Genomic DNA, 144,179 nt, shown 5'->3' on the forward strand with positions numbered 1-144,179 from the left:
AAAAGGTTGGTAAATTTTATTTATGCAATGGTATTTATAATTCTATTAATTCTTTAACCTTGATAGGATCATATATGACATTATGGAATTATATGCTCAAGCACATGAGTGGGAAGGGGATGTAGATTCTTCAATCAAGAAATTTGTTGCCAGGTTTAAAGCATGTTGATTTGGATTTTTGTGAGAATTGTGTTTATGGAAAACAAAAGAGAGTCAGATTTATCATAGTTGAGAAGGAAAGGAAGAGTGAAAAAATTAGAGCTTTTTCATGCAAATGTATGGGGAACTGCTCAGGTATAATCTCTCGGTGGCTCTCACTATTATGTTACTTTTATTGATGATGCAACTAGGAAAACCTAGATTTATTATATTTGAAATATGTCTGATGTATTTGATACTTTCAGGAAATGGAAAACTTTGGTTGAGAATGAGATATGAAAAAAGTTGAAGTGTCTCAGATTAGACAATGAAGGTGAATACTACAACAAAGTGTTTGATAACTATTATTCAGAGCATAGAATTTGCAGAGAGAATACAATTCTAGGAACACCACAAGAAAATGGTGTGTTAGAAAGGATGAATAGGACAATCATGGAGCATGCAAGAGGCATGAGATTGACTGCAGGATTACCATTAGAATTTTGGGTAGATGTTGTACATGTTTTTTTTTATCTAATAAATAGAGGGCCTTCAAGTTCCTTAGATGGTGGTATTCCAGAGGAGGAATGGACAGGTAAAAAAGTAAACTACTCGTTTTTTAAATATTTTCAGTTGTGAAGCCTTTGTCCCCATTAATAAAGAAAATAGAACAAATCTTGGGGAAAAATCAATGAAATGTACCTTTAATGGATATGGTGTTAATGATTTTGGTTATTGCTTATATGATTATCATTAGGAGCAGAGATGTCATATTCAATGAAAAGGTCTTGTATAAGGATCAGATGCAGGAAAAGAAATAGGAAAAGGAAAGAAAAAGAATATGCAGTGCTTGATGAGATCACGAAAAATGTAAAGGTGCTTGAAAATCATAATGATCAACACCCACAATGATCTAGGTGGCTCCAAGAACACTCAAAATTTAGAAGTGGCCCAGAATAGCTCAAAAATAAAAGTCATCGGATTGAAGTGAAACTAGGACGAGATCGTAGTGCTCGTTGTCCTGATTCCAATGACGTGAACAACACTCAAATCTGAGTTATATTCTCAATATATTCACAGTCAAAGTTTTGGTCAAACTAGGGAAAGTCGCAGTCGCTAATGAGGCAACAATTCAGTAGAGTCTCGACGCACTTAATCTGAACACCGGAACAAGCGAATCTGTTGCCTCTTTAATTCGCCCAGTGACCCTTAAAAAACCAAATCTATAAGTTTAACTATGTTGTATTAAAAATAAAAAATGGGGTGGCGGGCTACTACCCCTACCATCCCCGAATTATTATTGTAATAATAAAAAAATTACATGGTGGGCTAGCCACACTCGATGGACCTGCCCCACCAACCAACGATCATATGTTATGTATTGACACCATTTAAATCAGAGATGGTGGGGATTGAACCCTTGCCGGCTGGTTGCTAGCCCACCCCACGTGACAACTCCACAATGGTCAAACGACCGCCAACCAAAATAAAATGTAGTAGTTAAGAAGACCGTGCCATATCATAACCACTCCACATTACAACAAAATGACGCTGCTCCAAACCCTCTGCAAAAATGACCCACCACATGTTTGTTAACAAAATATTGTTAATACCACGGTTGGGATGAGGTTTGAACCCGCGCCCATCCAAACAACAAGTTAGCAACTTTCCAACGGCCCAAAGGGCCATTCCTTGAACACTCCACCCATACGCAAGCATTTAAACCCATTTCTTCATTCGCCCGAGGGAGTGAAGGCCGTGACGGACTTAGCTGATGAGCATGGGATCCAAGTACCGGAACCATGCACTGAAACTGTGATTGGGCATAATTTTGGAGGGAATCTTCCCAAGGAATATTCCACAGAATATTCTCATGCAAAATCTTGGAGGAATCTGAAAGATTGCCTAGAGGGTGATTTTTTATAGTGACGGAATCATGCCAAATTTATATGAAAACAAACCAGAATTTTGTAGGGAATGTGATGGCGTGGTCCATTTCCCCATCCAAACAACAAAATTTCAGGGAGTCGACAATAAGGCATGGTTATAAAACCTTGAGGAATATAAAATATTCCCTTGGAGGCTGATTTTTGACAGAGGTGGAATGTTGCCGACTTTATAGTCATTTTTCACAGAATTTCACAAAGGAATGTAGTGAGCTGCTTAGAATTTTCATCCGAGCAGTGGATTTTTCGGCCATATCGAGGAAGGAATCTTTGGGAAAATATTTGAGATTCCCGAGGGTCCATAATTTGATGGTGTTAGAAACTGGCCAATTTTATAGTCGTTCGACACGATTTCACGCCAAAATTTAATGGTGCATCCCATTTCATTAGCAGAGCTACGCATTTTCAGGCCATCCTTGAAAGTGGAGGTCAAATGACGCAGTGATGCTATGTAAGTTTCTTCTGATTTCCTGAGATGATTTTTTTATTGTTTATATCCTTGTTACCATCATGTTGAGGGATACTTATAAGACACATCATGTGAGGGTTTATTAGCTTATCATGTTGAATGAGGGCCTATTTGAGAGAGAGTTCCGATAGGGAGAACATCTCGTGGATAGACATGCCACTTTGGTTGAGTGAATTTATCCTTGTAATTACAAATAATGTACTATGTACTCATCATCATCTTGAAACATTTAATGAAGCGACCTCCCCACCCTTGACACTGGGCCCAGAGACTTAACCCACATTGGGTGAACTCCATCACCAATGTGTTTGTGTTCTTTGATTTGATGGTCATCGTTATGTTTCATATGATTTAAAGTATGCACATGTGGTTATTTTATACTCTTTCATATGAAATTATTCTAACATCACAGAAGTAAAATATCTTGTTTAATTCTGGTAGTGAAGAGATCCAGATCAAGTTTGGTATCAGAGTGGTCTTCTTGTTGATGTGAATTACGAGTGTGAATGATTGAACATGCAACAAGAAGGGAAATGGAGAACAACAAATATCTCTACAAGGACCTCCTCAGGATGGCACACATGGTGGACATAATGTATGTAGATTATGAGGAGAAGATGGAAAGAGAGGAATGAAGAAAGAAAGTGCAGAGGATGATGCTCCATCTACCCCCTGAAGTGAACAATCTTTTTCTTCATCATCTTCTCATCATTCAGATGAGGGGATCAATCAAAGCATTCAAGTAGAGAATTCTAAATTAATGAGGCTTCTACAAGAAGAAAAAGAGGATAAGCAGAGACTATAGCTTCAGTTATGAGCCACGGAAGAGGCCTTGGAAAAGTACAATGAAGTCTTGGCGAAGCCATCATTACTTGTTTCATAATCGAAAACTGAGGTAAACAATGTTGATCATTCTTTTGTTTCATTTTCACATGACATTATTTATGTTGGAAACATGGAGGTACCCATTTCAGGAATTAGGATGAGACTCCTTACCAAGATGGGGTATAAAGGAGGAGGAATTGGTGTTAATGGCCAAGGAATATCTCAACCATTGGAGGCTATACAAAAACCTCGATTTGTAGGTCTGGGATAACTAAGGAGAGTTCTCAAAGGTTTCAGAAGCTTCTAATACATTGTGAAATCCATCAAAGAAAGAGGATGATTGCAACACATCACAATCCTCCCATGAGAGTGCACATTGGAGAGGAAGAGCTAAGGCAAGATCTCGTCTCAAGGGTTGCATTAGAGACAATCAAGAGAGGTATAAAATGTCTCATTATTCTAAAGTTCATTTTGATTACAAGCACATTGTTAATAATTAATATAAACCATTGTGTATAAAACCATGTAGTTTTCGTGGTTTTCATAACCATGTGGTTTCTGAATGTTAGAAGAGAATGGAAGCAAGCAAGATGATGAGGTGTGAAATGCCTTCTCCACATCAGGGAACGAAGAAATTTAAGCATGTCTGGAGGATGAATAATTTTTGAAATCATTGCAATAGAGGTGGACATCAAAGAGCCACATGTTGAAGGCTCCATCCAGAGAAACATAGCAAGGAAAAAGCATGAGTGTAGGAACTAGTTGGAAAAGTTGTTCAACAAGTGAATCTGCCACAGGGAGAGGAACCATTCACCTTTATGAGTGAGAGATGGTTTTACTAGATATGGTAGCTTATCATGGCCGCATTTTTTAAATCATGTTCCACGATATAAATGTAAAAGTGATGATGTGTTTTCCATTGCTTATAAAAGAAATGATGCTGTTTTTTTCCTTTTATTGATAGTTGGGATATTGGTTTCTATTATGATGTAAAATTGAACACAAAGTGTGTGTTATAAACTCTTGAAAAGTATGGGGATGCATTGGTCATGTAACTGAACATGTAATTTGCAAAGGTTGTACAACAAGATTGTAGAGGATGCAGGTATCGACTCATCACTTATGGCTCAGAAGAACAAGGGTGAAGGAGAAGGAAGTGTGGTCTGTCAAGACACTTGTGGTGACGACAGTGTAACACAACAGTTGCAGATTATGTTCATGCTTTTGAAGGACCAAAATCTCCTCAGTGGGGAGGAATGATCCAGGTGGCTCCAGGAAAGCTCACAATTCAGAATTGGCTCATAATAACTCAAAAATAAAAGTCATTGGATTGAAGTGAAACTAGGACCAGATCGTAGTGCTCATTATGCTGATTCCAACGGAGTAAACAAAACTTAAATCCAAGTTCGTATGCTCAAGATATTCGTGTTCAAATTTTTGGTAAAATTAGGCCAAGTGGTAGTCACTAACAAGGCAACAGTTTGGCAAAGTCTATGCGGACGGAATTTGGCGGCCAAAATGGACAAATTTTTCACCTCTTTAATTTTCCCAATGACCTTAAAAATCAGATTCGAAATTTTAACTATGTTGTATTAAAAAAAAATAAAAAATGGGGTGGCGGGTTGCAACCCTCGCCACCCCCAAATGGTTATTGTAATAATAAAACAATTATACGGTGGGTGGGACACCCCCGATGGACCCATCCCACCAACCAATGATCATACATTATGTATTGGCACCATTTAAATCGGAGCCAATAGGGATTGAACCCGTACAGGCCAGTGGCCAGCCCGCCCCATGTGGCAGCTCCATAATGGTCACATGACCACCAACCAAAATAAAAAGTGATGGTTAGCAAGATCGCACCATATCATAACCACTCCACATTACAATAAAAATGATGCAACTCCAAACTCTCCGCCAAAACGACCCACCACAATTTTGTTAACAAAATGTCGTTAATGCCATGGTTGGGATGGGGTTTAAACCCACGCTTGTCCATGGAACAAGTTGGAAACTTACCAGTGGCCCAACGAGCCATTGCTTGATCACTCTGCCCACACACAACTATTTAAACCCAGTTTCTTCATTCTCTTGGGGGAGCGAAGTTCATGCGGGACCGAGCAGATGAGCATGGGAGGCAAGTGCTAGAACTGCGTGTCAAAACTGTGATTGGGCATGTACGGGAACCATGCGCTGAAACTATGATTGGGCACGTATACGAACCGCGTGTCAAAACTGTGATTGGGCACATACGGGAACCGCGCGTTGGAACTACGATTGGGTGTAATTTTTGAGGGAATATTCCCCAGTAATATTCCACAAAATATTCTCATGCAGTCTTGTAGGAATCTGAAAGATTCCCTAGAGGATGATTTTTCACAGTGATGTAATCATGTCATATTTATGTTAGAAAATTATATATTACAGAGCAATGGAACACATAAAATATATTGCAGAGATATAAACACAAAAAACACATAAAACAAGAGAGATACATATATACATGGTTCACCCAATTTGGGTTATGTCCATGGAGAAACAACCAGTAAGCTCCACACCCAATAAGCTCCCACTTGGAGACTAATTATTGCAACTCCACCACTACTTCATTTGTTGGACAATAACTCCACTTTGGACCTGGTTGTTTCTCATCTTCATCATCATACTTCAAGACCAATAGAAACTGAGCAGAATATCATTTTTCCCCTGGTTACAACTTTTGTTAACATATCTGTAGGATTCTAGATAGTGTGTATCTTTTTTAGCTTCAACTGTCCATCTTCCAAAACTGATCGCATGAAATGGTACTTGAGCTGTATATGTTTAGTCTTGGAATGAAATGTAGAGTTATTTGCAAGATGTATGGCACTCTGACTGTCACTGTATAACCTGCCCAACTCTTGCTTCTTACCCAATTCATCCAGAAACCTTTGTAAACAAATCATTTCTTTACTAGCCTCTATAGTGGCAACATACTCTCCTTCCATCGTTGAGAGTGCAACAACACTTTGCAGTTTTGAAACCTAACTGATAGTCGTTCCACCTATAGTAAACACATACCCTGTGGTGTTGGCCCAGATCCCCTATCGGGGGGGGGGTACAAATAATCGTCGTCACCCCCCGTGGAACCCCCTGGTGGTGCACATAAACGGGCGACGTTGCTGCCACATTACAAAATGGGGTCCAATGCGGCGATACCTCTAAATAGAGAAGATAATCAGGCTCCACACCCAACACTTTATACTCAAACAAACCAGAATTTCACACAGAACGTGATGGCATGGTCCGTTTCCCCATCTGAACAACATAATTTTAGGCAGTCAGTAGGAAGGAATCTTTATAGAATCTCGAGGAATCTAAAATATTCCCTTGGAGGCTGATTTTTGACAAAGGTGGAACGAAGCCGACTCTATAGTCATTTTTCATAGAATTTCATAGGGAGTGCAATGGTTTACTCAAAATTTTCATCTGAGTAGTGATATTTTCAGCCATCTCTAGGAAGGAATTTTTGGGGGAATTTTTGAGATTCCCAAGGGTCCAGAATTTGTTGGTGCTAGAAAGGGGCCAAATTTATAGTTGTTTGACACGATTTCGTGCCATAAATTCAATGGTGCAACCCATTTCATCAGCAGATCTATGCATTTTCAGGACATCCCTGAAAGTGGAGGTAAAATGATGCGGTGATTCCATGTCTTTCTTCTGATTTTCTGAGATGATTTTTTTATTGTTGAGATCCTTTTTACCATTATGTTGAGGGATACTTGTATGCCACATTATGTGAGAGTTTATTAATTTTTCATGCTAAAAGAGAGCACATTTGAGTGAGAGTTCTGATAGGGAGAACATCTCGTGGAGAGACAAGGCAATCTGGTTGAGGGAATTTATCCTTGTAATGACAAAGAATGTATTATGTACTCATCATAACCTTGCAGCATTTAATGAAGTAACCTTCCCACTCTTGACACTGGGCCAGAAGACGTAACCCGCACTGGGTGAACTCCATTATCAATGTGTTTATGTTCTTTGATTTGATGGTCATCGTTATGTTTCATCTGTTTTAAAGTATGTACACGTGGTTATTTTATACTCTTTCATATGAAATTATGCTAACATCACAAAAGTAAAAGATCTTGGTTAATTCCAATAGCAGAGAGATCTGGATCACACAACAACCACAACAAAAATAGGTACCTCAAACATCTAAAAATGGTGTTAGAATATCTACCAGGATAAATATACCCCCTGAACGATACTCTCCTTCATTATATTATGTATTGTTGACTGCTTCTGGTGAAATGGAAGTATATGAAGAAGAAATGTAGATAGAAACCAAGAAGAAGTGGGAGCAATCCGTGGAAGAAAAGATGAATTCCTTGATGCATAACGAGACTTGGGACTTAGTCAAGTTTCCTCTAGGTAAAAACACACCGCAGAATAAATGGGTGTACAGGTTGAGGGAAGAAGATCGATGAAAACATAGGTATAAGGCTAGACTTGTGGTGAACGAGTTTGCACTAAAGAATGGTATATACTTTGTTGAAATTTGTTCTCCTATTTTTAAAATGACTTCTTAAGTCTAGTGGAAGCAGAAGATTTGCATCTTGAGAAATTAGATGTAAAGACAACCTTTCTCCATGGGGATTTGGAGGAAAAAATATATATGCAACAACCATAAGGGTATGACGTCAAAGGGAAGGAGAAATTATTGTACAAAATGAACAAGGACTTGTATGCCTTAAAACAGGCTCCAAGGTAGTGGTATCTAAATTTTGACAGGTTTATGTCTAAACAAGGTTATATTAGATGTCACTCTAACCATTGTGTTTATCTTGAAAAAAAATTGATGGTAGTTATAGTCTATTTCTATTTTATGTCAATTGCATGCTTGTTGCAGGGTTTAACATGCAAGAAATAAGTGTGCTCAAAAGAAAACTAGCAAATTCATTTGCAATGAAGGATTTGGGTGCTGCAAAACAAATCCTTGGTTTGAGAATAACTAGAGACAGGAAAAATCGCAAATTGACATTGTCTCATTGTGAGTACATAGAAAAGGTGTTGGAAAGATTTAATATGCAGAATTCAAAATTAGTTAGTACACCTTTGGATAGCCATTTCAAACTATGTAAGGAGATGTGTCCCAAAACCTAGGAAGAGATGGATTATATGTGTAAATTTCTATATCCATTAGTAGTTGGAAGCTTAATGTATGAAATGGTTTGCACCAGGCCTGATATTTCACATGAAATGGGAGTTGTAAGAAGGTATACGAAAAATCCAAGAAAAGAGCATTGGATGGTAGTGAAGTGGATTCTTAGGTATTTGAGAAGTACCACAAATCAAGAATTATGCTTTGGTAGTTCAAACATTGCTCTATAGGGATATGTTGATGCAGATATGGATGTTGATGGAGATAACAGGAGGAACACCATAGGATATTTGTTTACTATGGGTGGAACAACTGTTAGTTGGATGTCAAAGTTGTAAAACATTGTTACACTTTCAGCAACTGAAGATGTGTATGTTTCTTCTACAGAAGCTAGTAAATAAATGATTTGGTCACAAAGGTTTATGTATGAGTTGGGAAAGAAGAAGGATATGGGTAGGTTATACAATGACAGTGAGAGTTCCATTCATCTTTCAAAGAAATCATATTTTCATTCCAATACTAAACATATACAACTCAAGTACCATTTCATACAGTCAATGTTGGAAGATGGACAATTGAAGATGGAAAATATATGCAGTAGCCAGATTCCTGCGGTTATGTTAACATAATTTGTAACCAGGGAGAAAATAAGACTATGCTCATTTTCAATTGGTCTTAAAGTATGGTGGTGAATATGAGAAACATCCATATCCAAAGTGGAAGCATTGTCTAGTAAATGAAGCAGCAATGGAGTTGCTATAATCAATCTTCAAGTGGGAGATTGTTGGGTGTGGAGCTTTATTATCTTCCTGATTGAAAGGTATTTTTTTTAGCCAGATGTATACACTAGGTAGACTATACACCCCTCCAGGCGGAGGGGGTTGGAGGGGGGTGCGGGGAGGCCTTGTCCCCCTTGTGGGAGTTCGGGGGCAGTGCTCCCGAATCTAAAAATAGATGAAAAATTTCCTTGTAAAATATTGTAATTTCATAGCCAATCTGGGTCATTCATTAGGAAGATGATTTGACAGCAGAGAATATGTTAATTTAGGTATTTTTCCCCTCGAAGGAAACACTTAGTTTATATGATGGAATTGTATTGCAATTGCATGTATTATTATTCTAAGTGAGAGAGAGAAAGGAGGTTGTGTGCGAGTGAAGAGGAAATTACAACGAATCTACTGTAGGTTGTATCTCTTCACTTTTATCTATAATATAAAATGAAGGACTGGATGTTTCTCTATGGAAATAGCCCAAATTGGGTGAACTGTGTATATTTGTGTCTAACTTGTTTTATGCATTTCTATATTTGTGTTTCTGCAATATTTTATGTATTTCATTGCTCCATTAATTAATTTCTAACACCACCTTCTCCAAATATCCCAAGATTATTGCTTAGGGCTAACTTGAGGGGATTCATATTACATCTTATATCTCCAACTTATGCTTCTAGCCACAGAAACCTCTCCTTTGCGGTATCAAGAGGGTCATTCATAGATTCGCTAGCCCTGATTAGGGTTTTGTGACTTTTGGTCTAGCCAACCTAGATCCACTGCAGATATAAAAAATATACCCAAAGTAATGTGCTTTGAGAATATCCCAAAGAAATTCTCTTTGATACTAGTGTGATTCTTAAACTAACTTGGATATTCCACTAGACAGTTCATCACAACAGATCTAATAAATAATATTTAAAAAATAGGAAATCTACACTATGAGGGTTTGATTTCTCTTTAGATTTATGGAACTATAGATTAATATTAATTGCATAGGCATGCAAATTAAAATTATGGATAAAAATGAGAAAAATGAAATAAAAAATCACAAACCATGATTTGACATAAGATATCACTTGGGAAACCCTTTTGGGAGAAAACCTAGCTGGAAGGTGAGGTCATTCTACTCTCTTTCTCTGAATATAAAATAGCTATTAGTACAAATAAGTATGGCATGTGGCCTGCCAGTTAATATATTGCATAAGTCCTCTCTATTTTATCTATATCCTACCCCTCTAGTTTATTTTTTCTCATCTATGCAAAAAATGTACTTGAAAGAATGAAACCCCTTTTCCTCCTAGTGGCTCAGTTATAACACAACTCGATAGACTACTAGTGGTTAGGTTTGACTACCTCAAATTTTAACTAGAGTTACAATATGGAAAATTATATAGTATTCTTCATAAAAATATCATGGCTAACCCCTTTTCCATGAATAGGGGGGGTGATGTGGCATCCTCTCGAATTATAGTGGTGAAAACATGAAAGTTAACTTTTTAGTGGCATTGATTTTGCATATAGACTCCCATTGGTGTGATTCTTGCACCATTGGAAAGGTATCTGTGTGTAGAATAGGAAAAATAGGCATGGTGCTAAAGAGGAGAAAAGTTACCCCGAAAAATGTCATTTGATGCCTCAAAATGCTCCTAGGAGGTTTCAGACCCCAATTTGCCAAACTAGGTCTTGCTAGTAAAAAGGTCCTATGAGTAGATCCATCCACGTTTTCCACTCTAAAAGAAATGAGATGGATGAAAAATAATACAATGATACAATCCAAATCAAATAGTCATGCATAGAAATTTCTTCCTTTTTCGTTTCAGATGTTGGAAATACTATGAGGGGGGTGAATCATTATTTCACTTTATCATACAATTTAGTATCAAAACCATTAACCAATCACATCACATCAAAGGAAAACAAGATGTATATGAAAACTTTATTTATATTACAAGGAAGCTACAACTTCCATATTTATGAACTACAACTATAATGGTTACAACCCAATGTTTACTAGCTCCCACTAGAAGGAGGCGACAACCTCCCTAAGGAAGCTACAACTTCCTTCCCTGGCACCACCTTGCCACCCTATAGAGTAAAAGATATAAAAAAATTTATTGGGCTCTCATAAAAGGTACAATGACCCAATTTCATCAACATAAATATTATGAACTTATATCAATAAAAACTATGTCAAACTTGTCCAAGTATCATTGTCTTACTTCAAACATATTGTTAATCCCTTTACTACTTTAGGTATGCTTTTTGTCATATTCAATTTGCAATATGTTTTTTGTTTACATAGTTCAATATCAAAATAAGAGATCTATTTTATACCCTCAAAACATCAAATCCCTTACTCTACCCCTTTAGACATTCTTCTTCAATGGCTACTTGAACAAACTTAAGTTTATCTCTGATATAAACTCAACCAAGCTTAAATCTGTCTCGAAAAAGGCTTGTCAAAACATAACTACTACACTATAAGGTCTAAATCTGCTTCATGAAGGACTACATAACTACCTTAGAAGATGTCTTGTCTCAACCTCAACAAAATACTTGGATCTTCCTCAAGAGTACCTTGAATTATGCATTAGTTTTACTTTTGATCAGATGGAAAAAACGTTTAGAAAATTAGTTCAAGATTGGTCTTGGAGCTACCTCAGAGAAGGTTGAAATAAGCTTCAATTAACCAGAAAAAATAAGCCTTGGGAAGGATCTAAACTTTGGCCTAGAAAAGTATATCTATCACAGATGGAATAAACCTTAGGACTGGCCTTAAGAAGGCCGAAGGTCTACTCAGAAAATGAAAATTGTCTCAGAAATATTTTATCCCTTAAGCCCTGATTTGTACCCTTCAATTTCGAATATTTCTGTATGGACTTCTCCATGTAAATAGATGCTCTAATTTGTTGAAAAGTGTGCAACAAGAAATGCTTGTTGAGAATGCAACAAGATGATGGAGCTTAGTGGAAAGGAGTCGCCTTCACTAAGTGGCCCCGTAGGCAAATTATGGCGCAAAGTCTATTTTTAGACTATGTCTATTTTTAGACATATGGATCATGGTCTATGAGTTGTAATTTGTTGTTTATGGATGATTGGTCATGTTGGAAAAAATAGATGGACTTCTATTTTTGGATCACAGTAGGAGTGATCAGAGTCTACTTTTAGACTGCTAGTCAAAAATAGAAAAGTCAAATATTATTGTCTCATAATAATATTTAGACTATAAACTTTATCTTATCCTCTTGGAGCACTTCAGTTTGAGCTACAGATGTGGCACATGCAGCTGTCAAAAGGAAATACGCTTTCTTTGTGGGTCAGTTGAGCTATTGCATGCAGGACATCAGTTAGAACTCATGTGGTTGAGTTTTGTGGAGTTGCATGAGCAGTTAATGGAGTTGTGTTCAGTTTGACTTAGTTGAACTAGTTGTATTTAGTCTAACTGGCCAATAGACTAAGTGATGAGTTGTGTGAATTAGTTATTAATTAATTCACTAATTATTAACTCATAATGCAACTAAAGAATACATCAGTTAACTTAGTGCATGTACAGTTCAGTGGAGACAGGTGTTAGAGGTTAAGATTGCTATCAGTTGTGACTATAGTTTTGCATGAGATCTTGCAAAATCAAAGGATTGAGTATGCCCATGAGAATTGCATATGCCCAGTGATATAGCCTATGCTCACGTGATTTCCAGTGTGAGTGATTCTCCAAGGTAAATAGAACTTGGAACGAGTTTGGATTCATTCATTCTCTTGCAGGGTTGTGCAGTGGAGGCAGGCAAACAGTGGAGGAGATTTGAGGCATCAGATCTGAGCTAGTTTGTGTGTAACAGGTGGAGATAGTACTGAGTACTTGTGAGGAGTATTGTACTATGTATTGTTACATGTTCTCAATCATTAATATACAGATAGTGTGGGGTTTTCAGCTGTAAGCTTTCCCTGGGTTACATACTGTGTTAATGTGTGCATGCTATTGATGTTTCATTGTTTTTGATGTTGCTAAATTGTTGATCAACGTAGAGGAGCTTATGTATTGTGCATGTATTCCGCAATAGTGCATGATCAGGATAGTCTCTGTTGAATATGTGTTTATTATTCAAAATTTCTATAGAATTCCTTTAAGAAATATGTACATAGAGATTTTTTATCCATAGAAAAAGATAAAACTTCACTCCTTTAACCTTGGTATGAGATTTTCATGTCCTAAAATTATCCCTTTTATTTGCTTCAGTTCTTGTTAGATCTCCCTTTTTAAATTATGAACTTCTTCATATTATATGTTACCTCAGATCCTACGAGTTGATGCTCTAGGAATTCCATTGTTTTCCATATTTATACATGTTTGGATGGAGCCCTATATTAGGGATGACCCAAGAGAGGAAATCTGGCCTAAATAGGTAGTCTTAAGCTACTTTAAAATATAATTCTTTTTTACTTTCATGTTCCCCCTTTCAAGGTTGACTTAGACACATTGATCTACAATAAATCAAATCATAGTTTTGACCTTATTTTATGAGTTGTGTTAAAGTGTTAAGGTCATAAACTATTGGGGAAAAGGGGCTGCAGCTAAACCCATCCTTGGGGCATAAAACTTCAATCAATACTTCTCCAACCAAGAGGACCCACATGGTGTGCCACAGGCATGACAAGGGCTACCAATATAGAAGTCCCTTGCACCCAAAATCACTAATTTGTGCACACAAATCACCAAACAAATGTTGGTCCATTCACCCTTTGACGTCAATGATAATTCTTCTATCAATCCCCCTTTGTCATTGATGTTGACACTCATGATCCCCTTTTTGTCATGCTCCACCTATCTCCATGTTACACTTCCTTTTCTCTCCCCCTTTGAAATCAATGGAAAAGGGTAACTTATGTCTTTGGGGCTACTCCCCCTAAATATATGGCACTCAAAACTACTTTTATCTTCTTGTCATTTCCTTCTTTTTTGTGCTCTTGAATCCTTTTCTTGGATGCAATTTTCTTCCACTCTACTTGGTCTAGAGCATAAATGTTATTTGGTCTTCTTGTCGCTATTACAACCATTCTTCTTGATTCTTCTTCAATGATTTTGCACTTCCAGGAGTCAAACAATATATTATACCCTTAATCACACATATTGGCAACAATGAGAAGATTGTGCTTCAAATCCTTAAGTAGAAATGTTTTTTGTGCTTTCATATGTTCACTTCCAAGACTTTCTAGAGCTTTTCCAAGTATCTTGATAGAAGAGATCTCCGAACACAATGCTGCCATTTTTTTCCTTTAGGATGAAAAATTTGTGCTGATCTCCAGGCACATGTTTTGAGCTTCCACTGTCTATGTACCATTCATCTTATTTATCTTCAACAATTGATGATAGATTACAATTTTCCTTTTTTCTCTTATTCCATGTCATATCTAGCTTCTTTTTCTGCATGATTGGAGCATTATCTTTCACAAGCTTCCGATCCTATGTCTTGTGACCAAGATTATTGCACATGTAGCATATAATGTTTTGATTCATTAGTGGTTCAAATGGATTGTAGTTTTTGTTGGTAGATCCATGGAAATTTCTAAATCTAAATCCATAATCATTCTTTCTCCTTACATAATTGCATCTTGTATTGATTTTACAATGAACTTCTTTATGCCCAAAATTTCCGCAAGAGTAACAATGACCAAGAAAGATATTTTCATACCTGGGAGAGTAGGATGATATTTTGAAGTTGTTTTTCCTTGGAGGAGGTTCAATCCATTACTGATCCTTGTGATGGGTGTTCTTAGAATCATCAATATGACTTATTTTAGTTTTGTCCTTGGATATTTTGTCCTCATTTCTTGAATATGCACCTGTATAGCCAAGACCTATTTTATTGTATGGTGATATTTGGAAATTGATAATATTATCCAATGCTAGCAAGTTTCTAAGGTTCCTTTTGAGTTTAACAACTTCAGCCCACAATGTTACAATATGATCTTCCAACTTCCTAAAATATTCCTTTCCTCATCATTTGAGTCTTTAATACTTCCTCAACTCTATTTTCTTTTTCAAGTTGGACCTCATTGTAGCCACTACAACACCCTCCAAATTTTTTCTCTCACTAAAATTTTGGAGCCCCTGGATGATCATGTGATCTATCATTTCAAGTCAGGAAACTCATGTGTGGTCATATTTTTCTAATTTTTCAAGCCTTTTCCTAGAAATCCTATGTGTTGGTGCACCATGCATTCAGAAGCCCAAGTCATTTTCCCTTCATAGCGTACTTTCTCAAGATAGGCCTAACACACATCTTGGAGATAATGTAGTGTACTCCTTGTTAACATGAAAAGCGTACTTCCTGTCAATGACATGAGCGAACTTCTTGGGAGTAAGTCTAGTGCACTCCTTGATGAAAGTTAGAGTGCACCTTTTAGAGACAGTTAAAGCACTTTTGAAAGATAGCTAGAGTGCACTTTCTAAAGATAGCGTTGTTGTACTTTTTAGTGGTAGTTATCACATCCTTATCTCCTATTTTGTGACGTGCAACAAGTAAACTTCTAAACCGTAATTTTCTCACATGTGTTTTCTCCCTATATAAAGAGCCACCCATTACTCATTTCACACTTATCTTTCAATTTGGAGCTTTGCAGACTCTAAGAGAATAAGGATCATCCTTCACTCTCGGTTAAAAGTGTGCTATCCTACTAGGTAGGTTTTTCAGCTGTGGCACTTTGTAAATTTTCTCTTACAAGTGTCGCTTTAGTTCTTACTTAATTGTTTTCAGTGTCTCTTCACTTTCTTAGGTTGTTCACATTATAGTCATGATTATGGTTGTATATATGTGGATGCATGTCAGTATTTTTTATTCTTATATTGGTTTGCAGATTTCTATGGTGTGGTTTTTGTGAGTTTGGATTCGGATATTCCATGGCCTTCATTTTCACATTGTCTATGTTTCGAGTCTAGATCAAGACTCATCCTCAGGACTGATTTACAAAGAAAAGAAGCATGAGAAATAAATATGATCTAGAGTGATGTCAAGTTGGGGAGCTGACCAGCTCAGGATGAAAGAAAGGAAAGATTGGATTCCCTTCTTTGTATCTTAACCCTCATTTTCTCGATATCATGGCCCTCCTTCCAGGTTTCCCCTCCGTACAGGGTAACACTAATGGTTTGCAGATTTCTGTGGTGTGGTTTTTGTGAGTTTGGATTCAGATATTTTGTTCATATGATCCATTTTTCTTGCTCCCATAAATACTTATTCAATTTTTTAGTAGACCTTTGTTTTCATGCATTGCGGCAACTCTAAACACTTCATACCCCTCACTGGTGCATTTCACTCTCCTTGTCCATAGAGTATCAAACCCTTTCTTCTTAAAATTATGGCATGCACCCATAAAAGGGCTTGTCACTCCTCAAGACCAAACAACGCACTTCTTGATATTTATGTTTGGAAATTACTTTGGGGGGGGGGGGGGGTGAATCAATAATTTCAAACTTAATTTTTTCTCAAATGAAGTTTCTTCTTATGCAGCTCATGATTTATGTATATACTCAATTATTAATGATTTCCTTTTGTAGTTACAAGAGAGATATATTTTCAGATATACTTATTCAAAATTCAAGAGCATTCACAAAATTTCAAGAAAGAACATATGGAGACACCAGATATAAGTGGAAACCCATACGGGAGAAAACCACAAATTTTTGGCTCAAAGTAATGAGAAGGAAAGCTCCTACTTCCTCATTACATTAGTTTTCTGTAGGATCTAACCCACAAGAGGCTCTTACCACAAAGGAAGCTCTGACTCCCATAAATTTTTGGAGGCTACAACCCATAGGAGACTCCTACCTCAACATGTTACAACCTGTTCTTTATCAAGCTACAACTTGAGAAGGGACTGCAATCTCTCAATCAAAATACAAATTCAAAGTTTTGGTTAGTTGATATAAATTTCTATTGTCAAATATACTGTACATCTTCTCAGCTTCTCCTCTTCAATTTTGTCCCTCTTCTTCTCCTCTCATACAAATTTCCTAACATAAAAAAAGTCCTCTTTCCATTCAATAATGTATGTTTTATAAGCATGGCTTGTTATTTGTTTGTATTCTCTACAAGAATATGAAATGAGAAGTTGTCGCTTGGTCTTCCAAGACTGTTCACAATCCATCTCTTCATTTTCAATGCTGAAAATCAGAATTTTGTAATATGAAATAGAGTTGCAATAAAATGGACCAATAACAAATATTGTATAAGATAAATCTAGAAAATTGTTAATGATTAATAAAAGTATACATTTTCCAAACAACTATGTCATGAGTCATTTTCCAATTCAATCAACATATCTATCAATGTTTTAGCCTTTGCACTTCACATCACTTTCAACCTTTTTCATTCAATCCTTCAACATTAATGTGAACTTCACATTCAACATAAATTATCACCAATGTGATCAATGACATCAATGACAATATTACCAACATTCTCCCCCTTTGGTATTGATGACAACTTTTTCTGTTGTTGCTCATACCTCTTCTTTTTACCTCTGTCTATCTCCCCCTTTGACATCAATGACAAGGTATTTACCTTTGCAGAACAAAATGGATGTTGGAGAATGTAGAGTGTTGTAATTGAAAATACTGCTTCAAAATCTGTTTAATAAATCCATTTAAAAACTATTCTCTAGTGTTTTTGCATGATAGGGCACAAAATGCTAATTTTAAAAAATACTTTGGAGTGATCCAATTAGAAGGTTGTTCTCCATAATTGAATTAGTAGTGTATCTACCAAGGGTATGCGACATATAGACAATGTTGGCTTAATCAAAGATGTTGTTGTCTTGAATAATATATAACATATAAAGTATTTGACAAAGCATGTATATAATACACCATGTATATAGCCTTTATGCACCAACCATAATACCACGCATTTATATAAAGCACCAATTATAATATTACGGCAACACATATCTATATAATATCACTGTGAAGGCCAACACATGGATATACACCGTATGTAATAATATGAAACAATAGATTTACTTTGGATCATATAATATCGCCAAAACATATATAGTAACGACAGCCAAAATAATAATAATTCCAAGCCATGAACGCTCAATCATTAATAAAGGCAAAACCATAATAATGTCAAACCACGACAAATGAAATAACGGAGTTTAATATGTTAATACTAGAGTTGAACGCTGAAGTTGGATAAGTGCAACAACGTTGGAGTTTAATCTGTGAACGCTGGAGTTGAGTAAGGGCAATATCGTTTGAGTTTAATATGTTTAACACTAGAGCTAGATAAGTGCAATAATGTTTGATTTTAATATGAGAACGCTGGATCATTAATACTGAACGCTGGATCATTAACACTGAATGTTGGATATTTGAATGCTGGATATTTAGCCATGAATGCTAAATTTTTAAAGTTGGAGTTTAATGAGTTAATCGTTGGAGTTAAATGTTGGCTCATTAATGCTTACTCTTCGATACAATACACAGAAAACCACGATCGATTGTAGGCAACACAAATATATCGCTCAACACCAAGGACTTCATTTCTTAACATAGTGAATGCTTGAAATTTTCTTCAAACCACTGGGCATCATCATATATCATGATCAATCTATTTAACATAATAGGAATTATAGAATTCTGAAGTCATCTCGTTGAAAAACTTATTTACCTTTTTATAGTGGTTTTCTCACCCCAGACTTTTCAACATGTTAAGAAAATGGGTTTCATCATACCTGGAAATCCTCCTATGTTGGTCGATAATGGAGTACATGCTGAAAGTTGGTCAATATGACGGTCATTAGTTGATATGTTGGTACATTAATTCAACTTTGGTTATCTCACATGAGCATATATTCAATGTTTCTACTTCGACGCTACTAGGGAACAAAACCCTAATACTGACTTAATTTTGCACAATTTCATTAAAACACCACTACACATTATATTACACCTAGTTGGTCTCAGATAATCACTATCAAGAAATGTTAAGCTCCTCTTCTTCGTCGATATCCTCTGATATCAAGTCTTCATCATTCTACAAGTCCCCTTCAATGAAATCATCTCTCAGTGGTTCTGTTTTGGATCCTTGACAACTGGGATGGAATTTTCTTGTTCTTGGTTGACGTTGCAATGCTCCTGATTTTTTCTTGTTGCCATGGCTGAGAGGAATAACATTTTCTTCAGAAAAATAAATCCAATCAATTATGTATTTGTTAGCATAATAACGATTTTATAATGCGGAATAAACACTTAAAAGAATCAGAAAAACTTTAATACCCAAGAAAACATACCTCTGGCCATTGATGCTTGCTCACACTCTAATATCAAATAAAAGCAAGATTGTCTATAACTTGATATTTCACGGCTAAAGATCTCTTTAGCAAGTGTAGTTTTGCCAATCCCTCCAAGCCCCACAATTCCTATAACTCTAGTTACCCCAATTTGCTGCTGCTTTTACTATTAGAGGTGCACGCAGGAGCGGTCAGAGAGCCTGCCTATCAGGTGCTGAAGGTCACAGCCTCTGCTTCAAAATCAGACACGTCCAGTGGTGGCTTTTTAACCTTTGTCAATACCAAATGCACAACCTCATTCACAGTCGCCACTCCACACTCCGTTAATATTCACAAACAAAATTACTAATTATCCGTAAGCAAGGCGTACATAAATAATTTTTCATATACATGTCAAACTAAACAATATAAAAAGAGGAACTAAGAAGATCGTTCCCAAATCCTTTTTTTCACTTCCAAGCTCTGCTCACTCTAATTTGATGGTGTAAGGCTAAAGGGGATTGAGTCAATGAGCTTGGGGAACAAACATAAGTATTTATAGCCAAGCTTCCATCAAGCTTTAGTTGGCTATGTGTCAAGTGTTCCACAGAACATGGTAGAGAACTGCAGTGGGAGTAATGGACCACTCCATGAGCTCCCAACAAGAAATTAATCATCAGCAGATGGTTTCCATAATTTTTGGAATGGGTGGAAGATGGTTAAAGGAATCGGCGGCAGATTTGGTTTCCATAATAAATAGGCGGCCGTAAAGGGGGCCGACTTGGCGGCAGTTATGGGAGCTTAACATTCTCCCACTTGGTCCATACTTCCAATCTTAATGTCTCATCTTAAAACCCATTGATAATTTGTATTAAGTAATAGATACATGAATCATCGCGATAAGTCCTCTAATGATGAGTATTATCTTCCATGTATTACTATGTATTTATTCTTATTATAATTTATGTGGAAACAATTTCTTAATGAATAAACCTTATGTTTATTCTTGGTCCTATACAGATGAATTCTCTCAAATCAAATTAAGGTTCACATAAATATGAGGAAAACATCACAATAATTAAGAATTTCATTAAAATAACATTGTCCATAGAATGAGAAACTACATAATGGAACCAAGTCCCATATTCATTACATTATCCTTGAATTTCAACGGTGGCATGCCCTTAGTCAAAGGATCAGCGATCATCAACTTAGTGCTGACGTGCTCAATGACCACTTTCTTTTCTTTAAAATGTTCCCTTATAGCCAAGTACTTAATGTCAATGTGTTTATTTCGACTCCCACTTTTGTTGTTTTTAGCCATAAAAACAACAGTTGAATTGTCGCAATACATTCTGAATGGCTTAGAGATAGAATCCATAATTCTAAGCCCAGAAATGAAACTCTTAAGCCATACACCATGTAAAGTAGCCTCAAAACAAGAGACGAACTCAGCTTCCATAGTGGAAGTGGCAATCAAGGTCTGCTTGGCACTCCTCCATGATACAGCTCCACCGGCCATCATAAAAATGTATCTTGATCTTGATTTGCGTGAATCAACACATCTAGCAAAGTCAGAATCTGAGTAGCCAATTACTTCCAAATTGTCCATCCATCTATACATAAGCATGTAGTTTTTGGTTCCTTGAAGGTACCTCATTACTTTCTTTGCATCTCTCCAATGGTCTAAACCTAGATCACTCTGATATCGTCCCAACATTCCCACAACAAATGCAATGTCAGGTCTTGTGCAGACATGAGCATACATTAGGCTTCCGACAATAGAAGCATATGGAATGTTCTTCATTTGTTCCCTTTCAAATTTTTTCTTCGGGCATTGGTTCAAATTTAACCTATCACCCTTCACAATGGGAGCTACACTTGGTGAACAATCCTTCATCTGAAATCTCTCTAAAATTTTATTAATATAGGTTTCCTGAGACAGACCCAAGATGCCTCGAAATCTGTCTCTATGGATCTTAATGCCAATGACATAAGATGCCTCATCCATATCCTTCATATTGAAATTTTTAGAGAGGAAACGTTTCACCTCATGCAACAAACCCTTATCATTGGTTGCTAGCAAAATGTCATCCACATATAAAACAAGAAAACAGATTTTACTCCCACTGACTTTCAAGTATATACATCGATCCATAATGTTTTCTACAAAACCGAATGAATAAATTACATTATGGAATTTCAAATACCATTGGCGAGATGCTTGTTTTAAACTGTATAATGATTTCTTGAGCTTTCAAACCAATTGCTCACCATCACTAGAGGGGAATCCTTCAGGTTGTTTCATGTAAACCTCCTCCTCTAGATCTCCATTGAGAAATGTCGTTTTCACATCCATTTGTTGCAAATCCAAGTCAAAATGGTCTACTAATGCCATAATAACGCATAAGGAATCTTTCTTAGATACATGAGAAAAAGTGTCCATGTAGTTGATTCCTTCTTTCTAAGTGAATCCCTTAGCAACAAGTCTTGCCTTGTATCTCTCAATGTTGCCCAATGAGTCTTTCTTTGTCTTAAAGACCCATTTACTTCCAATGGATTTTGCACCGTTAGACAACTCAACAAGATCCCAGACTTCGTTACTCTTTATAGAATTCATCTCTTCCTTCATGGCATCGTACCATAATTCTGATTCTTTGCAACTCATGGCTTGTGAAAAAGACTCGGGACCATTTTCAGCTCCAATGTTGTAGTCAGATTCTTGTAGATACACAACATAATCATCATGAATTTCTGATCTCTTTGGTCTAATAGATCTTAATGTTGTACCATCATCTTCCTAAGAAGTATGTGGTTCAACTCGTTGTTCAAAAGTTCTTGGCAACTCTTGAACTACTTGATCTACTGGAATGTCTTCAGCAGCTTGTGGAACTTCAACAATTGGTTGTTCAACACCAGTTTGTACTTGAGGGGTGCTGTGAACAACAACCAATCTATCACTTGAGGTGGAAGGTTGAGATTCTGAATGATCCTTCTCAAAAACTATGTTCCTAGTTTGATCGCTCCCACTGATCAAGTCATTTTCAAGAAACTTTGTATTTATTGATTCCACAATCCTAGTGCTGTGAGATGGACAATAAAATCTGTAACCTTTAGACCTTTCAGCATATCCAATGAAATACCCACTAATGGTCCTTGGGTCCAACCTCTTCTCTTGTGGATTATATATTCTCATTTCAGATGGGCATCCCCAAACACACATATGTTGTAAACTCGATTTCCAACCTTTCCATAACTCAAATGGCGTTTTAGGAACAGCCTTGGTTGGAACCCTGTTCAATACAATGTCGTCTTAAGCGCTTCAGTCCACAAGGATTTAGGAAGATTGGAGCTGCTAAGCATACTCCACACCATGTCCAATAATGTTTAGTTTCTTGTTTCTGCTACACCATTCTGGTCAGGTGAACTAGGCATGGTGTATTGGGCAACAATCCCATGCTCTTGAAGAAATTTTGCAAATGGCCCAGGTGCTTGTCCATCTTTTATGTATCTACCATAATATTCTCCACCTCTATCTGATCTCACGATATTAATTTTCTTGCCGCATTGTTTCTCTACTTCAACCTTAAATATCTTAAAGGCATCTAATGCTTCCTTCTTTTTATGAAGCATGTAGAGATACATATATCGTGAATAATCATCTATAAAAGAGATGAAGTATCTCTGACCATGTGAGTCCATGTTTGGACTACATATATGAGTATGTATGATCTCTAATATGTCTGAACTCCTATTGGCACCTTTCTTTGACTTGTTGGTCTGCTTTCGCTTTATGTAGTCCACAGAAGTCTCAAAATCAGTAAAATCCAGAGTATTAAGTACCCCTTCATTTGCCAATCTTTTAATTCTTTCTATGGAGATATGACCTAATCTCTGGTGCCATAATTTAGAGGAATCTTCATTAATAACACATCTTTTAGTGCCAATGTGAACATGCATTGAATCATAAGTGACATTGTTTTGTAAATTAATGCAGTAAAGACGATTAGACAAAATACCATTCCCAACACAATCAGATTTATAAAATAAACTGAAGGATGTTTCTGAAAAGTTGAAGGAATATCCAAAATGTACAAGTCTTGAAACTAAAACCAAGTTTCTAGAAAAACTTGGAACATAAAAGGTCTTTTCTAATTCTAAAACAAAATCACTACTTAAAGTAAAATAGCATGTTCGTATAACTTCCACATGCGAGCCCATCTTGTTTCTTGATAAGATGCTTTGCTCACTTCCCATTGGCTTCTTTAGGTTTTGCAAACCCTGCAAGGAATTCAAAATGTGAATTGTTGATCCAGAATCAATCCACCAGGTGTTAATATTGACATTAACCATATTAGATTCATAACAAACAAACAAGATTGGATTACCTTTGTCCGCAAGCCATTTCTGAAATTTGGCGCATTCCTTCTTCATGTGTCCCTTCTTTTTATAGAAGAAACACTTGGAATCCTTCTTGATATCAGCTTGGGGAGGTACTTTACCTTTCCCTTTCTGATTGGCTTGAGATTTGCCCTTTCCTCGCATTGCCAGCATTGCACTTTCTCCCAGTTCCATCACCAGTCTCCCTTCCTCTTGAACACACATGGTCATGAGTTCATTAATTGACCATTTATCCTTATGTGTGTTGTATGAGATTTTGAAGGGTCCATATTGGTGTGGAAGGGTGTTCAGGATGTAGTGCACTAGGAAGGACTCCAATATTTCAACCTCGAGTTTCTTCAATTGAGCCACAGTGTCCCTCATTTGCATGATGTGCTCGCATACACCTTTCACACTGGTGAGCCTTAGGGATGAGAACTTCATGATTAGGGTGCTTGCTAGTGCCTTTTCTGAAGTGACGAATTGATCATCAATGGCTTTCAGCAAGTCTCGGACCTTTTCATGCTGATCAACGGAACCACAAATACCAGCTGAAATTTTAGTCTTAAAGAACATCATGCTTAGGCGATTAGATCACTCCCATTGTTCATAAAGCGTGATGTCCACTGCAGTGCTGGTATTAGTGAGTGTCAGTGGTTCATCTTTCCTAATAGCATAGTCTATGTCCATCCACCCCAAATGAAGGAGAACTCTTTCCTTCTAGATCTTATAGTTATCTCCCTTAAGTTCAGGGATATCACAATGAATATCAGAGAAATTTGCAGGTTGTACAATTGCATAAATTTAAAGATCACATTCTTATGTTAAAATTGAGGCCTAAATAAAATTTCATGATTTACCAATGTAAATCATGCTTAAAATTGAATCTAATGACATAAAAATTGTCCGTGGACTAAATTTTCAATTCAAGCAGATTCAATTATTATTTATGATAGAATTTATCAAATTATTCTCTTAATTCATAATTCTAAAGGGTATATTATGACTATAATTCGATATAAATTCTATCTTAGATTTGAACTTTATGATAAAACTATTAATTCATAATTCCTGTGGGTAAGTTATGAATATTTTATCCTAATTAATCATATAAATATAATAAAAATTCCCATGGGATAAAATTTATTATATTTAGTATAATTAATTACAATTAATGTCTAAATATTTTTTATGTGATCCTAATCAATCACAATATATAATATTATTTAATTAGAGATGTTGTGGCTATTCTCTAATCAATTAAAAATTATATGGATCACTCAGACATTATTTCTTTTATGCATGAAAATTAACTTGATATGTGAATAATTATAAATTGCATAAATAAAACTATAATATTCATGCATAACATTCAATGATGGGTCCCGTATACTCATCCAAAATAGCATGTATTTAGAGCACAAATAATCAATTCATGCAAATTAAATATGAGCATAGTTATAAATTTGCACAACAATTATACAGATTGCATATAATTAAACCAAATAAATATTATAAGCATAAAAATTGTGCAAAAATTAGACATATTTTCAAATAAATGCCTTAATTCAGAAAATCCTCTAAATATGGCATTGAGCTAAACAAAGCATTTCTATAAACATCAAGGAAGAGATAAAATTGGCTCTGATACCAAATGTTAGCATAATAACGATTTTATAATGAGGAATAAACACTTAAAAGAATCGGAAAAAATTTAATATCCAAGAAAACATACCTCTGGCAATTGATGCTTGCTCACACTCTGATATCAAATAAAAAGCAAGATTGCCTGTAACTTGATCTTTCACGGCTAAAGATTTCTTTAGCAAGTGTAGTTTTGCCAATCCCTCCAAGCCCCACAATTCCTATAACTCTAGTTACCCCAATTTGCTGCTGCTTTTACTGTTAGAGGTGCACGCAGGAGCGGTCCGAGAGCCTGCCTATCAGGTGCTGAAGGTCACAGCCTCTGCATCAAAATCAGACACGTCCAGCGATGGCTTTTTAACCTTTGCCAATACCAATTGCACGACCTCATTCACCAGTTGCCACTCCACACTGAATTAATATTCACAAACAAAATTACTAATTAGCCGTAAGCAAAGCGTACATAAATAATTTGTCATATACATATCAAACTAAACAATATAAAAGGAGGAACTAAGCAGATCGTTCCCAAATCCCGTTTTGTACTTCCAAGCTCTGCTCACTCTAATTTGATGGTGTGAGGCTGAAGGGGATTGAGTCAGCGAGCTTGGGGACCAAACAGAAGTATTTATAGCCAAGCTTCCATCAAGCTTTAGTTGCCTATGTGTCAAGTGTTCCACAGAACATGGTAGAGAACTGCAGTGGGAGTAATGGACCACTCCAGGAGCTCCCAACAAGAAATTAATCAACAACAGATGGTTTCCATAATTTTTAGAATGGGTGGAAAATGGTTAACGGAATCGGCGGCAGATTTGGTTTCCGTAATAAATCGGCGGCCGTAAAGGGAGCCGACTCGGCGGCAGTTATGGGAGCTTAACAGTATTGATAAACTATATATGCTATAACATATAAACACTGCATTTGTTGGGCGCTGTATTTGATGGGCATTTCTTATGCTCCAACATTTAAACACCATTCCATATGTATAATTTGACACATAAAATAAATTAAGATTGCGGAGAATGTGTAACCTCAATTCAATGTGTAAAGTTGTAACAATATTCAATGTGTAAACGTTATTCAGTATCTAATCAATGTGTACTGCTCCATTCAATATGTAACGTTGCAATTTATTCTATGTCGGGGTTTTGTAATTAATGCTGGAGCATGTATCAATTTTCCTCTTTCAACATCTCTCCTTATGTTATCAACGTTGTGGCTATCATGATTTTAACATTACATTCCAATCCTAAGGGAATATATACTATACATTCAACCATATACATCATAATAATAATATTGATAACATGATTGTAATAGTCCCATTGCAATAATAACACTGTGCCAGGAATAATGATACCACAAATAATGCTGAGCCAAATGAGTCATTGCCAATGTTATTCATAATTTTGTTAGTCGTTATTCACAATAATGTCAACATTATTCATAAATATGTTTCACGAATGTTGTTGCAATCTTGATAAGTAGAAACCCATATCTTTCACAAGGATTTCCAATTGTATTGAGAAGGCCGCAATAAATATGCCATTCGCAATGTGTAGAACTGAGGTACACAAACCTAATTGTTGGCATTATGACATAGGTTTGGCATAGGTTTGGCTCGATGACATAAGTGTTGTCCTTGATGGCAACTCGCTCAAATGGCAGAGCACAATTTCAAGCTCTTAGAATGGAAGAAAATGAGATACCTGCAGGTTCCTTTTCACAAAGCCGCGTACATACGTAGGTGCACCGATCGAAAGGTGCATACATATATGCAGGTGTACCGATCAAAAGGTGCATACGTACAGTTCACACATTTTCATGCAGAGAAAAGCGCGCACATGTGGGAAATCTTATAGTTCGTCCATGGTATTTAGTCCGAAATTTTTGAACCTATGGTTTTGGTCTATGGTTTTGCATCTAAAGTATTAGACCCAGGTATTGGGTCCCTAGTATTGGATCTCTATGGTTTTGGACCATGGTTTGAGTAAGGCCTAGACTATAAAAATGAAAGGAGATCATTTGGCTTGTGTGGACTGATGCGTTGAATATCTTGAGAAGAGCAAGATCTGGAATACTGGTGATCGGTTCGTGAGTTATCGCTGGACCTAAATCAAGGAGGAACCTGAGCATCACAAGATGGTTAAGATCTATTGATGGGTCGAGATCTCTTTGGTGCATGATCAGATCTATAATCTGGGTATAATTGAAGTCTGATAAATTATCATTTATAGATCTGTACGCAGGGTCGACACAGCGGAGGCACGGATACGCGCAAGTTTGACACAGCGGAGGCACGTATACCCGCGGGTTTGACAGAGCGCAGGCACGTATTCCGCAGGATCGACACAGTAGAGGCGCGAATACCCACAGGTTTGACATGGCGGAGGCACAGATACCTGCAGGTTAATAAAGTGAATCCTGCATATACACGCAGGTTCACCTTGATATATCTGCGCATGTACGTAGGTTTCTATTGGTGAAGTAGCAGACTTTTCTTGAAATATGTTTTAACTGTTTCTGTTTATTACTGCAGTGTTCTAGGTTCTGAATTGGTGTCTGGTTACTGGTACTGTGTTATGAGAAGTTATTGATTCAGTATTTGTACAAGGAAGTTGGTTGATTGCAGATCTATTTGATGTTTGATTGATATTCATGGATCCAGTGTGAAAATTTATGAAACGAGGTCCCTGGAAGAAAAAAGAAGCTTTTTTTAGGTCAGCGCCTATGTACTAGTACCTCAGCTAGTACAAGAGCTAAGGGGGTTGTAGCTCCCTTCCAGGAGAGTCTGGAGAATAAGAGAAGGTTGTAGCCTTCTGCAGGTTGAAGCCTGCGTGCTGGTATAAGATTGCACCAGTACAGAATCATTGTGAAAAGAAGTTTCTAATTGAAAGAAGATAGAGACATATTGCAGCAGGTGGTTTTCATCCACATTGGGTTTCCACCTTATATCTTGTGTTCTTTTGTGTGACTGTTTGCTCTACTTTTCTATTCCTGCTTACTGTTATATGGTTCTGACACACAGATTAATGATCAACATCTGAAGAATAAATTAAATTATAAGTCTGGAAGGTATACGCAAGTTTCATTAGTTATATCTGCAAATCTTTGTATAAATTAAAAAAGAATTTGATAATACTGATTCACCCCCCCCCTCTCAGTATTATTTTCAACAATTGGTATCAGAGCAGGTCCTTCAGGAGAAGCTTGTTCACTTGAAGGAAGATCTACCATCATGAGCAACTACGAAAAGGAATCATCAATCAGGCCACCAATTTTCGATGGGAGCAACTTTGTCTATTGGAAGGTAAGAATCACTACCTATCTTCAATCTCTTGGTACAGAAGTTTGGGATATTGTGGAAACAAGATACAAATTTCCTTCAGCAACTCCTACATATACGACTGGTAAAAGGCAATATGAAACAAATTCAAAGGCTGTCAATACCTTATTAGGGAGTCTATCTCAATCAAAATTCGTCAAGGTTATGCAGCTCAAAACCGCAAAAGAAATATGGCACAAGATCGTTCTGAGCTATGAAGGAGATGATCAGGTGAAATGAGCAAAACTTCAAACTCTCAAAATTTAGTATGAAAATCTCAGAATGTACAATGATGAAAGTGTGGCTAACTATTTCCTTCGCATAGATGAGATTGTTAATTGTATGAAAAACTTGGGTGAAGAAATAAAAGAAGCTGTTTTGGTTGAAAAAGTTCTAAGATCTTTGTCTCCTAAGTTTGACTCAAAAGTTTCTGCCATAGAAGAAAAGCAGAATCTACAAAGCCTTACCATGTCACAGCTGCACGGAATCCTAATTACTTACGAAATGAGAAAAGATAGACCATCAGACAGGAGATAAGTTGCATTCAAAGCCTCACGAAAAGGAGATTACAATGACTCAGGACATATGTCGGAAGAAGAGGAAGAGTCAAATTTTGTCAAGAACCTTCAACGGGGTTCTGGAAGGTTCAGAGGTAAGCTCCCTTTCAAATGTTTTTCTTGTGGAAGAGTCGGTCACTATGCTGCCAAGTGTCCTCATAAAGATAAGCTTGACAAAGGAAAGGAACCAGTTAGATGGAACAGAAAACAAAATGTAAGAAAAGTTATTACACACATGAAGACAATGATGGACTTTCAAATAGCGATGAAGATGAACAGGGTAATGATTATAGAATTTTGATGGCTTTTGAAGATGATGATTTCTTGAATGATATAGATGAAAAAAGTATTTATGAAGAAATTTCTAAACCCAAAATTTGCTTAGAAGAGAAAAATATGATTATAGATACTCTGACTTCCCAACTTGCTGAAATGGAGAAACACAATGAAAAGTTAGAATGTGAAATTGTGGGGCTTAGAAAGGACATTGAGAAAACGAAAGCTCTTAATCTTAGATTTGCTAAAGGATCTGAAACTTTAGATGATATTATCAAAGTGTAGCGTTCTCCTCTAATCAAGACAGGTCTTGGGTATACCAAAGAAACATCTCAAGCTCAGAAGCCATCTACTTCCAAAATTTATCTTGAAGCTGCAAGGAGAAGTGAACAGGTTAACAATCCTCAGCAAAAGCATAATGCTGATCACCACGTAAGTCAGGGACAATTTACCTCAAGAATGAACAAATACTACCAGGTAAATTAGGGGCAATCTACTTCAAGGATGAACAAAAGCTACAACCAACCACAGGTAAATCATTCTCAATTTTCCTCAAGAATGGATAGAAACTAAAATCATTTGGTTGGTAGATTTGATAATCGCAGGAGCTTCTTCAATGGCCAATGTTTCTCTTGTCATAACTTTGGTCACGAAGCAGCTCAATGTGTTGCCTACAAGACAATCATGACTAGAGAAGCTCAAAAACAAAGGAGTATGACTGGGACCATGAACAGGACCTACAATAACTTTGTTGCTCTTGAGAGTGAAGTAGAATGTTCTATTTGTAACAATTTTGGTCATGAAGATTCTGAATGCAGGAGCAGGTTTCGACAAACAACTCAGAAGGAGCAAGTTTCGTTGGTTCGCAAAACATGGAAAAAGAAAGAATTGCAACCAGAATGATGTGGGATATCCTTATATGCAGAAGGATAGGAAAATCAGTGGTACATCAATAGTGGATGCTCAAAACATATGACAAGTGATAAAGATAAAATTCATTCATATAGTGCCTTAGAAAAGGAAAGGAAGGTCTCATTTGGAAATGATACCCTTGCACTCATAAAAGGTAAAGGTTCTGTTCTTTTGAAAGAAAAGGTCAAGGCTGGAAATATTATGTATGTTGATGGCTTGAAGCACAATTTATTAAGTGTTAGTCAAATGTGTGATCAAGGAAATGAAGTAATATTTCGATCAAATGGATGCATTGTTCGTGAGCTTGATACAGGAGAAACAGTGATCAAAGGCATAAGAACTACAAATAATTTATATATACTCAAGGGAGGACAACAAAAATGCTATCTAAGCAAGAATGATGAACACTGGCTATGGCACAGAAGATTAGGGCATCTAAGCTTCTCACAGATAAGGAAAGCATGCAAATATTAGGCAGTTCATGATCTACCTGACATCAGAATTCCAGACAATACAATATGCAAATCATGTCAATTTGGTAAGCAAACCAGAACTAATTTCCCTGAGAAGGAAGGATCAACTAGCAGGCCACTTGAACATGTCCATACTGATGTATGTGGTCCATTTAGGAAAAGATCACCTCAAGGAGAAGAATATTTTATATTATTCATTGACGACTTTTCCAGGATGTGTTGGATAGGACTTATGAAGCATAAATATGAAGCTTTCGAAAAATTCAAATCATTCAAAGCCTTGGTGGAGAACGAATCAGATCGCAGAATCAAATGCCTCAGGTTTGATCAAGGAGGAGAATTTACCTCGAATGAATTTTTCGATTTTTGTGAAGAACATGGAATAAGAAGGGAATTCTCTACTGCTAGGACTCCTCAGCAAAATGGAGTAGTGGAAAGGATGAATAGAATGGTTCAACAAATGGCTCGTGCTATGCTTGATGAGTCTGGAACTCCCACAACCTTTTGGGGTGAAGCCACATTTACTGCAGTTACTATTCTCAACAAGACAAATGTCCGGGTAAATAGCACTCAGACTCCTCATGAACTTTGGTATGGTAAGACTCCCACGGTAAAATACTTCAAAATTTTTGGAAGCAAATGCTACATCAAGAAGACTGATGAAAATCTTGGCAAGTTTGAACCTAGAGCAGATGAAGGCATTCTCCTTGGTTACTCTCCCCACAGCAAAGCATACAAGTGTTACAATAAAAGACTTGGAAAATTTGTTGAAAGTATTGATGTAGTGGTTGATGAAGAAGGAAACACTCCTAGGCAGGTAAAATCTAAAGATTTCGAAGATGATGAGGACTATCCATCAACATCAAATCAGATTCATGATGAAGAAGAAACCCATGAGGCACCAGAAGAATAGATAAGGATAGAAGAAAAGACTCCATCCAGGTACGTTCAGAAGAATCATCCAGAATCTCAAATTTTGGGGCAAAAAGAGGCAGGTGTACAAACAAGAAGAACCATTTCAGAAGCTTCAAGCTATCTAGCATTGCTCTCCTCCACTAAACCACAAAATGTAAGAGAGGCATGCAAAGATGAATGCTGGGTAAAAGCCATGGAGGAAGAACTTGAGAAAATAAAAAAGAATAACACTTGGCAGTTGGTTCCTAGACCAAAAGATAAGAATGTCATAGGAACAAAATGGATATTAAAAAATAAGCTGAATGAAAATGGAGATGTGATTAGAAATAAGGCCAGACTTGTTTGCAAAGGGTATGCTCAACAGGAAGGCATAGACTTTGAAGAAACTTTTGCACCAGTTGCCAAACTAGAGGCCATAAGGATGTTCCTTGCCCTTTCTAGCTTTCAGAAGTTCAAAGTATTTCAAATGGATGTGAAGTCTGCTTTCCTGAATGGAGACTTGGATGAAGAAGTATATATTGAACAACCAGATGGGTTTATTCTTGGAAATGATCCAAAACTTGTATGCAGACTCAAAAAAGCCCTCTATGGCCTTAAACAAGCTCCAAGGGCGTGGTATTATCGGTTGGATAAGTACCTTCATCAACAAGGTTTTATAAAGGGATCAACTGATAGAAATCTATATATAAAAATTGACAATACTAAGTTGCTAATACTTGTTGTGTATGTTGATGATATCATCTTTGGTAACAATGAAGAAGACATGAGTCAAAAGTTTGCCTTGGTGATGCAGAAAGAGTTTGAAATGTCCATGCTTGGTGAGCTCACATATTTTCTTGGTTTACAAGTCCAACAAAACAAAGACAACATTTTTCTATCACAAACCAAGTATCTCAAGCAGATCTTGAAGAAATATGGGATGGAGGATTCGAAACCAATATGTACCCCTATGGTGACAGGATGCAGCCTCAATGAAAATGATGAATCAGTAGCAGTACGTCAACCAAACTATAGATCCATGATTCGTAGTCTGCTCTATCTAACAAGTACCCGACCAGACATTATGCATGCAGTGGGAATAGTTGGAAGGTTTCAGGCAAATCCAAAGGAAACTCATCTTCAGGCAGTTAAGAGAATTTTCAAGTATCTTAAAGGAACTCAAAACTATGGCTTATGGTATCCTAGAGGTATAGATCTCACACTTCATGCATACATAAATGCGGATTGGGCAGGAAGCGTGGATGACAGAAAAAGCACTAGTGGTGGTTCATTCTTCATGGGTCCTAGATTAGTATCTTGGTTCAGCAAGAAACAAAGCTCTATTGCATTATCTACAGCTGAAGCAGAATATGTAGCTACTGCATCTTGCTACACACAACTCCCTTGGATGATGCCAACATTGCAAGACATGCAAATCACTTTTACTCCGCCTATCTCCATTTTCTGTGATAATACATGTGCAATCAGTATTTCAAAGAATCCTGTCATGCATTCAAAGACTAAGCACATACCGATCAAGTATCATTTTCTCCGAGAACAAGTGCTTGAACAAAAGGTAAAATTGGAGTATGTTCCCTCTAAGGAACAATTTGCTGATATTCTCACCACACCACTGCCCAGGGAGACCTTTGAATATCTCAAACAGAAGATGGTGGTAGTTGATGCATCATCTTGCTGTTGAATCTTGTCTATTCCAGAGATTGTTTGTTGTACGCAAGTTTCATATGGGGTATACATGTACATACAATGGTTTATGTGGGTACAGCCGTGTATATGTTGACTTGAAGAAAAGCAAGGATGAGAAGAGTCTGATATGGGTCTGTCAGAGACCATCTGGCATAGGTTCAAGGGGAGCATATATTCTTCTAATAATGCATTGTTGGCATTATTGTAGAAGATCTTGGTTCAATTTTTCAGTTGTTTTGATTTCAGGAGGAGCAGGTGCAGAAGGAGAACATGGATACTGATCTGAATGATTGTTAGATGCTACTGATGTTAGTCAGTGTCTTGCTGTACATATTTTGTCTCTGTGTCTTATATTTCTATTGTCAAGGTCATGTAACGGCCTATCTTGGTTGCCCCACTATGCTTGGGATGGATAATGTAATGTGCTTATTATATCATGTATCCCCACTTGGTTGGGTGGATGAGTCAATATTGGTATATTCCCACTTGGTTGGGAGTCGTATGTATGAGTCTTTGGTGATAGGAAGGTCAGTTATGATGTATAAAGTCAGATTTGTTTTGTAGAACATCTTCTTGCAGATCTTTCCTATATGTCAGGGGGAGCTTGGACAGCACAGTAGAGCAGAGATTTTAGCATGTACTCAGGGGGAGCATAACTCGTTGCCCTTGACGTCAAAGGGGGAGAAAGACTTTGAGTGACTTTGGGTTGCCATCAAGTCCAAAGGGGGAGATTGTTGGCATTATGACATAGGTTTGGCACAGGTTTGGCTCAATGACATAAGTGTTGTCCTTGATGGCAACTCACTCAAATGGTAGATCACAATTCAAGCTCTTAGAATGGAAGAAAATGAGATACCCGCAAGTTCCTTTTCACAAAGCCGCGTACATACGCAGGTGCACCGATCAAAAGGTGCATACATATACATAGGTGTATCGATCAAAAGGTGTGTACGTACAATTCACGCACTTTCATGCAAAGAAAAGCACGCACATGTGGGAAATATTATAGTTCATCCATGGTATTTAGTCCGACATTTTTGAACCTATGGTTTTGGTCCATCGTTTTGCATCTAAAGTATTGAACCCAAGTATTGGGTCCCTAGTATTGGATCTCTATGGTTTTGGACCATGGTTTGAGTAAGGCCTAGACTATAAAAAGGAAAGGAGGTCATTTGGCTTGTGTGAACTGATGTGTTGAATATCTTGAGAAGAGCAAGATCTGGAATACTGGTGATCGGTTGGTGAGTTATAGCTAGACCTGAATCAAGGAGGAATCTGAGCATCACAAGATGGTTAAGATCTACTGATGGGTCGAGATCTCTTTGGCGCATGATCAGATCTATAATCTAGGTATAATTGAAGTCTGATAAACTATCATTTGTAGATCTGTATGCAGGTTTGACACAGCAGAGGCACGGATACCCGCAAGTTCAACACAGCGGAGGCACGTATACCTGCGGGTTTGACAGAGCGCAGGCACGTATTCCGCAGGATCGACACAGTAGAGGCGCAGATACCCGCAGGTTTGACACGGCGGAGGCGCGGATACCCACAGGTTAAGAAAGTGAATCCTACGTATACACGTAGGGTCACCTTGATATATCTGCATATGTACGCAAGTTTCTATTGGTGAAGCAGCAGAATTTTCTTGAAATATGTTTTAGCTGTTTCTGTTTATTACTACAGTGTTCTAGGCTCAGAATTGGTGTCTGGTTACTAGTACTGTGTTTTGAGAAGTTATTGATTCAGTATTTGTACAAGGAAGTTGGTTGATTGCAGATCTATTTGATGTTTGATTGATATTCATGGATCGAGTCTGAAAATTTATGAAACGAGGTCCCTGGAAGAAAAGAGAAGTTTTTTATAGGTCAGCACCTACGTACTAGTACCTCGGCTAGTACAAGAGCTAAGGGGGTTGTAGCTCCCTTCTAGGAGAGTCTGGAGATTGAGAGAAGGTTGTATCTTTCTGCAGGTTGAAGCCTGCGTGCTGGTATAAGACTGCACCAGTACAGAATCATTGTAAAAAGAAGTTTCTAATTGAAAGAAGATAGAGACATATTGCAGCAGGTGATTTTCACCCACATTGGGTTTCCACCTTATATCTTGTGTTCTTTTGTGTGACTGCCTACTCTAGTTTTTTGTTCCTGCTTACTGTTATATGGTTCTGACGCACAGATTAATGATCAACATCTGAAGAATAAATTAAATTATAAGTCTGGAAGGTATACGCAAGTTTCATTAGTCAAATCTTCAAATCTTTGTATAAATTGAAAAAGAATTTGATAATACTGATTCACCCCCCCCCTCTCAGTATTATTTTCAACACTAATTATAATATAGCTCATTATATATTCAAATATATTTATCATATGCCATATTGTGATTGACCATTTTCAACAGTAATGTATTTATGCTGGGATGTCTATATTCATTATTCATCTATCTCCTGTGATCTTGTTCCCATTTTGTCTCTTGCTATTCTGTACCTATCATTACTATATTTCTAACCAAATATTCGTTACTTCTTCCTTTCTATACCTTTTATGTCAACAACTCATTCTTTCCATTACATAAGTGAATTACTTTGAGCGCTCAATTCTCTTTGGGCTTCCATTTCCTTCCTGTTGCTTACTCCACATTTTCTTGAACTCTTAGGGATCTCCCTTTTTCTTTGAAGGTTTTCAATGCATGCAATTAATCAATTCTAGTGACGCCCATTTCAATGGCATGCACTAGTATCCTTTTCTTCAACAATTTGTTGTTCTTGAAATTCTCTTAGTATTGAATGCCAAAAGAAATGCATCTCAATGAATATAGAGAATAGAGCCAATACAGTGGATTTGAATGTTTGTTCATTTGCTTGCTATGAGATATATGAGTTTTATTTTCTGCATCTTGTATAGATATGGAAAATGCCTTATTCATATGATTCAATTTCTTCTTCTGTAAAGTTACCGATGAATTGAATCTTCATTTAAATTGTTAGATGTAGGAATGCGTTCTTCTTCAACTATGATGCTGATGTTTTAAAATATTTCCTTCATAATCTCACTTTAACTCTTCTTGCACTTTAAACAAATAGCATTAATACCATCCAAATATTTATGGTCATAATAATATATCCAAAGGATTTGGATAAATCCTAGTGATGCAATGAAATATAGCACAATAGCTTAATCACATGTTGGCTTTCTGATTGTAGAAGCATTTTCATAATTTTCTTCAGTAACAGTTCTTTGGAATCATAAAAAGGATCTATGCATGAAATGATCATTTGCAACAATTTGTACTTGGTCATTTGTTGAGCTATATTTCTTCATATGAAAGTTGCAAATAGTGTGGTTCAAATGTCGACCTCATGATGCTACATGATGTAAACTTCTGGAAACTTGACATAAAGATGAATAAGGCCTGCTTCTCTAGACTTCATGATAGCATCTTTGTTTTTTCTTTCACATAGATATATTTGAAGATATCTCAGTTTTTCTTTCTTCATATATCAAAGGTTAGATGAGTACATGAGTTTTATAAAATACATTGATACATCCCATATACATGCTTAGATTTATGAGAAGCTGAAGAATTTTGAGAGAATTCTGAATGATGCTAGCTAGACTCATCTTCTACATGTTTGGGCTAGATAAACAAACATCTAAGATGATTAAGTTTATTAAGAATATTTACTTACATGCTTATATACAAGATATTTACATTTTCATAAAACTTTATATTAAAGAATGAACCTTTGCAATATGAACCTCATTGAAGTTTCTTTGCTTATGAGGAAGATGACTTGACCTCACAATTTGATGATAGTCCTTTGATATTGTTGCTTCTTGACTACTTCAAATTCTTGACATAATTGTATGCTTCTTGTTTCTCTTCTTTACTCCTTCGTGCTCCTATGATCTCCCCCTTAGATTGTGCCCTTCATTTCCTATTCTCTATAACATTTTAAGTTCTCCTTTTGAAGTTACATTAGTGAAAATAACTTTTAGGAACTATCCCTAACTTGTTTCTCAGATATTCAAATGGTTCTCTAGTAAGGGGATTTGTAAATATATTTTCTATTTGTTATTTTTTTGGTATGTATTACATTTTCATTGTTTCCTCAACCACTTTCTCTCTGAGAAAGTGGTACTTTATAGGGATATGTTTAGTCTTTGAATGAAGCACATGATTTTTAAAAATTATTATTGCACTTGTATTGTTGCATTTAATAAATGTAGGTTCACTAAACTTTTCCTTCATATCTTGCAAAATTTGTTTCATCTACAACACTTGTGTACAACAATAAATAACTACTATGTATTCGGCTTCTGCTGTAGATAGATCAACTAATGTATGCTTCTTTCTTAACCATGTGAGTAGAGACTCTCCTAAGTAGAATGCACTGCCACTTGTACTTTTTTTGTCATCCACACAATTAGCCCAATCTGCATCCATGTATATTGTCAATGTGAAGTCCTTTTCTTTTGCGTACCATAGTCCATAGTCTATAGTACCTTTCAGGTATCTGAATATCCTCTTTGCTACTAATAGATAATTATGTTTAGGTGTTGATTGATATAGTGCAACTATTCTGACTACCAACATTATATCTAGTCTAGAAGCTGTTAGGTATAAAAAAAATCATATCATAGATCTATAAAGATTTTGATCAACATCAGGGGATTCATCATCTGCACATAGTTTGCATCGAGTTGTAATGGGGGTTGATATAGGTTTGCAGTCATCCATTTGAAACTTTTTCAACATATATTTTATGTATTTCTCTTGAGAAATGAATATGCCTCCAGAATTTTGTAGGTTTTGCATCCATAGATAAAAGGTAAGTTTTCCAATCATTGACATCTTGAGTTCAGACTTCATCTCTCCATCGAACCATTTTACCAAATGATATTTATTGATGCCAAACATAATATCATCCATGTACACAGCCACACTTAGTAATTCTTCTCCATCAACCTTGATGTAAATATTACTATCAACTCCTTCTCTCTTGAAACCCTATTTTTGAAAGTACTTGTCCAATCTAGAGTACCATGCCTATGGTGCTTGTTTAAGAGAATATAATTCCTTCTTTAACCCAGAAACATATTTAGTTTTATCTACTAATAAAAACCCTTCAGGTTGTTCCATATACACCTCTTCCAGTTCTCCCTTTAGAAATGTAGACTTTACATCCATTTGGTATATTTTGAAATCCTTGTAACAAGAAAAATCCAAAAGCATTCTAATTGGCTCCAATCTTGCAACTGGTGCAAAGGTTTATTCATAGTCAATACTCCTACTTGTGAGTACCCCTTGCACACAATTTTGGATTTGTTTCTAACAGTTTGACCCTAGTCATTCATCTTGTTTTTGAATACCCATTTTGTGCCAATGACATTCTTTCCAACTAGTCTTGGTGTTAGTTCCCAAGTCTTATTCTTTTCGATTTGGTCTAACTCCTCATTCATAACATCTATCCAGCTTTTTTCTTTACTTTCTTCAACAAAGTTCTTTGGTTAAATCTATGACAACAAAGCAATATGAATTTGGTCTAATTTTTTTGCAATTTGCCTCCTTGTTTGCACTCATTCACTCTTATCTCCAATGATTTGAATTTTAGTATGATTCTTTTGTGTGTGTCTTGAGGGACCTTTTGAATGAGTCTTTGTATTTTCTAATTCTTCACCTTATACTTCATTTTCTTTGCTATCATGATGATGATGATCTAGAGGATTGATAAAACCTCTGGTCTTGTTCTTATCAGGTAGCTCTTCATCTAAATTTATATCTGTGCATTCCACAATCTTATGCAGTCTTTGATTATAACATCTGTATCCCTTACATTTTGATGAATATCCCAAAAATATTCCCTCATCTGCTCGAGCATCAAAATTTCCTAGTTTGTCATCATTATTTTTAATATAACACTTACTCCCAAATACTTAAAAATGTTTGATTGAAGTTGTCTTAACATGCCACAGTTCATAAGGTGTCTTATTACAATTTGGTCTGAGATGTGCCTTGTTGAGAATATGTACTGCTATATGTATCGCTTATGCCCAATAGGTTTGAGGAATGTTTCTTTATTGCATCATGGTTATGGCCATTTGCTGAACTGATCTGTTTTGTCTCTATACAACTCTATTATGTTTAGGAGTGTTTGCAATAGTATGTTATCGTTTTATGCCAAGTTCATCACACAGGTATGCAATCTCATATGTAAATTCACCTCCTATGTCTGACCTTATGCACTTTATCTTGCACCTTGTTTGGTTTTCTTCTAGTGCCTTGAATATTTTGAACTTCTCAAATGCTTCTGACTTATTTATGAGAAATTCCACCCATGTAAATCTCGAATAGTCATCAATTATCAGCATGAAATATTTTTCTCCTCCTAGTGCTTTTGTTCTGGAAGGCCCACACAAATCCATATGAACTAGCTGCAAAGGCTTACTATTTGATAGTTTATCTTTGAATTTGAATGATGTTTGTGTTTGTTTTCCCATTTGAAATGACTTGCAGATATCGTTTTGAGGCTTATTTATTATTTATAGATCTCTAACTCCACTCTTCTTACTAAGCTTGTTGATGTGATCGAAATTGGATTCCCCAATATTCTATGCCATAGCCACGATTCATCCTGTTTGTCGATGTAGCATTCTTCACTCTTTTCCTTTAAGAAATATACAATATTCTCTGTTCAAACTCCTTTAGCCAAATTTTTTACAGTAGTTGTTGACTCGATTTCACAGCCTTGAGCTCTGAAGAGAACATCATAAACTTTGTCACACATATGACTTACACTCAACGGATTACATTTTAGACCATCTACAAATAGTACATCATGAGCCTTTCCTCTTCCATTATTCATACTAACTTTGCCCTTTCTTATGATTCTTCTTGCTTCATCATTGTCGAATGTGACATTTCTAGTTTTATTTTCATCCAGGGACACAAACTTTCTTTTATCTCCTGACATATGTTTAGAGCAGCCATTTTCCACGTACCATTTATTGTTTTGATCTTGAGCATATAGAACTAGGTCACACTTATCAAGTTTCTTTTCTTCCTTCTTCTTTCTCCATTCCATGCATCCATATGTTTTATAATTAGTCTGAGATGATAATATATTGTCGTTAATCTGACATTCATATGACTTGTGCCCAAAGTTGTTATAATAGAGATATTCAGTGGTATCAAGGAGAGTAGAAAATTAATTTTTGTCTAGATTTTTGTTAGTATTAATGTTTGTGAATCCATTATTAGCCTTACTTATCTTCGAATTTACCAAATCAATTATTCTGACATAAGCTCTAGAATTTAATGCTTTATGTCCAAATTTTTTACAACAATACAAATATCCATAGAAACTATATATGTTCCTGGTAGTGGATGTTGTTTGAGAATATAACCATATTGACATTTGATAATCATTGTTAGTCCCCTAAATGTCCCCATTCTTGTCCTTTTTCCCTTTCTAAACCACAACTATTTACCTATGTTTTACCCTTTTCATATACCCTCATCCTGCACTAGTCCAAGCATGGTGATATATTTCACATGTACTTTATTTTTCATATTTTATTTCAAATTAGCATTTAATTAACTATTTAATTCAGATTTCTTACTTTTAATGCACTTTTGTAACTTATCCTTATCTCCGATAAATACTTGGTAAATAAAGCCACTTAACATGATTGTTGATTTAAGTGCAGGATCAGATCTCGCACTATTGCCAGCGCAGCGAATCCGCACAACAGATCCAGACTTCCCTAACCACCGCCACGTTTTGTGCATCATTGGCCACGAAGACCAGATTAGCCAAAGGCAGCCAAAGACAAGACTGAAGTTGCAGATTGCTTGAACGGAAGCTGAAGATTTGGCCCACGGCCAGCAAGTTCAATTGTCTATATTTAAAAGCCGAGAGGCTAAAATCTACATTTTGTTATGTAAATGGTTGACCGAATGGCTTGTACTAAGTTTAGTAGTTACGGCCTTGGGCCGACGGTCTATAAATCACAGAATGTAAATAGAATTAGGAGATTAGAAGATAGAGGAGATAACAACACTGTGTTCCAAGCATATTGTATATTTTTGTTATCGCCCAAATCTAGGCTGGACTCTGTATTCCACGATGTACTTTGCCTTTGTGAATTAATAGAAAGAAGGAGCTCCGCGTCATGCTTTTTTCAAATCTTATCTGTTATTTTAAGCCAATGAGTCTGATCTAAACTATTGAGTAGCGTCGTTTCTTAGACGGGAAACGAGCTGGTTGGCTAGGCCCCAGCCAACCCAGCTCGTTTACCCTATTTTCGGTTTGTATTTATTTATGTGTTCTTATTGTTAAAGTGCAATTTAATTGAATTCTATTTCCATGCACATATATTCCAGCCAAAGTGTGAGCATATCCATCATGTGAATTAGTTAGATTTACTTTCCTACAATTTCCTTTCATGCAATTTATTTCAGTTGGTTTTCCCTGCCTGGTCCAAGCAGGAGAAATAAACCTACACCAATCCATGTTGGTGTGGTTAATCCTTTCCTGCAATTTCCTTTCATGCAATTTATTTCAGTTGGTTTTCCATCCTTGGTCCAAGTAGGAGAAATGAACCTGCACCAGTGCACGTTGGTGTGATTAATCCTTTCCTACAATTTCCTTTCATGCGATTTATTTTAGTTGGTTTTCCTCACCTAGTCCAAGCAGGAGAAATGAACCTGCACCAGTGCACGTTGGTGTGTTGCAACAAGTATTTCTAGTCTCTTTCATGCAATGTTTCTTTTCCGTTCTCCTAAGTAATATATATATGTAGATGGCAGGTTGATTCTTTAGTGGTTGTTTCCAGTTATGGTTATTTACTTTTATTCTACATACAGTTAAGATTGGAAACATCTACATGTGCAAATTATTTCTGCAATTAAGTTTCATTTGCAATAGTTAACGCTTATTTTGAGAACCGATAACGAAGTGCAAGGAACTCTGCTCAGGTGCAAGAACTGGTTTCTTGTCACAGGATCCGAGTGCTCAGAACCCTTGAGGTTCGAGCCCTTGCATGAAGTCAAGAATCTTTGGTAAGACACAACTTATACCTCTCGCATAAATCTTTGCGCCTGCACTAGTGCAAGCAGATTGCGATAAGTGCAGGACTAACTAGTGCAAGAAGGAAATATTTAAGAAAGCAGGTTTAAGGGCCACTTTACGAGACTGCTAAAGTGTTTCTACTAAAGAGAAATATAAGCATATACTCAGTGATTAAACATTGATTAGTTGGAGTGATTGTCTTTTTATTTTGATTCCTTTGCAAATGCATTCTTTCTTGTTCCAGCACTAGATTACTTTGATGATTTAGTTGTCTTTTACTCTTTCCAATTCGATTATGCAAGTTCCCATTTAAGAAGGTAGGAATTTACATCAGAAAGGTTCATACCATCTCTGGCATTGCCTGTGCTTCGTCTCTAAGTTTACAGATCCCCCAGGTTGACAATTAAGTGTTGAGGAGTTGCTTAAGTGCAATTCCTACACCCAACATTTTGGCACCATTGTCAGGGAGGTGATTTGATTTGGTAAGAATTTTCTGTTTGATGCAATAGGGGTAAGTTTTCTTTTATCTTTTTCTGCAGTGTGCTTCTATTGTTTGGGAAAGTTTTTTTGAAAGAATTTTACTGGTGTTGAGTATTCTTTGCAGCATTTTATTAGAAGTTGCTTTGTTATTTTTCTTTTGAGATGAATGCCTAGAAGAGGTAGAGGTCTGAAGCCCACTAAGGGCTGAGGAAATACTGATAAATCGAAAAAAAAAAATCATATTGGGTCTTCTCCTGTAGGAAGGAGGTCCAAAATTTGAACCCATCACGTAGGAACAATCCACCTAGACTCCGGTGACAGTGGCTCAGGGGTGGTTCAACCCAAAGAGGGGAAGGAGGAGACTACTAGTAGTCAATCTTCTCAGCCTGTTGAGAGTGGTTCATGTGAAGGGGAAACAATGGCAGATCGTGAAGATCATGCGGAAGGAACTGGCAAAAACTAGGTAAATGAGGAACAATCCACTTTTGAGTTTCCAATTGTGGATCCCGATATTATTTCACAGATGAAGAATATTCCACCATCGACTCTTCCTCATTTCCATAGTAAATTTCATGATCCTGACTTTTTTTTATTCGAGTTTGAAATTTTTGTAGAAGTTATGACTATTCAACTGAAGCTCAGAAGTTGAGATTGTTTCCTGCTACTCTTAAAGATAGCTTTGTGCTAGTTTATGGGGCTAGGAGGGAACACCATAACTTCTTGGGATCAGATGAAGAGAGTGTTTTTGTCAAAATATCAAGAATATTGCAAAACTCGGGACATGAAAGATGAAATCTTTACAACTGTGCAAAATGATGATGAAACTCTTGAGGATTACTTGGAAATATTTATGTATATTTTACAAAGGCTGAAGCTTAAGTTTGATTCTGGTACTATTAGAACTTTGTTCTTGCGTGGACTTACTGATGATGCTAGAAATAATTTGAACCTATTAGGACAAGGTGATATTTCTTAGAAAACTTTTGATCAGATCTGTGATTTGTGCAGGAAATTTTCAAGGAATTAGTATAGATCTGGTAGAGGAATTCAGAGTAGAAACAAAAAAACCGAATCTACTGATGCTATGATTATTGGAATAGAAAATAAAATGGAAAATATGAAGATTGAAATAATGAATACTGTTAGCAAACAACTATACTCTTTGAAATTTCAACAAAAACTTATAAAAGAACAAGATTCATTATGTATTTTCTGTCCTAAATGTAGAGATAAGCATCCTCCTAAAGAGTGTCCTCTTAATTTGAAGGAAACTAATAAGTGTGCTATTTGTGCAGAAGACCATACCACAAAAAAGTGTCCCTCTATACCAGGACTTAAAGTTGTAATCAAAGGGGAACAACCTGAAGCTGAATACTTATATGCCATGGGAGCAAGGAGGAATTGGCCTCAGGTAAGTGCAGGTATGGCTCCTGAATTCTCTCCACACTATTTCGGTTATAATGCACATGCATATTCGTATCCTAACACTAATCATTCTCAGCAGTGGCAGTATGGGAATCAATTTCAGCATGGCCAGCCTTCTCCACCATGGCAACAAGGTTGGAGAGGGCCAAATCATCCTCAGTATTCCTACCAACCACCTATGCAGTCATATCCACCTACATATGCACCTTATCTAATGTCTCAGCCATCTTTACCTTAGAGTCAGTCTACTCTACCTTTGCCTTTACCCCCACCGTTTCGACCTCCTCAGTTGCCTTCTCAACTTGTACCCAATCCTAATAATAATAAAGCGGTGCAAATGATCTATGTAACGAACCTACCTTTACCATTCGGGTACGAGTCTATTCCGGTTGTGGTTCATGATATCCAATTGAGATTGGGGAGGACTGTAACTTTGGAAAACTAGAAGCAACCTATGGTGATTATTGAAGAGAAAGGAGACGAGGAGACTCCTAACCATTCTACAGAAGTTGTCACCAGGAAACCCATTACCTTACCTTCTGAATCCTTACCATCCTCTTTCAACCAGCCTCCCTTTCTAGAAAGGCTAGTTGTGGAAAGAAGTGAGCCTATTTCTGAGACTACCTTAGTTTCTAAACTCAGGAACCTTTTTTTTAAGGTACCTTTGTTTCAAGCCATTAAAGAGATCCCCATTTGTACTAAGATAATTAAGGAACTCTGTCTCAAGAAACTAGGGAGGAAGAGATTAGAACCCCAAACCATTCAATTTGTTGGTAGTGCAACAGAGTTGATGACAGGATGCGTGTCTATGGAGAAATCTACTGATCCCAGAAACCTTGTTGTCTCAGTTCAGATTGGTGATGTCCTTGTCTCTAATGTTCTTATAGACCTGAGGGCAGCCATTAATTTCATGACTAAACAAACCATGGATCAACTTCGGTTATCTCATCTTCGTCCTACTCCCATTGTGCTTGAATTGGCAGATAGATCTAAAATCAAGCCAGAAGGAGTATTGGATGATGTGATCATTGCATTAGATTCTTGGGAATATCCCATTGATTTCATTGTGCTTCAGCCAAAGAACCCAGTAGGAGGACATCCCTTGATCCTGGTTCGACCATGGATTGCTACAGCTGATGCATATATTGGATGTCGTTCTAGTGACATATATATTTCTCATGGAGATTCTAGGAAGAAAGTTACCGTGTATCCTCCTGCCAGATCCATTCAGAACCTCTGAGATACCTTATGGTTGGATCAAAGTAGTGATGAGGATACTCATTCCATTTCTCTTATACATCATTATACTATACTGGGTCTTCACAAGAATATGAGATTCAAGATTTCCTGAATAATCTGGACACTATGCCTAATTTTGAGCCATTGAGCCAGATTTTTAGCCTCGATTTTCAAGAGAATCATGATTCTCATTCTTCTGTACCGCTACCTTTGACCACCCCCTTGAGTGTTCTTGAGCCTGATACTACTCTTGTTGAGATTAACCCTGGTAAATCCTTGCATATTAGTTCAGATCTAGACACATCTCAGCAAGAGCAGCTTGTAAACTTGTTGCAGAACCATCTTGGTGCCTTTGCATGGGGTTATGAGGATATGAAAGGCATTCCTCTTGAAAACTGTACACATCGTATTTACATTCAAGAAGGATCCTAACCTGTATGACAGCCCCAAAGGTGTATGAATCCAGCTTTGAAAGATGTTGTGAAGGAATAATTACAAAAAAATTTAGATGCTGGTTTCATATATCCTATTTCTGACAGTCAGTGGGTCTCTCCATTAATGTTGGTTCCTAAGAAAGATGGGAGATGGCGTATTTGTATTGACTATTGAGAATTAAATAAAGCCACTCTCAAAGATTGCTTTCCTCTTCCTTTTATTGACCAAGTGCTTGATACCCTTGCAGGAAAGAAATACTTTTCCTTTCTGGATGGCTTTAGTGGTTACAACCAGATACAGATTGCACCCGAAGATCAGGACAAAACTACTTTTACATGTCCTTGGGGAACATTTGCTTATAGAGTGCTCCCCTTTGGTTTATGTAATGCCCTGACTACCTTTCAAAGGGCAGTCCTGGCTATTTTTGCTGATCTAGAATGTGTAGAAATTTATATGGATGACTTTTCTGTGTTTGGTGACTCTTTTTAGGAGGCTCTCAAAAATCTGGAAAAAGTACTTCTTCATTGCCAAGAAGCCCATCTTGCCTTGAGTGACAAGAAATGTAGGTTAATGTGCAAGGCAGGAGTGGTGCTTGGCCATCTTATTTCTAATAAAGGTATCCAGGTTGACCCAGCTAAGATTGAGATCATTTTGCGTCTTCCTGCACCCAAGACTCAAAGGGAAGTAAGAGGGTTTTTAGGACATGTTGGTTACTATAGGAGATTCATTGAAAATTTTTCTAGGATAGCTACCCCTCTTTTTCGACTTCTAGCTAAGGATAGTGAGTTTTCTTGGTCCACAACTTTCCAATAGTCCTTTGAAACATTGAAGGAAAAGTTAGTACGGGCACCAGTTTTGAGAAGTCCAAACTAGTCCCTACCTTTTCACATTTCCTCTGATGCTTCAGATTTGGCTATTGGCGCAGTGTTAGGACAAGAGGAAAAAAAACAATCCTATGCCATCTATTTTATTAGTAAGAATTTGTCTCTCGCTGAATTAAATTATACAGTTACAGAGAAAGAGTTTTTAATTGTGATTTTTGTAATTAACAAGTTCAGGCACTATATTACAGGTTATGAAGTCTTTGTACATACTGACCATTTTGCAATTAAATATTTGATGATTAAACCATTAACTAGCGATAGAGTGACTAGGTGGTTGTTATTGTTGAAGGAATTTAATGTTACTATTATTGATAGACCAAGAAAATCTAATGTGGTAGTAGATTTTCTTTCAAGATTGAATAATCCTGGTGAAGTAACTCCTGTTAATGATGATTTTTCTGATGAACATATTTTTATATGTCAACAGACTCCCCATGGTTTGCTGACATTGCTAACTATTTAGTTACTGGAAAGACACCACCGCACTTGTCTGCTCATGAAAAGAGGAACATTATTCAGAAAAGTGTTGCATACTCTTGGATTCAAGGAGATCTCTTTTACACTGGTCGAGATTTGATTATCCATAGATGTGTAGGAGAGGAAGCAGTGTTTGACATTTTAAAATCTGCCCATGATGAACCTTGTGGAGGCCACTTCGCTGATAAGCGGACTGCATATAAGGTATTACGCGCTGGCTACTTTTGGCCCTCCTTGTTCAAGGATGCCAAACAGTATGTCAAACGGTGTGATAGTTGTCAGCGAATGGGCTAGCCTAATCAAACCAATGAGATGCCTTTATGCCCCTAAGTTATGATTGAGCCTTTTGAAAAATGAGCTATTGATTTTATAGGGCCAATAAATCCAACTTCATCAAGTAAAAAGCATATTTTGGTTTGTAAATATTTTGTTACAAAATGGGTAGAAGCTAAAGTTGTTTACTTTTCTACAGAAAAGGTTGTTGTTGATTTGCTTTTTACTGAAATTTTTACTAGATTTGGTGTGCCTAGGGAGATTGTTTCTGACAAAGATTGTTTCTGACAATGGTCCGCAGTTTATTTCTAATCTGGTGCAGGGTGTGATGGAGCAATATAAGATCTGACATAGGAAATCTATACCATATCATCCACAATCAAATGGCCAAGTAGAATCCATGAACAAAGTCATCGATTCCATCCTCACAAAAATAGTAAATATGTATTAGAAGGATTGGGCTGAAATATTACCAGAAGTTTTGTGGGCATACCGAACCACTTGGAGAAATAGCATGGGACATACACCATATGAGCTGCTATATGGAAAACAAGTCCCGTTGCTAATCTAATTCTAGATCAAAACCTTTAGAACTACAGTTCAGTTGGGGCTTGATCTCTCTGAAGCACAACAACAGCGTCTCCTACAATTGAGTGAGCTGGATGAATTTCGAATGGATGTTGTTCAGCAAAACATATTCATTCAGCAACAACACAAAAGGTGGCATGACAAGTCTATTCAGAAAAAGCAGTTTCACCCAGGTGATTGGGTACTCCTTTATGATTATAGATTTAAATATTTCAAAGGAAAATTCCATACACACTGGATGGGACCTTATGAGGTGGTCCGAGTATTTGAGAATGGAGCGGTAGAGATTAAAACTATTGATGGACAAAGCTTAGTGTTCTTAGTGAATGGACATAGATTAAAGAAATATTTTCAGCTACTTGCCAAGAAGGATTTTACATAGCGAGTCCAATAGCAATTTGGGACAGTAGTGATGGATGGTAATACCAACCTATTGAAAACATGAACTCTTCTTCTTCTAAAAAGAAAAAAATGTAATATATATATATATATATATATATATATATATATAAAATAGTAAAGAAAAAATATTTTCCTGTAGTTATGAAAATCAGTTTGCTGACATGATTGCAGAAGGATCAACTTGAAAACCAGCTTGCTGGCAGGAAGATAAAAAATTTCTAATAAAAGGAGAATGTTTCTTGATCTTTAGAGGTGCTAGCTACTATTGGGCCGTTAATATGCCATTATTATTATCACTTGTGAATGCTTATTCCACCCATTTCTACCATTCTTCATCACGTCATTTATTATAATTTATTATTTAAATCCATTTTATGATGATTTATGCTTCTATGGATGAATATTATTTATTCTCCTTGATTTCTAATAAATTGATGATTATGCATGATTTTATAAATGATAGTTTTAATAAATCAGTTGTAACATTATTCATCATTTTTAGCCTCCAAGATAATTTCTAGATTGAAGACTTGATCATTAAAAGTGCCAACTCAGAAATTCGCTGGAATAAGAAGTGACGGTTTTGCGGTTGAGATTCTGAGCAAATGAAGCAGAATCTGGAAAATCTGGAACATGGGTTTTGTCCAGAACGGACCCAATTAACTTTATTAAAGAACGGTTTGCCCAAATTCGGCTTGTACTGAGAGAAACGTAGGGTTCTTTGAGCACGATTTTCTCAGATTTATTGTTGCGGCCGTCCTCCAAATCTCAGCTGCAAAGCCAAATTCGCCTTGTTCTTGTTGATCAAATGGTTAGAAGCAAACCAATTTTGTAATAGGAATCATGTTGTACTTATCCTTATTGTAACTTCTCTCTGATCTCTCTCTATTTAAATGAAAACAGAGATCAGAGATGGGGATGATTTGGGGAGATGAAAAATGATGGAAAAATGATGAAGAATGATGGTGGATTATTCATGATAGGATAGGGATTGTTGCATGCTGTAATTCTCAAGCTTTTGTTGTTGTAATGATTCCACAATTGGCTGATTAATAAATGATTTGGGAGTTGCTGTTCATTCTTCTCATTCTGAAGTAACCCAGCAGCATCCGCTGGCGGCTAAGGGCCCAGCCTCTGGTGGAGTACGCTGCTGCTGCTGTGTATCATATCTTTACAATTGTTTTCGTGTGATGGTTTGATTTCCTTTCTTTAAATTGTTTTGTTCAGTAATCTTTTGTTTATGAACATTTCATTGAAATCATAATTTGATTGTGTCAGTGATAGAATTATTAATTATAACTTGAAATGTCCTGCTGATAATTCTGATCTAATGCTGCGCTATCTAATTAAGACTGTGGTTCATTTAATTGCTGCTCATTTATAATTGCAATGGCTGTTTAATTAAGTTACTATTCAATTCTGTTGCTTCAATAACTGCGATTAATGTTCATGCTGATAGGTTGCTGATTCAATTACATTTATAGTTTTTGTGTCTTTCTAATTACTTAGTTTTGTTGTTCAGTTCCATTTAAGATTGCTGTTTAATTCTAGTATTTTAGCATTGCTATTCCATTTCAATTGCTGGTCTATTTCAAGATTGCTGATTTGTTGTTTCATTTACTTGCCATTTCTTAAGGACAGACTCAGGCTGTAGTGAGTATCAGCTTCTGCTATTTGGCTCCCAGACCTCTGATCTGCTCCCATCAGTTATGAAAGGGATAGGTTATTGCCACCAGACCCTTGGCTGGTGTGCTGTTCTATTTCATCGTTATTTCCTTTACTTGTTTTTTCATTTATATTCATCAAGGACGATCTCAGGCTGTAGTGAGCCCCAGCATCTGCTACTTAGCTCCCAGACCTCGGATTTGTTCTCATCAGTTATGAAAAGGATGGGTTATTGCTACCGAACCTACGAATGATGCAATGCTTGGTGTGATTTAGCCTTTTGAAGTAGTTTAGACATGCAGCCATTTACTTTTGTAGCTTTTAAGCACTATACTACAAAACATTACTCTTGAGTAAATAGCCGCCTCAGACTGAGTACACTCTTGAAATAAAAAGTCGTCCCTGGGTTGATAATTAATGTGAAGGTAATTAGGAGTTAAAAAGACACCTTTTTATCGCTCCACATTTTGGCGCCGTTGCCGGGGAGAGTGTAGCCATTTCTAAAGAGTAGTGTGAATCTGATGAGTGCCTGCTAGGGAAGAGTTGGATCTTAAAAACGGAAGGTAAGAACCTGCGTTCGGAGCATGTAAAAGCCTTGCTCCACCGTCCGCTTTCCTAACAGATTCGTTGTTGCTTTGTTGGGTAGAAATAGATGTTTGAATTTTTGTGTGAATGAATTAAAAGAAAAAAAATAGAAATTTTGAAAAACAAATCTCATGATTTTCTCAAGTGGTGATGTAAGCACCACCCATTTCACTAACCGATTGACAAGAACATTTGAAGAAGGGGCGTCAAAGAAACACATGAAGAACATCTTCTATTATGGTAAGAAATGGATCACATTTTTACTTTTGAATTTCCTATCAAAGATCTAGGAGGAGTGACACAAATGCACATAATTCCCCCATTGTCTCTACCAAATTTTCATTGCTTGACAAATGAAGATCCAGATACATTCTTATTTGAGTTCGAAATACTTTGTAGATGATATGATTATTGTACTAATGATCAAGGATTGAAAGTGTTTCCTCTTACTCTAAAAGGAGCAGCTCTCCGATGGTTCATGAGCCTAGGTGGGAATTGCATCCAAACATGGGAGGACATGAAGAACATATTCTTGAAGAAGTACCAAGACTATTACAAATCCAATGAAGATATTTTCGGTATGATACAAGGGGAAGATGAAAGTTTGGAGGATTATGTAGATCGATTTCATTATAACCTTCAAAAATCAAAGCATAAGCATTTGGAAAAAGAGATCTTAAAAACACTCCTTCTTAAAGGGATCAAAGATGAATTTTTAGAACTCTTAAATCTGATAGGAAAAGGTGATGTTTTTCAGTTATCATATGATGATGTTTGTGAATTGTGCATAAGGTATTCAAGAGGAATCTTCAAGGCTGGTAAGAATTCTAGAGATGTTTTTTCTTTGTTTTCCAAATCTGCTACAAGAATAGGAGACATAAGAGCTGAAATCAATGTTTTATTTGAAAATTTTAAAGTTGATTTTATTAGCTCTCTAAATGAAAAATTGGATGTTTTGCAGGTTCATAAAAATGAAGAATTTGATGAAGTGTTTTACCCTCATGACCGAAAGGAGCATCCCATAGATACTCACTCTTCCTTATCTACGATGGAAGTAGCATATCAAAGAGGTGAGGAAGCTGCAACAAAGTCAAAACCATGGAAATCATGGCCTACAAGTATGGTTCAAAACACTTCTTCTCCATTCTCTTACTTGCATAATCCATTATGGAATACTAATGTGTTAGGGCAGCCATGTCAATTTCAATATAACCACCAATCTTGTCTACAAGTTTGGCACGGTTCACCTTATGATTGCATGACTACTCTCCCTCATCTTGTAGCACAAGCACATTCTCCATATTCTCCACCAGCTCTTTTGCAACATCCTACTTGCATATCAAATTTATCCACTCAACCCAACCAACCACATCATCACAATGCTCCATTCTTTACACATTTTCCTGCTCAACTAATTCCACACCCTCACCACAATAAACCAGTACAACATGCTTACAATGTTGAACTGCCAAATTTACCCACCCTTCCCACCCATTCTATCTCACATGCACCATTAGAGAAAATTTACAATGAGATTCAGAATGTTTCAAATTCAAAAATTGTAGAAGTTATGGGAAAAAATGAAGTTTCTTTTAGTATGCATCAACAAGTCATTTTAAAAGCCCAAGAACTTCATGGTATGATGACTATGGGAAATCAAGAAAGTAAAGGATATATTGAAGATTGGCTTCACTCCATCACTTGTTTGCAACATCACTCCATACTTCAACAACTTTTTACATCTTTTCAAGGGAAGTTGGCTTCTCATACCCTAATATTCATTAATATGCATTTTTCAAATTTGGGTATGTGCATACATGAAGCCCTATTTCGAAAATGGTTCCATTGGAAGTACTCATATACGTAGTCATATTCATTTTTCAAATCAAAATAGGTTAGTGTAGAAAATAAAATAAATAAGGGAATAAATAAATGCATTTTGTTTTTTATGTAAAACTAGTGTTTTTTTGTTGCAACATGTTATGCAAATCAACATCGGTGATAATTTTTTTAATTCATTTGTGTATGTAGATGATTTAAAATGGAAATAACAATTCTACAAACACTTATATTCATTTTTATCACCAATTTGAAAAAATTCTTGAATACCATTTTTTTGGCTTGCGGGTTTGATGAACTTTCTGGAAAAACAGTCGGGACAGTCATGTTTTGAGGGACCAAAAGTGAATATTTTAAAAACCTGTTTCTACCTGAGGTGTCCCTTGATTTCTACTTTCTAACCCAATTTGAATCACTCAATTTGGATTTGAAACGAAAAAGTTAGAACCAAAACATTGACCGGATGTCTAGCGGGCAGCTCAGGAACAAAGTTGGGACAGTCAGTTTTTGGAGGCCTAAATGAATGAATTTTTAAAACCTATTTCTATGGTAGATTCCCCTATGAATCTAGTTTACAATGCAATTGGAATCACTCATTTTCGATATCGTATGGGGAAGTTATGATCACAATACTGACTATCTATCGTAAATCAGCACTCTTAAAACTATGTCTTTCTGGCTGTTGCTTACAGCATTTGACCTATCAATTCTTCTTTTTCAAAACCTGTTTCTATTGGAGATAAATAAATGAATCTAATTTCATTTCCAATTTGAATCATTTGAATCTAACATCAAACGAAGAATCTATGCTTGAAATATCAATCGTTGGTCTAGATTGGGTAATCGAAAATGACTCTATTATGCAGGTTGTTCTAAACAAATTTGACATATTATAGCATTGAATTTTTAAAACCTATTGCTACTGGAGATAACCCTTTGAATTATCTCTCATTTTGCTTTGGAATCACTCAATTTCGACGAAAAACAAAGAAGTTGTGATTAAAACACTGCGGGCTAGCATGATTGGCCATTGCTCTCCCGCAAGTGACAGATAAATTTTACTTTGTTATTTTCTCAACGGATTTGTTATACATAGTAACTAATTGTTGTTTTTTGCATAATTCTTGGATTAGGGGAGCCCGATCACCTCTCTTTCTCCATGATTTAATGTTTTATTGCAAGTAGACACTCGTTTTTTGCAGGTCCTAGGAAAATAAAGAAGGTCAATTTATGGACGAGTGATTTTTCAAAGAAATTTTTATAAAACAAATGAATTTTATCCAACTCATTGCCCAACGGATTCATAATAGAACAAATGAAGAATTGATTTCGATTTGAAGATTCATGTATTGTCACTGCTGCCAAAACATTTTTCAAAAAGATCTTTTTTTTTTACATAATATCATAGTTGTTGTAACTTCATTTAGTTATTTACATATTGTTTTTAAATAAAACGTTGTTTCTTTTCTGATATTTCTTATATTTTGTGTTTTAGGTGTTGCTTCATTCAAAGTGTAACTCATCCTCAGCATCAATGCCGTGAACAACTAATTTGTTTTTTTGCATGTTTGCATTTTATGATTGTCCATTTTGCTGTTCCTTTTCGAATGGAACAGCACTTCTGCACTTTCACATTTTGTTGTTCCTTTTCGAATGGAACAACACTTCTGCATTTTCACGTTTTGCTGTTCCTTTTTGAATGGAACAACACTTCTACACTTTCACATTTTGTTGTTCCTTTCCGAATGGAACAACACTTCTGCACTTTCACGTTTTGCTGTTCCTTTCCGAATGGAACAACACTTCTGCACTTTCACATTTTGCTGTTCCTTTTTGAATGGAACAACACTTCTGCACTTTCACGTTTTGCTGTTCCTTTTCGAATGGAACAGCACTTCTGCACTTTCACGTTTTGCTGTTCCTTTTCGAATGGAACAGTACTTCTGCATTTTCACGTTTTGTTGTTCCTTTTCGAATGGAACAACACTTCTGCACTTTCACATTTTGCTGTTCCTTTTCGAATGGAACAACACTTCTGCACTTTCACATTTTGTTGTTCCTTTCTGAATGGAACAACACTTCTGCACTTTCACGTTTTGCTGTTCCTTTTCGAATGGAACAGCACTTCTGCACTTTCACGTTTTGTTGTTCCTTTCCGAATGGAACAGCACTTCTGCACTTTCACCTTTTGTTGTTCCTTTTCTAATGGAACAGCACTTCTGCACTTTTCATTTTTGTTGTTCCTTTTCCAAAGGAACGACATTTGCATTTTCACACTTTTTTTGTGTGTATTTTTGTTTTTTTTTTTTTTGTGCATTTCCTTTGTGGTTCCCTACAAGGAACACCACTTTTTGACTGTTTTTGCTGTTCATTCAAAAGAGCAACACTTTGGGATTATTTTCGAGAGAAACCCTTCCATCCTCTTGTGGGATTATTCCTCATTCATCTCAACCACATTTTACTGATTCCCTTTCATGGCATGAAGTACACTACTTTTATAAGGACAAGAATTATGGATTCTATTGAAGCGAGTTAATATCATTCACGTTATGATCTTTAACAGGACAACTCCTTGACAATTATTTATATACTACTTTACTGCATTGTTTTCTGTTGAACATGATATTGATTGATCATCTTAATACCATGCTGGTTCCACCCTCCCTGATTATAATCTTCTCTGTCTATAATAAATGAGATTATGGGTATATTTTTTTTCTATTGACAAGTTCAACTTCTCCCACCATCCCTACTCTTAAGGAGTACTGAGCCTCCCTCTTTTTATCATAAAAATGTGTAATAACAACAAAATTTTGTTCGCAGATGGAGGATAGGGGTTCTCATTATGAGCCAGCCTACCATGTTGTTATAGTCATTTTTGTGCCTCGCGTCAAGGAGCAGGAAATGTCGATAATTACAGGGATCCTCAGTCCCTAAACATGTTGTTCTTACCCCTATAAGAGCAAGGTCATCAATCAACAGCACTTCCAATCAGTTCTCCACCTGAAAACACTTCAGAACAGGCTTATTTTGGATCATGTCAGCTGCTTAACTGAGCTTCTGCGCTGTATTGCAACTGTCCCACTCTGTACCTGCGCTGGAAGTCAAAAACAATGAAGGCTACCTGCGCTGGGCGAGATTGGCCAAGTGGCACAGTCATCCTGCAAGGTGTCAATTGCCCAGGAAGCTTCCAAACTGACACTTGGGTCATGAGATTCGCCCTGTGATGAGTAAGAGGTACTTGATCACCATGTGTAAGCAAGGATCTCCAAGTGGACACAGGAACTGAAGATTAACTGAAGATGGAGAGGACACAAGGCAGCTTCATGTCAGTCTCAAGATGACTCATCCTTTCCTCTTCTCTCCTATATATAGAGCTCTTCTATGAGGTCTAAGGAGGCTGGAATTTTGTATAAGCAAGGAGGTGCTGTTGGTATACTGCCAGGATTATTGGGTGATTGTTTTACTAGAGGTGAAGAAGAGAGTTCTTGCTGCCGAGGAGGTGCTGCTGGATTGGGGCCAACATCATTGGTTGTAACTTCCTCTGGAACCCTGTTACTTTCTATCAATAAAGTTTGCATGTTCTTCTATATACTTGTTTTACATAGATGCTTTTGTGTTTACATGTATATTTGATGCAACCTAATCCATGCTTCAATTATGATTGCTTGTATCTCGTAGTTTGCTCCCTTTTGTTGTGCAGATTCTGTGTGTAGCTGGATCGGCTTGGAGAGTAAAGAGCCGGGAACGGGATACAAAGCGAGAAGGACAAGGATCGACTAAGCGCAAGACACCAGGTTGGTTGATCCTCTTTCTATTCTCTCTGTGCTTTTATAAAGATGAACATGAAAACTTTGTCATTCAGTTGTTGCTAAAGTCTGTCACCTTTAGAAAGGGTTAGTGTCATCCGCATCGGATACTTTTCCCCACAACAAACTGGCGACTCCGCTGGGGAGATCCTAGTATCTTGTTGTTGTAGTATTTTGCTATTCATTTCTTGAAGAAAGGAGTACCGAATCGAAAAGCTTTTGACTCTATCAAAAGCGAAGTAGAGGGTTTTGCTACTCTTGCTCCTTTGCTGAGCAAATTCAAGATTTAAAGAGCTAATCTACAGATGAATCCTTACTCTTAGTGATAGATCTTTATCCTCTTGATCATCCCTTAGCCTGTACTTAACCCATAGCATTTTATTTCAGTCAAAACAGTACATTTTTGAGCTTTTTATGACCCGGAATTATTAGCAGACGTAACTCTCGTAAGTCAGTGCAGGCTGTCCACAGGCAGTCTGCATTACAGCGCAGGTCATCCCTTCGGGAACTGCGCTGAGAGTGAAACTGGCAGACCAGTGCCTGCGCTGGTCCAGTTGGCCTTAGTCTAGCTCAGCTCTTCCTTTGTGTCTTGGCCCTGTTTGCACTTGTTTTTGGCTGATTGCTTGCTGGTTATTGTATTTGCTGTAGACCACTTCTCCTTGACATTATTCCGCCTCAGTTGTGTGATGAAATTGTAAACGTTCTTTCAGTATTTCTTGTTTCAGTTACAATTTCCCATTGTGAAAAGCGAACCTAGTAGCTGTGGCCTCTTAGATTGCGATCTTATGAGTCAGTGTTATTGCTGTTCATAGCTGTTTTGGATTGGTTTGATTCTCACTTTATGGTTTGAATCTATACTTTTCCTGTATTTAAAACAAGTCTTTCATAAGGTGTTCTTTTGATTGTGGACAAGCTTGTTTATTTCTACTTGAAAGTTGATTCAAAAATCATACAACAGTTTCCTTTTGTTAAGCATCAACATTAAGGATAACGAAAAGAAATACATGCATTGTGCATTTTGCATTTGACTGTATACTTGACGATTTAGGAAAAATGTGCATTTTAGTGTGTGTTCTTTGATCTGTGGAAAAAGTTGTGTCTTGCTCTTTCCTCAAGTAGATTAAGGTTTTTTCAAAGTTGGAAGATTGAAAAGATTTTGCTTCTCATTCTTAGATTGCATATAGGAAGTTGTATATATACATCTCGTGGCGAACCTGAAAGGCAAACTGTTAAGGAAGATCAACATTAAAATAAACTCAATTTACATAACAACGCTTTGGAATTTAACGCAAACATCTAGAGGTCTAGGTAGAGACGTGTTCCGGCGTCGTTAAACATAGTGACTGTCGATCTCTACGAAGGTGGGTGATTCCTCCTGAGAGTCGGTGGCACTAACACGGATTTGAGCTCCCGCGTACCGTCGCGTATATTGGGAGACCCCTATAGGCTTTTATCCTTTATCCTTAGGAAACCGTGTCGGCCGCCCTACTGATCGCGATGCAGTGAACACAGCATTCACGAAGATCGACCACCCGTACCGTAAAACGTATTCTGTGGTTTCGCGAAAGGTTTGGCACACCCTCTGCCTAGATCTCCAGAGCAGTTTCTTTTGGCCCTTTTCAAACTCTATAACTGAAAAGGTCCAACCGAGCATTTGTCACTTCGGGCTCGTTAATACATCGAAGGCGACTAGAGTCATCTTTAGCTTTTTCTCGACTCTTAAAACATGAAAAAGCAAGTTTGTGTCTAAAAGCGTCGTAAATAAAACTTATTTTAAAGCGGAACATAATCACCTGTTATTCCCACGTTGATCTTTCAGTTGAAAAGTATGGAGCCCACCAATCAAGGAAGTAACCTTGGCGGAAGTCCAAATCCCTTCTCCTCTTGGGGAGATGTTGGTGCGCCTCATATGGCTACATTGTCACTTCCAGGATTGACAATCGGCCTTCCTGTTTGGCTCTTTTCAACTAATGTTGTCCAAATCGCCACTAATCCTGAGCAGTCGAATCAACTGTCAGAACAATCTAGAACTACCCACCAGCCTTCTACCTCTTGTGATACTTCCTCTGATCCTTCATCTTCGCAGGGTAGAGCCGGCAAAAGTCAGCCTCCCAAGGAGAAGAAGGAAAAGAAGAAGAAAGGGAAGAAGCAGAAGGAGCCTCTGGCGAAGGCGACTGGGGGCAAGCAGAAGAAAACTGACAAAAACCCACACACTGCACCGACCGGGCCTAAATCGCCATGTGTCATTTGCAAAGGGATCCATTTCCATCGTGATTGTCCTTGTATTCCCCGGATACTAAGGGACTGGTCCCCGAGGTTGCACAATCCGGTAGCATCAACCTCTGGTTGTCAAGTTGATTGCATTCCCTCAACTAGCGAGAGTGAAGGACGAAGAAGGGGACCAAGATCACCCTGTCTATTGTGTGAAGGTCACCATGCCATCCACAAATGTCCATTCTTAGATGAGGCAAAGAGAGTTTTGGAAGATCGCCCGGTGTCACCGGTGCAACTTCCGCCTAGATACCGAAAACTCGCGCCTAATCCCTCGATAGTTGAAAATCCAGTTGAACCACTCAAGTGGTCAGCTGATGTGTCAGTCATTGAGAGTGAACCTACCGAATCTAGACCATACGAAAGTCTAAAGGTCGAAACGGCAGTTGACCCGGTTCTTCCTTCAAAGGTTCTATCGTCCAATGACTCCGTCATTGAAGACCCGTCTTCAAATGACACCGTCACCGAAGTGTCGTCTTCATGTGACACCCTCACTGATGAAAACAAGGATGACACCATCCAAGTTCTCTTTATCAGCACCGACTCCGACGAGCATCCGGGCAATGCGCCCATTCCTTTATCGCAGGAAGGAACATCATCTGAGTCGTATCCGGCCGTATATTCGGTCCCACCACCAAGCAACCTGGTTGTATCCTTTGATTGGAATCAACTAGGCAGACCCCGGTTACCAGCCAGTACACCATTTAGAATCATTTTCCAGATCTATAGAATGGTTATGGCTGGTACTATCATTGATGAAGGGGCGTCTGTGAGTATCCTTTCCTCTATTGCTTGGAAAGCACTGGGTTCCCCAGCGCTTTTACCTGAGTTGAGAAATCTCTCAGGTTTTGATAAAGGAACCAGTCGACCATTAGGAATCCTCCCCGATGTACCTGTTACATTGAAGGGGAAGACCGTCAGGATGAACGTGTTGGTAGTTCAAGGACCCTTGGATTATAACCTACTCCTTGGACGCGACTATATTTATTGCATGGGAGCGATAGTCTCCTCACTCTTTAGAGTAATGTGTTTTCCACACGAAGGAAGGGTGGTCAAGCTCGTAGACCAGCTTTCATTTCCGGGATCTCGCATCGCAAATAGTCAAATACCAATCCTAAATGGTCTGTTCACTCAAGATTCGCCTCCGCCCCCAGTCCTCCTTCCCGATGAGCGCGAGTAATTCGGAAAGAAAGACTAGGACCCAGGGGGCATGCACCCTGGTCTGCTTCGGGCAGAAAAAACTCCGGGTATAAGGAAGAATTTCCGCAGGAGAACATGACTAGTCCGTACCCCGTCCGAAGGAAGTGGGGTTGTTCTGGAATAATGATCTTTTGTTAAAGTTATGTGTTTGGGAATCATTCACCTTTGTCTAAAAAAGTGGGCAATGCCCAAGTAGGAATTCCCTTATTATAACAAGTAGTCACCATCTTTAAATTCAAGCCTCGCCCATCGAAACATATGTTTTGAAGGATAAGCAGGGGCAGTAAACTAAGAAGGAGACCGTATTGTTGTGACAGAGGGTAACCATCTTTGGACAACCCAATGATAGACACCGCCGAAGAAAGAGATTGATTTGCGGCAGCGAATAGAACCACTCTTCGGATAATAAGAAAGAGGCAAGCCTCCCTCGATAATACCAATGTTTTATCTTTGAGTAGTGTTCTTCTATTGTCACAATAGCTGTTTGTGAAAAGTGGGCCGACAGGAAGTCTGAGTACTGCGTAAGACCCCTTAAAATAACGAGAAGACAAGTATCGTTAGCATTAGATTAGCAAGATGACAAATAACTGTGAACACCCAAAGAAAAGCAGAAGTAGAAGAGAGGAGGGGCAACCTCGAAATTCTATCCTATACCTGGGGGCATGCAAACTTTCTGGAGTGCAAGCTAGGGGCGGTTATTTATCTGGTTTTAAGATTAGCCGTTTCCAAACTTGCATGAAAGAAAGCCTGTGGGGCAGAAGTAAAATTTGCCAAAATAAGAGCATAGCTGTAGTAAGGCATAAGCTCTATAAAAATTGGTCCTTATAGGAGGCATTCTTATGACTGGTATATCGAGCAGTTTTAGCATATAGTTCATGCTCGTTAAAAAATAAACGCAAAATTCGAGCAGTTTTAGGCCTGAATTTATGCTCGTTAAAAAATAGAAAAGTGTGAGCAAATGTTTCCCCCAGAGTTCAATCTCATGGAAAAAATGAACCGGTAAATAACCTTTTGAGATCGTAAATTCATTAGCCATAAGAACCTTGATCGTGTTTTCATCCACCACCTCCACCGTTCATTTGGCCGATCATTCACTTCCATTGGTGTGTTTACCTCTTTTGAGAAACAGCTGCGAAGAGTGATTTCATCTAGCCATCCTTGTGACACTGCCGTGATTGGAATTTCCAACCTGTACCTGGAATCTGTAGCTATCCCTGTTTATCACTCGTTCCTCAAAAGACGAGTCTTCTTTCAGCTCTTTTCACTGACTCGTAAAATATGAAAAGTTTGCCGAGTTTTGGCCTTCCAGCTCGTTAAAATGACCGGAACGCTATCCCTCCTCTAAATTTTAATCTTTTTGGACTTGAGGGATTATTGCACAAAAGGATCGAGCGCTTGCCTGGTTCAGCTCGTTAAAATACCGAACAGCCATCCCTTCTGTATTGTTTTATACTTTTTCGGACTTAAGGGATTAGCTGACGAAAAAGGAATTATGGAGTTGACTTTCTGTACCTTTTTAGACTCTCTAAAAATGAAAAGGACCGAGTTTTCTTTGTCGTTAGACTCGTTAAAATGATTAAATAGCGACAAACTTGTCTTTAGACGAGAACGAGTTTCCCTATCGCTAGGCTCGTTAAATCTTAGCGATGGGCTTGCCCGAAGGGCAGGTTATAGAACAAGCATATGTTATCCTCCTCAAGCTTGACAAAAATAAAGAGGTACTGGTCAGAAATGACTGGGGAAAAATTGGGAGAACATCAAAGTTTAGAGGTAGCAAGTCACTCTTGAACATGACACTTTTCTTCCGTATCACATCGGGTTGGGTTGTCTCATTCACCGGTTTCATCACCATGGTCCTCGCCACACCATCCATTCGGGGTAATGCTACCGATCCATCACATCAGTGTCGTTATATGTTCAAGAGGGGTCATTCAGAAAGTGTCAACCGTGTCCCATCCACTACCATACATTTTCCTTCATCCATTTCATGATCGCCACCCTGAATCATATGTCACAGTTTGTTTCACCTCCACTAAATCATTAGCTCCGTTCCGTGTCATTGATGTGGGATTCATCAAAGCCCTCCTTTGACGGATCACTTCTTGTCGACTTCAGCTCATTATCCAAGAAGTCGATCTAGGAACACCCCCATCAGTACTTTGAAGCTTGCATGCCTCAATGGCAAGTTTCTCACTTCCGGCGACAGGTATACATCAATGACCTTCGACCAGAAGATTTTGCGTGGCGTTCGACGCCAAGTCCTTTATTCACGCCACGTGAATTGTACTGCCGTACCTTGAGGGTCATCGTCATTATTGGTGATTCCTCTCGCGCTTGTTAACGGTTTTCATTATTGACCGATAATCAAGCGATGTCTTTCCATGTTCGACTTCAGCGTAATTCTCACATGGATCGACTTGTACTTAGAGTGAAGATCGAACGAGTTTGAAGACCCCGGATCTAGTTTCATCCATCCGGGCTGCGATATATATTCAGGAAATATAAAAGCATTTGCCATGTACATCATTGCAACAGATGATCATCCTCCTCAAAGGATGATAATTTTAGCGGAAGATTATCAGTCTGTCTTCAGACAATCGTCTGTCATATGTACCAAAATGTATTTATAGAAAGCTGAGCATGGGAATACCCGCCTCAGCTAGATCATGAGAATAATGATGAATGAAAGATAATGTATTGTATTGTATTGTATTACAGGGCACTCTCCTCAGCACTGGAACGAACTTCGGACCCTCTAGCTAAAGCATTTCACCCGATTAACGGCCTCATACTTTAGGGGGCAACTGTTATAGTCATTTTTGTGCCTCGCGTCAAGGAGCAGGAAATGTCGATAATTACAGGGATCCTCAGTCCCTAAACATGTTGTTCTTACCCCTATAAGAGCAAGGTCATCAATCAACAGCACTTCCAATCAGTTCTCCACCTGAAAACACTTCAGAACAGGCTTATTTTGGATCATGTCAGCTGCTTAACTGAGCTTCTGCGTTGTATTGCAACTGTCCCACTCTGTACCTGCGCTGGAAGTCAAAAACAATGAAGGCTACCTGCGCTGGGCGAGATTGGCCAAGTGGCACAGTCATCCTGCAAGGTGTCAATTGCCCAGGAAGCTTCCAAACTGACACTTGGGTCATGAGATTCGCCCTGTGATGAGTAAGAGGTACTTGATCACCATGTGTAAGCAAGGATCTCCAAGTGGACACAGGAACTGAAGATTAACTGAAGATGGAGAGGACACAAGGCAGCTTCATGTCAGTCTCAAGCTGACTCATCCTTTCCTCTTCTCTCCTATATATAGAGCTCTTCTATGAGGTCTAAGGAGGCTGGAATTTTGTATAAGCAAGGAGGTGCTGTTGGTATACTGCCAGGATTATTGGGTGATTGTTTTACTAGAGGTGAAGAAGAGAGTTCTTGCTGCCGAGGAGGTGCTGCTGGATTGGGGCCAACATCATTGGTTGTAACTTCCTCTGGAACCCTGTTACTTTCTATCAATAAAGTTTGCATGTTCTTCTATATACTTGTTTTACATAGATGCTTTTGTGTTTACATGTATATTTGATGCAACCTAATCCATGCTTCAATTATGATTGCTTGTATCTCGTAGTTTGCTCCCTTTTGTTGTGCAGATTCTGTGTGTAGCTGGATCGGCTTGGAGAGTAAAGAGCGGGAACGGGATACAAAGCGAGAAGGACAAGGATCGACTAAGCGCAAGACACCAGGTTGGTTGATCCTCTTTCTATTCTCTCTGTGCTTTTATAAAGATGAACATGAAAACTTTGTCATTCAGTTGTTGCTAAAGTCTGTCACCTTTAGAAAGGGTTAGTGTCATCCGCATCGGATACTTTTCCCCACAACACATGTTCATAAGGTTGTAACAAAGTGACATTCCCATTATGGCCACCACACCAGGGTTATGATCCATGGGATAGCCAAATTATCCTTGGAACAGGAGGTCTCATCACGAGCCGGCCTGATCACTTGTGAACGCTTATTCCACCCATTTTTACCATTCTTCATCACGTCATTTATTATAATTTATTATTTAAATCCATTTTATGATGATTTATGCTTCTATGGATGAATATTATTTATTCTCCTTGATTTCTAATAAATTGATGATTATGCATGATTTTATCAATGATAGTTTTAATAAATCAGTTGTAACATTATTCATCATTTTTAGCCTTCAAGATAATTTCCAGATTGAAGACTTGATCATTAAAAGTGCCAACTCAGAAATTCGTTGGAATAAGAAGTGACGGTTTTGCGGTTGAGATTTTGAGCAAATGAAGCAGAATCTGGAAAATCTGGAACATGAGTTTTGTCCAGAACGGACCCAATTAACTTTATTAAAGAATGGTTTGCCCAAATTTGGCTTGTACTGAGAGAAACGCAGGGTTCTTTGAGCACGATTTTCTCAGATTTATTGTTGCGACCGTCCTCCAAATCTCAGCTGCAAAGCCAAATTCGCCTTGTTCTTGTTGATCAAATGGTTAGAAGCAAACCAATTTTGTAATAGGAATCATGTTGTACTTATCCTTATTGTAGCTTCTCTATGATCTCTCTCTATTTAAATGAAAACAGAGATCAGAGATGGGGATGATTTGGGGAGATGAAAAATGATGGAAAAATGATGAAGAATGATGGTGGATTATTCATGATCGGATAGGGATTGTTGCATGCTGTAATTTTCAAGCTTTTGCTGTTGTAATGATTCCACAATTGGTTGATTAATAAATGATTTGGGAGTTGCTGTTCATTCTTCTCATTCTGAAGTAACCCAGCAGCATCCGCTGGCGGCTAAGGGCCCAGAATCTGGTGGAGTACGCTACTGCTGCTGTGTATCATATCTTTACAATTGTTTTCGTGTGATGGTTTGATTTCCTTTCTTTAAATTGTTTTGTTCAGTAATCTTTTGTTTATGAACATTTCGTTGAAATCATAATTGGATTGTGTCAGTGATAGAATTATTAATTATAACTTGAAATGTCCTGCTGATAATTCTGATCTAATGCTGCGCTATCTAATTAAGACTATGGTTCATTTAATTGCTGCTCATTTATAATTGCAATGGTTGTTTAATTAAGTTACTATTCAATTATAACTACGATTGTTGTTGCTTCAATAACTGCGATTAATGTTCATGCTGATAGGTTGCTGATTCAATTACATTTATAGTTGCTGTGTCTTTCTAATTACTTAGTTTTACTGTTCATTTCCATTTAAGATTGCTGTTTAATTCTAGTATTTTAGCATTGCTATTCCATTTCAATTGCTGGTCTATTTCAAGATTGCTGATTTTTTGTTTCATTTACTTGCCATTTCTTAAGGACAGACTCAGGCTGTAGTGAGTGTCAGCTTCTGCTATTTGGCTCCCAGACCTCTGATCTGCTCCCATCAGTTATGAAAGGGATAGGTTATTGCCACCAAACCCTTGGCTGGTGTGCTGTTCTATTTCATCATTATTTCCTTTACTTGTCGTTTCATTTATATTCATCAAGGACGATCTCAGGCTGTAGTGAGCCCCAGCATCTGCTACTTAGCTCCCAGACCTCGGATTTGTTCTCATCAGTTATGAAAAGGATGGGTTATTGCTACCGAACCTTCGACTGATGCAATGCTTGGTGTGATTTAGCCTTTTGAAGTAGTTTAGACATGCAGCCATTTACTTTTGTAGCTTTTAAGCACTATACTACAAAACATTACTCTTGAGTAAATAGCCACCTCAGACTGTGTACACTCTTGAAATAAAAAGTCGTACCTGGGTTGATACTTAATGTGAAGGTAATTAGGAGTTAAAAAGGCACCTTTTTATCGCTCCATAGCTACCACCAAGAAGAAGTAGGTTCAACAGAACTAGCCCTTACATAAGTTTGGGGTAACTAGCATGGATATTTTTTTTCAAGTAACATTTAATTCTCGTTGCAGTATTTTTTATTTTTTCTTGCACCAGTGCAGGCAGACTTTGTAGAACATTTTCTGCCTTTATTCATATCCCATTTTCATAATTCCCCATCAGTTTTCTTATTCAATCCCAGAATGATTACCTTCCCATATTCTTCCGAATTCACCCTATCCGTTTCATAAATCCCACTTTTATCCATTGGATTTTTCCCTATCCCACTTTTGTTTACACACTCTTAATGGTACTATTCCTGGAATCCCTGTCATAAGCTTCCTTCCCATTCTGAATTTTTTCCCTTTTCCCACTTCTTTGTTCCCCCATGAGCTTATTGTAGGATCTAGTGTAGAAAGAGAAAAAGGCTGTGCTTAGAAACATCAAAGAAACGGTGAAGCAAACCTTCCACATGATTGGGGAAGTCATGTTAAAGTCCAGCCTATGTTCTACCAAAATTTCCTGTTTTCTTCAGCATATTTTTTACTTGCACCAATGCAAGCACGTTACAATATATAGTAGTGCAAGCAGAGCAGCGCAATATAGGCGGTGCAAGTAGATCAGTGCAAGCACGCACCCTGTCAGAGATATAATGCATTTTGTTCTTTCCATGCAATATAGCGTGCATCATAAAGAAGTGGTTATTATGAAAATTTAAAAGAAGTCTTTTCATTCGATTGTTAAGTACTTTATGTTATCATGTATTAATTAGGGAGAAAATTATTTAAGTACAAAGTGTTTATGGTTAGAAATCGTGATCATTTTAATGAATTCTAAAGGTATTTTTTAATGAATTATGAAGATGATGTGGATTATGTAACCATTGCTTGGCTATGATTACACCCCTTGCAAAATGATCCTTTATGTCCTCCATTTGAAATCATTACCTTACCCAGCCATTAAATCACCGCCGCAAAGTACCCCTAATCCATCCGGCACACCTTTCAAAGGATGCTACGCGTCCATGGCGATTTAAGGGATGTATTAAGTGATAATTTAAATGATTGGATGGTGAGTTGGAAAAGGGTGGTGGATGGTTGGGCCCCTATCCATAAGAATCTGTCTTCCTCATTTGTTTCATGCAGAAGAGAGTTGGACTATTCATAGTTGTTAAGCAACGATGCCGCCCGTTAGAAGTGAGCCGTCGTCCCTAAGGAAAGTAGAGCAAACCACCAAATACCGCAATAGTCTTGCACTATTGCAGGAATCAAGGTTTCTTCAGTTTTTACAGAGGTTTGATGGGCACGATACGGAGGTGGCCCTGAAATTTTCCAAGAGTTTTAAGGATGGCCGAGTCAAAATTGGCCCCTTGAGGTTCAAGGTCACAGAAGAATTCATCGCAGAGGCCACAGGGTTAGATAACATTGGCGAGCAATGGTTCAAGAATAAGAAGTTAGAGGATAAGTGGTGGCGCCAATTTGTTGTTGACAAGAAAATGCAGGTGAATTGGAAGAACGACATCCCCTGTAGTGCCTTGCTAGATCAATGGCGAGATCTCCTTTATATTTTGCAGAAGTTTTTGACCTATGAGGGACGCTATTCCTTCACATTTGTTTACCATTTCAGAATATTGCTACATTTCGAAGCGGGTCGACACCTCTAGTGGAAAATCAATTTCCCCCACTTCTTGCTCAAGAGTTTAGAGAGGATGGCCAAGGGCGTGCAAACTGTATGAGAAGACCAAGTTGACTGAAAATTATACCATCATGGGTTAATCAAGATCTTGGTCAAGAAGGAGTTGGAAGCCAAAGGCATGACCTGGGCAGCATTGTTAGAGCAGTTACACAGAGAGACACCTATCGGGAAAAGGATAAAAGCCCTTGCTGGTCCAAGTACAAGCAGGGGTCCCGTTAAAAACAATGTGGGAGGTTCTTTTCGCACTGGTACAAAAAGAAAGAGACCCATAGAGACAGTGGAAGAGGAAGCCCCATCTCCGACGGAGAAGGCGACCAGCGCCTCCGTTGAGAAGAACCCCTCCCCTCAGACTACCTCTCTAGTGCATACAAGTGCCTCTGAAGGGCATAATTTTTCAGTCCTTGCAGACGCGGCGATCCACTCCAAAGAAACAAAATTTGAAGAAATAGAAGATGATGCCTTGCTAGCTAATTTTATCCGGAAACCTTGGAAGAAGAAAGAAGAATCGAGTGCAAGCAAGAATTTGGTTGAAGGGTCGGATGCTGATATGGCGCAGTCCCCATTTCGACAGGGTACTGAATCCCCTACCACAACAGTTAAAGAGAAGGAAGCACAGGGTACTGAATCCCCTGCCACAATAGTTAAAGAGAAGGAAGCATAGGGTACTGAATCCCCTACCATAACAGTTAAAAAGAAGGAGGCATAGGGTATTGAAATGCTTCCACTCGATCAGTTGAAGACACAAGTCTCTCATCTTAGTAGTTGTATAGCCTAGCTGGAACACCAAGTTCGGGATTTAGAAGAGCTTATGGTTAAAGAACAGGATGATAAGCAACATAGTAAGGAAGAATTGACTGCGGAGGTTAAGAGGCAGAAAAGAGAAGTCAGGGTGTGGAAGTATCGAGCTTCGCAGTGTTTTAAGTGTCTCAAGAAGGTGACAAAGAAATTGAAGATAAAAAAGAAGAAGTCCAAAATAGTGCAGGTTGGCATCAATATTATAGTATAGGATTGAAGTGAAGCACCCAAATTTTTGAGTTTTCTTTGAAACAGGTAAAAATTTGTGTGAGGACACACAACAACTTAGGGGTGGGCGGACGTTAGTCCCCTAAATTGTCCCCATTCTTGTCCTTTTTCCCTTTATAAAACGCAACCATTTACCTATGTTTTACCCTTTTCATATACCCTCATCCTGCACTAGTCCAAGCATGGTGATATATTTCACATGTACTTTATTTTTCATATTTTATTTCAATTTAACATTTAATTATTTATTTAATTTGGATTTCTTACTTTTAATGCACTTTTGTAACTTATCCTTATCTCCGATAAATACTTGGTAAATAAAGCCACTTAACGTGATTGCTGATTTAAGTGCAGGATCGGATCTTGCACTATTGCCAGTGCAGCGAATCCGCATAGCAGATCCGGACTTCCCTAACCACCACCATGTTTTGTGCATCATTGGCCATGAAGACCAAATCAGCCAAAGACAAGACTGAAGTTGCAGATTTCTTGAACGAAAGCTGAAGATTTGGCCCATGGCCAACAAGTTCAATTGTCTATATTTAAAAGCTGAGAGGCTAAAATCTACATTTTGTTATGTAAATGATTGACCGAATGGCCTGTAATAATTTTAGTAGTTACGGCCTTGGGCCGACGGTCTATAAATCACAGAATGTAAATATAATTAGGAGATTAGCAGATAGAGGAGATAACAACACTGTGTTCCAAGCATATTGTATATTTTTGTTATCGCCCAAATCTGGGCTGGACTCTGTATTCCATGATGTACTTTTCCTTTGCGAATTAATAGAAAGAAGGAGCTCTGCCTCATGTTTTTTCAAATCTTATCTGTTCTTTTAAGCCAATGAATCTAATCTAAATTACTGAGTAGCATCGTTTCTTAGATGGGAAACGAGCTGGTTGGCTAGGGCCCATCCAACCCAGCTCGTTTACCCTATTTTTGGTTTCATATTTATTTATGTGTTCTTATTGTTAAAGTGTGATTTAATTGAATTCTATTTCCATGCACATATATTCCTGCCAAAGTGTGAGCGGATCCATCGTGTGAATTAGTTAGATTTACTTTCCTGCAATTTCCTTTCATGCAATTTATTTCAGTTGGTTTTCCCCACCTAGTCCAAGCAGGAGAAATGAACCTGCACCAGTGCACGTTGGTGTGATTAATCCTTTCCTAAAATTTCCTTTCATGCGATTTATTTCAATTGGTTTTCCCCACCTAGTCCAAGCAGGAGAAATGAACCTACACCAGTGCACGTTGGTGTGATTAATCCTTTCCTACAATTTCCTTTCATGCGATTTATTTCAGTTGGTTTTCCTCGCCTGGTCCAAGCAAGAGAAATGAACCTACACCAGTGCATGTTGGTGTGTTGTAGCAAGTATTTCTAGTCTCTTTCATGCAATGTTTTTTTTTTTTTCTCCTAAGTAATATATATATATATATATATATATATATAGAGAGAGAGAGAGATATATATATATAGATATATATATATATGCAGATGGCAGGTTGATTCTTTAGTGGTTGTTTCCAATTATGGTTATTTACTTTTATTCTACATACAATTAAGATTGGAAACATCTACATGTGCAAATTATTTCTACAATTAAGTTTCATTTGCAATAGTTAATGCTTATTTTGAGAACCGATAACGAAGTGCAAGGAGCTCTACTCAAGTGCAAGAACTGGTTTCTTGTCATAGGATCTGAGTGCTCAGAATCCTTGAGGTTCGAGCCCTTGCATGAAGTCAAGAATCTTTGGTAAGACACAACTTATACCTCTCGCATAAATCTTTGCACCTGCACTAGTGCAAGCAGATTGCGATAAGTGCAGGATTAATTAGTGCAAGAAGGAAATATTTAATAAAGCATGTTTAAGGGCCACTTTACGAGACTGCTAAAGTGTTTCTACTAAAGTGAAATATAAGCATATACTCAGTGATTAAACATTGATCAGTTGGAGTGATTGTCTTTTTATTTTGACTCCTTTGCAAATGCATTCTTTCTTGTTCCAACACTAGATTACTTTGATGATTCAGTTGTCTTTTACTCTTTCCAATTCGATTCTACAAGTTCCCATTTAAGAAGATAGGAATTTACATAAGAAAGGTTCATACCCTCTCTAGCATTTCCTGTGCTTCATCTCTAAGTTTACGGATTCCCCGGGATGACAATTAAGTGTTGAGGAGTTGCTTAAGTGCAATTCCTGCACCCAAAATCGTGTCTCCTGAAGAAGTATGGTCTCTGATAGTTTGTTGTTTGATTGTCCATTCCTTTTGTCTTCTATACTTTTATGACAATGTTTCTTTGTAGTTGTTCATTTGATGTTAAAGTGTTGCTCAAGTTTTTGTTCTTAGATTGATGTGAACTATCATTGTCTCCCTTGACAACTTTTACAAAAGTGATTGTCTTTTTATCTTCTGCCTTGGCTTCACTGGATTCTCCTTCATAGCCTAACCCAACGTTTATGAGTGGATACCTCTAAGAATTTAATATCAAATCCCGTTTTTTAGACCCTTTAATATTCTGAATATTCATGTTTAATTCAGTTTGTGCCTTCTCTAGCCTCTTCTTCAGACTTACCACCTCTTCTTCCAACCTTTCACACTCCTAAATTTTCGCTTTTATTTGCTGCATCAAAATGTATTCCACCTTCTTTTCTTATTCAAGTTCAACTTTCAGCTTGATATTTTCTTTTGAATTTGATTCTTCTTGTAAATATTTAAATAGGATCTCTTTCTACTTTATATTCTTTTGTTTATTCGTTTCTATTTCATCCAGTACACTGATCAAATCTCCCTCAAGGTCTACCTCTCCTTCCTCTTCTTCTTCATATTCACAATATTTTTCAAGTTATTCCAAGGCCATCAACATGAATTAATTGGTCCCATTTTCACTAGAGAATTCATTGGAATTTTTAGATACACTGCTATCTTTTTGAACATAGAAGCTTTTCCTTTTAAACTTTTTCTCTTTCTGCAGTTTGTTAGACTTGTTCTTTTCTTTCCCTTTAGGTTGTTTTATTCCTTCTTATAAGGACATTTTGAGGCATAGTTTCCAACTCTTCCACAATTAAAACACTTAAATGGAAGTTTTCCTTTGTACTTACCTAAACCTTTCTTCAACCTTCTGACAAATTTTGCTTCTTCTTCATCAAATCCTGAACATGAACATTCCTCTTCTTCTATGGACTGTAATAGCCCGGGCGAAAATTTCATGTAAAAATATATAAATACCACAGATGATGGGACACGTATTCCAAGTTGAATAGTGGGGGAAACATCCTAGTGGGTGTTGATTCAGTTTATTATGGCTAAGGAAATTGGCAAAGGCAATGGCTAAGGCTTTGGAAAGGCAAGAGGCATTAACTAGCATTTTATTTATGAAAATAACGGAAATTAGGAAAAAAGGGAGGTGAAAGTTCACATGTTGCATGTGAGGAGGAAATTGAAGGAAAATAATGGAAAATAAAGAGAATAGAGGCCTCATTAATAAAAAGGCTTATGAGGATCAGTTGGAAATATTAGTCAGTGTTAAGACTTGGTCAGTTCAGTTTTGGAGCTCTTTCATTATTCTCTCTCTCTCTCTCATACTCTTGGGTGCTTAGCATTTTCCTGGAGCACTCTTGGAGGGTGTGGAAAACTTTGATTTTTGGAGCAAGAAGGCAAAGGAAGAGTAGGAAAGTGCAAGAGGGCATCGAGATCAACAACTACATCAAATTTGTTTGTAGGTACTGAGTTGCATGTATCATTTCTTCACTAGTTTTGGCATGCATGGCACATGCATGTGGTTTCTTGGTCATGATTTGTCATTGGCATGGAGGATGGCCGGGATTGGCATTGGATTTCTTAGTCTTGCCATTTCCTGGATAGCCATGGTGATTGTGGGTTTGTTTCCTTATTGTGTTTTCGGTTGGTTCTCATGTTTCCTCAACTTGGGTTGAGTTACTAGTCCTGGAGCCTTGGTTGGACAAAGGCTTTGGAGCTTTGTAACAACTTGGGTTGAGTTACTAGTCCTGGAGCCTTGGTTGGACAAATGTTCTGGACCCATATAATAGCTTGGGTTGAGTTACTAGTCCCACAACCTTGGTTGGACAAATTCTATAGAGCCCTTGGTGGAACAATGTAAACTTTGAAATGGGAACTCTGGCCAAAAAACCCCGAAAAAACATGAAAAAAAGTGCTAAAAACGAAAAGTATGTATACTGGAATATTGTTATTTTCTTTTTAGGGTCAATTTTCAACATTTTTAAAAAATGCCAGTAAAACCAAATTTTTATGTGCAAAAAAACAATTGTTTTTGAGGAAAAATCTGAAACACATTAAATTCTATTAGTTTTCATCCATGTTGTTAAACATATAATAACATGACACTAAAGATCTCTAAAATTCTAATTGTTTTCAACCATAACATTAAAGATACAAAAAAATTGGAAAATTTTCAACCATAAGATTAACAAACCATGACATTATGAACAAATTACATGACTAAATTAATCAAAATGACATTATTTGTAGATTGAATGAAACTACATTATTTCTGTAATTTATTGTTGCATTGTAGATATTCTAAACAATAAAAATCATCATAATTAAAACATACAATCCAACAACATAAAAATGGCTCATAAATTTTGATTTAACACCATATGGAAATCAAATTTTTTATTTCAAGATACGATGCAAACATCAGTTATATAAACTGTCTTAGACAATTATTCAAAATCACTCATATTGTTTTTCACACCATCAAAATTCACATCTTCAGATGAATGACTGGATGCAGATGAAGATGTTCCATATTCTTCTCTTTCATCAACTAGTGCCCCATCTGAGTCCACATGCATGCCCACCATTTCAGGTTTCAAAATTCTTCTGGATCTACGACTAGTTTCAGGAGACTCCCATCTGAACACTGTTCCTTCTGGTAACAACCTTTTCATAATCTTTATCATCTTGAAGATAAGAGTTCCTCTCTTTGTTAAATTGAAGTCATAAACAAGTATGTCAACATCCTCCAATTTTAAGAGGTTTGTGCAGCGATGATTTATATTTGTACCCTTTCTTTTTCTCTTTCCGCCAATTTTTTTATCAACTACCATCTATGGCTTATACACACCATTGAATGGGTGTGTATTTGTGGCATACCAATGTACTTCAACACATGTAACATCTTCATTTTCTGTAATGACATTTATAACCTTAGCAACCCAGAATGGATAGCCATTAGGATCTCCATCTGCTAGCACTATGATCATGCAACCCTCCTTAATATCCTGTATTGAACCCCTGTAAATTTCTTCCATGGCTTCACATTATGCACGAGATCTTCTGGAACCAATATACATCTCTCTTTCCTCTGCCTCTGAAAAATCAATAATACCTTGAGATTATTGTTGTTCAACAATGTTTATTTCCACATGTTCATTTGACACATTTTGTGGCCAAGTAAATGGATTTTTCAAAGGTATATCTTCATTTGTTGTTCTTGAAATGATATCACTTTTATTATTAAAAAAGGACTCCCACCAAACTAAATCAACAATGTCAAAGTACTCATATGTATATCTAATACATTTTTTAATTTCTTCTAGACAATCAGAATAATTTATATCTCTATTCTGTATACGTGCATTATGAACTTCAGCAAGTGATTGTAATAACAATATATTTGATGCAAATATTAGATGATTTGGAATGAACTTCAAAAATTCAAAACCTAATGATGGTGCCCATTCTACAGTAGTTAATACTTCTTGCCCCATATTATTGTTTTCCCATCAATTTTTTTGATACAAAATTGATGTTGGAAGCTAATGTCATTAAGTTGTTCAATGCATTTCTCCTCACCATGTGATCCTAGAATAAATCTTCGCATGTCAACAGTTTCTTCCAACACATCAAAAGTATGCTCTGACATGTATGATTTCTTATTACATTCAATTAATGATGGAAAGATCCCAACTTCCTTCCTCCTCAATGTGACTGAAAAACGACTAAACATATGATCAATATGGTCATGAGTGTGCCCAACAAGAAGGAAACTAACCTTTACCTTCTGAAAAATTCTCAATTCAACAAGCATGTTTAGATATCCAAAAACATTCTTATTTTTGTTTTCACGGAAAATGTTGTCCAATTGTAGATACAAAGCTTCAGGAAGATTGCCAAACCAATGAGAAAGCACGTCATGAATTATGGTTATTGTCAGATTTGCATCATTATGAATATTTGGAGTTGTGAAGTACACCTTTGGCACCATTTTCCCATTAAATACCATACAACCAACCAAGTGATACTGAATAAAATCTCCTGTAAATTTTTGGGTGTGCAAACAAAATGTAGTAAAAATGTTTTCTTTTGGTCCATACCATCAATTATCAAACCCAAATATTTATTCGAATTATCATAACACTTCTTTCGATGTTTATACAACTTTTTCCTTTCACTTTTTTGTTTTTCATGATTCTCCTGAAGTTCTTCAACAATGGAATCTACACAACATAAAAAAAAAATTCATTAAGAAATACATTTTCATAGTTGATGACTATACAATTTTAAAAGTTAAATTTATGAATGATTACCTCTTTCTGACCCTTCACATTTATCCCTTTTTTATTTAAGATAAGAACATGTATAGCAAATCCCCATCCTTGTCTTCTTAGGAATATGGACATTGTTGAATTCTTTCTTCCATACCTTCACAAAATATTGATATGTAATAAATCAACCATGTCCCTCAGCACCTTCTGCATATTCTTTGTATAAGTTGTAGATTTCTCATCTTGAGAAATTATCTGGAATATGTATTGTCTCTCTATTTGGAATACATTCTCCATGCTTTGAAAATAAATCTTTCATCCATGACATTGTAGTATTTGATAATGGCCCAAACTGTCGTTTATGACGTACTTCTGAATAAAATGTGGGATCCTTTTCCAAATTTTCTTGGATTCTTGAGAGACGAAAATTACCCATTGAATGAAACATTTTGAAAGCCTTTCTATAGATAAATAAAGACCCAATATGATAATCATAACCTGACAATGTAGATTGCATGCACCCCACTAAATATGAATTTTTCATGCTTTTATTCATTGACAAATATCTCTTCCTTTTCTCTAATGAAAACTTGAAATCCATATGTTTCAAGAAATATTTTTGACAACATTCACTTGAAATGAGAGCGTTGATAGAACTTCTTCTTGTCAGATATTCTACTCTACCCCTTGTATAACTAGAACATCTTGGATTGATACGAAAATGTCTACTCCTACTCCTCGATACAATATTTCCTGGCAACATCTCCATCATTGGATCATCATTTGTATAAGCATTTTCATCATCATTATGAGGAATGTTATCCTCACTATGATCATTTGTGCTTTTGAAATACTGACTTGGAGGATATTCTTCATCTTCCCCTTCTTCTGTTCTACTGTCATAGTCCTTATAATTAGGACGAAAAGGAAAATTTGACTCAATGTTTATTGTATATTCTTCCTCATGTGCATTGTCAGTGCTGCTCTCATAGTCCATAGGATTAGGACTACATAAAAAATGTGACTATTTACTTACTGAAAGTTCTACATCCCGCCCTTTGTCACTACTACTCTCATAGTCCTTAGGATTAGGACTAAGTGCTTCATCATGTCCTTTGTCACCACTGCTCTCATAGTCCTTAGGATTAGGACTAAGTGGAAACTGTGACTCTTTATTTATTTGAAAATCTTCATCATGTTCTTCATCACTACTTCTCTCATAGTCCATAGGATTAGGACTAACTGGACACTGTGACACTCTATTCATTTGAAATTCTTCATCATGTTCTTCATCACTATTGCTTTCATAGTCCATAGGATTACGACTAAATAGACACTGGGACACTCTATTCATTTGAAATTCTTCATCATGCTCTTCATCACTGTTTCTCTCATATTCCATAGGATTAGGACTAAGTAGACACTGTGACACTTCATTCTTTTGAAATTCTTCATCATGTTCTTCATCATTGCTGCTTTCATAGTCCATAGGATTAGGACTAAATGGACATTGTGACACTCTATTCATTTGAAATTCTTCGTCATGCTCTTCATCACCACTACTCTCATAGTCCATAGGATTAGGACTAAGTGGATACCGTGACACTCCATTCTTTTGAAATTTTTCATCATGCTCTTCATCACTGCTGCTCTCATAGTCTATAGGATTAGGACTAAGTGGACACCGTGGCACTCCATTCTTTTGAAATTCTTCGTCATGCTCTTCATCACTGTTGCTCTCATAGTCCATAGGATTAGGACTAAGTGAACATCATGACATTTCATTCTTTTGAAATTCTTCATCATGCTCTTCATCAATGCTGCTCTCATAGTCCTTAGGATTAGGACTAAGTGAAAGAATTGACTCTCTATTCACAGTGGAATAATTTTTCTTATATTCATCATTATGAATAGAGTTGTTACGTGATGAAGATATTGATGCTTCACAAAGCAAAACTTCACTATCAGAAGAATCCATGCCTTTCAAACAGAAGAGGTTGAATGATACAAATGCAGACTCTCCTAATGATAATATATAGCTTAAAGAATGAAAATTTCCCTCTAAAAATTTTGTTTCATATATTTCCCTCCATAATTTTCTTCTACAATTTATTAAAACATTTTAACTAAATTTTTCTAATGAAATAAATCTTTTAAATTAAAATTGTAAACTAAATCTTTTACCTAAATTAATTTATTACTTAAACTATATAATATTTACTAGACAATTGAATGGTTTTTTTAATTTTTATTATACTTTCTAAAACAAATTAATCCCACATTCACTGTGCTGTAAAACAATTATGTAATGTTCGCTTTATCATAGTTCCCTATTTCACCATAACAAAATTTACATCTTAAAATTTATAAAAACAAAGTAATCCCGCATTAACCGTACGGTAAAAAAATTCTGTAATTTCCGCTATATAATAAATCTCATTATCACTATTCTTCACATCACATCAAGGTTTCACAAGGTTCGTTAAAAGACTTGGAGCGAGTTTGTGGAGCAGCTACATTGCTATCAATAACATATTCAACAGAGGATTATGGCATTTGAAAGGTTAGTTTCTTTTTTTTTTGCTTTGTGCAAATTTTAAAATTAAATAAGTTTAATGATTTCTTTCTTTTTAGAAATTAAAAATTTCAATGATACAAATTTACCCACGACGTCCAAAGTCGGCGTGGTGGGCTCGGTCATTCTCCCAGCGACCAAACGGGTCCATGGGGGATGGGCGGGGGGCTGGCCGCTAGCCCCTGCCCCAGCCCGGTGGCCCAACGTCTGACGGGGTGGGGCGGGGGAGATGGGGAGGGGGAGGTGGAGCAGTCATTGGGCTACCAAGGTGGGGTAGGGGGGCTGGCGCCCGACCCCTTGCCCCACCCTGGCAGGCTGATTTCTGGGGTGGCATGATAGGGGGCTGTATTTTTTAAATTTCTTATTTAGTTTTAATTCATTTTCAAATTGTTATTTTTAAAAAATTTAATTATCATTTATTGTTTTGTTTGTTAATTTAAGCTATTATTATTTTTTATTTACTGATTTATATGTGTGTCATTTTTTGCAGGAAAATGGCATCAAAGAAGATTTCTGTGAATCTTTCTGGAAGAAATCAGAAAAAGTGAAACTTCTAGAAAATGTATGGTATGTGAAAGAAAGAGAAAGTGAAGATGTGCAGATATATCTATATGTTGATATACCTAATGATAGTAGAATTTATGAGGTGTTGGGAAAGGTCATAGACATGTGTTCGGTACCGGACAGTGAAGTTGTTTATATACTTACAAAACCACCCAAGTCACATGAAAGGATTAAGTATTAGTTGTTATATTCATTGTATGACATGAGAGAGGTATCTACAAAGTTGTGTAAACAAATCGTAAATGAGATGACACAAAATATCGTAAGTATTGTTATTTATATTTGTGTTTTGTGTTATTGTAACTGTCTCATTATATTTTTATAACTTATTTTTTATTGACATGTGATATTTTGTTTGACAGAATTTTGTTGAAAGTGTTTCAGTTATGTTGGGAGGCATTCATTTTCATTGAGCATGATACTATAAATGTTGTCAGCAGTTTCTACTCAATGTCAAAAGAAGATATGGTAAACAAGCAAAAGGTAGTTATTCATGATGCTACAAAACTACATCCAAGGGATTAAAAAAATGCCTCTAGTGGATAAATCCAACAAAAGTAGATAGGTTACTTTTGAAGATGAGGAAGTTGAAACTAAGACTGAAGAATATGTCGTCGTTATTGAGGATGACAATGGAACTGATGTTAGAAAAGAGAATAGTCGTAAAAGGCCAAAAGTAACAATGCCCAAGAATAAATCTGTTCTAGTTAATGATGAGAATGTTATGAGGAAGAAAAGTAAAGTTGAATATTCTCAAATAGTTATTACCAATAGTGACGATCCTAGTGAAACTTCAAAAGAAAGCAGAGAAATCATTACACCGGGAGCTGATTTAGGGGATGGAATTATTAAAACAAAACAAAATGCCATTCGACAAATCTTGACAAAGACCAACTTAATTGAGGGTGGTCGTACATTTCAGCTTAATGTGAGACAAATCTATAAGGAAAGTGAAGGACAATGTAAATATCAAATCAGAAAGCCACACCACCTACATGTTCACAACTTGAAGACATTGATGAGGTACAATCCATATGCTCATGTGGTTAGTTATGTGCTTCTTTTTGATCCAGTTCAAGTTCCCAATAAAGAAGCATTTGATAAGTCAAAATGTTTTGAATACAATTATTATGTCCTTGGGGGGAACCACTTTGTAGAATATCAAAGACAATTGAAGGAGGAATATTCCAATAACCCACCTTTTGAAATAATGAAATGTATCATTTATGTTGGTTTATTAGACACAGAAGAAAATTTAGTGGCATGGGATCATAATTCAAATAATGAATATAGGATGTCTATGACTTTAATCCAAAGGGTTAGATTTATTCATAGTGAGTTTGAAGAAAAATGTGGTGGGGATAAGATAAATTTTACTGTAGATTTCTGAAAGGAATGTTGTATGGAAATAGACTATCGAATTGAGAAGAAAATCAAATCAAAAGGTGGTAGAGTAAATACTGATTTATTCATAGCTATTGATAAATGTTTTAGTTGGCATTTAGAACTGGAGAGATATAGGGATTGATTAATGAGATTTTTAGCATGTGGGAGAACATTAGCATTAAAAACTAGAAGACCAAAAGGTCTAAACCATTGATATGTAGCAACAGTAAATCAGGTCCTGAAATGAAGCAACTTCTAGAAGATATGACTATCACACCTTGGAGAGAATTGCAAGGAGTGAAGGATGAAAAACTTGTCAAAGAAATATTATCTCATGTGAAGTCAGGGGAATTATCATTGGAGGAAATGTTTGAGGAATTTAAAAAGTAAGTTTGTTCAATTATTTTTACTTATTTCTAGATTATAATTTTCTTTTAAATATAACATATTGTTCTTGGTAGTATTTGTTATACATATCATTATATTAACTTTTTTTACTTTATCTATGTAGTCACAAAGTTTACATGAAAATACAAGAACAAATGGTTAAATTTTTGAATGAAGATAGTTGGAATGATGTTGTACGCAACTATCGAGATTCAAATTCTACATCAACATTATTTTTTTTAATCTTGCATTTAAAAAAGTATGTTGATTTATACATTCATTTTTATTCATTTGTATATTATTTTTATTATATATATATATATATATATATATATATATATATATATATATATATATATATATATATATATAGATATATATATATATATATATTTGTTGATTTTATTAAATATGAGGAAGGATGCAAATGGAGCAACCAGATAGTTTCAGAACCTTTATTGAAAAAATTAAGATCGAAATACTGAAGAAGCAACATCTTAGGAATGTTGAACTTGATTCAATTCTTACTCATTTCATTTGGAATGGGCTTAACACTATTCAATATCAAGTAATACAAGGTGACTGTGAAGACATTGCTAAACTCATACCTAAAAGGGATTTTGGCCTAGTTATTGCAGATATTCCCCTTGGTTTCAATATTCCAAACATTGACTATGATAGTGACCCTTATACTTATCAAGCTCTTAATAAAGTGGTCGCGGGATTTCTAGAAGTCACATCATCACCATTATGGAGATTTATGACATTTCATTCAGACACACAATTGGAAATGTTATTGTCAAGCTTAAAGGGGAAAACAAACTCAAGGATGTAGCTTACATGGCAAGACGTTGAAAATGTATATTTCATTAATGTTAAAAAGTTCATTTATGTCAAGTTAATTGAACTTTTACTATTTCATGTTACAAGAAAAAGTTAAATCGTCTTAACCGTGAAGATCAACCATTTATAAATGATTGTGAGTTCATCCATATTGATAGTTGGGAAAAAGATGATAGCTATATGTCTATGATTTTTAATCGGGTAGATGGAAAGAGTCATAGCCAAGTACTGGCTTATGATGCTGTTGTGAGAAAACTAACATATGAAGACAAAGAAGCAAAATGAGAGATAGTTAACATTTATCAAAAACCATAGTTATTGATTAACTATCTTATAGACATATGCTCAAAAGAAGGAGATTAGATTCTGGATTTATTTTCTGGCTCAGGTAAGTTTTATTATATGGAATTGAATTTCAATATCTTCTTTCTTAATTTATATGTCATTGTACTAATTTACTTCATTATTTCTTTTGTTCTTGATAATTAGGTACAACACTAACATGTTGCCTTCAAAAAGGAAGAAATTGCATTGCCATTGAAAAAGATCCAGTACAGTGCAATTTTATTCAGCAAAGAATTAATGCTCTTCAATTTCTTCCAAATGCAATGCAAGAAATTGGGTTGAAGAAAGGGGACTTTAGTGAATCACGTGTGGCAAAAAAGGAAAAGGAACCTCAACCACCATTACATGGAATGATTGGAAAGGCATACATTGGGAGATTCGCAGAGATCAAAGATCCATTAGAAGAGGAAAGTGAGGAAAATGAATCAGAAAATATTGTGGAAGAAGAGAATGATGAAACTTTAGAGGATGAAGAATTTGGATTACGTGATATTGTTGATTAAATTTAAGTTATGCTTGGAAATCAAGCTCAATTTTTGTAACTATTAATTAGTTATACTTGTAATGTTTTGAATTTGACATTTTATGAGAAGAATAAGCATTCAATTAATGTTGTTATGTGTTCAATATTTGTATTATGTGATTTTCGCATTAATTTTTATGTTAATCATTATTTTCTAAAAAAACATTGATTATTGTTATTTTTTTGACATGAAATTCATAAAAAATACTATTATTTAACCATTTTAGTTAAAGTTTTCCTATAAAAATTTTGATTTTGACATGTCATTTCTAGCAAAAAATGATCAAAATGTGTAATTTTTTAGTTATATTTATGTTGAAAATGGTTATTTTTATGACAATTATTAAAAATTATTGTTTTTTAGAGACAATTATTTCATTTGCATTGAAAAATTAATTAACGATGTATAAATATTTAGAATATCAAAACTTCAAAATATTGACCTTCTTCTTTAAATATGAAAAACAATAAAAACCTCACTACAAAAAAAAATAATAGAAAATATGAAGAAGAATACCACTTCAAAAATTGTTAAATTTAGAAAATAATTATTTACATTTCATACATTAGAAAATTTAAAGTCAAAAATTAGGTCTTTTAAAAAAAGGGCCTGATGCAGAATGACCATTTTTTTAAACCAGCATGAAAATCACTAACATTCTAAAACGTAATGTACATAAAAAAAATTAAAGTGCCAAAAACTATGCTCTAAAAAAAATATGTGTGTGCTGCATCACCCCTTTCAAAATCGGGTCACTTTTTTTCTATATCTACGAAATGGGTAATCGTATCAGTTCCCGTTTCAAAGTTTACATTGTTGTGGGTTGATTTATTAGTCCTGGAGCCTTGGTTGGACAAATGATCTGGAGCCCGATAAAAGTTGTGGGTTGAGTTACTAGTCCCGGAGCCTTGGTTGGACAACCGCTCTAGAGCCCGGTGTAAGTTTTGGGTTGAATTACTAGTCCTAGGAGTCGGGTTAGAACAAACACTCTAGAGCCTTGGAAGGCTGGGATAGAGATCGATCTGATGTTGGTTTTTTGATGTCCGACTGTGAGGTGGAATCACTGTTTTATGGGTTGAGGTGGATAGCCTCTAGAAGCCCTGGATGAGTTTTGATTGATGTGTTCTATGTGATCCCACATTGATGATTGGAATATGGCATGTGGGTGAATGGATAAAGAGAGATTTGGCTCAACCATTCTACGGTCGGGTGGAATGTGGAAGTCCCATCTCGGGTTTGGATTTTGTATGATTAATGAAAGGTGATATCTCCTTGTATTTCTATGAGCATTAAGTTGGATTATATGTGGTTTATATGGTTGTGATTTCATTGGTATTTCTATCCCTATTATGCTAGTTATTTACATGTTTTATGATAGTAGCCATGAGTGGCTCTCATCATGTTCTTACTTGTTATTAAATGATCAATGTATCTATGACCTAATGGATGAAATGATAGCTAATGTGATAAGGAGACAATGCTTCATAGCGAATCTTAGATAAGTATGAGACCCCTATGCTCAGATCTATTATTTACACATGTAGGTTGCATATTTACTAAGTGTTTGACAAAATTCCTGTAATGGCTTGTAGGTGTCTAGTTAACATCTTGAACAAGAATTTGCTTTAATACTGTCATTTCCATGTTATTTTGCTCATTTTAAGAGATGGTTCTGTTATCACGTGTAATTTGAAGGCTGTAGGACAAATCACAAGAATGTAACATCAAACCAACTTCAGGATGGGAATCTAGCCCTTCCAATCCTAGAGAGGGCTCTCTCTGTAAAATTTATCTTTGTTGCTTGAAAATATTAGACTAGTTATGATTGTACTTGGGTTTTGGGTTTTGGAAGACTAATTGTATTCAATTTAATTAGCATCTATTGGGTAATGGAGTCAAAAGGTAAACTGGATGGTTGCATCAATTTTTCACAGTGTAAACTCAGGGCAAGTTAGGAATATTTACTGGATCTTTCAGAATAATAAGTGGATGATGGCAGAACAATGAAAACCTTCAGCAAAACTAAAGAGAAATTAAGAATTCTTTAGTGTGGCATTCATTCAAAACTAAAGAGCAGTCAAGAATTCTTTAGTGTGGCCTTCAGTAGAAAACATATAGATTGCAAAAGCAGCTAGAATAAGGTACTCAAAAGTAAATCCTATTCATCACATTTATGTTTTGCAATTTGGAATTTAGATGATTATAGTGAAGAGATGACAATGAAACACTTTAACCTAAGAAAAACATCACCACTATTTAAGCCACAAGAATCTTATGAATGGTTGGCTTAGTATTGATGGTCTAGTGCTTTAAAAAAAACTTACAATGCTCCAACAAATCACTAATATTTCTGATCTCAAACAATCCACACCTAATACTTCAAAAGCAGAAGTATTTATACAAAATTTACAAATTGTTTACAATAAATGTTGTCTCTAACAGAGAGGACATTTTTAGACTATAGATGAACTAAAAAGCTCTAAATGCTGCAAATTAATAGTTTTGGTGGAATGTGTTGTGCAAATGTTGTTGTTGTGGAAGTGGGAGCAAGTAGGATGTGGACCCAAATTTGTGGCTATGCTCGCAGATGAACTAGCGGATGCAGATGTATCTCTCTTTTTCTTAGTAATTCACTCAACTGCTTGCTGATCCTCTGACTTGATAATCTGAGACTTCCCTCCCTAATGGATGATCCTGTGATTGCCCTGTTGTTTTATCATTCATTAGTGTCACAAATTTTTTTAGAAAATATATAATAATATATATATTTGAATAATATTTCCAAAATATTTTAAATGAAATTTATAATTAAATTTCTACAAAATTGTGTTGTTTCGAATCTGTGGTTTTGTTTTCTCTTTCCATGAATTCACAAAACCATGTGTAGTTTTGTTCCTATTACTCCTTCCTCTGTAAATTGGTTTTATCTATATGTAAATTCCTTTTACCCTTGTAGAATACCTGGATGGTTTTTCAAAACAATGTGTTGATTTTTATGGTTGGAAGAGTATTCTCACTTTACTCTTTTACTTTTACCTGCAACATGATTTTACACCTGTAAATTGATTTCACCATGCCTGTAAATTGGTTTCACCTTAATCTTCTATCGTGAAATGGATTTACATGAATGTTATCTTTGCTCTCCTGTACATTAATTTCATGTGAAATTTTCCCTTTTATTTTCTCTGATAAATTCATGGCATCCGTGAATTTTATTTCACGTGTCATTGTAAAACCATTTTACCTTTGAATCTCATTTCACAACCTTAGTCTCATATTTCCTAGAGCTATATAATTTTACCTCAAGTATGGTTTCACCCGTAGCTTTGAAATATTACCACATTCTCATATCTTTATATTTCACTCGAAATTAGTCAACCCTATATTCCCGTAACATTTATAAGATTCAAAACCAAAACAGTTAATGGTTTATTGCACCGCTTTAAAGTGGTAGGTGGTATTATTTTGGAGGACCCGATATAACGTGGGGCTACCATGTAGCAAAAAGGCGGGTGGGGAAAACCTCCCGTGCTTTTTGAGTGTTAAGTGTTGGATGAGCTGAGTGTGCGATATGGAATTTTAACCATTCATTTATTTCTACGAATCTCAAGGCAAATAAACATGAAGGGGGTTTAATTCTTAGTGCAGGGTTGGTTGACTTTGCAGGGGGAAGAGGTAGTATAGGCTTGCCGGGAGAAATTAATATAAAGTCCAAAACTTTATATTAATAGGGTTTCGTGAAGTAAGGGGTAAAAATAGAGATTATATATATATATATATATATATATATATATATATATATATATATATATATATATATATATATATATATATATATATATATATATATATATATGGGATTTATCTCACATTCACAAGGGAATATTCTTCATCATGGTTTATATAAGCCCATAGTTACATCGTCTTTCAACAAAATAAGCCCAATGCTACCCACTTGTGCTTGGTGTTAGGTGTGTTAGGGTTAGGTATTGTGAATGCAGGTCACATGGATATGGAGCAAGAGCTAAGCTTTTGGGCATATTTTTTATGCAAATTTCAATAAAATTCAAGACTTCAAAACTAGAAGCTCTGCAATATATAACATTTTTGTCACACAAACCTATTCTTAACGATTTGAAAGCAGGTATCCGGCTTATTTTGGGGTAATATTAAGATGAGTTAACAAGGAAAGTGGGTGATAAAGCAGGAAGTTGAGTAAAGGATGATGAAAAATGGAGAGGAAGCGAGGCGAGTCAGCAAGCCAAAAGCTTCATCATGAGAGCAACAAATAATATCTGAATCATCAGATTTCCTATAATTATAGGACCCTAACATCGGATCCATCTTGGGGATGGTAGTCTCCTTGGAGGTGCCAAGAACCACAGATATCTAAATTTATAGATCCGTGCCTTTTCCATTAGGCTGTTCCCAAATCTGCAACTTTTTCTGCCAACTCTCAAACCGAAATCAAAGCCACTTTGCACACTGGACATTGAACTACACACTGAATTGAAATTTGAGAAGCAAACTGAATTTAAAACTAAAAAAGGGCCTAGAGTCCTGAGCTTATTTGCACCCTGCTACCTACCCTATATTGTTGAAAATCAGGCGGATTTAAATAATACAAAAATTCCTATGAATCCATTCAAGTAGTTGCAGAAACAAATGGACTGCTTGACTGATTGTTAGTAAACTCAGAAGTATAATTTTATCATGTGTCCACATAATCAAAGTTGTGATATATAATGGAAATTTCTGATGTATTTGGTCCTTATATAGAAAACATGTTTGAAAAATTGAGCCGAAAATAACCTCCATGTAATCTGCTATAGGATCAACAAAATCATAATGTATGATATTTGCTTCTAGGCCTTCAATGACTAATTGATCAACTGTATCCTTAATATTAAACCTTGAAACTACTTCTTTAGTCTTGTACTTGAAAGCATAATCATCTTCAATCTTCCAGTCAAAAGGTAGTACAATTTCCTCTTGCTTTGGAGAAGGAAGATTTTCCAAGAATTCTTTAGGATCTCGGAAATTATATGACTGAATTTGAGAATGCAAAAGTTTAATGCCATTTTCATATTTTTCAGAAACTAACTCAAGAACACATATTTTAACTTCAAGAGAAAATTTTCTTGATTTGAAAATAAGAAACACAACTCTTAAAAAATCTTCATCAAGCTGAAATTCTAATAACCCATCCCTGAATTCATTTAAATTTTCATGAAATGAAAGGTTTGCCACAAACCCTGTCATCCTGTATCACCATTAATGCTTTGGAATATGGATTCTTTGGTTATGGAATCACTCTGAAATTTGAAGCTCTGGATCTTGAACAATGGAGTAGCCAGGTGAAAGGTACAACCTTCTGGTGTCTTGTCCCCAGTATGGTCACCACTATGTTATTACCCTGTAATTTGAAGCTTGTAGGAAAAATCACAAGAATGTAACATCAAACCAACTTCGGGATGGGAATCTAGCCCTTCCAATCACAGAGAGGACTCTCTCTGTAAAATTTATCTTTGTTTCTTGAAAATCTTAGACTAGTTATGATTGTACTTGGGTTTTGAGTTTTGGAAGACTAGTTGCATTCAATTTAATTAGCATCTATTGGGAAATGGAGTCAAAAGATAAACTGGATGGTTGCATCAATTTTTCATAGAGTAAACTCGATGCAAGTTAGGAATATTTACTAGATCTTTCAGAATAATAAGTGGATGATGGCAGAACAATGAAAACCTTCAACAGAACTAAAGAGAAATTAAGAATTCTTTAGTGTGGCATTCAGTCAATCACGCAGAACTAAAGAGAAGTCAAGAATTCTTTAGTGTGGCCTTCAGTAGAAAACATATAGATTGCAAAAGCAACCAGAATAAGGTACTCAAAAGTAAATCCTATTCATCACATTTATGTTTTGCAATTTGGAATTTAGATGATTACAGTGAAGAGATGATAGTGAAACACTTTAACATAAGAAAAACATCACCAGTATTTAAGCCACAAGAATCCTATGAATGGTCTGCTTAGTATTGATGCTCCAGTGATTTAAAAAAAACATACAATGCTCCAACAAATCACTAATATTTCTGATCTCAAACAATCCACACCTAATACTTCAAAAGCAGAAGTATTTATACAAAATTTACAAATTGTTTACAATAAATGTTGTCTCTAATAGACAAGACATTTTTAGACTATAGATGAACTAAAAAGCTCTAACTGTTGTAGATTAATAGTTCTGGTGGAATGTGTTGTGTAAATGTTGTTGTTGTGGAAGTGGGAGCAGGTAGGATGTGGACCGAAATTTGTGGTTGTGCTGGCAGATGAACTAGCAGATGTAGATGTATCTCTCTTTTTCTTAGTAATTCACTCAACTGCTTGCTGATCCTCTGACTTGATAATCTGAGACTTCCCTCATTGATGAGGGATCCTGTGATTGTTGTGTTGTTTTATCATTCATTAGTGTCACAAAATATTTTGGAAAATATATAATAATATATATATTTGAATAATATTTCCAAAATATTTTAAATGAAATTTATAATTAAATTTCTACAAAACTATGTGTTGTTTCCAATCTGTGGTTTTGTTTTCTCTTTCCATGAATTCACAAAACCATGTGTAGTTTTGTTCCTATTACTCCTTCCACTGTAAATTCATTTTATGTGTATGTAAATTCATTTTACCCTTGTAGAATACCTGGATGGTTTTGAAAAACCATGTGTTGATTTGTATTAGAAGAGTATTCTCACTTTACTCTTTTACTTTCACCTGCAACATGATTTTACACTTAAATTGATTTCACCATGCCCGTAAATTGATTTCACCTTAATCTTCTATCGTGAAATGCATTTACATGAATGCTATCTTTGTTCTCCTGTAAATTAATTTCATGTGAAATCTTCCCTTTTATTTTCTCTGATAAATTCATGGTATCCGTGAATTTTATTTCATGTGTTTCTCTAAAACCATGTTACCTTTGAATCTCATTTTACAACCTTAGTCTCATATTGCCTAAAGCTATATAATTTTACCTCAAGTATGGTTTCACCCGTAGCTCTGGAATATTACCACATTCTCATATTCCTATATTTCGCTCGTAATTAATCCACCCTATATTCCCATAGCATTTATAAGATTCAAAACCAAAAAAGCACCGCTTTAAAGTGGTAGGTGGTATTATTTTGGAGGATGCGATATAACTTGGGGCTACCACGTAGAAAAAAGGCGGGCGAGAAAACTACTTTCTACAAATCTCGAGGCAAATAAAAATCAAGGGGGTTTAATTCTTAGTGTGGGGTGGGCCATTGGTTGACTTTGTAAGGGGAAGAGGTAGTATAGGCTTGTGGGGAGAAATTAATATAAAGTCCAAAACTTTATATTAATAGGGTTTTGTGAAGTAAGGGGTAAAAAGATGGATAATATATATATATATATATATATATATATATATATATATATATATTGGGCCTAATGGTTAAGAGCTTGTGTTTCCTCCTAAGAGATCACAACTTCAAAACCAGAGGGGGTAGAGTATGTATTCCTTCGTATACTTAGCAGTCAAATCGCTGCGCGGAGATGGGTCCCTTGTCCCACAAACAAGGGGGTCTCATACACCAATTTGGTGTCTGGCTTGGCTGTGACCTTAAAAATGAATATTATTATTATTATTAGATATCTATATATATATATATAATTTATGGGATTTATCCCACATTCACAAGGGAACATTCTTCATGATGGTTTATATAAGCCCATAGTTACATTATGTTTCGACAAAATAAGCCCAAGGCTACCCACTTGTGCTTGGTGTTAGGTGTGCTAGGCTTAGGTATTGTGAATGCAGGTCGCATGGAGATGGAGCGAGAGCTAAGCTTTCGGGCTTATTTTTTATGCAAATTTCAATAAAATTCAAGGCTTTAAAACCAGAAGCTCTGCAATATATGACCTTTTTATCACATAAACCTATTCTTAATGATTTGAAAGCAAGTATTCGACTTATGCTGGGGTAATATTCAGATGAATTAACAAGGAAAGTGGGTGATAAAGCAGGAAACTGAGTAAAGGATGATGCAAAATGGAGAGGAAGCGGGGCGAGTCAGCAAGCCAAAAGCTTCATCATGAGAGCAACAAATAATATCTAAATCATTAGATTTCCTATAATTATAGGACCCTAACAGGTTCAATTTTGGGTTGGTGCCTAAAAAAACGTGGCTCAAATCCTGGAGTCACTTGCATAGCACTGAAAAATTGGATCTCTAGTTGCTGGCAAGCGGACCTATGAGAGCGACTATAGGATTACAGTCGCATGCATGCCTTGTCATGGGAGCAACTTTGGGTTTAATTCATCTAAATGCTAGGTTAACTCAGGGGTTGGGCACCTAGAGTGGTGGATTAGATCCTGGGGGCCATGAAGCACCTAAGGGAGGTCTATGTTTTGTCTTTCTATTGACTCCATTTCCTTAAAGTCACCTAGGAGGTTGAATCATAACATAGTAGCCTCTCATCGCATGTTTACCCCAGCTAGTAGATTGCTTGGGTAGATGTGGGAGAAGGGTGTTATAGAGTGGTATCAGAGCATGGTTGTGCTCTCCTTGGGCTGTGTGTTGGTCATGCATTCATGTTGGTTGCATTTGTGTTCCTTATGCATGCAGTCCATGTGCTTGTTTCATTTGCATTGTGTTGATCATGGTTGTAGTGATGTCGCCACGTGAAGGTTGAAGGTGCTGTTTTGGAGTATGTCTTCATGTGTGTATGGTTTATTATGCATTGGTATGCACGTCAGTGTTCACATATGATCAAGCGCACATGATATAGTTGTTGTTGTCGTGCATGAGGTCATGGTTTGTTAGTTGATATGGTCATGCATTGATGACTAGACTCTAGCTAGAATGATGTGTATATGGTTTCGTACTCATGTGTTATATGTCTATATGCAGTTGTTATGCGTGTATGGTCTTGGTTATAGTTATGCATGAATAATAGGTCAAACATCCCTTGTGAAGCTATGGTATGCACTTTAGGTCATCATGATGCTATTGGTTGTTATGACACTAATGTGTTGGCTCAGATAGAGCAGGAGATGCAAATCATCATAATTAGGTTGCAACATTAAACTTTGGGATAAGAGCAGATCGTCATACAGGTTTGGATGTTGGGCATGCAGGTATGTAGGTTAAGAATTGTTATATGCATTAGGGTTATATACCTTAGGTTTATGTACATGTATTTTGATATTATGGTTACATACATGATAGATGATATTTGATTAGTATAGTCATATGCACATGTGTCGGATAGTCAAGAATGACAGTAACCTGTAGTTGTATCCATTTCTATTGTTGTTTTATGTTAGATAACTGGATGATTATGTTATATATTGTTGATGAGCATGATATATGGCTTAATGTTGTCATATGAAATTAACTTGATGATTAGGGTTATTTCATTGAGAACTTGATGTTGTAATTTGGATTGGTCATATGTGTGATGGTTGTGATCATTGCATTGAAGGTATTGATGTTATATGTATTGTGCTAACCTGGTTTGACCTATGCATATGGTTATGGTTGTGATATTCAAGTATGAACTGACATATTTGTGACATGGTTTCGTACTAATCTAGACTTATCGTACATATGTGATTATTATGCATAGATGATGGAGGTTATGCATAAATGATGATTTTTTATGAGCTAGGATGTGAACATGTTAGTTAGTGATTGTTATGGATAACATCATCTTATTCATGTTAAGTTGATGTGTTGAGAAGTTATATCATGTTAACTAGTTTGATTATGCAGACAAGATATCCTCCCCTGAGACACATTAAGATATGAACTTTCTTATATCATCTACCTTGTGCTTGACTATTTTATTACAACATCTATTTGGTGTTTACGTGTTTTGTGTCTGGTTGATTTATTTAACATGGTATGTTTCAAGTTGGTGTAATGTTTGATGAATTGCATAATATGAGTATGTGTTCAAATGATTTTTTACTAACATATATGTGTTGAGACAGTTGATATGTACTTGACTGTAGTTGATAGTTGTAGCATTATGTCTAATGGCTATGAGTTGCCTATGGATTATGACATGATTGATAGTCTTGGTAACGGTTGATTTCAAATTGAAAGATAAGCTTGTATTGATATTTGGAACATGTGGTTGACATGTGTGAGAAGTTGTAGGAAATATGATTGGTATTAGTGTGACGAGGTAATAATTGATGTATTTATATAAATAATAATTGGGTGACATGACAATATATAGTAAGACTCAATTGCAGTAGGGTAAAGGTAAAATAAAGGAATCAGGCAAGAATTCCTTTGGCTATGTTTGGAAACCTCAATTTTAAACGAACGAGTGCTTTGCATACAAGGAGTCTTCTTAACCTTGATTTTGTTTGACATTATGTGGATATTGGATAGATTCATGAACATGTACTTGACAGGTATATTAGCTAGTTTTTAGTTACAGGTTGATATATCAAAGGATTGGAGTCCCTTGAGAGATAGCGTGGATGTGTTCAGTTGCAAGAAACATGCTTGGCACAACAAGGTAAGGTTATCAATGTATTGTTATGTTTATTTATGCACTGACATTATGTGTTTATGGAAGTATAATGCAAGGAGTTGCATGGCAAGAGGGGTTGCCATGAAACCTTGAAAAAGGTTCTGATTGAGTTTCCTTAGGAACCATGGGGTTTGAGTCATGGTACCTGTTGTTAGTATTTTTCTTTGGTATTTTGTGATTATTGCACTTTATTTGCAATTTGTATTGTGTGTGGTGCATAGCTATGTCACTTTGTTGCGGTGTCATGTTGTTATTGGTTTTCGTGGTCTTGCTTCTTGTTTGTTTCTTGGCATTTCCTTTTATGTTTTGAGTGTCTTGGGAATTGTTTGGGAAAGAGGAAAGTTAATGGAACGGGTAATGTAAGAACTCAAATGAAGATCTATGCATGAGTAAGTGCAACAGAACATAAGATTATGATAATCAGTTGGACTGGTTGGGTCCATTGTGGTAAACATATGGTGGCGGTACAAACATGAGAAAGGTAACCAGAAATGGTAAAGTATGTGGATTTGAGGTGTCAGATGCCTTGGCTATGTTAGGAACTATTGTTCTCAATGTCGTGAATTTTGTGCATGAATAAAGGTAGTTCTCTTAACCTTGACCTTCATATTTAGTATTTATGTTGTGATCATGATTGCTTTATGCTAATGATTATATGCATATGTGTATGTATGTCATGTCTAACAAGGTGATCATGAATCATGAATATTTTATGTTAATGTTTATATGTACATCTGTATGTATGTATGACATTGACTACAGATATCATTATTAGTTTATGATGTATGTATTTGTACATGTATCTATGTCACTGTCTAATAGGGTCATTAGGAATTATTCTTGTGGAGGAATGATTGCTTACGCGGGGAAATGACATGAAGAGGTTCCCGGTCTATGAGGAATCAAGTGGGAAGAGTAGTCATGAAAAACATATGAGTTTAGTGTCATGTGAATACGAATTTATATTGTATGATTGTATTATGCCTATGCTTATGTTATGGACAAGTTATACCTAGGGATACATCAACAAAGTGAAAGTAGTGTGGTCTACGGCATGCTAAGACAAGCATGGATAAGACACTAGAAGCAAGGTTACTTGGTAAAGATTTAGTGTGGTTTTTGATGTGTTATGACTATTGTGCATATGTCGTATATGTTGTACTTGTTTCACCCATGATGTTGTGTGCATGCAGTGTGGTGTATATTTAGTGTGTGTACATTTTGATTATGTAATTTTATGTACATGGTGTAGTACAGATCGTGTTGTATGAATGTTGCATATTCAGTTCTGGGTATAGATGGTGATATGTACATGTTGGATATGCAATACTATGTACAAGTGGTGTTGCGTGCATGTTGTACATATGGTGTGATGTGCATGATTGTACAAGTGGTGTTGTGTATACGTTGTACAAACGGTGTTGTGTGCAGGTGGTGTTGTGTACATGTCTTGCATGTGGTATTGTGTACATGTGGTGTCGCGTACATGTTGTGAATGCAGTATTTTGTACAAGTGGTATTGTCTACACGTTGTACATGTGGTATGATGTGCATGTGGCATTTTGTTCATGTTGTGCAGGTGGTGTCGTGTACATGTGATGCTGAGCACACATTATGCAGGTGTTGCTTTGTACAGGTGGTACTATGTACGTTTTGTACCTATGGTACTGGTGCAAATGTGGTATTATGTGTGTTTTTTTGTGTACATGCGTTACTATGTATGTGTATTATGTAGTGGTGGTATCTTGACATGAATGCTCGTAATTTTGTACTCTATGTAGTACAGGGATTTTGTTGTGTTGCACGCCAGGTGTAGGTACATGTATTGTCTGGTGTTATAAATAGGGTATAAAAGTATGAGTTGTGTTGTATATCGGGTGTATGTGTATGTGTTTGTGGTGTCATACGTTGTGTGCGGATGCATTTCTTGTGATGTACATTGTGTACATATACGTGATGTGTTGTGTTGTACATCGGATGTAGGAGTATGTGTTGTGTTGTACAGTAGGTGTAGATGCATGTATTGCATGGTGTGGTATGTCGTGTGTGGTTGTATGTGTGGGATTTACATTATGTGTGTGTGTACATGGTTGAGGAGAAATAAGTTGGTGTTTTTCAGTTCCAACAATCGATCCAGAGTGCGTACAAAATAGAGACAAGGTAGAAGCTAAGGATCGATTAAAGGATAAGTATTGGTATTTTATTTCAGATTTATTATGCATATGATTTATGATTTTGATCTATGATGGTTATGTTTTTAGCTAACCTGATGTGATATTTTTATACATGTTGATTTGGTCAAATATGCTAGTTTGACTTGTTGTGACAGGAAGAGAACATGATTGCAAATGTACCTTATTGACGAACTACTAATGAGGTATGATGTGAATTTATTTCAATTTATTTTAAATCTAATGGAAGTTATGTTCTTGGAATAGGAATGCATGAACATGATCGGTTGGGTGGTTGAAATAGACTGCAAGAATTAACAACGTCAGTAAAAGGAATATTAAAATTCAATAGTATGCTTGTAAAGAACTTCAAGAGTAGGGCCATTGTGGGACACTGGTACCCAATCGTGTCCATTGATTTCCATGAGAATGTTATTCTTGGTATGATGGTTTTGAGGTAGGTACATGCCTTGGTTATTGTATCTTCCGATGCGAGGAAGCCTTGCCAAGGGATGGACTGCCCGCGATGTGGGTGCCAGCGGAACTTGGAAGGTGAGTGACTGCATGGAAGGGTTTACCAGATTGCTCGAGGGACTATGTAGCAGAGAAGGCAAGGTCGGGGATGGATTTGTTTTGGTCATGAGCATTTCCAGTTAAAATCAAATGCACATTGGGAGTGCACCCTGGAATAATGAATCAGTAACTGTTCACTGAGAGGATAAGTGGCGCAGGATTATAGTGCTGGACATTGGATGCAATTTGAATATGGCAGTGGATTCTGGACTTCCTAGGAAGGAGGTGAATCCTGGTATTACTTGAGGGTGGAGGTGTGAGCCTCTAGATTCCCTTATTGTGGATGCAAGAATCATATCTTTTTATTTGTTGGTTGAGAAAATGTGTATATGTGTATATTATTTTAAATATTGTATCGATCTAGATTTATAAAGCTCCATAGATAGTATGGTTATTTGTTGGTTGAAGAAAATGTGTATGTGTATATGTGATTATTGTAAATACTGTAATGAGTTGTGTTATAAAGCTCCACTATGCAGTATGTTTTCATGTTGTCATGATGTTTTGTTTTAGCAAATGGTCATTATAAATATTGCAATGAGCTATGTTATAAAGCTCCATGGGCAGTATGTTTTTTTTTCAATAGTATTGTTGGTTATAGGTGTCATTAAACACCAAGGACGGTGTTCCCCCAGGGGGGAGGTTCTGTAATAGCCCTGGTGAAAATTCCACGTAAAAATATATAAATACCATGGATGATGGGACGTGTGTTCCAGGCTGAATAGTGGGGGAACATCCTAGTGGGTGTTGATTCGGTTTATTATGGCCAAGGAAATTGGCAAAGGTAATGGCTAAGGCTTTGGAAAGGCAAGAGGCATTAATTGGCATATTATTTATGAAAATAATGGAAATTAGGAGAAAAGGGAGGTGAAACATCACAACTTGCATGTGAGGAGGAAATTGAAGGAAAATAATGGAATATAAAGAAAATAGAGGCCTCATTAATAAAAAGGCTTCTCAGGATCAGTTGGCAGGATTAGTTAGTGTTAAGACTTGGCCAGTTCAGTTTTGGAGCTCTTTCATTATTCTCTCTCTCTCTCTCATACTCTTGGGTACTTAGAGTTTTCTTGGAGCACTCTTGGAGGGTGTGGAATAATTGGATTTTTGGAGCAAGAAGGAAAAGGAAGAGTAGGAAAATTCAAGAGGGCATCAGGATCAACAACTAAATAAGATTTTCTTGCAGGTACCGAATTTCATGTATGATATCTTCACTAGTTTTGGCATGCATGGCACATGCATGTGGTTTCTTGGTCATGATATATGATTGACATGGACGATGGTCAGGATCGACAGTGGATTTCCTAGCCTTGCCATTTCCTGGATAGCCATGGTGACTATGGGTTTATTTCCTTGTTGTGGTTATGGTTGGTTCTCATGTTTCCTCATCTTGGGTTGAGTTACAAGTCCTAGAGCCTTGGTTGGACAAACGCTCTGGAGCCCTATAACAACTTGGGTTGAGTTACTAGTCCTAGAGCCTTGGTTAGAGAAACTCTTTGGAGCCCTATAACTTCGAAGTCCAAGATTTCAATAACTTCGAAGTCCGTTCGGGTACTTGCGCCATCAATATCTACTATATTTCCTTGTAGCCTCCCCATGGGCAAGATCTTCTATTGATTGGCCATCTACAATTGGATAGGAGACCATTGTAGTGTGGGCTTACCCATGCGCTCCCAAGTCTATTTAGGTAATACGTTTGCATCCAAACCTAGGTCCAGAATGACCTGATCCATCTCATAGTTGCCAATCCTTGCTGTTAACCGCATCTCCCGACCCATTCACGATGCGTGTCTTCCTAATTTCCAGATTGCGCGAGGTTCATCCCACCCTGCGCATCTATTAATCACTTCCTGTAACCCTTTAACTGCCCTGTTGTCGTGAAGCAGTTTTATGCATGTCTCTAAAAAGGTAATCAACATCGAGGGATTCCTATCCGGCTCAGGCCGATCCCTACTACCTCGGGTAGAGACGCCCGTGAATCTTTCCTTAGATTCCATATTATCTCCCCATTGACCTCTTCGATGGCTGTGCCGCTCTGTAATAGCATGTTTACCTTGGGTTCATCGTCGTGTGGTTCGGATCTCATCTTTTGCACGTTTTGCGTTGTTGTAGGAGGCACTACCTTTTTTCGCGAATCTGTGCTATCAACATGGGGCAATCTAGCAGCTCATGATCGAATTGCTCACAATAAGGACATGATACCCAGGTTGGATTGGTACTATCCCGCGTGTAATTTCCTGGTCCTCCACAGTTGTAACAGATTAGCTGCCCACGACACCTTCCTGGTCCCATTCCACCCCGTCCTCGACCACGTCCCGGGAACCCACCACACGCAATCACCGCGGCTGGATCCTGACCTCGCACCTCAATTTGAATTCTGTAGGTAGGTGCCTGGTCCATCAACATTCGATAGCTACGACAATCTCTTTCTTCACGTCCCACCGATCTACAAAAGTTGCAAAAGAGCTGCTGGGGGGTCTGGTTGTATTTTGGCAGTAGATGACAGTTATCAATGTTGTGCTTTCCTCCTACCTGGAAAATTGCACACCAGAGCGGGGCGATCATGCTCGGCCCTGCCTGTACCTCTGGTTGCAATGGTGTTAGTCCCCCTATTACCATGAAATTCACCGAGACCAAACAATGATATTTATCGTGTCCCTGGCTCCTGCACTTTATACACCATACTTCCTCCCAGACTTCTGAGCACGGTGTCTATTCTTGTTTTAACTTCTGTATTTCCAAACACAAATTTTGGACCTGCGCTTGGATTTGCTGAACTCCCAACCTTGGGTCCTGTACTAGGGTTTCGTGCAGCCGCATTGCTGCCTCTAGCGCTTCCGCTTGGGTTGAGATCTTCTGTTGTGACAAAGCCGACTTCAGATATGGCATTAATGATGCGACAAACCAAGCGCGGTGTTGTGCATCCGTCAGGGTCATGTTGGCCTCGCGAATGGTGCTTTTCAACCTCTGATCCAAATCCCACGGGGTCTCACCAGGCATCATCGTGATCTCTTTGAATCCTACAATCGACTGTGCTTCTAACTTTGGCCAGCTAAACTCCTTTTTTAATTCAGTATGGATGTCTGCTATCCCCGCCATTGGGTTGATGCTTGAATACTTCATGTACCATGTTAGCGCTCGGTCCTGCAGTGCGCTGACTAAGATGGCTTTCTTGATGTTATCATCCACAACTTGCTGCACATTCCATATTGATGTTAGCACAAACCAAAATTGTTCCGGGTCTTCGCCTCCTGCTCCTTTGAACACTGGTAACTGAATTGCGTTCACCATAGTTACCCTTGCTCTACTACCATCCCTGATCCTTTTGATTTTTCAACATTCTTTTCTATAGAGTCCCCGCGTTCCACACCAGACACCCCTTAGGCAGATCCCGGTCCTAGAAATGAAACCATTTGTTGGCTTATATGGGCCTAACCCAGGTTTGGAAGAGTTATTTAGCTAAACAAATCTCGTAGCTACCGGCCCCTTCGGCAACAGCCTGCGGAGCATGGACTGAGGTCTCACTCGAGGTCGCAGGGGAGGGTGCTGGAACTAGGTTTCCGCACCCTTGGGATATCAAGATGTGGGTTAGGGGACTCGCGAACCCTTCTACTGATTCGCGCTGCTCTGCAGTCGCGCAGATCCGGACCCGGAGCAACTCCACTCTCTATTACTGTGCTGATTACTGATCTTAATTAATGGAGCGTATCATATTTTCTTAGTAGGGTCTTTAAGCAAACATTTAACAAGTTTAACCATTCGCGCACTTAAAATGAACCTAGATTCGCATATATTCACCACATTCGCATTTAAACAGATATAGAAAGGTAAATCGTAAAGTCAAATGCGCAATAACACAGAATTACATAAACAACTTATCTTTATTATTATTCTTCACCAACACATCCAAATATACCTTGCGCACTCAGCTGCAGGGGTCTGCGCACACAGCTGCAGACCTTCCAAGCCTCTGCACACACAGCTGCAAAGCCTCTACCTATTACCCCAACCCTCGACTCAGACTTACAGACGCTTTCAGACTATTTTCTCCAAAAACCCATTACATTTTTTATTCAAAAAGAACCGCCTTTCCCTCATAGAGCCACGTTCCATTTATACCCTTCCTTGGCCCACGATCCCTGCACGAACTGACTCTATTTACATTTCTTTACATTATTTTTGAGTGGACTACCCTTTGACTCAATCTTATTATAATTCGCGCTCCACATACTTCAGAGTTTTTACAATAATAATCCTACTTTTTGGCTTTCTGCCCCAAAACCGTTACGCGGGACCTCTGCTATCCAACAAGTTGAGTTACTAGTCCTGTAGTCTTGGTTGGACAAATGCTCTAGAGCCCTTGGTGGGTTGAGTTACTAGTCCTGGAACCTTGGTTGGACAAATTCTCTAGATCTCGGTAAAAGTTGTGGGTTGAGTTACTAGTCTTGGAGCTTTGTTTAAACAAACGCTCTCGAGCTCGGTGTAAGCTGTGGGTTGAGTTACTAGTCCTGGGAGCCGAGTTGGAACAAACACTCTCGAGCCCTGGAAGGTTGGCATAGAGACCAATCTGATGTTGGTTTTGTGATGTCCGACCATGAGGTGGAATCACTATTTTATGGGTTGAAGTGGATGGCCTCTGGAAGCCCTAGATGAGTTTTTATTGATGTTTTCTATGAGATCCCACATTCATGCTTGGAATATGGCACGTGGATGAATGGATGAAGAGAGATTTGGCTCAACCATTCTATGGTCGGGTGGAACGTGGAAGTCCCATCATAGGTTCATATTTTGTATCATTAATGAAAGTGATATCTCCTTGTATTTATATGAGCATTAAGTTGGATTATATGTGGTTTATATGGCTATGATTTCATTGGTATTTCTGCCCCTATTATGTTGGTTATTTACATGTTTTATGATAGTAGCCATGAGTGGCTCTCATCATTTTATTACTTTTTATTGAATGATCAATTTATCTATGACAAAATGGATGAAATGACATCTATGTGATAAGGATACAATGATTCATAGAGAATCGTAGATAAGTATGAGACCCCTATGCTCAGATATGTTATTTACACCTGTAGGTTGCATATTTACTAAGTGTTTGACAAAATGCCCATCATGGCTAGTAGGTGTCCAGTCAAGGTCTTGAAAAAACATTAGATTTAGTATTGTCATTTCCATTTTATTTTACTCATTTGAAGATATGGTTCAATTCTAGGCAGTGACTTGGGCTTTAGGCTTGAAAAAAAGTGGCTCAAATCCCAGAGTCCTTGTTATAGCACTGACAATTTGGACCTTTGGTCACTAGAAGGCAGGCCTATGAGAGAAACTACAAGGTTACAGTCGCATGCATGCCTTTTGATGGGAGAAACTTTGGGTTTCATTCATATAAATGTTAGGTTAACTTAGGGGTTGGGCACTTGGAGTGGTGGATTAGCTCCTGGGCATCCTGAAGCACCTAAGAGAGGTCTATGTGTTGTCTTTCCATTGATTCCATTTCCTTAAGGTCATCTAGGAGGTTGAATCATGTCATAGTAGCCTCTCATCGCATGTTTACCCCGGTTGGCCGATTGCTTGGGTAGATGTGGGAGGAGGGTGTTACATGGATTTGTTTTCCTTAAATTTGCCTCTATAGTGACTAAATTTCCACTTGGAATTATCATCTCATAGGTTGTTAAGGAACCAAGTAGTTGGTCCCTATTCAAAGTGTCAAATTTTGTTGTCTCTTCTATAGCTGAAACCTTAGGATTGAACTTAGATGATAATGACCTCAATATTTTTTGAACGATTACAGTTTATTTGATTGTTTCTCCTAGACCCATCATGGCATTTACGACTTCATCAACTCTTAAAAACAATTTAGCTATATATTCATGTTCATTCATTTTTAAAGTCTCAAACTGCATTCTATATACTTGTAATTTGTCCATCTTTACTTCTTTGTCTCCTTCATGAATATTGTATAACTTAACCCAGATATCTTTGGTTGTCTCACAATGCATTACTTTAATAAATTTAGATTGACATAGTCCACTCAAAAGTGCATTCATGGTTTTTTCACTAGCTATAAAATCGAGTTTGGCATCTTTATCACTAATTGTTTCCTTTGGTTCTTCATATTCTACCATCACAACAACCCATACTTCTATTCCAAGAGACATTAAATTTGTCTTCATTCTCATTTTCTAGAAGACATAGTTTGTACCAGTAAATAGAGGGGCATTATTTGTCACGACAACCTTCTTGACTAGCCATTTTACTAACTTATGACCTTGTTCCAGTTGTTAGACTTGTACTAAAGGAAAATAACTATGATACCAATTAATATTTATGTTTGGAAATTACTGGGGGGGGGGTGAATTAGTAATTTTAAACTTAATTTTTTTCTCAGCTGAACTTTCTTCTTATGCACTTCATGATTTATGTATACACTCAATTATTAATAATTTCCTATGTAGTTACAAGAGAGAGATATTTGTAGACATACTTATTCATAATTCAAGAACATTCACACAATATTCAAGAAACAACATATGGAGACACCAGATATAAGTGGAAATCAATTAGGGAGAAAACCACAAATTTTTGGCTAAAAGTGATTTGAAGGAAAAATCCTAATTCCTCATTACATCAGAGTTTTGTAGGCTCTACTCCACAAGAGGATCCTACCTCACATGAATCTCAGACTCCCACAAATTTCTGCAGGCTACAACCCACAAGAGGCTCATACCTCAACCGGCTACAACCTATTCTTTATCAAGCTACAACTTGAAAGAGATTGCAATCTCTCAATCACAATACAAAGTCAAGAGTTTTGGTTACCTGATATGAATTTCTGCTGTCAAATCTACTACACATCTTCTCAACTTCTCCTCTTCAATTTTGTTCATCTTCTTCTACTCTCATACAATCTGCTTAACATAAAAAAAGTACTCTTTCCATTCAGAAATGTATGTTTTATAAGCATGGATTGTTAGATGTTTGTATTCTTTACAGGAATATGAAATGAGAAGTTGTCTTTTGGTCTTCCAAGACTATTTACAATTTGTCTCTTCATTTTCAAAGATGAAAAACAAAATTTTGTAATATGAAATAGAGTTGCAATAAAATGGACCGGCAACAATGGTTGTTTAAAATATATCTTGAAACTTGTTAATGATTAATAAAAGCATACATTTTCCAAACAACTATGTCATGAGCCATTTTCCAATTCAATCAAGATATTTATCAATGTTTTATCCTTTGCACTTCACATCACTTTCAACCTTTTTTATTCAATCATTTAACATTCATGTGCACTTTGCATTCAACTTAGATTATCACCAATGTGATCAATGACATCAATGCCAATATTACCAAGACTTCTATATCAGAGTAATCAATCCTCTATCCACTGATTATGTGGCCTATGCCCTTCACCAACCTTCATGCCTTGAGTTGTATAGAGCACACTTCTAGTTGACAAACATGCAACTTCTATCTAATCTCGATGCATCCTACACACAAGAAGGAGCCTCTCTTCCATCATGAGCACACTACACATCTATAGATCCTAAGCCTCCAATAACTTCCTCCTGCTAATGTGAACGACACTCAATCTAGTCTCTCTTATAGCCTATCGCAAAGCACACTTCTAATGACCAATGTGACCACCCTTGCCTCAAGCTTGTTCTCTTGTTCTCAGAACTAGTGCACTATCCCTTCATAGTGAATTTATTTTTCATAAATAAACAAGATAGAATAGGTGATTTTTTGGGACCGATTGTGTATTTGCCATGAGTGATCCAATTTCCAAGTACTGCAAATCTGGACCCTATTATTTATCATCTTCCACTGATACTATGGCTCCTGTTACATGCCAAGGACCAACAAGAGAGGCTATTGTAAGCAATATCGAAGGTTTTTTTGAAAGTCCGTGAGCTAAAATATACATTCAGTCATACACAAAATGTTTCATTGAAATGTACACCACCTTATCATGGTAGATGATATTTAAAGAATTTATTAAGGATGAGTTCGTAGAAGACCTAGTGTATAGGGATGTTTATGCAAATGCCAAAAGGTATAAATTTCATAGGATTGCTAGGAGATATCCAATTTTACCTTGTGTAGAAGTGATAGGATGGATATTGTAACATATTGACACTAAGAATGTGATTCTCAGTAGTGCAAGTGTGTGAGATCTCGCTACACATCAACCCCATGATATTCACTCTTATTACAAGTTACCAAAACCAAAGTAATACTTGAATTCAAAATTGCAGTGCTATATCAGATGATATTTGAGGTTGAGGAACCTTGCATGACTAAGAGGGCTAGAGAAGTTGTTTCTGAAGTTGCAGATTGGTTTACATCTTCGCAAGGCACATTTATCAGAGTCTGCAGAGCATATAAGCCTTTACCTCTTATGCGAAAGCATGTGACAGACAAAGTAGTCATGCAATATGCATAAGACTGTCATATAAATTGTAGAAGTCGAAGAAGTCACCATGGCCTATATTCCCTCTGTAGGTAGGGTCGTATGAATTAAAGAATATGAATGCAACAAAAGTAGAGATTGAAGAGATTGACTACCTCAAATTATGTGAGATGAGATTCCACCGATATGACCCTAGAGGTGTATGCAAGAAACACTATGTAAATCTAAGATACACCTGGACATGTGATTTCGTTTCCTGGGAAGATGAAGATAAAATCAAGAATTGGTATAATACCTCTAATGTAGTTGGATTGGGCGATGAAGCAATCCATTCTCTCATAGTAGATGTGCTAGATACTAATCAAGAAGGGACCCAACATTGTTGGGTCCCTATAATACTAGTGATTACCCCATTAATATTGTAGTTATACCCATTATTAATATTGTTGTGCCCCTATTGCCCCCATATTGTTATTACTGTGCCCCATAAAATCCCTCTATTGTTATTTTTGTGGCTTTATATTATTATTGCTAGGTCGGCTGGATTATATTGTGACTCCTTAGACTCCTATATATAGAAAGGAGGTTTTGTCATTTGAATCATCCAAGAATTGTTCATTTATGTAATGTAAAGGAGGTTGCCCCCTCGAAGAGGCTGAATTCTAAGGCGTTGATCTATCTTTTCTTGAGCTGGTTTCATAACATTTGGTATCAGAGCTTTGGATTCTAGGGTTTCGCTGCTCCAAACAGGTCATCGTGGCATTTTCGCTATAACTTTTTTTCTGAGATGTTTCAGAAGTTGAAAAAGCAACCCATTTTAGAAGAAATCACGTTGAACCTAGGGTCTAAATTTCAGAGCTTTTCGCGCTATATTTCCGGAGATATGATCTAAGGAAGTTGGTCTTTTTGTAGACTCCTGAATTACATTCCAAACAGGTGACCTGGGGAAAATCGTCATAACTTTCTCTCTGGGGATTGGATTGAAATTTCGTAAGAAGGTATAGAAAGAGGACGGACGGTAGTTTATTGTATCATTTTTCAAATCCAAAGGTTGAAACAGTGACTCGTGGCACGTCATACAAGTTCACTCTACTGAACTAGTCTATAATCAAGTCACTGTGGGAGATTTTGCATAACTCTTCCTTGGAGAATCCAATTTGGGTCAGACTTGTGGCATTGGAAAGAGGACACAGAAGGCTACTACAGGTTGCAATTTTAGAACTGGAGGATCTGAATTTACAGAGATACATCAGATTCAATATCAGGCTTCTACAAAGTGAAAAAAGGTGTGTAGTTTTTTTTTAATTTTTGCATAAGCTTGGTTTGAAGGAATTCAAAGGGCATAGTAAAGAATTATTATCAGTAACTGATGCCTCGAGGAAAGAAAATGAAAACACCTAGTAAGGAACCTGAAAGCTCTAGCATGACTCATGAAGAAGAGGAAGAAATGCTACATGATATATCAAAATTACAAGAACAAGTGCAACAAATGTCACGCTCACAAAAGCTAATAGAAGCTAAGATAAATGGTGTGGAATCTAATATAAATGGTGTGGAATCTAAGATAAAGGGAATGGAAGCTAAGATGGATGATTCGAAGACAGATTTGAAGAGAGACATGGCAGATTTGAAGACAGATTTGACAAATTTTCTACAAGAAATACTTACTAATGGTGAAAAGGTTGTAAAGGAAACTCATGATGTGAAAAAAAGAAATGTTAATCATGATTCCATAGACTCTAATTTTGGATCGAAGACCCACCATATTCCAAAAATAGATATGAGGAAGTTTGATGGCAAGGATCCCGCCACATGGATATTACAGATGGAGCAATTCTTCGATCTCAATAATGTGCAAAACACACAAAAGGTATGTATGGCAACTTTATATTTGGAACCAAATCAGTTTGTATGGTATCAATGGCTTTGCTCTCGTAAACAATTTATCACTTGGGCAATTTTTACGGAAGAACTGATAGCACATTATGAGGATACAAAAAGCAACACTTTTTTTAGCCAATTGATAAGTCTCAAACAAAAGGGTTCAATAATGGAGCACATTGAGGAATTCCAAAAATTGAAAATAAGGGTAAAAGATATTCTAGAGGAGCATAGGATTGATATGTTCATAGGGTCTTTAAAGGATAATATCCAACATGATGTTCGACTTTGGGAACCTGATTCATTAGAGAAGGCATTCAGGTTAGAAAGAAAAATGGAAAGCAAAATTATGGCAACCAAGAAGCATACCACTCACAACTATAAAGACGGAAGTGTTGTTGCCCCTAGTCTTCCACAACCTATAAGGTTGACACCACAAAAATTGGAAGAAAAAATAACAAAAGGGCTTTGTTACAGTTGTGATAGCAAATACACTAAAGGTCATAAGTGTGCTGAGAAGAAATTATTCTACATAGATTGTGAAGAGGAAGAAGAAAAGGAGCAAGAAAGGTCAAAAGAAGAGGATATACTCCAGGAACAAAGCCTAGATGAAGAACAAATAAATCCGACCATATCTTGTAATGCATTGGTAGGAATTACCACTCCTTAAACCATCAAGATAGAAGGACAAATCAAGAAGAAAAAGGTAATAGTGTTGATTGATTCAGGAAGCACCCACAATTTTATTCATTGTAAGGTAGCAAAAGAATTGAATTGCTTCCTATATCCAGCACCAGAGTGTCAAGTGATGATTGCAAATGGAGGAACAATAAATTACTCTAGAAAGTGCCATAATATCAAGCTATCCATGGGAGAATATGTATTGACTAGCCCAATGCTTTCCATTCCAATGGGAGGTGTTGATGTTGTACTAGGAGTCCAATGGCTACAATCCTTGGGTACAATAGCTTTTAATTTTCAAGAAAATTTCATCAAATTTTCTACGGAAGGAAAGGAAGTTGAATTAAGGGGTATTGCAGGGAAACCAGGAAAGATAATCAGCTCTAATGGTATGACAAAGCTTCTAAAAAAGGAGCAAGGAGGTGTAATTGCACAATTATGTTCGCTAGATGTTTCCACATCGGAATCATCTATTTCTCCAGATCTCCAAAAAGTCCTGGATAATCATTCCAAGGTATTTGAGACTCCCAAAGGTCTCCCACCTATGCGTGATCATGATCATGCTATTCATCTGATTCCAAGAAGTGTTCCTCCAAACATCAGGCTGTATAGATATCCCTATGTCCAAAAGAGTGAAATTGAATGTATGGTTGCAGAAATGCTAGAGGCTGGTATAATTCAACCGAGTCAAAGTTCTTTCTTTGCTCCAGTAGTATTGGTGCACAAGAAGGATGGATCATGGCGCATGTGTCCGGATTATAGGGAGCTCAACAAGCTCACTATTAAAGATAAGTTCCCCATTCCTGTCATTGATGAATTACTGGATGAATTGCATGGATCAATTTACTTCACCAAGTTGGATCTTCATTCAAGATATCATCAAATCAGAATGAAGACTGAAGACATTCCGAAAACAACATTTTGAACTCATGAGGGTCATTATGAATTTTTGGTCATGCCTTTTGGCCTTACCAATGCACCTTCAACATTTCAAGGTTTGATGAATTCAATTTTCAAACCATTCCTTAGAAAATTTGTGTTAGTATTTTTTGATGATATACTAATCTACAGCAAGTCTTGGAAGGATCATGTTGAACATGTTGACAGGGTGCTACAACTATTGGAGGAGAAACAATTATATGCAAAAAGATCCAAATGTTTCTTTGGAGTCTAGGAGGTGGAATATCTGGGTCATATTGTATCTCATGAAGGAGTTAAGGTAGACCCTAGCAAAATTAAAGCCATTAAGGAATGGAAAATCCCCACATCCATAAAGCATCTGCGAGGATTTCTCGGGTTGACAGGGTATTATCGCAAGTTTGTTAAGAATTATGGGAGAATAGCAGCACCTCTAACAACATTATTGAAGAAAGATGCATTTTCATGGACTCCGGAAGCAACAAAGGCCTTTGAACATCTTAAAGAGGCAATGTGCCAAACACCGGTCTTAGCTACACCGGACTTCACAAAAACCTTTATTGTGGAATGTGATGCTTCAGGAAATGGAATTGGTGTTGTTCTAATGCAAGATGAAAGACCCATTGCTTTTGAAAGTTGTCCAATCAAGGGAAAGTTTTTAAGCAAAGCTATTTATGAGAAGGAAATGTTGGCAATACTCCATGCACTTAAGAAATGGCGACCCTACCTAATGGAAAGGCACTTCAAGGTAAAAACGGATCATGATAGCCTTAAATACTTTTTAGAACAAAGATTATCCACTGAAGAGCAACAAAAGTGGGTCACAAAGATGTTGGGTTATGACTTTGAAATCATCTACAAAAAAGGGAAGCAAAATGTGGTGGCAGATGCACTCTCAAGAAAGGATGAGGATGTGGAAGCATTGTTGTGCGCCATTTCTATTATCCAACCAGATTGGATAAACGAAGCAAGAGAGGAATGGAAGAATGACGAAGAAGTGTGGGCACTTATTTGAAAGTTACAACAAGATTCTAGTACATCTAATACATTTAGGTGGAAAAATGATTTGTTATGGTACAAAGATCGCTTATACCTTTGTAAGAATTCCCAGCTAAAACAAAAAATTCTTATGGAATTGCACACTTCCCCCTTAGGAGGGCACTCAGGATTTTTAAAAACTTACCACGGGGTTAAGAAGGAATTTTTTTTGGGATGGCCTTAAATTAGATATTCAAAAGTTTGTGGCGGAATGTTTGGTTTGCCAACAAAATAAAGTTGAAACAATTAAGACATCGGGTCTATTACAACCTTTATCCATTCCAAGCCAACGTTGGGAGGAGGTTTCAATGGATTTTATCACAGGTTTACCCAAGTCTGAGGGAAAGAGTGTCATCATGGTGGTAGTTGACAGACTTACCAAGTATGCACACTTTTGTGCATTATCACATCCATTTAAAGCTAGTACAGTTCTACTGCATTTATGGAAACAATTCAAAAGCTACATGGAAACCCAAAGATTATTGTAAGTGACAGAGATCCCATTTTCATGGAAATTTTTGGACAGAATTATTTTCTTGTCTTGGTACTCAGTTAGCTCATAGCTCATCTTATCATCCTCAATCTGATGGGCAAACTTAGATAGTAAACAAATGTTTGGAAGGATATCTTCGTTGCTTTGTATCTGATAAACAGACACAATGGGTCAAATGGTTGCCTCTGGCTGCATGGTGGTATAACACTTCCTTCCATACAGCAACAAAAATGACTTTTAGATAGAGGAGGAATAACCTGTTGAAGAGTTTTGTGAACCCAACGTTTCGGACTACCAAGTGAGTCCATCATCAGGGGACGCGACAATAGATAATCTTCAAACAATGATGTATCCATGAGCTGGGTTTAGGGTATATATATCTAGGTTATTGAGGAATGATGTGAAAAATTAGGTCGGCTCATGTATTTAATTTTAATTAATTTAATTTAATTTTTTTAATTTATTTATTTTTTTTTATTTTTTTTTTCTCAAAATCAAAAATTAATTGTTTTGAATAATGATTTATTTACTTTATTAATGAGTTTAAATTAATTAATTAATTATTTATTTGTTATATTTAATTATTTGTTTGTTCAGATTATTAAAATATTATTAATTTTTAATTTCTTTATTCTATTATAATTTTCTTTAACTTTTAATTTATAGTTTAATTATATATTTTGAAATTTTTTTGATGAAATATGTATCTATATAGGTTTATTATTCTTATTATTATATATAAATTTTTTAATTTTATTTTAATTAATTATTTATTTATTTATTTATTATTTGTTTTAATTAATTATCTTTTTATTATGATTATTAAATTATTATTAATTTTTTATTTATTTTAATTTCATTATTCTATTTTAATTACTATAACTTTTAATTTTAATTTAATTATATATTTAATAAAAGTTTGATATTTAATTTTATTTATTTATTTATTTATTTATTTATTTGTTTGTTATATTTAATTATTTGTTTAATATGATTGATAAATTATTAATAATTTTTATTTATTTCAATTTTTTTCTTCTATTATAATTTTTAACCGGAAGCAGTCACAAAAACAAGAACTCAACAGCTACGAAATCGATCAATTTCAGAGTATCTTATCAAGTGGAAGAACTTATCCGCTGAAGATTCCACATGGGAGGATGAGAATTTTAAATTATAATAGAAGAAAGAAATTGAAATAAATAAAAATTATTAATAATTTATCAATCATATTAAACAAATAATTAAATATAACAAATAAATAAATAATTAATTAATTAATTAATTAATTAATTAATGGATACATCATTGTTTGAAGATTATCTATTGTCGTGTCCCCTGATGATGGACTCACTTGGTAGTCCAAAACGTTGGGTTCACAAAACTCTTCAACAAGTTATTCCTCCTCTATCTAAAACCATCTTCACCTGTATGGATTCCCTATTTAACAACAAAAATGACCCCATTTATGGCACTTTATGGGTATCAACCACCATCCATCACATCATATTTAAGAGAAAATTCTAAGGTTCAGGCAGTGGAACATCACATCGAACATCAACAACAAGTCCTCCAACTCTTAAAGGATAACCTCGTGTTGGCACAGAATAGAATGAAACAACAGGCAGATCAACATCGCAATGAAAGAAGTTTTGATGTAGGTGATTGGGTATTCCTACGGCTACAACCATATAAGCAAATGTCCCTCAAGCAAGCTAAGAAGGATAATAAATTATCACCAAAGTATTATGGTCCATACAAGGTGTTGCAAAAGATTGGTACTATGGCATACAAATTGGAGCTTCCTGCAGCTTCTCGATTGCACCCAGTTTTCCATGTTTCATGTTTAAAGAAGGTTATAGGCGACAAGCTCCCAGTTCAAACAATATTGCTAGAACTTGATGAGGAAGGAAAAATTATATTGGAACTGGAAGCAGTCACAGAAACAAGAACTCGACAGCTACGAAATCGATCAATTTCAGAGTATCTTATCAAGTGGAAGAACTTATCCGCTGAAGATTCCACATGGGAGGATGAGAATTTTAAATTATAATAGAAGAAAGAAATTGAAATAAATAAAAATTATTAATAATTTATCAATCATATTAAACAAATAATTAATTAATTAATTAATTAAATTAAATTAAATATCAAACTTTTATTAAATATATAATTAAATTAAAATTAAAAGTTATAGTAATTAAAATAAAATAATGAAATTAAAATTAATAAAAAATTAATAATAATTTAATAATCATAATAAAAAGATAATTAATTAAAACAAATAATAAATAAATAATTAATTAATTAATTAAAATAAAATTAAAAATTTTATATATAATAATAAGAATAATAAACATATATAGATACATATTTCATCAAAAAAATTTCAAAATATATAATTAAACTATAAATTAAAAGTTAAAGAAAATTATAATAGAATAAAGAAATTAAAAATTAATAATATTTTAATAATCTGAACAAACAAATAATTAAATATAACAAATAAATAAATAAATAAATAATTTAAACTCATTAATAAAGTAAATAAATCATTATTCAAAACAATTAATTTTTGATTTTGAGAAAAAAAAAATTAAAAAAATTAAATTAAATTAAATTAATTAAAATTAAATACATGAGCCGACCTAATTTTTCACATCATTCCTCAATAACCTAGATATATATACCCTAAACCCAGCTCATGGATACATCATTGTTTGAAGATTATCTATTGTCGCGTCCCCTGATGATGGACTCACTTGGTAGTCTGAAACGTTGGGTTCACAAAACTCTTCAACAGGTTATTCCTCCTCTATCTAAAACCATCTTCACCTGTATGGATTCCCTATTTAACAACAAAAATGACCCCATTTATGGCACTTTATGGGTATCAACCACCATCCATCACATCATATTTAAGAGAAAATTCTAAGGTTCAGGCAGTGGAACATCACATCGAACATCAACAACAAGTCCTCCAACTCTTAAAGGATAACCTCGTGTTGGCACAGAATAGAATGAAACAACAGGCAGATCAACATCGCAGTGAAAGAAGTTTTGATGTAGGTGATTGGGTATTCCTACGGCTACAACCATATAAGCAAATGTCCCTCAAGCAAGCTAAGAAGGATAATAAATTATCACCAAAGTATTATGGTCCATACAAGGTGTTGCAAAAGATTGGTACTATGGGATACAAATTGGAGCTTCCTGCAGCTTCTCGATTGCACCCAGTTTTCCATGTTTCATGTTTAAAGAAGGTTATAGGCGACAAGCTCCCAGTTCAAACAATATTGCTAGAACTTGATGAGGAAGGAAAAATTATATTGGAACCGGAAGCAGTCACAGAAACAAGAACTCGACAGCTACGAAATCGATCAATTTCAGAGCATCTTATCAAGTGGAAGAACTTATCCGCTGAAGATTCCACATGGGAGGATGAGAATTTTAAATTATAATAGAAGAAAGAAATTGAAATAAATAAAAATTATTAATAATTTATCAATCATATTAAACAAATAATTAAATATAACAAATAAATAATTAATTAATTAAATAAAATTAAATATCAAACTTTTATTAAATATATAATTAAATTAAAATTAAAAGTTATAGTAATTAAAATAGAATAATGGAATTAAAATAAATAAAAAATTAATAATAATTTAATAATCATAATAAAAAGATAATTAATTAAAACAAATAATAAATAAATAAATAAATAATTAATTAAAATAAAATTAAAAAAATTATATATAATAATAAGAATAATAAACATATATAGATACATATTTCATCAAAAAAATTTCAAAATATATAATTAAACTATAAATTAAAAGTTAAAGAAAATTATAATAGAATAAAGAAATTAAAAATTAATAATATTTTAATAATCTGAACAAACAAATAATTAAATATAACAAATAAATAATTAATTAATTAATTTAAACTCATTAATAAAGTAAATAAATCATTATTCAAAACAATTAATTTTTGATTTTGAGAAAAAAAAAAATTAAAAAAATTAAATTAAATTAATTAAATTAATTAAAATTAAATACATGAGCCGACCTAATTTTTCACATCATTCCTCAATAACCTAGATATATATATCCTAAACCCAGCTCATGGATACATCATTGTTTGAAGATTATCTATTGTCGCGTCCCCTGATGATGGACTCACTTGGTAGTCCGAAACGTTGGGTTCACAAAACTCTTCAACAGGTTATTCCTCCTCTATCTAAAACCATCTTCACCTGTATGGATTCCCTATTTAACAACAAAAATGACCCCATTTATGGCACTTTATGGGTATCAACCACCATCCATCACATCATATTTAAGAGAAAATTCTAAGGTTCAGGCAGTGGAACATCACATCGAACATCAACAACAAGTCCTCCAACTCTTAAAGGATAACCTCGTGTTGGCACAGAATAGAATGAAACAACAGGCAGATCAACATCGCAGTGAAAGAAGTTTTGATGTAGGTGATTGGGTATTCCTACGGCTACAACCATATAAGCAAATGTCCCTCAAGCAAGCTAAGAAGGATAATAAATTATCACCAAAGTATTATGGTCCATACAAGGTGTTGCAAAAGATTGGTACTATGGGATACAAATTGGAGCTTCCTGCAGCTTCTCGATTGCACCCAGTTTTCCATGTTTCATGTTTAAAGAAGGTTATAGGCGACAAGCTCCCAGTTCAAACAATATTGCTAGAACTTGATGAGGAAGGAAAAATTATATTGGAACCGGAAGCAGTCACAGAAACAAGAACTCGACAGCTACGAAATCGATCAATTTCAGAGCATCTTATCAAGTGGAAGAACTTATCCGCTGAAGATTCCACATGGGAGGATGAGAATTTTAAATTATAATAGAAGAAAGAAATTGAAATAAATAAAAATTATTAATAATTTATCAATCATATTAAACAAATAATTAAATATAACAAATAAATAATTAATTAATTAAATAAAATTAAATATCAAACTTTTATTAAATATATAATTAAATTAAAATTAAAAGTTATAGTAATTAAAATAGAATAATGGAATTAAAATAAATAAAAAATTAATAATAATTTAATAATCATAATAAAAAGATAATTAATTAAAACAAATAATAAATAAATAAATAAATAATTAATTAAAATAAAATTAAAAAAATTATATATAATAATAAGAATAATAAACATATATAGATACATATTTCATCAAAAAAATTTCAAAATATATAATTAAACTATAAATTAAAAGTTAAAGAAAATTATAATAGAATAAAGAAATTAAAAATTAATAATATTTTAATAATCTGAACAAACAAATAATTAAATATAACAAATAAATAATTAATTAATTAATTTAAACTCATTAATAAAGTAAATAAATCATTATTCAAAACAATTAATTTTTGATTTTGAGAAAAAAAAAAATTAAAAAAATTAAATTAAATTAATTAAATTAATTAAAATTAAATACATGAGCCGACCTAATTTTTCACATCATTCCTCAATAACCTAGATATATATATCCTAAACCCAGCTCATGGATACATCATTGTTTGAAGATTATCTATTGTCGCGTCCCCTGATGATGGACTCACTTGGTAGTCCGAAACGTTGGGTTCACAAAACTCTTCAACAGGTTATTCCTCCTCTATCTAAAACCATCTTCACCTGTATGGATTCCCTATTTAACAACAAAAATGACCCCATTTATGGCACTTTATGGGTATCAACCACCATCCATCACATCATATTTAAGAGAAAATTCTAAGGTTCAGGCAGTGGAACATCACATCGAACATCAACAACAAGTCCTCCAACTCTTAAAGGATAACCTCGTGTTGGCACAGAATAGAATGAAACAACAGGCAGATCAACATCGCAGTGAAAGAAGTTTTGATGTAGGTGATTGGGTATTCCTACGGCTACAACCATATAAGCAAATGTCCCTCAAGCAAGCTAAGAAGGATAATAAATTATCACCAAAGTATTATGGTCCATACAAGGTGTTGCAAAAGATTGGTACTATGGGATACAAATTGGAGCTTCCTGCAGCTTCTCGATTGCACCCAGTTTTCCATGTTTCATGTTTAAAGAAGGTTATAGGCGACAAGCTCCCAGTTCAAACAATATTGCTAGAACTTGATGAGGAAGGAAAAATTATATTGGAACCGGAAGCAGTCACAGAAACAAGAACTCGACAGCTACGAAATCGATCAATTTCAGAGCATCTTATCAAGTGGAAGAACTTATCCGCTGAAGATTCCACATGGGAGGATGAGAATTTTAAATTATAATAGAAGAAAGAAATTGAAATAAATAAAAATTATTAATAATTTATCAATCATATTAAACAAATAATTAAATATAACAAATAAATAATTAATTAATTAAATAAAATTAAATATCAAACTTTTATTAAATATATAATTAAATTAAAATTAAAAGTTATAGTAATTAAAATAGAATAATGGAATTAAAATAAATAAAAAATTAATAATAATTTAATAATCATAATAAAAAGATAATTAATTAAAACAAATAATAAATAAATAAATAAATAATTAATTAAAATAAAATTAAAAAAATTATATATAATAATAAGAATAATAAACATATATAGATACATATTTCATCAAAAAAATTTCAAAATATATAATTAAACTATAAATTAAAAGTTAAAGAAAATTATAATAGAATAAAGAAATTAAAAATTAATAATATTTTAATAATCTGAACAAACAAATAATTAAATATAACAAATAAATAATTAATTAATTAATTTAAACTCATTAATAAAGTAAATAAATCATTATTCAAAACAATTAATTTTTGATTTTGAGAAAAAAAAAAATTAAAAAAATTAAATTAAATTAATTAAATTAATTAAAATTAAATACATGAGCCGACCTAATTTTTCACATCATTCCTCAATAACCTAGATATATATATCCTAAACCCAGCTCATGGATACATCATTGTTTGAAGATTATCTATTGTCGCGTCCCCTGATGATGGACTCACTTGGTAGTCCGAAACGTTGGGTTCACAAAACTCTTCAACAGGTTATTCCTCCTCTATCTAAAACCATCTTCACCTGTATGGATTCCCTATTTAACAACAAAAATGACCCCATTTATGGCACTTTATGGGTATCAACCACCATCCATCACATCATATTTAAGAGAAAATTCTAAGGTTCAGGCAGTGGAACATCACATCGAACATCAACAACAAGTCCTCCAACTCTTAAAGGATAACCTCGTGTTGGCACAGAATAGAATGAAACAACAGGCAGATCAACATCGCAGTGAAAGAAGTTTTGATGTAGGTGATTGGGTATTCCTACGGCTACAACCATATAAGCAAATGTCCCTCAAGCAAGCTAAGAAGGATAATAAATTATCACCAAAGTATTATGGTCCATACAAGGTGTTGCAAAAGATTGGTACTATGGCATACAAATTGGAGCTTCCTGCAGCTTCTCGATTGCACCCAGTTTTCCATGTTTCATGTTTAAAGAAGGTTATAGGCGACAAGCTCCCAGTTCAAACAATATTGCTAGAACTTGATGAGGAAGGAAAAATTATATTGGAACCGGAAGCAGTCACAGAAACAAGAACTCGATAGCTACGAAATCAATCTATTTCAGAGTATCTTATCAAGTGGAAGAACTTATCCGCTGAAGATTCCACATGGGAGGATGAGAATTTTGTGCAGAAGTATCCAAAACTACTCAAGCGTTGAGGACAACACTTTTTTGAAGGAGAGGGGCATGTTGGGTCCCTAGAATACTAGTGATTACCCCATTACTATTTTAGTTATACCCCTTATTAATATTGTTGTCCCCCTATTGCCCCAATATTGTTATTACTGTTCCACATAGAATCCCTGTATTGTTATTTTTGTGGCTTTATATTATTATTGCTAGGTCGGCTGGATTATATTTTGACTCCTTAGACTCCTATATATAGAAAGGAGGTTTTGTCATTTGAATCATCCAAGAATTTTTCATTTATGTAATGTAAAGGAGGTTGCCCCCTTGAAGAGGCTGAATTCTAAGGCGTTGATCTATCTTTTCTATCTTTTCTTGAGCTGGTTTCATAAAAAACATGAAGTGATTTCTCAGGTTAATGTTGAGTCAAAGAGAAAGCAGGGACATGTTGTTGAATAAGAGAGGAGTAATAAATTCAAGGCTGATCTATGCACTAAAGGAAAAATCTAGGCAAAAAATAAAAGGAAGGAATTTGAAGAAGCCAGGAAAAGGAAACAAGAGGAAGAGCGCAAGCAGAAAGAAGAGTAAGAAAATAATAAGTGAAAGGACATGCAGAATAAGAAAGAAGCACTGAAGAAAAGAAAACAAGAGGAAACAGAGAGAGAAATTTGCAAGGAAGTTAGAGGAGGATTTGGAGGCCCATAATACAAATTATGAAGAAAAAGAGGATAACCAGGCAATATACATTGAGCCAGTTGTAGCACCTATGAACATTTGACCCATGTATCCTATGACTGGTGGGCATTTTCCTTTCAGTAAGATGGGGATTCATCCTCCACTTGATGATAGGGTCATGGATATCTCTAATTTCAACTTTGATGAGCTAAAAAACAAGATCATACATAAAATAAGGAAGTAATTCCCAAATGATCCTAATCATCAAGTTTCCATCAATACAGAAAGGGTTATTATTTCAAACATTAAGACCAATCCTAAAGAAGTCACTTTAGTAAATGAAAACTTTGCAATAACCACAAAGAAGAACATTGATTTTATGATGAAAAATAAGGAACAGTTGGAGAATTATTGGTTAGTTCAAAGAAACAAATTTCTCATGTCCTTTCCAAAAATCAAAGGATGTCTTCCACCAGTGCTAGCTGAGAGGGATTACGAGAAGCTATACTTGACAAAATCAAGCCACTAGAAGACACAATGAAGCAACTGTATGAGGAGATGATCAATTCTCATAAGGAAATGACACCTTTATATGATGTTTGGAAAGGATCACAGGAAATCTTCAAGATATTAAAGTTAGCTTAAAAATATAGAAATTTTTTTGGAGATTTATGTGGATGAGTTTTGAAGAATTGAGATTCAGAGATGAACCCACAATATGCATTTTGAATCGACGTTTCGAGTCACAATCAGAACCCATCATCAGGATAATAGGAGAAGTAAATGTAAAGGGATTAAATAAATACAAAAGAAAGCAAGAGAAATGAAATGAAAGGAAGAAATAAGTTGACTTCTGAAAACAATAAGAATAAAAATATAAAAAATAAAAAACAATAAGAATAAAAATATAAAAAATAAAAATAAAAATAAAATAAACATAAAAATAAAAATAATAAAACATAAAAGTACTAAGAATAATAATAAAAATAAAACATAAACGTAGTAAGAATAATAAAAAAAAAAAAACAAGAATAAAATGTTAAATTAAGAGAATAATCATAAGAAGAAAACAAAAATATGAGGAACAGATAAAGAGGAGAAAGAAAGATAAATTAATAAATATAGGAGACTAAAATAAATTAAATTAAAAGAAAATAATAAGAAACCAAACAAAAGAAAATTAAATAAAATTAAAAGAGGATAGAAACATAAAAGGAAAAATGAGAAGAATAGAGAAAATAGAGAAAAGTAACCATCATTCACTCGGATGTTGCGTTAACCATGAGAAAAGGTCATGTAGTTCAAGCCTCCTTGAAGTTTGACAACTCGGAGGCCGAGGCATACACAAGAATAAATAACCCCTTGAACACTGTGTTACTCAGCAATAATAACCCCGACACAACTCTCACAGATTCTTAAAACGCACATTATAACCTAATGAGTTGCAACTGTAAAATTTGGCCATGTGACTGCAAAATCAAACCTATCAATGCTTATATTGCCAACAATAGCATTAACCTATAGGAAAATATCATTGATAAGAAAAAACGTGGTTAACATTTATTCTTATGAAAACATTTATGTTGTTGTACAATGGATTGGAATCATTGTTGCATGTCCATAATACCTTCTATAGGTGTTGTTGGGGAGATAAAACACAAGAAGACTATCAGGTAGGAGCTAGAAGAATTCTTGGACCACATCACACACGCTATTAGTGTCAGTCTTTACAGCGTTCCTCCAGTGATCAAACATGCTCTTACAAAGTGATTTAAATGTGTCAAGGTCAAATTTTGTCATTTCAGTGAGTCTTCAAGCAAAATTTGGTCACTAGGCATTGGGTATAGGGTTTGATTTTACCCTTGTCAAAGTTGTCCAAATGTTGGTCCATGTCACAGTTCAGCTGAGTGTACCATCATTCAGAGAGTTTTCATTATCATGTCAAGCCCCACTGGGTCATTTTACACCTTGTTCATGCTTCAGTTGCGCCTAGGTAAGGTCATTTCCCTCTCCTAGGGTTTTGAACGCAATTTCTCTTGGACAGCCAAATCATCGGAAAAACTTGTATCCGGATGTTCATACACCTTCCCTTATCCTTAAAGTACCTTATCAAACACTTCCCATCACTGAGATCCCCCAAATTCCTCATTTTCGCACAAACCCTAGTTTCTTGCTACAACCTGGCAATTTTCTAGGTTGGACCTGTGTTTTGCCTTTTTGGACTCCTTCCCCTCACTCAGTTTTATAGGTTCCAATTTCCCATACGTCCTAACATCCCTCCCTACTTCCAAAAATTTCCTGAAGAATTTAGAAGCTCCCTATCCCCTTCATTTCGCTTCGTTTCGACAAATCCCTTGTTCCACACATCGGGGTACGTTTCACTCAAATGATATTTCTGAGCAATCAAAGATGAATTTATGAAAACTGAGAGAGGTTTTTGTCCACAACAGGCCAATGAAGAAAAATATCCTTCACTTTTTACACAGGTGTCATGGTTTTAGAGAAATGTCAAAAATACAATTGCCTTAGGAGAATTGATGCACCTCTGAAGTGACCTTGGGAAAATCAAGTTTTCTCCTAGCTAAGTTGGCCAAATGACTCTCTTGATGATTCAAATGATAACTAGACACAAATATATTTCCAATGAGCTATCATGAGCTCAATTTTGAGTTGAGGAAGGCATTCCAAAGTTGACTGTAACAGCACTCTTCCTTGAGGCAGGCTCACTGGGCACATTTTGACCAGTCTTGGGAGATTTGATTTTTGATATGGAAAATGAACTCCAAATTGAAAAATTATGGTTGTGTTGGAAATCAGACTCAAATACCTTTCCAAAAAGCTATCTTGCACCCAATTTGTACACCTGAAAGTTCCCCAAAACAGGCTCCAAAATAGCGCAATGCACAGAGAATTTGGCGTGGCGCACAAGGGAAAAACCTGCCAATTTGCTCCCATTTCGCGAAATTTCGGGTCGCGACTTCTCCAAGCGGGCCCGGTCATCTACAATTCGGTTTTTTGGCACCAAAGGTGGCATGTAAAGAGTTTTCTCTCCAGATGGGCATCTATCCAAGTGCAAAAGAATGCAAAGGGTCACCCCAGCCAAATGTCATGCTTGAGAGCGCTGCACCTATAGCTGATGGTTGGCTCTCCATCTCCTTTTTGAAATGATTTGAGTTACTTCCCAACCCCTAGGCGTTCCATCCCTTCTCTACACTTTCTATATATTGTATGAAAGTTATTTGCAAAGGGTTGGCTGGCTTGTAACTTCTGGGAGACTGTGGGAAAGAAACTCTGTTTCTGCACTGTGTATTTTTGACAGAGAATTAATGAAAGGCAGCGGTTCTGTTTCATGAGATTCTTGTGGTTGTGAGTGTAGAAAATTTGTTCTTATGTTCCATATGTATCTTGTTATGTTTCATAATTCATTTCATGTTTCATTTCAATGAAATTTTCTAAGTGAGATTAGGTAGAATTCAATTTATATTGCTCTGCATGTGGGAAAATTTCATGTACAGTGTTATTCTTCTGTTGAAAAGGATTCATTCGACCATGACCTTTTCACTCTTTTCAGCAATCTTTCCATTCCTCGTTACCTTAAGCCGAAATTGCTGCGCTCGCCACCTACATTGCCTCATGGAATAATCTGTGCTTTCATATTAGATTCTTTGTGCTTTGCTAAGCGCCAGTCCCATATACATCCCAGACGCTCGGTCAATTCATAAAATCTTTTCCAAAATCCCTTTTCACTTACTAGCCTAAGGTAAATATTGCATTGTAAGTCATCTCAGACCATTTTTTTTATCCATCCACTGAGCGTGACTCGGAGAGAGCCCTCTCCTGCTCTGGTAGGGCTAGCTACCAGACTGAGCGTGGTTTGTGGTTACCCTAATTTTTGCCTTCCTTCAGCCTAAGGCATATTTAGGTGCTAACATAGTGGCGACTCCGCTGGGGACGAAATGGTTTACTTGTAGATTATTTTGCCCCAGTACATATCTCAAGTTCAGAGCTGATTGTTGATGGTGAACAACAATCAGACATAAGAAGACGGCTGAAATCATTCACCTAGCAACTGCATTCACTGAAGAATCCATGCAATCAGTCCTTCATGGTGACTCCACTGCAGAGGGATTAGTAGCTTTGAGATTTCTTAAGATGGATCAGATTGCAAGAAGATACGCTCCCATGAGCCGAGATCACATCCCAGGTTTTCCAAATAAAATGCCCAAGGTAGATTGGTCAAAGAATTTGCCTGTGTTCAGAAATGTGGAAGGTAATGACGCTGCTCTTCATTTGGTGAAATTTCACATTCACGTGCATAAATTAAAGATCGATTTTCCTGAAGACTGTTTGATGAAAATGTTTATGGCTACTCTGGAAGACGAAGCCCGATCTTGGTATGAAAGTTTGCCACCTGCTTCCATTTATTGTCTAAAGGATTTTCATTCAATATTCTTTGAGAAGTATAAAGAATCTTATCCATCATTAAATCTAGTTCATGACTGTTGCAAACATGCTTCTACTTTTATTGAAAGCCTTGAAAAATATTATGAAGATGATAATTTCATAGATGATGAGATCATGGAAGCCCTATTTGAAAATCCCTTTCAGCAGCGTAAAGACGATCATGAAAATTTACAGCATGATCAAGATTGTAGTACGATGGAAGATGAAAGAATTCTGCATCTTGATAGTCAACATGAATTATATGAAATAGATCAGCAGGTTGAAGAGTTCCATATGGCTGTAGTTGATGAAAGAAAAAGTGTCGGTTTAGATTTGTCAATAAAAGAAGACGGCATGCAAGTAAGTTCAGTTCTAATTTCAGAATGTGATAATGTCAGGACAGCTATTTCAGTTCCAGATTCAGACTGTGATGACCAAGAATTCCTAGTATGGAATCCTATGAAAGAGAACTCTGCTGCTGAAATCATCTGGGATGAAGAAGACAAAGTTTTGGATCCAAATGTTCTCAGTTCATTAGAATACAGCCTTCATGAGGAGGTAATCCAGTCAGTGTATGAAAAACAAGATCAGACCTTCATTCAATACATTCACACCACAGAAGATCAAAACATTCAGGATTTCCATTCAGATTCCTCTTCATATGTTTCATGTGTTGAAATGTTTTTCCAAGAAGATATCTGCTCATCTACCTGTTCAGAGTTTTTTGAAGCCCAGGAGCATAGTTTTACTGAAGCACATGATGAAGGAAGATCAGAATTTGAAGCAAAGGACACCTTGTTTCTTCAGCAGGAAGAAAATCTTCATGTTCTTCAAGATCCAATAGCAGATTTGCTGCAGTCAGCCATGAAGGTGATTATTGTAGTATTTGGTGATGAAGGAGATCAGGGTCAATTAGTTTTTTGGATGCCCAGTTACAAGTATCTATTGTTGACCAGAAGATCTGATCAGGAGAATCAATCAAGGAGGCATCTACTTGATTGGTTACATTGGAAGACACATTACACATGATTGTACATATTGCATTAGTACGCAGGTGGCTGTCATCATGATTTGAAACCCTCAAATCTTGATGGACTGCTGCCATTGAATAAGTTTTGTAAATACTTGTTTTAGTTAAGTCAGTCATGAGTCATTTCCTTTTGCATAGAGTCAAGTTTTTCAGTCATTTCAGTTCGCATTGAGTCAGTTTGAGTCAAGTTTCAGTCAATAAATTGAGTCATGTTGGTTTGTCGGAATAATGGACTCCATAGCCCAATGGACAAAGGCACTATCTGCTCACCCAAAGATCTGCAATTCTTGGCACCTCCAAGGAGCTGCCATCCCTATTGGAGCCAATGTTAGTGTCAGTCTTTATAGCCTTCCTCCAGTGATCAAACATGCTCTTACAAAGTGATTTAAATGTGTCAAGGTCAAATTTTGTCATTTCAGCGAGTCTTCAAGCAAAATTTGGTCACTAGGAATTAGGTCTAGGGTTTGATTTTACCCTTGTCAAAGTTGTCCAAATGTCGGTCCATGTCACAGTTCAGTTGAGTGTACCACCATTCAGAGAGTTTTCATTATCATGTCAAGTCCCACTGGGTCATTTTACACCTTGTTCATGCTTCAGTTGCGCCTAGGTAAGGTCATTTCCCTCTCCTAGGGTTTTGAAGGCAATTTCTCTTGGACAGCCAAATCATCAGCAAAACTTGTATCCGGATGTTCATACACATTCCCCTATCCTTAAAGTACCTTATCAAACACTTCCCATCACTGAGATCCCCAAATTCCTCATTTTCGCACAAACCCTAGTTTCTTGCTACAACTTGGCAATTTTCTAGGTTGGACCTGTGTTTTGCCTTTTTGGACCCCTTCCCCTCACTCAATTTTAGAGATTCCACTTTCCCCTACTTCCTAACATCCCTCCGTACTTCCCAAAATTTCCTAAAGAATTTAGAAGCTCCCTATCCCCTTCATTTCACTTCATTTCGACAATCCCTTGTTCCACACATCGGGGTAGGTTTCACTTAAATGATGTTTTTGAGCAATCAAAGATGAATTTATGAAAAAGGAGAGAGGTTTTTGTCCAAAACAGGCGCATGAAGAAAACCCTCCTTCACTTTTTACACAGGTGTCATGGTTTTAGAGAAATGTCAAAAATACAATTGCCTCAGGAGAATTGATGCACCTCTGAAGTGACCTTGGGAAAATCAATTTATTTCCTAGCTAAGTTGGCCAAATGACTTGCTTGATGATTCAAATGATAACTAGACACAAAGATATTTCCAATGAGCTTCATGAGCTCCATTTGGAGTTTAGGAAGGCATTCAAAAGTTGACTGTAACAGCACTCTGCCTTGAGGCAGCCTCACTGGGCACATTTTTACCAGTCTTGGGAGATTTGATTTTTGACAAGGAAAATGAACTCAAAATTGAAAAATTATGGTTGTTTTGGAAATTAGACTCAAATACCTTTCCAACGAGCTATCTTGCACCCAATTTTGACACCTGAAAGTGCCCCAAAACAAGCTCCAAAGTGGCGCGATGCACAGAGAATTTGGCGCGGCGCACAGGGGAAAAAACTACCAATTTGCTCCCGTTTCGCAAAATTTCGGGTCGCGACTTCTCCAAGTGGGCCCGGTCATCTACACTTCAGTTTTTTGGCACCAAAGGGCATCTATCCAAGTGGCAAAAGAATGCAAAGGGTCACCCCAGCCAAATGTCATGCTTGAGAGCGCTGCACCTGTAGCTAATGGTTGGCTCTCCATCTCCTTTTCGAAATGATTTGAGTAACTTCCCAACCCCTAGGCGTTCCATCTCTTCTCTACACTTTCTATATATTGTATGCAAGTTATTTGCAAAGGGTTGGCTGGCTTGTAACTTCTGGGAGACTGTGGGAAAGAAACTCTGTTTCTGCACTGTGTATTTTTGACAGAGAATTAATGAAAGGCAGCGGCTCTGTTTCATGAGATTCTTGTGGTTGTGAGTGTAGAAAATGTGTTCTTATGTTCCATATGTATCTTTTTATGTTTCATAATTCATTTCATGTTTCATTTCAGTGAAATTTTCTAAGTGAGATTAGGTAGAATTCAATTTATATTGCTCTGCCTGTGGGAAAATTTCATGTACAGTGTTATTCTTCTGTTGAAAAGGATTCATGCGACCATGCCCTTTTCACTCTCTTTAGCAATCTTTCCATTCCTCGTTACCTTAAGCCGAAATTGCTGCGCTTGTCGCCTACCTTGCCTCACGGAATAATCTGTGCTTTCATATTCGATTCTCTGTTCTTTGTTGAGCGCCAGTCCCATATACATCCCAGAAGCTCGGTCACTTCATAAAATCTTTTCCAAAATCCCTTTTCACTTACTAGCCTAAGGTAAATATTGCATTGTAAGTCATCTCAGACCATTTTTCTTATCCATCCACTGAGCATGACTCGGAGAGAGCCCTCTCCTGCTCTGGTAGGGCTAGCTACCAGACTGGGCGTGGTTTGTGGTTACCCTAATTTTTTCCTTCCTTCAGCCTAAGGCAGATTTAGGTGCTAACACACGCAGCCACCCAAGATGACTTGGAGGTGACTAAAGACTCTTTTCTACAATATGTATCTAATCTAATCAAGTTACGTATGAAGCTACTCATGTTGTGGAACAATGTACATTCTCACTCCAAAACTATATATCTAGATGCTTTGGAGGGAATGTTTAGGTACAATCTAGATCTACCACAAACGTTTAGAGACATAGTAGTAAATTATAAATCTTGGTGCTAATATAGCACAATGGAGCTACATTTCACAGTCTCCAAAATACAATTTCCCTAATGTGAATGCAATATATCTACTTTGTTTTATTAATTTTGCCACAATTTTGTTTAATGTAATTTTGTATTTGGAAACTATAAAAATTGTAAATGTGTGTGGAAGTCCAAAAATCACATGTGGAATGTGAAGATTCACTAGGAAGTCCAAAGGTCATAGAGGATCTCAAGAGCTGCATGGGAACTCAGGAGTCATCAGGGAGATCAAGAGTCACATGGGAGGTGAAAGATTACCTCATTCGTTATAAATAAACCCTCATGCCTCAAGTAAAGGACTTTTAGCCTTGGATTCTCTAGCTAAGAAGAGGAGAGAGAGATCATTCTTTTAAGGAGCAAATTGTGGCTTCATGTTCCACTATTGGAACAAGGGAGACATCTTTGTAATTGTGTATCTTAACAGTTTCACTTAATATTTTGAGGCTCTCAGAGCTGGACGTACTTCCATGCATGTATCGGGAATATTGTAAGAATTTTATTTTGATGTTTTCGATATATGTTTATGTTTATATGTATTAAAGAAAATGAAATATTCCATTACCTTTATTGTACGTCTTAATTGAAACAAGTGTCTTACTTTCTTTCATGATCGCTGTTATTTTGAGAGCTACTTTTCAAATTAATTAATGATTATTTATATATATATTTGTATGTCTTTATTAGAGCGTTAATATTATTATTCTTCTAACAGATCACTTCATGTTCTTTTTTTCGTGAAAGTACTTTATACACATTACAATTGTATGTTTCACAAAGCTAGCATTGCTTTCTTTTCTTAAAAGTTATATGTGTTCTCTCTTATGTTGTTATTTGTAGCAAATGAAAATATTTAAGCTCATTATAATGGAAGGTGGGTCCATTTCCTCGATGGGGCTCCTATCCAAAATAGTGTGAGGTCTAATTGGGACCTCATACCAGGGAGACCACATCATGTTGGTGGTTTCCCAGCACCGTCAGTAAACCTTTATGGAGATAATTTCTTCATTGCATTTTTCAAACAAACTTCTCAACACTTTATTTTTTTTTATTTTTTTTTTCTGAGCTTGCTATTTTCCTTTTCATTATTCTTCAATTTTTCTTGAAGATCTTCATCTTCTTCTTCGGTCTCTAAATTGTTTTTGAGTCCTTAGAAAGTATCTATTCTCATATTTGGTTCTTCATTATATGAATCATTGACCTCTTCATCATCATGATCATTATCTTGATTTTCTTGGGCTATCAAAATAACTTCTCTTGCATCCCTTCTTGTGTGTCACTTTCATCTAAAGAACTACTATCTTTGATGGGTCCCATCAATTGGTACATTTTGAGGCCCATTGTGCTATTCTTTAGCCCGTAGATTATGTTTTTTCTCACATTAATTTACATTTATTTTCCATAATGTGTTTAGTAGGAAGACTAAAGGGTGATTGTCATATTTCATGGCATAATATGGTTAATATGCATGAAAAAGAAGCATTTTTGGAGATATTTACTATTCAAGGGCACGTTGGAGGCATCTAGAGAGAATGTAGGAGGCTTGTCCACTACATTAACTCTCCAACTTGACTTGAGTCCCAAGATTCCTCACCAACAACTCAAATTCCACTGGTAGTCGAGGAACTCAAGTGCATGTGAAGATCCAAGGGAACTAGATCCACCAATTTTGAGATTTTGGAGGGAAGCAATCCTCCTCTCAAGGGAGTTTCCCCTCAGTCACTTTTTGTATAAATAAATAAGCCTAAGTGCTCCTTAGCATTCAAAATTTTGTTGGAGGTAGGAGTATCTATTTAAAATCAAGGGATTGATACTATTATTTTCATCTTTGATATGATGTATGTGAATCTTATTTTTTGTTAATGGAAAGCTTACTGTTGGTCTACATCTGAGTTAACTTTGGAGGGCTGAAACCTTTGGGTTTGGGCCCAAACCAAATGCTTTAGTCCCTCTCATTTATTATTTCCTTATTTTTGTTCAATTCATTGTATTTATTTCCTTGTTTAAGTAGGCATTATATCGCACAAAATTTTGGTGCAGCTTTGATCACCACCTTTCTTGTGGGAAGTGTCGTTGAAGAGTCTACAACAACAAGCCAAAATTATGTGTTTATGATTTCTTGGAAACTGCTAGGTTTTGGATTGAAATTCTTTTGCATGCTTTGTTTTTTCACCTTAGGAGTTAACAACGTGATTTGGAAAATGGATTAGACGCATGTTGTAGGATATAATAGATCTTGAAGAAATAAAATTCAACTCATCCTTTCCACTTTGATTAATTTCACTACAATATTAATGTATGTACTTTATTGCTAGTTTGCAGGAGCTACCAGTGACTTGTAGGGGTTGGAAAACACATCCAAATCCACCTTGTCATCTCCATCCTTCTCTATGACACCTCATGTCACACGGAAACAGTCAAAAGTGCGAACACAACCGACCTTCCTAGAAGTCTAAGACATTCTAATGACAAACAAGACAAACTAGAACTATCCTTCTCTAAACATGCATTGTGATATGAGAAATCAAGTGTTTCGTTCTTACCTTTGTCCAAACGCTGTTGTAGAAGTCCAAGCTTTGTTGATCTGGATGAGTTCCTCCTTTTCTCCAAAACCTGCAATCACCAACAGTCAAACAATTAAATAGCACCTGATTATAACATAAAACAAAGCATATTCAACATATAGACCAAGGAGTACATGAAATAACCCATAAACAACAAGTTATTGAGAAGAATGGACCAATTTGCATTAAAGGTAATCAAAAGGAACCATTACAACCTGAGCCTTGGTGTTGTGCAAGCTCCTTCCAGGGTCCACAAGAGTCTTCCTCTACTTTGACAAAGCTCACCCACTTCCAAATAGAACAAGCAAAGATGGCAATCTCTCCTCACAAGCTTCTAAATGGGAGTCCTAATTCCTGCAGCATTTACCCTTAGAAATGTATAGCTTTCAACCTCCCCTCCTTCTGGCCCAATGCCTGTATTTATAGTGCTCAAGAGGAGGTTAATCAGGTCCACCATCAATGGGATAATCCCCTCTTTGGGTGAGATAGCTCCCTTATTGATGGGATAAGTTCCTCTTTGATAGGAGTGCATGAACCATCTGGAGGCGCCTAATACACGTCGAACAACCTTCTAGAATGCTCTAGAAATGACCACAAGTAACTTTTTAAAGATGAAACTTGCGCATTCTAACCTTTACAGGGGGACGCACCTGTCCCTTTACATACAGAGCGTCTTTGGACGCAGCTTTTGTGAACATTGGGAGCGTCCCCGCAGGTAAGGTTGAGAGAACCTGCGTCCCCAGAGATAAATATATTTATACAAGACTTTCTCTCTTTTTTGGAGTTTGACATGGAGAGCAGAGGCATAAGACTTGCCTAAGAGGGTAGCATGACTGTTGATTGAGCCATACTAACTGTAAATAGTCATGGTGACATTTTTTAGTGTAACAGATTGCCCCCTAAAGTGCGAAGCCTGGAATAGATTAGGGTTTGTAATATCTAGGAAGGGTGAAGCGCTTTATCATTTCAAGGATTATCCCGTGGAGAGCCTGGTCAGAACCTGCAATTTTCAACACAAAATACATGTATAAGATTATATCATCACTGAGGTAGGCATTCCCATACTCAGATCAAAACTTTAACTAACAGACTAACTACTCTGATACAGGAATGATCTTGCAGTACATCACAATCATAGACTTTTGTAGACACAGTATGGACGCAGCCATCTGTTTATGATTAGTCTACTTAGATAATGAATACAAAACTCCTCGCAGCCTGGATGGTGGAAACTAGATCCAGGGTCTTCATTTCTACTTCCCGAATTGGTACGATTCTAGCCATGCGAATAAATGAGTTGATGTCGAACATGGTAGAAACCACTTGATTACCAGTCGATGATGTAAACTGTTAACAAGCATGAGAGAGACCACCAGTAATGTCAATGGTTCTCAAAGTACCCAGTACAATCCATGAGATGTGAATGAATGAGTTGATGTCGAACATTTCACGGAATCCTTCGATCAAAAGTCAATGATGTAAACTGACGTCAAAGGCGAGAAACCTGCCATTGATGCATGCAGACTTCAAGGTACTGACGATTTCTAAGTCATCTCTCTAGATAATGTGCTGATGTCGATAGAAAGCGACCCGTTGTAGGCAAGCCCACAACACGAAATCATTGTTCAAGTTGAAGAAATGTTGCTGTAAGGACTGACTCAGGGATGGTCAAATGGATGACAAGTATTTTGCAGATGAAAGTTTTGCTTGCAGGCCTCTTGAACACATAACGACACGACAGATGGCTTGGTGACGAATAACTCAAAGTTAATCCCCGGAACCCGGTTAAAGACTTTCAAAGTGGTTTGATCAACTGTGAGGTAAAAGATTTCCCAACCCAGGTGAATGAAAAGTGTCGTGTTCAAGAGTGGTAATAAAGTTTCCTTTGAGACAAAAGGTAACAAACAGGTTCATTCTTCTCTCTTTTCCCCCACCATTTCTGGCAAGTACCTCTTTATTTTTAACAAGCTTGAGGAGGATAACATATGCTTGATTATAAGCTCATCCTTCGGATGAGTCCAACCTAGTTTTGATTCGAACCCTAGGAAGGAGTGGTTTGTTCCTGTTTGTAATTGAATAGGTCCTTTACTGTGAAATGTTTAACGAGCCCAGTATAGGAGAAACTCAGTGTTTTTCAATTTTAGAGAGTCTGAAAAACTTAAGAAGACTCCAAGTTGAACTTTTTCGTAAATTTGTGTCCCTCAAGCCCGAAAAAGTATAAAATAATACTTGGGGGAACCGCTTGATCTTGCGACCAAGGAGTACTTTCATAATTAGTGCCACTGACCTGAAAAGTAAAAAGCGATCAAGGACACGTCGTTTTATTTCCGTATCGAGTTTGAAACGACAAAAACCTGGCAATCTTTTCCTGATTTTACGGTCAGAAAAGAGCTATAAGGGGACCGTCTTTTAATTCCGTTTTAACGAGTGTAAAAGAAACACTCGACAATCTTTTCATATTTTAGGAGTCAGAAAAGGGCTTTAAAAGATGACTCTAAGGTTTCACTTTTTCGTAAGTTTTAACGAGTTCGAAAAAGGGATAAAAATGTACTCATGGTTTTCATTTTTTCGTAAGTTTTAACGAGTTCGAAAAAATGATAAAAATGTACTCATATGGCCGACTTTCAATTTAATTTACGAGCAGGAAAAGACGGAAAGAACTCGGCATTTTCATTTGTTTTACGAGAATGAAAAATAGCAAAATAATCTCGAGATTTTCATGAGTTTAACGAGTCTTGAAAATAACTGAAATTGACTCGAGATAGGTTTCATTTTTATAAAAGCTTGAAACAGAGAAAAACTATGCTTCAAAGTAGTTTCATTTTTACACAAGCTTGAAACAGAGATAAAATTGTGCTTGATGCCCCCTAAGCATGACTGCTAGAGTGCATGCCCCCCTAGCTTCATTTCATTCAACTAAGTACAAGCTGGATGGAATGAAGGTTCATGTACGAGATCATTCGAAAGACTCGACCTAAAACTGTAAGAAAATTATGCAAAACACTGAAATAACTAACCTAAACATACAACTTAACATCTATGAGGTCTAGTCAAACTCTCGACTCAAGTAGAGGAGGATTTGTTTCATTTTTTAACGAGCTTGACACAAGAAAAGAACTATGCTCGGATTCGGTTTCATGTTTATGCAAGCTTGAAACGAAAAACTATGCTTTTTATAAGTTCACATGCCCCCAGCATAATGATGCAAAACGAGGTACATGCCCCCCAAGCTTCATTGCATTCAATGAGGTGGATGGAATGAAGCTTTTTCAAGACCTTGGAAAGACTTGTGGGAGTTGTTTCATTTTTTAGTGAGCTTGACACAAGACAAGGAACTATGCTCATAACTACTCTCTACGATCTACCTAACAAAAAACTCTACTCTAAAAACCTTGATTCATTTTTTAACGAGCTTGACACAAGACAAGGAACTATGCTCTAAAATCCTTGATTCATTTTTTAATGAGCTTGACACAAGACAAGGAACTATGCTCATGACTACTCTCTACAATCTACCTACTTAACCTACCCTTGTTTCATTTTTTAACGAGCTTGACACAAGACAAGGAACTATGCTCAAAAAGTTCGCATGCCCCCAGCATAATGATGCAAAGCGAGGTACATGCCTCCTAGGCTTCATTGCATTCAACCGGCTGGATGAAATGAAGGTTTACTTTCAATATTTAACTTGAAAAGGGAGTTGTTTCATTTTTAAGGAGGTTGACACAAGAAAAGAACTATCCTCATACCTGATTCATTTTTAAACGAGGTTGACTCAGTAACAGGAACTTTCCTCGTACCTGATTCATTTTTTAACGAGGTTGACTCAGTAACAGGAACTGTCCTCAAAACTCTACTTTTTACAGTCTACCTACATAACCTAAAATCTACCTGATTCATTTTTTAATGAGGTTGACTCAGTAAAAGAACTATCCTCATTACAGCCTATTTCATTTTTTAACGAGGTTGATACAGGAAAAAACTATCCTCGTACTCACTGATTCATTTTTTAACGAGGTCGACACAGTAAAAGGAACTTTCCTCGTACCATCCAGTTTCATTTTTTAACGAGGTTGAGAGAGGAACAAACTATCCTCGTAACATTGATCATGGCTTCCAACTGGAAGAAAGACATGTCAATGGACACACCTTGATCATGGCTTCCAAAAGGTCTTCATCCGAAGGAAGAATAGTTTTTTGGAAGGAACACATGTCAAGGGACTCAAAAGGGATAAGAACATCGTGTTCAAATAATCCCATAGAGTTTTCCATGTCACTTACCGGATTTAAATCAAAGGAAGTTGAGCAAACAGTGAGAGGCTCACTTCCATCGGTAACTGAAAACATGGGATCAATTGCCACATAATTAACCCGTGGCAGGGTAGATACCACTTTAGAATCAGGAACATTTAGGGGTGTCATATTATGGGTAGTTGAAACAAGACTAGGGAACGAAAGCTGGTCTACAGTCACAATACTACCATTGTGAGGGAAAGACATTACGCGAAAGAGTGTCGATACGACAGCTTTCATTGCATAAACATAGTCTCGCCCAAGGAGTAAATTGAAATCCAAGGGACCTCGAACTACCATAAGATCAACACAGACAGTTTTACCTTCCAAGGTAATAGAAAACTTAGGAAGGATCCCTAAAGGTTCACTAATGGTTCTGTTAAAAGCTTTCAGATTCTGCATAATAGGCGCAAGCTGAGGGGAACCCAAAGCTTTCCAAACAGTTGAGGATAAAATACTAACAGAAGCACCTTCATCTACCTGTGTACGATGTATGTCCCTACCACCAGCCTTGACAATGATTTGGAAAGGGATGGAGGAAGGAAGACGAGGTTCTGTCAATCTGTTCCAATCAAAGGAAAAGACCTCAGTACTTGGAGGGGGTTCTGTAGAAACAGGTGAAATGCCCCCCGGCATAGAAGAATCCGATGTAACAAGAAGAACATCAGCGGTATGAAATTTACTCTCGAAAGGGAGAGTGTGATCGACCGAATGTGAAATTGAATCGACCACTTGATCAACTAAAGGATCATCAACCTGAGTGACATGAGTTTCACTCTCCAATGGAAGAGTGTGATTGACCGTACTTGAAATTTGATCTATCACTCCGTCAGTTGACGGTAGGTTGGGAGAAAGTTTACGGTAACCAGTTGGAAATTCTTGCTGTGGAACAGTAAGGTTTTCCAAAAAATTTGAGGCTTCATCCATGTGAGGGCAAATGTGAGTTTGATGACTCCCTTTGCATAACTTACAAGGAAACCTAACTTTACCCTTTTTCCCAGGAAACTGACTATCACTGGTTGATGGATCAATGGAAAGTTGATGAGATTTTTCTGACCATACTTCCAGGACCTTTGGAATACCAGGACAATTGATAAGGAAGTGGCCACCCTTACAAAGCCTGCAAGGGTATTTGGGTTTACGATGCATGTCGGAATTTTCCTCAACACAACTAACACTTACAGCCATGGTTGGTTGGTTGACTTCTTTCTTATCTTGCTTCTTCTTCTTCTTCTTCTTCTTCTTCCCTTTCTTCTTCTTCTTAGCCTCCTGGTTACTAGCATCAAGGCTTTTACCAGGCGAAGAGGAAGAAATGGAGGAAGAAAAAGTAGGCGAAGAAGGTAAAGGGTCAACAGAAGGTTGGTTATGTTGAGATGGTGAGCTCTGTGAAGGTGAAGCATCCGGTTGAGGTGGAACAATTGGAGTACTTTGGGCCAACGAAGTTGAAAATAAACATATCGGTAAACCTATTGTAAACCCAGGTAATGACAAAGTAGCCATGTAAGGAGGACCAACATTTCCAAAGTAAGGAAAAGTACTAGGATTCTCGTTAGGAGGGGTTCCTAGGTTGATAAATTCCGGAACATTTGCCATTATATTCAACTTCTGTGAATTTTATTAACAATTTTTAAAACTAAAATTAACAATTCACAATTCACACCTATGGTCTCTAAAAGTAAAAACAAACAAATTAACACGCGCTATCAAATCTAGGAGTCAAACCATACACAAACAGTAACCTTTCGGACCGAAAACACTAGTTGGGGATGAAATCCAACATCGCAGAATTCAGTACAGAAGTGGCGGGTGGAACAGTTACCCCGGCAACCTGCTTAATGAATAGACCAGACCAAGTTCCTCCACTTTAACCGTCTCGAGTGAAGTGAACCCCCCGGAAAATCCAAGTGAGTATAACCGACGTCTGCTCCAGGTACAGTGGGATCTTCCCTCCACCGTCACCTTGGGTAGAATCCTAAAGATTATGGTCACTAAGGTTACCAACGGCCACAAGTACACCTGGGGGAACAGTCTAAACTCCGACAGCACGCAAGGGCAGAGTAGCAAGCTCAATCCCCTTACCGGCTCCTTGACAGTAATCCAAGGTTTACCGATAAGTGACCCCTGGCTCCTCGACAATGGTTAATCCGAGGTTTACCGTTTGTAATATGTACTATCTGGCGTCGTTCCCAACGAGGGAGGATGGATCCCCTCACTGGTTCAGACATGAGCTCGTGCTTCTCCTTTAAGAGGAGCTTTCCCAGAGTGTAAATGTAACAATTGGATTTGATTCTATCACAAGATCAGCTACTTGTTTGGTTTTACTGTCTTGGAGAGTTAAGTACTCACCTACTCCAAGACACTAGCCTAAGCTATGTTGGTGCTTCAGAGCCCTAGAAATGTAAAAATTACTAGATGAATTTTAATTAAGCGCTGTGTTATTAAGGCTGTTATTACTCAAATGGGTAAATGGATACGAAACCAATGGTGTTATGACCCGACTCAACTGAATGCAATCGAATATGATAATGTAATCTTTTCAATTTGATGAATCCTAACTAAAGTAAGGAGAGAGTTTCCATTCACTTCCAACAATGCAAAAAATTGATCACTAAGAGAAAATATAACAAATTCTCTAATGCACTAATTTCATCAAGAAAAACTAATGCAAATCAATTCCAAACCAATTTTTTATTTTTATTTTTGTGTAAATTCAAATCAAAGAAAACTGATCTAAATCTACGATTGATTTTTCAGAATGTAAACTACGCAATTGTAATCTATGCACAATTCACTTGAAAAGTATGCAAATGTAATCTATGCACATTTTTCATTCATATTCTGAAAATGAGAATTCTAATTATGCAAATGTGATCTATGCAAGAGAATCCTCAAGCACAAGATGATTCTAATGTAATCTAAGAACCAATCAAGTGCAAGCCGAGAAAATTGGGTGAGAGTTCCAAAGATCATAAAATAAAAACACTCAAAGGCGATTAACACTCATACACAATTTAGCCCCCCCCCCGGCGAATGAGGGGGAATTTTTTTTTGCAAAAACAGAAGCAAAAAGATGCAAAATTGTGAAAGGACTGAGAGAAACTTCCAAGTAATGACCAAAGGAAAGCAAATCAAGAATTTCTCAAGAAAGAGACTCAAAACACCTAATTGATGAAAGCTTAGAGCAGAAATGCCAATGAAACAAGCTTAGGTGAAAATTTATGGCAAGAGAATAATGGATCTGGGCAGTAAAAACCAAGAAAAAGCAAAATCTAAGAGCAAAAAGTGTAAAAAAATGGAATTTTCTCAAATTTTGGCAGGCGACGCAGGCAACCCATTAGCACAGGTGCGGGCCCGCTCTGTGCACACAGGAAAAGTGCGTCCAGGGACGCACTGTGCAGCACTCAGAGGGTGCGTCCTACTGAAAAACTCAAAAAAAAACCAAAATAAAACTAATCCTAAGCTAACCCACCCAGAGACAGAATCACAGAGCCAAAACCAGAAAAATAAACCAATTTTCTCAAAGAAAAGTTCACACAAAGGAAAAGACTTTTCTCATCAATGGAATCCCCAGTGGAGTTGCCAATTTGTCATACGGAAACAGTCAAAAGTGCGGACACAACCGACCTTCCTAGAAGTCTAAGACATTCTAATGACAAACAAGACAAACTAGAACTATCCTTCTCTAAACATGCATTGTGATATGAGAAATCAAGTGTTTCGTTCTTACCTTTGTCCAAACGCTGTTGTAGAAGTCCAAGCTTTGTTGATCTGGATGAGTTCCTCCTTTTCTCCAAAACCTGCAATCACCAACAGTCAAACAATTAAATAGCACCTGATTATAACATAAAACAAAGCATATTCAACATATAGACCAAGGAGTACATGAAATAACCCATAAACAACAAGTTATTGAGAAGAATGGACCTATTTGCATTAAAGGTAATAAAAAGGAACCATTACAACCTGAGCCTTGGTGTTGTGCAAGCTCCTTCCAGGGTCCACAAGAGTCTTCCTCTACTTTGACAAAGCTCACCCACTTCCAAATAGAACAAGCAAAGATGGCAATCTCTCCTCACAAGCTTCTAAATGGGAGTCCTAATTCCTGCAGCATTTACCCTTAGAAATGTATAGCTTTCAACCTCCCCTCCTTCTGGCCCAATGCCTGTATTTATAGTGCTCAAGAGGAGGTTAATCAAGTCCACCATCAATGGGATAATCCCCTCTTTGGGTGGGATAGCTCCCTTATTGATGGGATAAGTTCCTCTTTGATATGAGTGCATGAACCATCTGGAGGCGCCCAATACACGTCGAACAACCTTCTAGAATGCTCTAGAAATGACCACAAGTAACTTTTTAAAGATGAAACTTGCGCATTCTAACCTTTACAGGGGGACGCACCTGTCCCTTTACATACAGAGCGTCTTTGGACGCAGCTTTTGTGAACATTGGGAGCGTCCCCGCAGGTAAGGTTGAGAGAACCTGCGTCCCCAGAGATAAATATATTTATACAAGACTTTCTCTCTTTTTGGAGTTTGACATGGAGAGCAGAGGCATAAGACTTGCCTAAGAGGGTAGCATGACTGTTGATTGAGCCATACTAACTGTAAATAGTCATGGTGACATTTTTTAGTGTAACACCTCATACTGCTCCCAAGCTCAGCCACTGAGATCACCTTTTTAGGGTTAATGAAGGACACTGTGGGCATGAAATTTTGTGCAAGATGGGCATCTAACGGGTGCTAATCTTGGAAAAAGGCCTCAAACATCCTTCATCCACATTCATCCCCATTCTTCTACCTTTAGAACACCTTCCCTTCCTTCTGAAATCTCTCGGACCCACTCTTGTAGCAAAACATGACAATCCTGTAGCAAAACAGGGCTTCTTGTAGCACTATCTAAATTCAACCAAATTTTCCCTAAGACCTTGAATTTTTCATTTTGAAGTTGAATAATGCCCCCCAAGATTTGATTACATGATTAGGGAGACTCCAGGACCACTCCAAACCTATCATTCATCCACTGCAAACACAAAACAACAAGTAACATAGACCTAGTTTTTTTTTAATTCCCCAGTTATGTGTTGTAGACTAAATTTCTTCTTCTCAAGCAATTTACAATTATATTCATGATTCATGCAAGTAGAAAATTTATTTGATTAGTTTCAAAATAGAGTAGCATGGATTATTTTTTCAACTAGAGGAGCCTTTTCCTTTCCTTCAGTCATAAGTATCCTCTACATTTAATGAATGGTACTTTCATCTCTACAATTAAAATTATGTTTATTTCCTTACAATTATGATATGTTTTCATATAAATTATCTTTTTAGTTATCTTAAGGAGTGGTCTCTGTATGCCTTGATCTGATCTAATGAATGAGGGTGACATGAGTGGAACTTAACCTACTGTGCATATATCACTATCACCTCTAAGTTTGTATGAACCCCAAGTTGATTATTTAAGTTGAGAGCCTCGGGAGTTGCAACATCCTTGATGCAATACCATGGCTCATCAATCTTCTTTAGAATAAATATTTTTCTTATTAGAGATCATAATTTCCCTAAAATGACATTTCTTAGCATAGTGATCTATTATGCCACAATAAAACATTTAAAAGGTAACTTCTCTTTGTTTTGGTTCCTCATTTGAGCTCCTTGATGAAATTATCTTCTTCTATATATGATTCATCGCCTTGTGTGTCTTCTAGCTTGAGTTATTTATTTCTTGTATTTTTTGTGGCTTTAAAAGACACTTCTCCTTTTGAATGTCCATCTTCTAATCTATTCGCATTTTGTATGTTGTAAGAGTGCTATGTAATTCTTCCATTATCATCTTGGTTAAGTCCTTGGTTTCTTCTATTGCAAAACCCTTGGCATTGTATCTCGAGGGAAGTAATCTTAGGACCTTTTGTATGATTAAGGGATCTCTAAATTCTTCTCCTAATCCTTTGAAGTTGAAAACTTCCTTTAATTTGAGCAAATAGGTTGCAATATCTTCTTTTTCATCCATTTTCAGATTTTCAAACTAAGTTCTATATTTTTAAAGTTTGACCTGCTTGACCTTATCATCACCTTTATAGATATTTTTAAGTTTATCCAAAACTTCTTTGGCTATGGTGCAGCACATCACCTTGGAGTTAATAGTTCTTCGCAATCCACCTATGTTGGCTTGAAGATATTTTGAATTACAACTAAACAACTTCTTCTTGTCAATATTAGTTGGAGGATTTTAGGACTTTGTAGCCATTTATGATGGATAGCCAAAAATTCACTCCTATATCCTTAAAGTAGGTTTCTATGCAAATAATCCATAGTGGATAATCATTTCCATCAAATATTGGAATTTTTGGCAAAGATATTCCTTCCATATGATCCATACTGGCCGACAATATTCCCTGTAGTGATTATATTATTAAAGGGTAACCTGTTATAAGACCAATTGTTGGAAATACTCCGGGGGTGTGAGTTATTATTTCAATTTTTCTTACAATTTAGCATCAAAACCATTGACCATAAGATCAAATAAAAAAAACACAAGATATCTATATATATCTATATATATATATATATATATATATATATATATATATATATATATATATATATATATATATATATATATATATATATATATATATATATATATATATATATGTATGTATATATATTAAAAGGGAAGCTACAACTGGAAGGGATACAACCACAAGTTTACCAACTCCCATTGGAAGGAGGTGACAACCTCTTGAAGGAAGCTACAACTTCCTCCCCTAACACCACCCTACCACCATGTTGGACACAACCCAAATTGGTCCAGTTTTGGTCAAAGACTCCACATTTTGAGGAGTGGAGCATGCAGAGTCTACGAAGTTATATTTACCACATGATGTTTAGGGGATTTGGGGTGGGTCAAAGCCCCTCATTTGTAACGAGTATTGGGTGTTAGTTCATTTTTTTTTCAAATCCATGGTATGTGGACCATGGTCTTGTAGTAATGAAATATATATAAGGAGATGCAATACTTTGTTGAGGATAGCAGAAGTCATAGATGAATCATGAATATTTTCTATCTTTAGTCTATATTTTTGGGCCGGAAGGGAAGGCTCCACAGTTGATTTCATGGAGGCCTCAAAGAGTCTGCAGCTGAGTGCGCAGACCACCTGTAGCTGGGTGTGCAGGTCAAAGAAGTTGTATGTGTTGAAGATCTATCTTAACAAATAAGAAGAGGATTTGGAAAATCCTTGTGTATCTGTGTTCATTATCTATGTTTATACATATTGTTATGCATGCTTTTTACTAATCTATGCAAAAGAATACATGTTATACTATTCTTTGATATGTTTATGTGATAAGTGAAAATATGTGAAATGAATCATCAGCACGAAGTTATTTATGTATGTGAAGTTGTATATAGGTATAAAACATACATAAACACACATATTCCACAATACACATATCCCTCTGGCTACAAAAACCTTGTTCTGAAACCTCCCATAACCTCTTTGAGTGAGACTGTGATCACTTGCAAGTTGTTGCCAAAAGGGACAATGGTCGAGGGTTTTGTTAGTGCATAGTACACTTTGAACCTGGGTCAAGCTCCCTTAAACCAACACAACCTATAAATTAAAAGATAAAACAAACATTCTTGGGCACCTATACTAGGCACAATGCCCAAATTACAATAATATAAATATCGTCAACTTCTATCAATCAAAACTTTATCAAAATTCTCCAAGTATCAATGCCTACTTCATAGATGTTATTGAGCCCTTTTCTAGTTCACATTTTATTTTTGTCATATTCAATTTGCAGTATGTTTCTAACTCACATAATTCAATATCAAAAGAATAGATCTATTCCATACCCCAGAACATCAGCTCCCTTACTCTAACCCATTATACATTCTTCTTCAATGGTTGGTTGAACAATCTCAAGTTTGTCTCTAATAGAAACTAAACCAAGCTTAAATTTGTCTTGAACAAGGCTTCTCAAAACAATCTTGAACTACTTCACTATAAGGCCTAACTCTACTTCAAGAAGGACTACAAAACTCTCTCAGAAGATATCTTGGATCAGTGTCAACAAAAGACTTGGATCTACCTCAAGAGTGCCTTGAAGTATGCATCAAATTTATTTTTGATTAGATGAAAAACAACTCAAAAAATAAGTTTATAATTGGTATTGGAGCTTCCTTAGATAAGGTCAAAATAAAATTCAATTAACCACAAAAGCAAGCCTAAGGAAGGATATAAAATTAAACCTAGAAAACTAGATCTATCATAGATGGAATCAACCTCATTACTAGCCTCAACAAGGTTGAAGGTCTGTGTCAGACAAAAACTTATTTCTCAAAAAGATTTGATTTGTTTAGCCCTGATTTGTACCCTTCAATTCACAATATTTCTTCATGGTTTTCTCTAAGTAGATAGATGCGAGAATTCCATTAAGAAATATGATCAGAGAGATTTTGTATCCACAAAAAAGGACACCTAAAACTTCACTCCTTTAAACGTTTCCTAAGCTCTTCATGTCTTGAAATTTTCCCTTTTTTGCTTCAGTTCTATTCCTCAAATTCCTCTTTTTAATTCACAAATTACTTTAGATTAGATGCTACCTTATATTCTCCGAGTTGATTCTCTAGGAATTCCATCAACTACCATATATATACATGTTTGGAGGGTCCCTATATTGGGGTTGACTTGAGAAAAATAAAGAGTTTTATTTTGAATATCCACGTCTATTTTGGAGCCAACCTAAGAGAGGGAAGTTGACTTGAACAAGGAATCCTAAACCACTTAAAAATGCAATTTATTTTGTATTTCATGTGCCCTCCTTCAAGGATGTCTTGGACACATAGACCTACACTAAATCAAATCATAGTTTTGACTACACCGATGGAGAAATTGCTAAAGAAAGACGTGACCTTTTAGTGCAGCAAAGAGTGCGAGAAAATGTTGGATGTACTGAAAGAGAAGATGGTGACTGCGCCTATTCTGGTTTTCCCAGACAGGAAAAAGGAGATTCATGTACATGTTGATGCATCTTGCATAGCATTGGGTATAGTACTAGTGCAGCTAGGAGTAGGAGAAATTGATCACCGCATAACATTTGCAAGCATAAAATTGTCCAAGGCAGAGAAGAACTATAGCACAATAGAAAGAGAGGGGTTAGCTATGGTATATGCATTACATAAGTTCATGCACTATTTGTTGGGAGCACATTTCAAGATGTTCACCGACCACTTCATGCTGAAATATTTGGTGAATAAGCCTATTTTAGGAGGAAAAATCTGTCGATGGTTGTTATTGTTACGGGAGTATGAATTTGAGGTTGTAGTGAAGCCAAGAAGATTGAATGTCAGGCCTGATCATCTATCAAGGATAAAGACGGGAGAAGAACCCAAAAGTATTGAATATAACCTACCTAATGCATAGTTATTCACAATCAGAGGTGCAAATGATCCCTTCGCGGATATTATTTAGTTTTTGGCTACAAGAATGGCACCCATGGAGTACACTATGAAGCAAAATAAGGAGTTGGTAGTCAGAGCAACTGATTTCTCGTTGATTTCTCGACACTTGTACAAAATGGGGCTGGATGAAATACTACATAGATACATCCCTCAACACGAAATACAAAGTGTTTTGACAGAATCTCATGGAGGATTTGCAGATGGAAATTATGCAAGAAAGGCCACCACGTAGAAAATCTCGAGAGTTGGGTTATGGTGGCCCACAATACATAAGGATGCAAAAGAATTCTACCAAGCATGTGATGTATGCCAAATAACAGGGAAGCCATCTAAGAGAGATGAATTTCCATTAGTACCATAGGTAACTTTGCAGGATTTTGACAAATGGGTTATCGACTTTGTTGGACCTATCAGTCCACCAGGGAAAAGGAATTGTGTGAGGTATATAATCACTACAACTGATTATTTGACAAGATGGGTTGAAGCACAACCAGTGAAGGATTGTAGCACAAAAACTATTGCGAAGTTCATCTTTGAATATATACTATCCAAATTTGGCTACCCAAGGATTTTGATGAGTGACCAATGGACACACTTCTTGAATAAGACCATTGAAGCATGAACTGAGAAATTTTAGGTTTGCGACTAGAGGAGCACTTCTTATCACCCTTAGGAAAATGGAATAGTGGAAGCTTTTAATAAGATTTTGTAGAATTCATTGACCAAGGTATGAAATGTGAATAGGGGATGACTAGGATCTAAGGATTCCAGGGGTGTTATGGGCATACAAGAAAACATGCAAGAGATTGACAGGGAAGACACCTTTTAGGTTGGTATATGGACAAGAGGAAATTATGCCTATGAAGTACATTGTGCCAAGTTTGAGGATTCCAATGTTCATAGATATGGAAGACCTTGACATTATGAAGAAAAGGATGTCACATTTGCTGGTTCTAGAAGAAGGCAGGTTCATAGTAGGGTTCCATCAGCAAGTGTAGAAAGAAATGGATAATGCCTGACATGACATGTACATCAAGAAGAAGACATTCTGAGAAGGATATCTTGTACTATTATATGACAAAAAATTCTCAAAGTTCCTAGGAAAATTTAAAACACATTGGTTAGGGCCATATATAATCAAGGACATCTCTGATTGTGGTGCAGTTTAGATTGCGAAGTTAAATGGTTAGATGATTCTAGGACAAGTGAATGGTAGCATATTGTAAATATACAAGGATGTCTCTGTACCTGGAACTTCGTAATGAAAAAAAAAGCGAAGAAAGTCTTAGTGCCACCTGTGGTTGAAAGTGGGAATGGGACTATAAACTACTCAGCAAAACAGGACTTCACCGAGGAGAGATTATTGTGTGATACTCAGGAGTATGACAAATTTTGAAGGAAATGTGATGAAGAAAGGATGATTGCACTACAAGGGAAGGTTCATCGAACTTGGTCGGAAATAGGACTATTGGAAGTAAAACGCTACCGTCAAAAGGAAGTTGTTGTTAAAGGGCATGGGAGAAACACATTTATGAAGCATAGTTGGCCGAATCTAGCACCATACCTGCTTTAAATGAGAAAAATCTTAGCTAATCATGGAGTCTAAAATTCAAATTTGTTAAAAAAACCGTATCCCACACCACATTTTACACTTTTCTGTCTGGATAATTTGAGAAGTTGCAACTAAGTGTGAGAGAAGTGAGCTACTACATGTCTGAGAGAAGATTTGAGGAAATTTTAAGAGAATTTGCAGAGAAAGCGCTAGCAAGTAGTCATGGAAGGCTAGGTTGGTTAAACTGCAGCAATGAGTGTACCCATGTCCCCAAGGCGTGCGAGATCACTGCGAAAGAAGGTACCCATGGAAACACAAACATAGAAGAAACAAGAAAAGAGGCCAGCTGAGGTCTCTGGGGTAGAGTTGAGAACATCCCGGAGGAAGAAGACACAGAAGTAAGTGTGAACAAAGAAAAAGGAGGACAAGGGGAAGAAACTTGCACAGAAGGTAAGGAAGCCAATGCAATAGAAGGTACCTCAAGAGATTCGTGACAATGAGGAAGAGGATGAGGTGCACCAGAAGGAGACAGAGGGTGCAACAATTCCCTCTGTGCTCCCACCTTACATGACACCAAGAAAACCAAGTGCCAAGCTGGTCAAAGACCCAAAAGATGTGAAGTTTGGCACATTCACTCCATTTCTACTAGAGTAAGTTTCATTTGATAGTGAAGTGTTGGGGAATATCCCACAGTTAAAGATGGAGGACTGGGATTTCAATGATTGGAGAAAATAAACATAGTTTGAGCCAAGTAGATACCTGCAGCAAGTATATTACTCAGAAAGTGGAGTTGCAAG

This window comes from Pinus tabuliformis, chromosome Q (genome assembly GCF_031772625.1).
Source record: "Pinus tabuliformis cultivar Carrire ecotype Pingquan chromosome Q, CPIR1, whole genome shotgun sequence".
NCBI classification, from domain to species: Eukaryota; Viridiplantae; Streptophyta; class Pinopsida; order Pinales; family Pinaceae; genus Pinus; species Pinus tabuliformis.